The sequence below is a fragment of the Balaenoptera physalus genome, assembly GCF_965194825.1.
Source record: "Balaenoptera physalus genome assembly, chromosome: 10".
NCBI lineage: Eukaryota > Metazoa > Chordata > Mammalia > Artiodactyla > Balaenopteridae > Balaenoptera > Balaenoptera physalus.
The window spans coordinates 106,999,136-107,136,811 of NC_138889.1; the positions used below are offsets into that span (position 1 = coordinate 106,999,136).

At 51.8% G+C, this 137,676-nt stretch overlaps 6 protein-coding genes and 3 long non-coding RNA genes across 22 annotated transcripts in view; 5 read left to right on the forward strand and 4 right to left on the reverse strand.

Moving 5' to 3' along the window:
* The first annotated feature begins 7,828 nt into the window (after positions 1 to 7,828).
* On the forward strand, positions 7,829 to 33,620 carry POLA2 (DNA polymerase alpha 2, accessory subunit). 3 transcript variants are annotated; one of them, XM_082476982.1, is made up of 18 exons: positions 7,836 to 8,331; positions 11,566 to 11,690; positions 12,205 to 12,296; positions 12,522 to 12,579; positions 15,981 to 16,087; positions 18,597 to 18,790; positions 19,412 to 19,500; positions 20,752 to 20,907; positions 21,829 to 21,891; positions 22,563 to 22,605; positions 26,121 to 26,245; positions 26,828 to 26,866; positions 27,564 to 27,637; positions 30,598 to 30,709; positions 30,984 to 31,090; positions 31,918 to 31,977; positions 32,244 to 32,370; positions 33,121 to 33,620. In XM_082476982.1, the coding sequence occupies exons 1-18, from the start codon at positions 8,253 to 8,255 to the stop codon at positions 33,268 to 33,270; spliced, it is 1,800 nt and encodes a 599-aa protein (XP_082333108.1). In that variant the 5' UTR covers positions 7,836 to 8,252; the 3' UTR covers positions 33,271 to 33,620. The 3 variants fall into 3 exon arrangements, with proteins under 3 accessions (XP_082333110.1, XP_082333108.1, XP_082333109.1); XM_082476983.1 differs by having other exon boundaries at positions 7,839 to 8,331; positions 30,601 to 30,709; XM_082476984.1 differs by lacking the exons at positions 32,244 to 32,370; positions 33,121 to 33,620 and adding an exon at positions 31,338 to 31,415 and having other exon boundaries at positions 7,829 to 8,331; positions 31,918 to 31,962.
* Positions 33,621 to 45,060: 11,440 nt separating this feature from the next.
* On the reverse strand, positions 45,061 to 52,316 carry LOC309636540. 3 transcript variants are annotated; one of them, XR_014250062.1, is made up of 5 exons: positions 49,402 to 52,316; positions 47,792 to 47,959; positions 47,175 to 47,323; positions 46,941 to 47,041; positions 45,061 to 45,654 (listed from the first exon to the last, which is right to left on the reverse strand). It is a non-coding gene; the product is annotated as an uncharacterized lncRNA (long non-coding RNA). The 3 variants fall into 3 exon arrangements; XR_014250063.1 differs by having other exon boundaries at positions 47,175 to 47,959; XR_014250064.1 differs by having other exon boundaries at positions 47,175 to 48,764.
* On the forward strand, positions 48,633 to 54,400 carry CDC42EP2 (CDC42 effector protein 2). Of its 2 annotated transcripts, XM_082409735.1 has the most exons (3): positions 48,633 to 48,725; positions 52,323 to 52,425; positions 52,915 to 54,400. In XM_082409735.1, the coding sequence occupies exon 3, from the start codon at positions 53,247 to 53,249 to the stop codon at positions 53,889 to 53,891; it is 645 nt and encodes a 214-aa protein (XP_082265861.1). In that variant the 5' UTR covers positions 48,633 to 48,725; positions 52,323 to 52,425; positions 52,915 to 53,246; the 3' UTR covers positions 53,892 to 54,400. The 2 variants fall into 2 exon arrangements, with proteins under 2 accessions (XP_082265861.1, XP_082265860.1); XM_082409734.1 differs by lacking the exon at positions 52,323 to 52,425.
* A 2,568-nt stretch (positions 54,401 to 56,968) lies between these two features.
* On the reverse strand, positions 56,969 to 64,150 carry LOC309636541. Its single transcript, XR_014250065.1, has 2 exons — positions 64,054 to 64,150; positions 56,969 to 62,944 (listed from the first exon to the last, which is right to left on the reverse strand). It is a non-coding gene; the product is annotated as an uncharacterized lncRNA (long non-coding RNA).
* An 81-nt stretch (positions 64,151 to 64,231) lies between these two features.
* Positions 64,232 to 78,080, forward strand: DPF2 (double PHD fingers 2). 5 transcript variants are annotated; one of them, XM_082409728.1, is made up of 13 exons: positions 64,314 to 64,387; positions 65,237 to 65,305; positions 68,899 to 69,059; positions 69,439 to 69,546; positions 69,873 to 70,036; positions 70,886 to 70,978; positions 71,158 to 71,236; positions 71,744 to 71,785; positions 72,806 to 72,943; positions 73,071 to 73,199; positions 73,352 to 73,464; positions 74,340 to 74,421; positions 76,768 to 78,080. In XM_082409728.1, exons 2-13 carry the CDS (start codon positions 65,247 to 65,249, stop codon positions 76,842 to 76,844), a joined length of 1,245 nt encoding a protein of 414 aa, XP_082265854.1. In that variant the 5' UTR covers positions 64,314 to 64,387; positions 65,237 to 65,246; the 3' UTR covers positions 76,845 to 78,080. The 5 variants fall into 5 exon arrangements, with proteins under 5 accessions (XP_082265856.1, XP_082265858.1, XP_082265854.1 ...); XM_082409729.1 differs by having other exon boundaries at positions 64,346 to 64,387; positions 65,223 to 65,305; XM_082409730.1 differs by lacking the exon at positions 65,237 to 65,305 and having other exon boundaries at positions 64,232 to 64,387.
* A 151-nt stretch (positions 78,081 to 78,231) lies between these two features.
* TIGD3 (tigger transposable element derived 3) lies at positions 78,232 to 83,850 on the forward strand. The gene is made up of 2 exons (XM_082409727.1): positions 78,232 to 80,105; positions 81,046 to 83,850. The coding sequence occupies exon 2, from the start codon at positions 81,062 to 81,064 to the stop codon at positions 82,475 to 82,477; it is 1,416 nt and encodes a 471-aa protein (XP_082265853.1). The 5' UTR covers positions 78,232 to 80,105; positions 81,046 to 81,061; the 3' UTR covers positions 82,478 to 83,850.
* Positions 83,851 to 92,865: 9,015 nt separating this feature from the next.
* Positions 92,866 to 100,430, reverse strand: SLC25A45 (solute carrier family 25 member 45). The gene is given in 7 exon segments (XM_082477040.1): positions 92,866 to 94,271; positions 94,424 to 94,682; positions 96,916 to 96,933; positions 96,937 to 97,101; positions 97,425 to 97,496; positions 97,675 to 97,718; positions 99,122 to 100,430. Coding segments are annotated over 7 exon segments (843 nt in total). The 5' UTR covers positions 99,159 to 100,430; the 3' UTR covers positions 92,866 to 94,023.
* A 4,479-nt stretch (positions 100,431 to 104,909) lies between these two features.
* Positions 104,910 to 128,107, forward strand: FRMD8 (FERM domain containing 8). Of its 5 annotated transcripts, none has more exons than XM_082476986.1 (11): positions 104,910 to 105,161; positions 105,937 to 106,021; positions 107,469 to 107,636; positions 110,351 to 110,452; positions 110,808 to 110,866; positions 110,996 to 111,162; positions 113,629 to 113,853; positions 116,270 to 116,393; positions 117,316 to 117,459; positions 123,466 to 123,670; positions 126,334 to 128,107. In XM_082476986.1, the coding sequence occupies exons 2-11, from the start codon at positions 105,937 to 105,939 to the stop codon at positions 126,450 to 126,452; spliced, it is 1,398 nt and encodes a 465-aa protein (XP_082333112.1). In that variant the 5' UTR covers positions 104,910 to 105,161; the 3' UTR covers positions 126,453 to 128,107. The 5 variants fall into 5 exon arrangements, with proteins under 5 accessions (XP_082333112.1, XP_082333114.1, XP_082333111.1 ...); XM_082476988.1 differs by lacking the exons at positions 104,910 to 105,161; positions 126,334 to 128,107 and adding exons at positions 105,467 to 105,632; positions 121,858 to 121,988 and having other exon boundaries at positions 123,466 to 123,594; XM_082476985.1 differs by lacking the exon at positions 104,910 to 105,161 and adding an exon at positions 105,471 to 105,632.
* A 3,195-nt stretch (positions 128,108 to 131,302) lies between these two features.
* LOC309667963 overlaps positions 131,303 to 137,676 on the reverse strand; it is a 9,373-nt gene continuing 2,999 nt past the window's right edge. The window contains exon 2 of the long non-coding RNA XR_014268008.1: positions 131,303 to 137,547. This is a non-coding gene — a long non-coding RNA (uncharacterized lncRNA). The remainder of the gene's footprint in view (positions 137,548 to 137,676) is intronic.

Below are 137,676 nucleotides of genomic sequence, written 5' to 3' on the forward strand. Positions count from 1 at the left end.
GATAATAACAGACACCTAATGATTCAGAAATGGAAAGAGAAGGGGGTCAGTGTCATACTTAGCCTATTTGACACCCAGACAGATGATTTTTTAACTCTCTCTCCACTTTACGAGACTATTTTGGTAATTATCATGAAATGAAGCTATACCCAATATTGAAGACATTACATATTTCAAAATAGATCATGCCATTGTTCCAGTAACTTCCTCTTCTGCTTTTTTTCTTTGTTGCGCTCTATAGGGCCAATGTCTTTTCCTGTTGGAACAGTGCCCTCTTTACATGCTATAAAGGGATTCTGCAGATGTAGTTATGTCCCCAAATCAGCTGACCTTAAAAAAGCGACATTATCGTTTTACTGAGCTCTGACCGCCACAGCAACAGTCAGCTCTACCCACCACCAGAGCCTCCCATCAAGCCTCTTAGATAGCCTCAACCACCAGAGGGCAGACAACAGAAGCAAGAAAAACTACAATCCTGCAGCCTGTGGACCAAAAACCACAGTTACAGAAAGACAGACAAGATGAAAAGGCAGAGGGCTATGTACCAGATGAAGGAACAAGAAAAAACCCCAGAAAAACAACTAAATGAAGTGGAGATAGGCAACCTTCCAGAAAAAGAATTCAGAATAATGATAGTGAAGATGATCCAGGACCTCGGAATAAGAATGGAGGCAAAGATTGAGAAGATGCAAGAAATGATTAACAAAGACCTAGAAGAATTAAAGAACAAACAAACAGAGATGACCAATACAATAACTGAAATAAAAACTACACTAGAAGGAATCAATAGCAGAATAACTGAGGCAGAAGAACGGATAAGTGACCTGGAAGACAGAATGGTGGAATTCACTGCTGCGGAACAGACTAAAGAAAAAAGAATGAAAAGAAATGAAGACAGCCTAAGAGACCTCTGGGACAACATTAAACACAACAACATTCGCATTATAGGGGTCCCAGAAGGAGAAGAGAGAGAGAAAGGACCAGAGAAAATATTTGAAGAGATTATAGTCGAAAACTTCCCTAACATGGGAAAGGAAATAGCCACCCAAGTCCAGGAAGCGCAGAGAGTCCCATACAGAATAAACCCAAGGAGAAACACGCCGAGACACATAGTAATCAAAGTGGCAAAAATTAAAGACAAAGAAAAATTATTGAAAGCAGCAAGGGAAAAACGACAAATAACATACAAGGGAACTCCCATAAGGTTAACAGCTGATTTCTCAGCAGAAACTCTGCAAGCCAGAAGGGAGTGGCATGATATACTTAATGTGATGAAAGGGAAGAACCTACAACCAAGATTACTCTACCCGGCAAGGATCACATTTAGATTTGATGGAGAAATCAAAAGCTTTACAGACAAGCAAAAGCTAAGAGAATTCAGCACCACCAAACCAGCTCTACAACAAATGCTAAAGGAACTTCTCTAAGTGGGAAACACAAGAGAAGAAAAGGACCTACAAAAACAAACCCAAAACAATTAAGAAAATGGTCATAGGAACATACATATCGATAATTACCTTAAACGTGAATGGATTAAATGCCCCAACCAAAAGACATAGACTGGCTGAATGGATACAAAAACAAGACCCATATATATGCTGTCTACAAGAGACCCACTTTAGACCTAGGGACACATACAGACTGAAAGTGAGGGGATGGAAAAAGATATTCCATGCAAATGGAAATCAAAAGAAAGCTGGAGTAGCAATACTCATATCAGATAAAATAGACTTTAAAATAAAGAATGTTACAAGAGACAAGGAAGGACACTACATAATGATCCAGGGATCAATCCAAGAAGAAGATATAACAATTATAAATATATATGCACCCAACCTAGGAGCACCTCAATACATAAGGCAACTGCTAACAGCTATAAAAGAGGAAATCGACAGTAACACAATAATAGTGGGGGACTTTAACACTTCACTTACACCAATGGACAGATCATCCAAAATGAAAATAAATAAGGAAACAGAAGCTTTAAATGACACAATAGACCAGATAGATTTAATTGATATATATAGGACATTCCATCCAAAAACAGCAGATTACACGTTCTTCTCAAGTGCGCACGGAACATTCTCCAGGATAGATCACATCTTGGGTCACAAATCAAGCCTCAGTAAATTTAAGAAAATTGAAATCATACCAAGCATCTTTTCTGACCACAACGCTATGATATTAGAAATGAATTACAGGGAAAAAAACGTAAAAAAGACAAACACATGGAGGCTAAACAATACGTTACTAAATAACCAAGAGATCACTGAAGAAATCAAAGAGGAAATCAAAAAATACCTAGAGACAAATGACAATGAAAACACGACGACCCAAAACCTATGGGATGCAGCAAAAGCGGTTCTAAGAGGGAAGTTTATAGCTATACAAGCCTACCTCAAGAAACAAGAAAAATCTCAAGTAAACAATCTAACCTTACACCTAAAGAAACTAGAGAAAGAAGAACAAACAAAACCCAAAGTTAGCAGAAGGAAAGAAATCATAAAGATCAGAGCAGAAATAAATGAAATAGAAACAAAGAAAACAATAGCAAAGATCAATAAAACTAAAAGTTGGTTCTTTGAGAAGATAAACAAAATTGATAAGTCATTAGCCAGACTCATCAAGAAAAAGAGGGAGAGGACTCAAATCAATAAAATCAGAAATGAAAAAGGAGAAGTTACAACAGACACCGCAGAAATACAAAACATCCTAAGAGACTACTATAAGCAACTTTATGCCAATAAAATGGACAACCTGGAAGAAATGGACAAATTCTTAGAAAGGTATAACCTTCCAAGACTGAATCAGGAAGAAACAGAAAATATGAACAGACCAATCACAAGTAATGAAATTGAAACTGTGATTAAAAATCTTCCAACAAACAAAAGTCCAGGACCAGATGGCTTCACAGGTGAATTCTATCAAACATTTAGAGAAGAGCTAACACCCATCCTTCTCAAACTCTTCCAAAAAATTGCAGAGGAAGGAACACTCCCAAACTCATTCTATGAGGCCACCATCACCCTGATACCAAAACCAGACAAAGACACTACAAAAAAAGAAAATTACAGACCAATATCACTGATGAATATAGATGCAAAAATCCTCAACAAAATACTAGCAAACAGAATCCAACAACACATTAAAAGGATCATACACCACGATCAAGTGGGATTTATCCCAGGGATGCAAGGATTCTTCAATATACACAAATCAATCAATGTGATACACCATATTAACAAATTGAAGAATAAAAACCATATGATCATCTCAATAGATGCAGAAAAAGCTTTTGACAAAATTCAACACCCATTTATGATAAAAACTCTCCAGAAAGTGGGCATAGAGGGAACCTACCTCAACATAATAAAGGCCATATATGACAAACCCACAGCAAACATCATTCTCAATGGTGAAAAACTGAAAGCATTTCCTCTAAGATCAGGAACGAGACAAGGATGTCCACTCTCACCACTATTATTCAACATAGTTCTGGAAGTCCTAGCCACGGCAATCAGAGAAGAAAAAGAAATAAAAGGAATACAAATTGGAAAAGAGGAAGTAAAACTGTCACTGTTTGCGGATGACATGATACTATACATAGAGAATCCTAAAACTGCCACCAGAAAACTGCTAGAGCTAATTAATGAATATGGTAAAGTTGCAGGATACAAAATTAATGCACAGAAATCTCTTGCATTCCTATACACTAATGATGAAAAATCTGAAAGAGAAATTATGGAAACACTCCCATTTACCATTGCAACAAAAAGAATAAAATACCTAGGAATAAACCTACCTAGGGAGACAAAAGACCTGTATGCAGAAAACTATAAGACACTGATGAAAGAAATTAAAGATGATACCAACAGATGGAGAGATATACCATGTTCTTGGATTGGAAGAATCAACATTGTGAAAATGAGTATACTACCCAAAGCAATCTACAGATTCAATGCAATCCCTATCAAATTACCAATGGCATTTTTTACAGAGCTAGAACAAATCATCTTAAAATTTGTATGGAGACACAAAAGACCCCGAATAGCCAAAGCAGTCTTGAGGCAAAAAAATGGAGCTGGAGGAATCAGACTCCCTGACTTCAGACTATACTACAAAGCTACAGTAATCAAGACAATATGGTACTGGCACAAAAACAGAAACATAGATCAATGGAACAAGATAGAAAGCCCAGAGATTAACCCACGCACCTATGGTCAACTAATCTATGACAAAGGAGGCAAAGATATACAATGGAGAAAAGACAGTCTCTTCAATAAGTGGTGCTGGGAAAACTGGACAGCTACATGTAAAAGAATGAAATTAGAATACTCCCTAACACCATACACAAAAATAAACTCAAAATGGATTAGAGACCTAAATATAAGACTGGACACTATAAAACTCTTAGAGGAAAACATAGGAAGAACACTCTTTGACATAAATCACAGCAAGATCTTTTTTGATCCACCTCCTAGAGTAATGGAAATAAAAACAAAAATAAACAAGTGGGACCTAATGAAACTTCAAAGCTTTTGCACAGCAAAGGAAACCATAAACAAGACGAAAAGACAACCCTCAGAATGGGAGAAAATATTTGCAAATGAATCAACGGACAAAGGATTAATCTCCAAAATATATAAACAACTCATTCAGCTCAATATCAAAGAAACAAACACCCCAATCCAAAAATGGGCAGAAGACCTAAATAGACATTTCTCCAAAGAAGACATACAGACGGCCACGAGGCACATGAAAAGATGCTCAACATCACTAATTATTAGAGAAATGCAAATCAAAACTACAATGAGGTATCACCTCACTCCTGTTAGAATGGGCATCATCAGAAAATCTACAAACAACAAATGCTGGAGAGGGTGTGGAGAAAAGGGAACCCTCTTGCACTGTTGGTGGGAATGTAAATTGATACAGCCACTATGGAGAACAATATGGAGGTTCCTTAAAAAACTAAAAATAGAATTACCATATGACCCAGCAATCCCACTACTGGGCATATACCCAGAGAAAACCGTAATTCAAAAAGACACATGCACCCGAATGTTCATTGCAGCACTATTTACAATAGCCAGGTCATGGAAGCAACCTAAATGCCCATCAACAGACGAATGGATAAAGAAGATGTGGTACATATATACAATGGAATATTACTCAGCCATAAAAAGGAACGAAATTGAGTCATTTGTTGAGACGTGGATGGATCTAGAGACTGTCATACAGAGTGAAGTAAGTCAGAAAGAGAAAAACAAATATCGTATATTAATGCATGTATGTGGAACCTAGAAAAATGGTACAGATGAGCCAGTTTGCAGGGCAGAAGTTGAGACACAGATGTAGAGAATGGACATATGGACACCAAGGGGGGAAAACTGCGGTGAGGTGGGGATGGTGGTGTGCTGAATTGGGCGATTGGGATTGACATGTATACACTGATGTGTATAAAATTGATGCCTAATAAGAACCTGCAGTATAAAAAAGCAAACAAAACAACTAACACTAAACTTTCATTGGGTTATTTGTATGGAAATATGTTAATATAAATGTTTCAGATATTACATGAAATTTCTAAAAATCTTATATTTGTATTTGTATGGAAATATGTATGGAAATATGTTAATATAAATGTTTCAGACATTACATGAAATTTCTAAAAATCTTATATGTTCTGGTATAATGTTATAAGTAATAATCCTAGTTATTACTTTAAAATGTATATCTCAGAAATAACTAATTTTCTTGTCAACTGCATTATTATGAACTTTCATCAAATCTTTTACCGTGGTCATTTTTAGGTCTTTTGTCATTTACAGACAGTTCTGGGTGTACTCTGATGATTTTGCAAATATGTTCCTATAAAACGGTTTCATCTTCAAGAAATTCATGGAAAAGACTCTGACAAGTACAGGTTTCTGGTAACTGACTGTACTGCTGAACTGAATGAATAAGCATTTTCAGAACTCTGATGAAAAACTGATGAACTCATAAAAGTGCTAACAAAAGATCAAGATAAAAAAAAACAATTAATTACATGGGACTGAGTGAACTGATGAGGATGAGTATAATTTTTGTGACTTTCTGTCTGAATTAAAAAAAAAAAAATCCCACAAGGACTCAGAGGCAAAGAATATACAAATCAATTTTCACTGCAAAGTAAAGGAGCTGTTACAGTGGAGGATTACTGGACTGAATGTCAGTATTATGACATACTATGAGTGTATTTCATGTTTGGTAATTGCAATCATTCTTGCTTTTGTTGTAGTCATCCATGTACAATGCTTGATGTCAGTCTATTTATCTCTTGTAAAAATAAAATACAGTGTGTGTGTGTGAAAAAAAAAAAAAAAAGCGACATTATCAATGTGGTCCTAACCTAATAACATGAGCCCATTAAAAGCAGTGTCTCTGGCTGGTGGAAGAAACCTCTAGAAAGGAATGCAACTTAGCCGACACTTTGATTTCAGCCTTACTGAGAACCCAGACATGCTGTGCCCAGACTTCTGACCTACAGATCTGTGGGCTAATAAATGAATGTTGTTTTATGCCACTAATTTGTGGTAAATTATTACATAGCAATAGAAAACAAATATATGCTCTACTGCCCATACCCAGGTGGACCGCTCCCACCCTCTGCCCTTGGTACCCACCAGTAAGAAGCCTTAGGGGAATGTAAGGTGGTTTTCCCTCTCCAGCCCTCCCCCAACTGTGGTTAGTATGCAGACTACACCCTGTTTCACACGGCTGGATTGAGGCCAAGACAGGGCTCTGCCTGGCTCTTCCTCCCTCATCTCATGTCCTGAGGTGCCCCCTAAAAGTCTTTGGTCTCTTTAGTGCAGTCGTGAGAATCACTGCTCTAGTGATACCCTATACTTTCCTACCTTTAGATGCTCAGTTTCCATTTTTTAATTGTATTTTTTTATCGTAAATTAAAAAACGAAGAGCATCTTTGTTCATAAAACTTTGAATTTTGGCTGGTTTTCTTAGGATAAGAAATGCTGAGTCAAGGCGGATGAACATTTTTAAGGCTCCTGATATACACCGCCAAAGTTTTCTAGAGACTCTACCAATCCACCATCCCATTAGTCAAGTATGATGCCTAAGGTTATTTTATCTAAGCTGAGCCAGTGGAGATTTTGGGTCAAAGAATTAGGAGATATTTCGGGGGAAGACCCTCTTCTCATTTTACCTCTGAACTCTCTCCCCCTTAGGGACCCATCTTCACTCCCGTTTCCAGGCGCCTAATGGAAACCTCTACCTGGAAGTTCCAAAGGCACCCAAACTTGATGTGTCCAAAACTAAATCACTTCTGTCACCTTTCCACCTCTTTTCCACTGAAATGCTCCAGATCCAGAAAACTGACCTATCGCTGTGGCTGGGACCACGGTGGTAACCATGACGATAACCATGGCAACCAGATTCCCTAACGAAGTCACACGGAGTGCAGACATGAAGCAGGAGACACAGAGGGACGACAAGCCCGTCCTCTCCCGCGTTGGGCACAGAATGGGACATTTAAGGGCATATACACGACAGCGCCTGCGCACCAAGGCACGGGACGAAAGGGTGATGAACATACGTCACGGAGCTTCGCGAAGCCCGGAAAACAAGGCATCCGCGGCTGGTGCAGAACCGCGGTTTCGGTTTCGGGAGTCGGGGTTTTTGTGCGCCCAAGCCTTGCTTTCGCGCCTGGCTGGGGATAACTGCGCAGCCGCCGTAGGGCGGGCCAACCGCCAGGCGCGGGCGCGCGAGCGGGCGCGCAGGTGTTTGTGCGCACGCGCCCTCGGACGCGCGTGCGCACCTGTAGTCCGGGAACTGGGAACAGGAAGCAGAGGGGAAGGGGTGGGGTTGAACCCGGGTCTCGCGCATGCGGGCGCCATACAAAGCATTTGGCGGGTTTTTCTGGGCTTCTCTTCTCTGATCCCGTCCTTGAGATGTTCAGTGGTGGCTTTTAGGAAGCTGGCCGTTCTCCCCAGGAGAACGACTTCTCAAGATTTCTGCTCTCTTCCTTCAGGCGTTTGGGGACTTCAAAAGAAGAAGAAAACGTGTTTCTCCGTGACTGACGGCTGGAGCCTTCTGACGGCCTGAGGTTTTGGGCCATTTGGTCACTCTCCGTCTCGGTCCCTCGGAAGGTGAAAGGATCAGAGGGACCTCGTCCTGCTCATCGATCTCCACGCCTGTGGGTTTCTTGGCGTCAGGTTGGAGCTGGGTGGGCCCGGCCCCCCTCCTGGGTCATCATGGCCGTGTCCGCCCAGCTCTTGGTGGAGGAGTTGGAGATCTTCGGCCTAGAATGCGAGGAGGCTCTGGTTGAGAAGTGTGAGTCCCTTGCCCCCCTCCCCGGACCCCAGCCCAGGTTCACGCTCCCGCTCGGTTCCGAGGTTCACCTCCCCTAGATGGGGCTTCTCGGTGTTTGTGAGATGAGTTAAACTGAGTATTGAGATTTGGGATGTGAGGACTGTGAAATGCTCACAGGGTACTGCTTGGATTCCCAAATCAAAAATAAGAATATGAAGAGCGATTTTAAATCGGCGCAGCTTCACCGAGTTTGGAAACTGCTTAAAGCTCAATAACAAAGCAAGAGATGTTGGGGTTTTGAAAAGTAGCTTTTTATTCCTGGCTCCTCCCTTTGCAGCCTACACCTGAACTTCTGCTGAACCATCACTTCTCATCAGAACTGTTGGTGGTCTGTGCAAATATGAGTCCCTTTAGGTGGGTTCCTAAAATTGAATTTTGGCTTTGGAGGAACTTTAAGGAGCTTGTCAGCTGTTTACAGATGGAGAAACAAATAAGGAGAGTTAATTGCCTGAGCTGGTCTGTGAACCAGATCTCCTGTGCCCGAGTCCGGTGCTCCATTGTATTGGTCCATCGTATTGGTCAGGGTCTGGGGCAGTGTAAGGAGTTGTTGGAAGCAAAGTCTTTGGAGGTGTGGACAGTCTCAGTTTTAGAATCAGGGTGATTGTGCACCTGCCTTAATCATTCATCAGCACATTGAACTTCTTTTCTAATATATAAAACCAGGATGCAAACATGGTAATTTATGAGAGACCAGAATACTCCAAGTTTTTATCTCCAGGGCATTCTCTTCCTAACAGGAGACTTGAATGAGAAAGCCAATCATAGTCAGAAATGTATTTGGTGAGCCTGAAATCAAAACAAGAGAACTTATAAAGGCTTCCATCTCATGTAGGACTACATTGGCAGTGCTGTTGGAATTCTAGACTTGGAATTCATAATTGCTAACCTCACTGGGACTTAAATATTGCCTGACAGTCATACCATATTTCCCTGGTCTGTTCACCCTTAGTCTCCTATGATTATTCGTCACCTGCTGCGCCTTTAACAACCTTCTGTCCCACTCTCATTTCTCAGCCGATGAACTTACTTCCTGTTTTGCTGAGAAGAATAGAAGGAATTAGAAAACTTCTTTAAGCTACCCCCATTACTTCTTCCCACTGACCTGTGTCCGTGCCATATTCCTTGCCTCCTCCCATTACAGTAAATAAATTCTCCATAGTCCTAGCAAAAGCCACATGCTCCACTTGAGTCCTAAATCCCATTCCTTCTCTCCTCCTTAAGGACATCACTCCAATAATTCTCCCCTTACTTATTTTCCGTTTTTATCTCTATAAGGTTTTTTTTCCTAATAGCCTAGGAATGTGACTCTTACCCCCTCCGTTTAAATACTCCATTGTCCCGCCTTCCCACTCCAGTTATCTTCTCCCAATTCCAACAAACCTCCTCCTCAGGATTACCTATTATTCAAATTTTTCCTCTTTAAGCCCATTTCAGTCAGCTTTTTCATCCCCACCACTTCACTGAAATTGCTCCTCTCAAGGTCACCGACAACCTTCACCTGGCTAAAGCCAGGGATGCATTTTCAGTCTTCGTTTGGATGAATCGCAGCATTTGATGCCGTTTATCGTGTCCTCTCCTTTAAAACACGTTTTTTCTCATAGCTGCTTGATGCTCCTGCCAGGTGTTCTCTACCATGCGTGTCACCTCCTCTCAGCCTTTGCAGATTCACCCGCATCCTGAGCCGCGAGATACACTCGGCTCCTTGGTGATCTCACCTGGTCTCCTGGGTTTACATTCATGTGTTTGCTGATGATTCCCAACTTATATCTCAGCCCAGACCTTTTGCCTGATCTGCGGGCTGGTCTGCCTCCTAGATGTCTCCAGCTGGATGTCTGATTGGCATCTCAAACTCTATGTGTCTAAAGCTAAGCTTCTGTTCCCTCTCCTCATAGTTCCTCCTGCTGCCTCCCCACCTCAGTTAACTGCCCCCTTCCAGGTGCTCAGGCTAAACCCACAGCCTCATCCTTGACGCCTTTCTCTCTTCACACCCCACATTCAGTCAGCAAATCCCACTGGCTTTACCTTCAAAGTGTTTCCCACCTAGAGTCCAACCACTTCTCCCCCTCGTCCACTGCCACCACCTTGATCCAAGCCACCATCATCTCTCACCTGGACTTTGCTATGGTTCTCTTAATTGGTCCCCCTGATTCTGCCCTTGTCTCCTTCAATCTGCTTAACGCAGCAGCCAGGGTGACCCTGTTCAGTGGAAGTCAGATCGTGTTACTGCTCTGTTCAAACCCTCTGGTGATTTCTTGGCTTGCTCAGAATAATTACAGTGGCCAACGGTCTGCACCCCCTTCACCCTTTCAGCTCATCTGTCGCCTCCTTCCTCCGTGCATCCCAGCCCCAGAGGCCTTACTGAACTTGCTTCTCCCTCAGGATCTTTGCCTGAAATCTCTTCCCCTCAACACTGCCTGACTCGCTCCTTTACTTCCTTCAAGTTCTTATGCAGATGTCACCTCCTCAATGAAGCCTTCCCTAATCACTGGGTTTAAAATTGCCAGCCCAGGGCTTCCCTGGTGGTGCAGGGAAAAAAAAATTTTTTTAATTGCCAGCCCCTTCCCCCCCCCCCATCCCTGTCCAAGCTTTATTTTCCTACAAAGCACATTTAATCGTCTAACGTGCGTCTTTTACTTATTTGTTTTCTTTTCTTTTTCTTTTTTTAAAATGTATGTATTTATTTATTTATTTTTGGCTGCATTGGGTCTTTGTTGCTGAACGTGGGCTTTCTCTAGTTGCAGCGAGCGGACCTCTCATTGCGGTGGCTTCTCTTGTTGAGGAGCAGGGGCTCTAGGCGCACGGGCTTCAGTAGTTGTGGCGCACGGGCTTCAGTAGTTTTGGCACACGGGCTCAGTAGTTGTGCTGCACGAGCTTAGTTGCTCCGTGGCATGTGGGATCTTCCCGGACCAGGGCTTGAAACCATGTCCCCTGCATTGGCAGGCAGATTCCCAACAACTGAGCCACCAGAGAAACCCTACTTATTTGTTTTCTGTCTCCCCTCCATAGTGAGCTGCGTAAGGACAAGGGTACGTCTCTTTTTATTCACTGCTGTGTCCTTGGGCCTCGAACAGTGCCTGTCCCTAGTAGGTGCCGAATAAATTTTGATTGAATTTAAGTAGAGGATGATTTTCACTTTTCAAGATGAAAGCTGCAAGCAATGAACTAAGTTCTTACGTGTCCAATTTCCCCCTGCAGTGATAGAGCTGTGCGCTCTGTATGGACAGAATGAGGAGGGAATGGCCGGCGAGCTCATAGCCTTCTGCACCAGCACACGTAACGACTGCCTCACCGCAGAGACCCTGAACTCTTTTGAGCACGAGGTGAGAACAAACTGTAAAAAAAAAAAAGAAAAGAAGAAAAAAGAACAAACTGCAGGCAAACTGATAATGTAACTCTCCGTGTCTGCTCAGTCGGGAGGCAGTGCGCTGTACTGAGAAGAGTGTGGGCTTTGGAGTCGGGCCTGGATTTCAGTCCCAGTGTGAGCTTGGACCAACTAACCTAATGTCTCCGAGCCTCAGTTTCCTCTCCTCTCTGGTTCTCTTGATCTGTACTTTTTATGGGTATTGAATGAAATGAGAATGGACATAAATCACCTAAAACTGTGTCTTCAACAAATAATTGGTGTCAATATTAGAACTGTTATGTGTTGTAGGGAAACAGTCACAGGTGAAGTCTTTAATTTTTGGTCTATCGTGCATCTTCTGCATTCTTCCTTTGAGGAATTTTATATCTTTGATTATGTTTCAGATACCCATTATTACCTCATGGCTGTGGGGAACGCCTCCTCTATTACTTGACTATGGAATAATATATTCATTATCTTTTCTTCCTCAGTTTCTGAGCAAAAGATTGTCCAAAGCCAGCCTCGGTGCCTCCAAGGGCAGTGGGCATGCGGGAGCCAGAGACATTGTTTCCATACAAGAGCTGTATCCTTTTCTGCTCAAGGCCTTTGCATCAAACCACATATTGTATTTCATCATTTATCTATCGTTATTGTTATCTATTGTTATCGTTGCATTATTGTTATCTGTTGCATGTATAATTTTAGAAACAAGCAACGAATGTAACTAATACTCAGATTTCTTATTTGATCAACCCTTGCCTTAGATTTTGGGTGGAAGTTTATTGTTTCTCTTAACCAGTGTTCTTAGAATTGAAGTGGAGGAGGAAGAGGAGACCCTCTTGAACTCTTACACCACACCCTCTAAGGTGCGTGTACCGTGTTTGGAAATTGCATTCTACACATAGCATTTTTTTCTTTAGTCTAAAAATATCAGCACAGCATTTGAAGTTCTAAGGGAGAAAATTCACCACTCATACAATTTCCTGCTCTATTTCCACTTACGCATCTTCCTTTCCGATCACATGCATAGATGTTTTTGCACGATGGCAGTCCTTGTGGACACATGGTTGTTCTGCTTTCTTCAGTTAGCATATCATAAAATTTTTATAAATGCAATTTCTCCATAATTACCCTTCTTTAATGGTTGCCTAGTTTTGTGTCAAGTGGAATGTAACTGAATGATCTGACTTGGGTGTTGGACCCCAGTGTGAGAGGTGGAGTAGGGCAGTGGAAAAGCGTTGCCCTCCACGCCTGAGTCAGAGACCTCAGTGACCTTGAGTGAGTTGCTTTTATCTCTCTGAGCTGCCTTTTCCTTTCCTTTAAAATCAGGATCTCTTCATTCATTTATTGAGCAGCTACTATGTGCCAGGCACTGGGTGAACTGGTGAATGAAACAGGTTTGGGTGTGCTCTGCCCTCAAGAAGCTGACAGCCAGCGCTGATAATATCTCCTATCTCAGAGGGCTTGAAAATTAAATGAATGTGTAAAGCGCCAAGCCCAAAGCAATGTATTCAGTAATACCGATAGTAGTTACTCTTTATAGAAAATACATTTGTGGAAATCCTTAACCAGGGAGTAAGCCTTAATCTTTCAAAGTAAATTACATTGTAAGAAAGAAGGTGAATAGTTTAGGTGTGCCTATGCAGAGCAAGAAAGCTAAAATGTTCATAGTGTTTTGGAGGACTGACTTATGGTAATTCAGCTCTCAGTAGACTGATGCATAAGTCAGATGCAAATTTACTTAATTTACTGTTGAAGTATATACCCTTCTGATAGCTGAAATACCATATTGAGGACACCCCATTCCTGCTACAAAAGTACCTAGGAGGCGGGCTTCCCTGGCGGCGCAGTGGTTAAGAATCTGCCTGCCAATGCAGAGGACACGGGTTCGATCCCTGCTCCTGGAAGATCCCACATGCCGTGGAGCAACTAAGCCCGTGTGCCACAACTACTGAGCATGCACCCTGGAGCCCGCGAGCCATAACTACTGAGCCTGCGTGCCACAACTACTGAAGCCCACGCACCTAGAGCCCGTGCTCCGCAACAAGAGAAGCCACCGCAATGAGAAGCCCGCACACTACAACAAAGAGTAGCCCCCACTCACTGCAATTAGAGAAAGCCCCCACGCAACAACAAAGACCCAATGCAGCCAAAAATAAATAAATTAAAAAACAAAAAAAAGTACCTAGGAGGCTCAATCACGGATTAAAATTTGTGACCATGGAATCAGAGCTGAGAGAGTTGGGTTGAAATAAGCAAACAATTTGAAATATGTGTCTGAAGCTCAGAGGAGAGGCAGAATGGGGCTGGGCTAGAAACAGGAAAAATGCTTAGAACGGTGCCCATCACACGGAAACTGTCAGGCATCGGTGGCAGCATGATGACAGAGTCAGCCAAACCTTGGCCTTTCCCACCCAAACAGTGCCAGTGTCAGATCTTAGGGGCAGGAGTGCCCCTGTTACAGAGGTGAAGATGTCAGTGGTCTTGTCACCATTAAATACTTGGCTTGTGCAATTGACAGCTACACTTTTGCTCCCATGCTCACCATAAATCTTCTGGTTATAATTTGGCTCTCCACGTGTCCTTCCTGACAGGGAGAGATGCGTTCGCCTGAGGATTTGAAGTTCCCATGATGTCGGCATTATGTTTCTAATCAGTGAATATGCTGGCATCCTTGGCTATAATTTGGGTTCCTGTGTGGTGTGAGGATATGCTCACCCCAGGATATGAGACTGTGGTCCCTCGGTATTTCTCGTTACAGGTGAATGAACTGGCACGTAGCATTAGCGGCGAGTCTCCTGAACTTGGTTAGAGTGAGCACAGCCCCCAGGAGTGTAGCTGGAGCTGGTTTGCTGACACAGTCAGGTTTCACCGCAAGGTCTGAGGATGAGAGCCGCGAGGCTCTGCTCTCTCCCAGAGTCCCATCCCCTGTCCGTGTCCTGGGAGACCTAGAGTTCTGTAGCCCACTGTATATTAGAAGGGTCTTTGGGGGAAATAGTTTGAGAAAATATATCAAAACCATAAAATCTTTACCATCCTATGGCCCAATAATCGTCCCCACTAAGAGTCTCTCCTAAAAAAATAATCCAAATTCTAGGAAAAGCTATGAGTGTGAAAATGGGCACTTCAGCATTATTTATAGTCACCAGAAATTACAAATGCACCCAGCAATAGAGAAGTAGTTCAGTAAATTATTGTATATCAGTTCAATCAACACGGCTACTAAAAAGAATGAAGATTGTGACAATGTGGGAAAATGCTCATAATATAGAGCAAAAAATTCAGTGTATGTATTACTTAAATGAAGGTTCATATTCAAAATAAGATTACAACTATTAGGATTTTTTTAATTGGAAAAATATTGAAATACTAGGAAGGAATATTTTTAAATGGCTATTGTATAAGGGTGGTAGCATAAGGGTCTTTTTAAAATCTAGTTTCCATTCCAGCTCCTTAATGGTGGTTTTGAATCCTTTCTCTCCCATCTGTCCGTCGTCACCCCTGTAGGCAGCTTTGGTGGCATAACTTAAACCTGCAGCCAGGAGGAGCCCAAGGGTAGGGGAACGTCTGCAGACTAGCTGGCCGCCTGGTTGCCATCCAGGCAAGGATTTTGTCATTCCTCAGCCACAGTTGGTCGTCCCAGACTCTGGGGAGCAATGGATCTCGGGACTTGCGGGTTTCACCCTCTACTCTGGGCATCTCTGGACTCTTGATGAGCAAAACCCAGAAAACAGAAGTGACCATCAGTGAGGCATTTGCTAAATCCTCTCCAAATATGAGCTCACTCATGTTATCTGCCTGGAGTCACTCCCTTCTTTAATTTTGAAAATGCGTGGTAGACTTTGCCAAAATAAATAGTAACATGGTCCCATCCCTTGTCAGGAAAATGTGTCCACGCAGGTCAGAACCGTATGCATAGCAAAACTCACAGCTGTTGTAAAGCAAAGAGAGGTGGGGAAGGAAAGTGAACACGTGAGTGACTTGAGAGGACAGATTGCCTGCTTGGCAATCCTTTTTGGGAATGTTGGCATTTTTTTCATAATTGCCTCCAAAATGGAGACATTATACTGATGAATACTGGGTCACAGTTGCTGAGGATTTCTCTCTGAGATTATACTTGGAAAATGGGGCCTTAAGAAGAAAGCCAGCCCTATCCTATCTGTGCCCTTCATTCGGGCACCGTTCTCCCTTTCTTCCTAAGGAACTGTACACTTAATTAGCAGCCTGGATCTAGAGGGACTGGGCCCTTTTCCTGTTTTGTTTCTAGGGTTCTCAGAAGCGAGCTATCACCACTCCGGAAACCCCCCTCACAAAAAGGAGTGTATCTACTCGAAGCCCCCATCAGCTCCTGTCACCATCAAGTTTCTCTCCAAGGTATGGCTCATAATTAAGTCAGCTGCCAAACAGCAGGCCTGCCCTTCCCTTCCCTTTCTCTGGTTATCTGGTGGCGGCCGACTCTACAGCGTGACTTAATGAATGTGAGTGGACGGTTACCTCTGCAGTGAGCTGGCTGGAAAGCCTACTGCTCTCTGCCCTCCCCGCTCTGCTGTCCTGTGTGGAAAATTACTGTTTCTTACGGTAATTAAGGAAACTCACTTTCCACCCACTTTTCTGGGGCTCATTTCCTAGATCAGGAACCGATATCTTCTACTGAAAACAACCTGTCTATTCAGGAGTTGGGAGGCCTTCGAGTCTTGCCAGTAGAGGCAGATAGGTTTCCACCTGCTTCTGTTAGTTCGTGTGTTGTTGGGTTACTTTTTTTTTTTCATCTGAAGTATTTATTTTTAAAAAAGAAAAGCACGTATCTTTGTTCATAATGTTGCGTAACCTGTTTTTTGTCCCTCACTCGGGTTACAACTAGTTTCTGAGAGTTTTCTTGTCACTGTGAATCTACGCCGACTTAATTGGTATTTTATCCCTGCTGCCACCTCTGCACATAAATCCACAAAGATCACATGTGACTTTTGGAAATCCATAAATGACATGTCTTATGTGAGAGAATTCCATAGGTGAGAGCTCTACTGAGGAGAAGAAAGGTTTCTAGGCACTGCCACATCAGGATGAGGCAAAGGAACAGTAATGTTAACCAGTTAGGGAAACACTTGGCTGCTAGGAGTCACTTCTTCTAGACTGAGCAGAGCTTAAGACTTTGTAGCCCTGTCACATTAGAAAGGAGATGATAGGGAATTCCCTGGCGGTCCAGTGGTTAGGACTCTGTGCTTTCACTGCCGTGGTCCTGGGTTCAATCCCTGGTCGGGGAACTAAGATCCCGCAAGCCGCGCGTCATGGCCAAAAAATATTAAAAAAAGAAAGGAGGTGATAGCCGTCATTCAAGCTGAGCGGTGGTTGGATTCTGAGGGACGATTTGACTTTAGTGTGGTCCACTCCTGCTTTCGGGAGTTCTCGAACTGGCTTCCGAAGTGAGCTTTCCAGACTTAGAAGGGCATCTTTGGATGCACAGAGATGGTTGGTGTACAGAGATGGTTCTCATAGGTGCTCGCACCATGGCAGCAGTTCTGTCCTCTCAACAAGCAAGCCTTTGCAACTCGTAGATCTGTCTACAGCTGACCCGCTGTGAGCGACTCCCTGCATTAAAGGGCCGGCTGTAACGCCCACCCCACGGAGCTTCACAGGGAGGAGCTCGGAGCAGCCGGCGATGTGCTGCCTAGTCATTTTTTAATGCACGCCAATGAAGCTGATGTCAGAAACTGGCTTTGTAATTTATGAAAGTAACTTCTAACTTATTCAGGTAGAGGCAGCACTGGAGATAGAGGTAATTAATCAAGCTCGCTTTCTGTAGCCTCCCTGGAAAGGAGGAACTGGTGCCACCCATTGCAACGGTGCCCCCATAGAACTTGTTCCTGCAGAGTTTCGAGACATTAAATGAAGGCTGTTTTAATTGGACCTCTCTGTACGCTGTGTTCATGACCGAAGGGTTAGAAGACCTCGCTGTCCTCTAAGCAGATCAGCAATACCCGTGTGTCCTTGGAGGTGGAATGTATCAGTCAGTGAGTGGAAATATGAGAACTTGTCCATTGAGACTCGGAGAATGGGAGTGTTTGTTCACCAGCTGACAGAACTCATTATGCGTCCACCTCCAGACGCTGGGGAAAGCTGATTCATTTCATTTAACTTCATTTCAGTGCTGTTTCTACCTTGAACTGTATCATGAGGTCTTATGTGTATGCACAGCACCTTTTGGCTTATCCACAGTTCCAGGCTCTCATGATGTTCTAACAAATGCTAAAAACTCATAAGAAAATAGTACTCGGAACTTGCTTTTTTTAAAATTTTATTTATTTATTTATGGCTGTGTTGGGTCTTCGTTTCTATGCGAGGGCTTTCTCTAGTTGCAGCAAGCGGGGGCCACTCCTCATCACGGTGCGCAGGCCTCTCACTATCGCAGCCTCTCTTGTTGCGGAGCACAGGCTTCAGACGCGCAGGCTCAGTAATTGTGGCTCACGGGCCTAGACGCTCCGCGGCATGTGGGATCTTCCCAGACCAGGGCTCGAACCTGTGTCCCCTGCATTGGCAGGCAGATTCTCAACCACTGCGCCACCAGGGAAGCCGGAACTTGCTTTTTAGTCAATTCAGAGTTTGGGTTTTGTTTTACTTTGTTTAGTTTTAAGCCAGGAGAAGACCTTTTAAAATGTGTCCTTGCATCTAAACTTCTCTGAACACGTTTGGTATTCCTCAACCCCCTCATTCCTGAAATTCCTTAAAGGTCCAGAATGTCCAACCCCATTAAGCTGATTAGATTTATAAAGTGTGAGGCCAGCCTGACGTTCCTCCAAATCTCCATTTTCAAAAGGTAACCTCATCCTATTCCTCTCTCCTTTTAGATATGAACACACTAACATTAATGTCTTCTGCTTCCAATTAGTGCTACTCCCTCTCAGAAATACAGCTCGAGAAGTAACCGAGGAGAAGTGGTTGCCTCCTTTGGCTCAGCACAGGTGATGTCTTGGTCCGGGAGAGAAGGAGCCAGTAACATCAGCCTGAAGGTCTTGGGGTATCCAGAGCCGCTAACCAGGAGCTACAAATCCATGTTTCAGAAGCTCCCAGACATTCGAGAAGGTAATTGTTTTTCTCTTTGAAATTCTGGAGGATATAAAACCACCCGGAAGGGTCTCGAGTCAGTAACAAAGCGTCAGCTAGGCTGGTAGAACAAGTTTCAAGGTTGCCTTTGATAGGTGTCCTCCGGGTGCCCCTACTAGTAACAGGATATGAGATGATAACTCAATAATTCTCCCAAATCACATCACTTTGCTAAAGAAAAAGCACATAACCATTTCCCAGTAACAACCACTTGAACTGTGTAAAGAAAGCCAATTAAAGTGTTAAAGGAAGCAAAGACATTTATGGCTTCTTCCTTGTGAAGAATGGAAGGCTCTCCAGGTTGGGCTTGGCTTCCCCTAAACCTCCCTGACGACCTGAGTGAGAGGAAGGCTAGGGTGGGAGCCGGACTAACTCTGGGATTGTGCTGCGTGACCTGCTGTGGCCAAATGGAAGGCCGGGTTCAGCAGCCCAATATCGGGAAACTGGCTCGGCCTTCAGAAAGTTACAAACTGACCGGTGTCCTAGGCACCCTTCCTGCTTCTGTAAAATGACTGACTTTAATGTTTTACAAGGTGCTATGTTTTCTCTTCTCGGCGAGTAAAATGTCTTAAACACACTTTCTGCCCTCTGGGATTTCAGTTCTGACCTGTAAGATAGAAGAACTTGGCAGTGAACTCAAGGAGCATTACAAGATTGAGGCTTTTACTCCTGTTCTAGTCACAGCACAAGTAAGAGTTGTTCTGATAATCTTTCCTGAATGATACTGTTTTTTTAAATCAATGATGAAAAAGCAGCCTCCTGCTTCCTTTTCACTAATCGTCTAACTTCTAGTTAGAACATCTGTCTGGGATGAATTTGGTAAAATGGGTTATAAGTGCTCGCTGGTTTTGTGACCAGAGAAAGTCATTTCCTTTGCACTTGGATTAGAGTCTTGCATGTAAACAAAGACTGAGGGCCTCAAGCATTCAAGTATCAGGATATGAGGACAGCAGCAAGGTGAGGATCTCCAGAAACGGTGACTCACAGTCTCTCCCCTTCTCTGGTCTCTGTCATTAGGGACCAAGTGTTGCCAATCGTGTCTTTATGTCATAGTTTAATCTGGCACGTGCACCAGTGCTTTCTCTCTAGAACGTACTTTAAGGGGAGACGTGTTCTCAAAGATTCTTTATGGTACCTCTGTCATGTGTTTGCATTCAGAGAAGAATGGCCAGTTGGGGAAGATAGGCAAAACCATGTCATATAAGGAAGTTTTGGGGGAATTTGGGAGGAAGCAGTGGAGGGGAGGCCGGGATGTACGGTCTCGTGGGGAGAGATTAGACTTCCTCAGTTTGCCCCCGGGAGTGGGAACAGGATAGAGGAAGCCGCAGAGAGAGAAATTTCAGCTCAGTTTAACGAAGAACTTCCTGTTAAGAGGCACTCTGGTGTGTGGTTCAGGATATGGCCCTGGAGCCAAACTTCTGGGCTTCAAACCCAGGCTTCTCCCACTGTTTGACCTTGACTAAATTACCTAACCTTTCTGTTACTGGTTTTTCTCATCTGTAACATGGATGCAGTAATAGCATCCACCTCACGCTTGTTGTGAGGATTAAATGAGTTAATACACGGAAGCCTTTAGAACGGTGCCTGGTGTTTAGTGAGCTCAGTAAATGAGAGCTACCGTTAACCGTTATCCAGGGATGCGGTGCGTGGGCTGCTGGCGGGGCGAGGGGGCAAGTTCCCCTTAACTAGAGATGCTCTGGCTCAGGCAGCCACTTAGAGGGGCTCAGGCATTAGGTGGTGGGCAGACTAGATGCCCTTTAAGGGTCCTTCCACCCCAAGGAGCCAGTGATGATGTTTGTGGTTGCCTCAGGCTCAAAATGATGCCCCGACAAAAAAAATGTGTGTTGTTGTTTGAAAAGGTCTGTTTTGCTCTTCGTCACATTGACCAGATTTTGAGCTCCTGTCCCAAAGACTGTCATTCTTATGTGTACCTTCGGCAGGAGCCCGTCACCCTGCTGGGCCAGATTGGCTGTGACAGCAACGGGAAGCTGAACCACAAGTCGGTGATTCTTGAGGGAGATCGGGAACATTCCTCAGGTGCTCAGATTCCAGTGGATCTATCTGAGCTCAAAGAGTATTCTCTGTTTCCTGGACAGGTGAGATCAGGGGTGTCTCCCACCGGGCGTGGGTGTGCTTGTTTGCTCCGTAGTGTGCGTAGAGGGCTGTGGCTCCAAGAGTGAGCGTTTCGTCACCGGCCAGCTGCCCCTCGCTTTTGACGTCTGATGCCGTGAGGTGTCGCTGGAGCTCAGGCCCAAGAGGGGACACCAGTGTAGGGATTTCAGCCTTCCCCCACGTGCTCGGACCTTGGCTCTGGGATCTGCTGCCGGGTTCAAACCCCAGCTCCACCCCACAAGGCGGGTGATTACAGAGATGTTACTAACCTCTCAAAGCCAGAGTGTCCTCGCCTGTGAAATGGGGATGATAATTCCTACCTCACAGGAGAGAGGGAAAATGAGGTCACCCGTGTAAAGTACAATTATTATTACGCCAACATAACCCCCCTGATTTGTTTTCTAGAAAAATACCCCCAAGTTTACAATTACAGAATGAGAGTAGCTGCACAATACTTCTTTTTTTTTCTGGCTACGTTGGGTCTTCGTTGCTGCGTGCGGGCTTTCTCTAGTTGCGGCGAGCAGGGGCTACTCTTCCTTGTGGTGCGCGGGCTTCTCATTGCGGTGGCTTCTCTTGCTGTGGAGCACGGGCTCTAGGCGCACGGGCTTCAGTAGTTGCGGCGTGCGGGCTCAGTAGTTGCGGTGCGCGGGCTCAGTAGTTGTGGCTTGCGGGCTCTAGAGCACAGGCTCAGTAGTTGTGGCGCACGGGCTTAGTTGCTCCACGGCATGTGGAATCCTTCCGGACCAGGGCTTGAACCCGTGTCCCCTGCATTGGCAGGCGGATTCTTAACCACTGTGCCACCAGGGAAGTCCTGGACAATACTTTTAACTCTATCAGAGTAACTTATTCCAGACCTCCCGTTCATCTCCCCTGTGATGCAAGCCTGTCTGCTGCTTGTCTTTCAGGTTGTGGTTATGGAAGGAATCAACACCACTGGTAGAAAACTTGTTGCCACCAGACTCTACGAGGTACCAGTGTCCCCCCACCTTCCCCCCCACTCCCCCCCAGTTTGCTGCAGGCACAGTGTGTGTGGTTCTGTCTGTCCTAGAGCCCGTCCTTTGTAAGGGCCCATTTATTTGCTTCTCAATTCTCTGTCTGTAGAGTGGGACTTACCTCTAGGTCAGGGCCTCGCAAACTGTTCCCCTAAAGGGCCAGACAGTAAATATCTCAGGCTCTTGCAGGCCGTATGGTCTCTGTCACAAGGTCAGCTCTGCCATTGTAGCACAAAAGCAGCCATAGGCAACCCATAAACCAACGAGTGTGCTGTGTGCTAGTAAAAGTTTACTTACAAAAACAGGCGGTAGCCAGATTTGGCCCATAGCCCATAGCTTAGCAGTCCCTGCTCTAGCAATAATCCTCCACAGATTTCCAGAGGATGCAAGGAGAAGTAGCAGGACCCTACTCTCCCACCCTTGCCTAGCAGGACGCTGATCCTACAGGCACCTGTTTTGCTCCTGCTTTTTGCTGGGTGTTTTATGAGTTTAGCCGTGACCTTGTGCTACCCAGGTTTCTTTGCCACTCAGTAAAGAAAAATGGCAGGACCATCAACTCTGTGGGCTTTTAGCTCCAAGGGGCAAGACACCCGCAAACACACGGTGCCGGGGGCAAGACCTCACCGTAGCTTCTCTCCTGTTTGAAGGGCGTGCCACTTCCGTTCCATCAACCCACTGAAGAGGATGGAGGTAAACTTTGCTTCAAACATTATTTTGCTAACAATGCGGGTGGAGGGTGGTGGACAAGGGTCCAGGAGCGCAGTTCCTCAGGCCCCAGGGAAGCTACACAAGCTGTTTGAGAGCAGCGTGCCGGAGCTCCAAGGGCGACTGTGAGTGGGTGGGTTCACTGGCCCTTTGTGGAAGGCCAGGGGTCTGAGCCTACATGGCTTTGTCAGCGTTATCGCCTGTGCTCTGACTCCACAAGGCCTGTCCTTTAAAGACTAATGTTTAACAGGTATTTGAAGGTTGCTTTGAAAAGGGAAAAGAGCAGGTATTTATTTATTTATTTAAATTAAAAAAATTTTTTTAAAGAGCAGCAATTTTTTTTTTTTTTTTTAAGTTTAGTGAGAGATTTTTGAATGAAATTGAGACGGGCTAAAGTCTTTTTTTTTTTTAATTATTATTGATTTATTTTTTTATTTTTTTTATTTTTTGGCTGTGTTGGGTCTTCGTTTCAAGAGCAGCAATTTTTAAAAAGAATTTCTGTAAATGCCATGTGATATCCTGGACTAGATCCTGGAAGAGAAAGGGGACGTTAGTGGGAAAACTAGTGACATTTAAAGAAAGTCAGGAGTTAACAGTAATATACCAGCATTAATTCCTTAGTTTCAACAAACGTACCATAGTTATATAAGATGTTAGCATTAACATTAGCGGATGCTGGGTGAAAGGTGTACGTATGGGAACTCTGGGCTATGTTTGGAACTTTTCTACAATTCTAAAGTTATTCCAAAATAAAAAATGTATTTAAAAATTAGACAAATTTCTCAGAAAGCCTAGAGTTACTTGGTCACTAACCTAGATGGGAAAAGACGAACGTTTTAATAAACTTTGCTTCAGAACAATTCCAAGCATTTTTGTAAGCAAAGCAGAAGACTGCTGAGGATTAGCAGGGAGCTGGCTGGCACTAGCGCGTTGTCAACACCCCCTCCACGTTAATACTGTGTGAGGTCATTCTTAGAGGCGGCCTGGAATCAGGAACGGAATCTAGGAGTTTATGACGTTGCACATTCTCTCAGAAAATAAGTGTTTATGGAAGCAAGAGTGCTGGTACTGGATCGACTTCAGGTAATGAAGAAAACAGACAGGGCTGAAATGCCCGGAGCCTGAGCTGTGCCAGGGAAGCCTTTGGAAGCAGTTGAGTAGGTTGTAAACAGACAGTTTGTGAGCAGAGTCTGGGCTCACAGCACCCTGGGTGTGGAGACACAGAATAGGACATGAGCCCGGCCCTCCTGGCACTCACCGTTTACCCAGGATTGATGTCTCCTGTAGGCTCCTCAGAACCATTAGCTTTGTCCCCCGCCCTAGCACGGCACGGTGTGAGTGTTACGTTTCCCCTTGAATTTTCTGTCTCAGTTGAGTTATTGCCACTCTGGTAGGCGAACAATGGCCCTCATTCCTGGAATATATTCCTGAACATATTACTTTATATGGCAAAAGGGACTTTGCAGGTGTGACCGAGTTAAGGCTCTCGAGATGGGGATTGTCTAGGTGAGCTCAGTGTAATCACAGGGGTCCTGATAAGGGAGGGCAGGAGGGTGAGAGTCACAAAGATTAGAAATGTTGGGCCGCTGGCTTCCAAGGTGGGGGAGGGGCCGTGAGCCAAGGACTGCAGGCAGCCTCTGGAAGCTGGGAAGGGCAAGGAAACAGGTTCCCCTCCGAGCCTCCAGGAGGAATGCAGCCCTGCCCACCCCTTGATTTTAGGACTTCTGACCTCTAGGAACTGTAAGATGATAAATGTGTATTGTTTTAAGCCACGAAGCTTGTGGTAATTTGTTACAGCAGCCATAGGAAACTAATAAAACTGCCTGTTAAGAGGTCACGGGGGCTTCCCTGGTGGCGCAGTGTTTAAGAATCCACCTGCCGATGAAGGGGACACAGGTTCGAGCCCTGGTCCGGGAAGATCCCACATGCCACAGAGCAACTAAGCCCATGTGCCACAACTACTGAGCCTGCACTCTGAAGGCCGTGCGCCTAGAGCCTGTGCTCTGCAACAAGAGAAGCCACCGCAACGAGAGTAGCCCCCGCTCACTGCAACTAGAGAAAGCCCGCACGCGTGGAAACAAAGACCCAAAGCAGCCAAAAATAAAATAAATAAATTTAAAAAAAAAAAAAAAAAGGAGGTCAGGGATCTTTGGGTTTTGTTGTCGTAAGCTACAGAACCAAGTTCAGACTAACTTAAGAAAAAGAGAATTTGTTAGGGGAAATCCAGGTAGCTCACAGACTGGACAGGTGGCTGGAACAGGCTTACAACCCGGATTAGGGCTTAGTAACTCTAGGTGTCCAGGTAGCAGGGAGTCCCCTGCTGTCTCGTCCAGGCACCTCTGCTGGGATGGGTCAGCGCCAATCTTTTTCTGTCCTTGGATAGTTCACCTTGAGATTCCGGAATCCAGAGGAGAGTGTGAATGGCTTAAGCTGGGTCCAGTACTTGCTCCTTGGCTAGGGGAGGACAGTGCACCTAATTTACAGCCCCACCTGGTGGAGGGGGGCGCTTATGGAGGACGAGGCTGATTCTCCAAAAGGAAAGCAGACGCTGTGAGGAAAAGGGTGCCCCAAAACAATGGCCCTGCACCCCATCACACAAGCGTCTCCTGTCCCAAGCCTTGCACCCCAGCCTGTCTTTCTGGACTCCTCGAGGTACCAGATTCTCTAGCTGCACTCACCACCAGATGGTCCCTCACACCGAGCACTCAAATCTCAGGGCCATCCGGGACCCTGCCTTGCCCCGGCTCCTGGCACACTCTACTTACAAGTGTAAGCAAAGTCACAAAAAGGCAAATACCATAAGATTCCCCTCAGACGAGGTTCCTAGAGTCGTCAGAATCATAGAGACAGACAGTGGGAGGGTGGGGAACAGGAGTTAGTGTTTAACGGGGACAGAGTTTCGGTTTTACGAGATGGAAAGAGTTGTGGAGAGGGATGGTGGTGATAATTACACACCATTATGAATTTACTTAATACCACTGAAATGTTTACTTAAGATCAGAGGGAATTCCCTGGAAGTCCAGTGGTTAGGACTCCGCTCTTTTCACTGTCAAGGGCATGGGTTTGATCCCTGGCTGGGGAACTAAGATCCCGCAAGCCTCTCAGCGCAGCCAAAAAAAAAGGTTAAGATGGTAAGTTTTGTGTTATATGTATTTTACCACCCACCCAACCCACCCCCCCAAAGTAAATGTTGGGAGGAAAACCATGTAAGCAAATGCCACTTTGATCAAGTCCCTCCAGACTCCCACTTCCCTACCATGACTCGTGCACTGCTGGTAAATGTCTATCGAGTTCTAGTTGTTTGCATACTTACCTGTCTCTGCCAGCAATGGAGGGTTCTTTGAGGGCAGGATGAGGTCTTGCGCCTCCTGGATTCCTGGAGTTGCGCACGTAAGGAGACTCTCAGTGAATTGAGTCCCGTGGCATCTTTCCCTAGTTGTCCTTTGTCCCACCATCCCAGCATCCTCTCATCAGCATCTTAACAATCTTTTCTTTCTTAGATTCTGAGCAAATCATGGTCCTGGTGGCCTGTGGGCCATACACCACATCTGACAGCATCACGTTTGACCCCCTGCTCGACCTGATCACCATCATCAACCGCGACCGGCCCGACGTCTGCATCCTGGTAGGAGGCCCTCCTGGGACAGCTTCACCCCGGGAGGCGCCAATGGGAAAACTGGGGGGTCAGTCTTAGAAAAAGGTCTGTTGAGGTCCTAAGTTTTTAGGAAGAGTGTGGGACTCTCCTCCTTTTTAAAAATATTTTTTAGTGCTCAGCCTACATCTTGGGCGAGGTGAGGTGTGCATGGAATTAATCCAGAAGCCCAAGGTGTTTTGCCACCCTGCATTGACTTTACAGTATTCTCGCCTCTGTCTCATTACTCCAGTTTGTGAACTCACCTCTTCTGAAAACTCAAAATACAACTGCGTGGAGGTAGATTTCCCTTGCTGGGCTGAGAAAGAAAAAAGCCCAGTATTGGAGGAGGCAAAACAGCTAGCATCCAGGAGTCAGGTCCTTCTGCCTGTGATATTAGCTGGGCGCCCTTGCCCCATCTGCTGCCTGTCCCAGGCTGCACAGGTGGCCTTGGAGGGACAGTGGACCCTGGACAGAGAACTGCTAGGAGAGGATATGTGAGGGCACTCACAGACACGTGTGGTTCTGATTTGTTCTTTTGGTACCTTTGTTTCTCCCCCTCGGGCTTATTTACAGTTTGGACCTTTCCTGGATGCTAAGCATGAACAGGTAGAGGTGAGTGACTGGGGTTGGGAGGGGGAGATACCGGACACTCACATTCAGTCAAGCCCCCACTGTTACTTCCGTCTCTTGGAGTTTATCCTGCATCTGTAACAACCTAAATGAATCCCTGCGGCTGATCAGGAAAACATTATCACAGGGCATTTTTAATAAAGGTACTGAATTTGAGGGCTTCATTTCACCAGAATACAGAGCTGTTTGGAAGCTGGGGGAGGGGGATCCAGATATCCGAGTCCCGGTCCTCCTCGTGTGCGACCGACCCTTGGTGCTGAGGCAGGTGCCCGCGGGTCCTGGAGGTGCGCCTGGGAAAGTACCTTCCTGACTGCTACCCTCAGCTCCATGACCCACATCATCTTGCCATCCTTTGAACTTAAAACACAAATGACCCTTCTGAGGACATTTCTTCCCTTTGTCTCAGGAGGTTTTACCTGGCACAGAAAAGATTTCAAAACGCTCTTCTTCCTAGTCTTCCCCTTGGCTCACTTGCAGGAGGACTGATTTCTTCCCCCACCGCCTTTCCTGCCCCCAGCTAGACTCAGCTCCTGGAGGGCAGAGACCACATCTTGTGTATCTTTGTGACTCCTTCAGCTCCTTGCTCAGGGGCTTGCCCCCAGGGTCATCTAACAAGCGCTCAACAAGTGAATAAATGCCAAACGTCTCCCCTGTAAACCTGTCTCCTCTTTTCTTGCAGAGCTGTCTACTGACAAGCCCGTTTGAAGAAGTTTTCAAGCAATGTCTACGAACGATTATTGAAGGGACACGAAGGTCAGAGTTCAAAATACTGGGCAGAACCTTACGCTTCCTAAGTTTCTCCAGGGCTTCTCATTAAGAAACTGAAACTGTTCAAAAGTCGTGGTAGTTCCCATCCTTTTATCCTTTTGAACTACAAAGATCAGATAGAACCCTTGAACTTCAAGTGCACGGATGCTGAGTGAAGAGGCATCTTTGTAAAACACAAAGCTAAACACACTTGAAAAGGCTACACAGACTTTTCGCTCTTCCCTTGCTCTTTCTTTACTTCCTTCCTCCCTTTTGTATAAACTCATATTCCACGGGAATCTTCCCAGGGTGGTGCTGAGGAGTGTTTGATGACTTACACCACAAAATCCCTTGTGTGAGTGAGAGTTTGGGGTGAGCCCAAGTCCTTCCCCGAGTCAGTGCTTCCCTCGTTTCACGGGCGCCGCCGCCGGCTTGTATGAGCCATGGTAGAAACTCACGTGGGTGGGGATCTTGAATGCTTGCCCCAGACCCTAGGGACGTGACTGGGAAAGGTCATAGCAGTGATGAGAGATGGGCAGTTCTAAATTGAGAGAAAAGCCTCTATTCCAGGAAGGGTCTAAGCTAGAAGTAGAAAGTTTTTCAGGAAGCTGACACCTCCACTTCCTGTCCCTTCCCTCCAGCGCCAGGGTTTGAGAGAAATTGCCCTTGGTGGTGGATCTCCTCCTCTGGGGATCTGCCTCCCTGGAGCTGAGCTCATCAAAAACAAACATTCCCGAGGCTAAGCTTTTAAAAATAAGTCTGTAAGGAAGGTGGTTTTTAAAACAAGATGTATAATCTTCCGCCCCTTGGCCGTGAGAACTGATCTCAGGCTTGATTAGCTGTAACTCTACCTTCTTGTACCAGCAGCATGGGCCAGTGTCGTAGGCCTCTCGGACTGGGGAAAAACACCCCCAACTGACCCCAGAGTCGGGGGGCTTGAATCGTGCAGGTGACAGCCTGCAGCTGGATCTGCCCCTCCCTCCCTCCAAGTGAGATAACATAGGTGCCTTCCCTCTGCCTCCCAGGTTTGTTGTGACCCTGAATGAGTTTGTCAGACCTGGAGGCTCCTAGCACTCCTCAGGAGATAAATCCCCTGAGGAGCAGGACTGGTGTCCCTGTTTTATCAGCCCTCAGGTCCCCTCCGGGATAGGCAGGGACTGCGGGGCTGTGCTGGGTGCTTTCGATTTGAGATGGGGTTCTGTTTTTGGTTCCTCACCCCATATGGTATTGACAGCAGTGCTACAAACAAAGAACAAACCAGGCATTGTTACCCTGGGGGTGAGCTCCCAGCACCACCAGGCACTTTCATCTGAGGCCAGTGTGCGCCTCGGGGGAGAGGGGCTGCCCCACCCTTCCCAAAACAGTATAAAAATGGCCCTCCTTTGGGGGGAATTTATTTTTATTCTGAGAGGTCAGAAACGCAGAGCATTAAGCTGATTTATCAGTGAAAACCAGAGCCAGTGAGGAAGCACCTCCCCTCGCAAGAGCCCAGCAAGAGCCCAGCAGAGCCCGGGGAGCTTGAGGGAGGGAGTGAGCCGCTGCAAGGCCCCTCCCCACCGTGATGTATGAAGTTGTGCAATGCTCAGCATAGTTGGAATTTTCTCTCGGATCCCTCCCCCTACAGCCAGCCTATAACCCTGAGCCAGAGGCCCCTTTCCTCCTTAACCATTGCTCTGCCAGAGCCTGCACAGAAGCAGAGCAAGTCCATCTCTTAACGGCGGCCAGCCGTGCCCCCACCCTTCGTGTCCATCACGGACTGAGCCCCGGGGATCTGAAACACAGACTGTCCCCTTCGGGTCACCCCCGGCCTGTCTGCCAGACTTCAGCACCCAAATCGGTAGACTTGGCTACTTACAGGGATTTAGCTTTCAATGTCAAAGGGACTATAATTCGCAAAGTGCCTTTGGTCTCAAGATTCTGAATTTCCGCTGCAGAAGTCTCAGTTCACGCTTTGAGCGGGCATGACAAACAAGTGACAAGTGTGACAACCATCACCAACACCTTTATCCCATGTGAGAGGCAGCCACATCCCTATACCTGCACAGGTGCCTGTACCTGCCTCTGGGAAGCCACCGCGTCTTAAGCAAGAGAGGGTGCTAGAAGTGAGAGCTATTGGTGGATGTTAAACTCGCCCCAAAGTAACACTTTCCGTCGTTTGGTTTACAATAGACCCCACTCCGCCAAGGACAGGTTTTTTTTCCCCTTTCTTCTGCACGGCTGGAGAGGTTAAAGAGTTGGCCCCTAGAGTTACGGGGTTTTTCTTCACTTACATCTTGTAACAACCCTAGAGATTCTCCTGCCTCCGTCAAAGGAAACGTCTGTCATCTCTTACTGTTGCTGTTAGATATTTCTTTCATCTTTGTAAGACAGGCTGCTGAGAAAGAAAAACCAAGGGCGTTGATTCCCTGTGCGGGAGGGGAGGGCGGGGCGGGCCCTTGACGAACCAGAACCAGCCGTGCCTTTCCCCCCCCCAGATCTGCTCAGCCTGCGGGTCCCTCCCAAGGGAAGAGGCCCCCAGCCAGGGAGGCTACGTGACGCCTAAAAGCCACGTCTGTTCAGACAGTGTGAAGAGTCAGAACTTTGGCTTCAGATCTGGCTCTGAGGATTTTCAGTCAAATCCTCATCTTTCCTGATTTCCTAGATCTCCATTTCTTCTCCCCTTTTTCTACGAAACAGTAGTCCTCTTCCTCTCTCGAGTAGAACATCATATGGAGCCAGGAGAAAGCATGTCCTGGGAGACAGCCATGAGCCCCATCGAGGTGGTTGTGTGTAAATTAGAACAGATTATCTCTCGTTCCTGGTGTCCCATGGGGAACGGCACCCCCCTTAATAGGAGAGCTCTGTTCGGAACTTCTTCCCTGGGAGTAGGCTCTTGTATCCAGCTCTGACCCTTTAAGTCTGTCACCAGCTATGCTAACTCAACTGCACTCATTTTCCTTCCTGTTCTGATGCTTTTTTTGGCAAAGTAGCTCTGGCTCACACCTCATCTTCGTCCCATCACTGAGAGACGTGCACCACGAGCCCGTGTACCCACAGCCGCCCTTCAGCTGCTCCGACCTGCCTCGGGAGGACAAAAAGGTACCAGCGTCCCCTCCTCAACCAGGCAGCCAGAGTCGAACGTGCCGAAGGCGACCCAGCTTGTCCTGGAAGCAGAGGGCGGGGGCGCCTTTTTGAGGCACACGTGGTGCCTGCGTCTTAAGCTTCTCTTTGTAACAGGCAGACGTGTGATTTACTGTCCGTTGGGCTGGTCCCCCTTTCACTGGTCCCCCCAGCCCTTGCAGACCCCCCATTTTCAGGGGGAGGAAGTTTCTAGCTTTGGTGTGCGAACGTCTGTCCCACCTTCTCGTTTTAGCGAGTGCAGTTCGTGTCCGAGCCCTGCACGCTCTGCATAAACGGAATGATCTTTGGCTTGACGTCCACCGACCTGCTGCTGCACATGGGGGCTGAGGAGATCAGTAGGTGAGGAGGGTTTTCGGTCCCGCAGGCGGTTCCTCTGGATCCTGGTCCTGTCCTCGGCCAAGGGGTTGCTTGGCAGGGTCTAGAGGGCAGCCCCTAGAGCAGCACTTTCTGCCAAAGCCTTTGGCCACTGAGTTTCTCTGCGCCCAAGGGGAGCGGTGGGATGCATGTGTTTCTGTTATCGCTTGTTTCTGTGGTGTTTGAGACCCTGAAGGACCACATCCGTTCTGTCTTTGCACTTAATTTCTAGTCATAGAAGTCCATCTACTTTTCTCCGTTTGCCACATTTGTGACCTAAACAAGATGTCCCTGCTTGCGGAGGGTGACTGTGAGTTTACCCCGCAGCGTGCTCCCCCTTCCAGCACAGTGTGCAGCTCTGCAGAGGATCAGACACAGCCAGATCTGTTGAGCTGAGGTTCAGCAGTTCACTTCTCGCATCGCCCGTGATGGGAAGGCGTGCGGAGCGATTTGTGTCTTAGGCCAGAATGGGTGTGTGTTTGTTGGCTCCGGTTGGAGGTGCAGGGGTCACGCTGGCTACAGCTGGCCTGGCGCCGGGACAGACTCCACGTTCTCCGGCACGATGCGGAGCTGGGGATAGCCTGCCTGGGCCCTGATCGCGAGGGATCCCTGCTCTTTCCCTTCTCAACCCCGTGTCCTGCTCAGCAGACCGAGCATTTGCGGACAGGTCTTTAAACTTCCCCAGAGGTACCTTCTTGTCACACGCCTTGGCCACGTCGCTTCTGTCTAGTTTAATAAATCCTCCCCGAGGAGAAACAGGCACTGATAAACAAGATTCCACTTTCCGTTTCTTGCTTTTCTTCCTCCCCTAGTTCTTCCGGAACTTCAGACAGGTTCAGCCGAATACTCAAGCACATCCTGACCCAGCGGAGGTGAGCCTGCCCGACGGAGTAGCTGACCGTGAAGGGAGTGCTTAGGGGTCAGGGAGCTCTGACAGATTTGACCTCGAGACCTTCCCCAGGCCACTACCAGGGAACTCCACCCTGGGATGACAAGCCTGCGTCCTGTCCCCTAAACACAGAAGAAAGGGAGAGACGGTCTGTGAAACCGTGGAAACCAGTGACATAGAGGAAATCCATCTGGGGAGGGGGGGGTCCCTGAATCAGCTGCTGCTGACTGTCTCTCTCCGTCTCTGCAGCTACTACCCGCTCTACCCTCCCCAGGAGGACATGGCCATTGACTATGAGAATTTCTATGCCTATGCACAGCTGCCCGTCACCCCCGACGTCTTCATAGCCCCTTCAGAGCTGAGATACTTTGTGAAGGTAGGTTTGAACTCCACCATGTCCCAGAAACGCCAGAACCAGTCTCTGACTTTCCCTTCTGGACCCCTGGCACTCACTCCTCGCGGGTCTGCTGATGGGGACGGTGGCCTCATTTCTTTGGGGGAGGGGGTAGGACTAGAAAACAAATCTGTTAGTAAAATGCATAAGTAAGCAGCGTCCCCTTGCTGCCCTTCCCGCCCCAGGGCATGGTACTCAGTCAGCCCAGCCTGGGAGCCGGAGACAGGTAGGAGGGCCCTCAAACCATGGTTCGCACCTGAGGCCACCTCAGGTGCTCTGGGCTTGCCTGCCCCCTCCTGAATTCTGAGATGACCTCCAAGCAGCTCTCGGTCATTCTCATCTCTGCCTCCTGAGGCCCTGCCCGGGGATCGGGTCCCTCACAGGGAATCCACCTGATCAAGCCCCTCTTGCCAAACCAGAGCCAGTTCAACCTCGAGAGGTAAACTTTTTTCCATGTTGGGAAACAAATAGATCAAGTTTGTCTCCAAGTTTGGGAGCTGATTGTCACCCTGCCGAGTCACCTTCTTCTGTATTTTGTTTCAGAGGCTCAAAAGGTTCTGAGTTTTCTAACAATAAGTTGACATATTTGAGTTGAGACGCGTTTTGCTGGCCTTCGTTTCCATTTCATAAAGTCCTCTTTCGGGCCTCATCGTTAGATGAGTCCAGCCTTCTCACATCAGTCCCGATGGTTTTGGCCTTTCCAAACCCACAGTCTTTCCTTCCTTCCCCCAGGACATCCTTGGCTGCATCTGTGTGAATCCCGGGCGCCTCACCAAAGGGCAGGTGGGGGGCACCTTCGGCCGACTCTACCTCAGGAGGCAGGCCTCGGGCGCCGAGGGCAGGCGGAGCCCGTGTACTGCCGCCCAGGTGGTCAGGATCTGAGGCTCGGTCCTCTGTCATCCCCCGTCGTGCGGGCCTCCCAGACACCGAGAGCCCGGGAGCAGCCCTCTGCCAAGATCCCACCCGTGGAAGGAGAGGGGGCAGCCAGCTGGAGAGGACAGGGCTGCGGGCAGGGGGCCCAGCGGGAAGACCTTGGGCAGCTGGACCCCTACTCCGCGTCGAGTTTCTCTGGAAGAAAGCTGTTGTTTCTTCATGGACACTTGGAGCCCAGCGAGAACTGGCCGTGGACGCAGTATGCTCAGGAAGGTCAAGGCTTTGCGATTTCCTACTGAGTCAGACATAGAAACAACTTTTGGAGATATGAAAGTAAATTCTGTGACTTCTGAGTTTAATCTTTCTTCCGCTCCGTCTTTTTCCTGGTAGTGAACAAAGAATGTTGCCCTTCTGGACCTCTGTGCAGAGAAGGCAGAGCGTCTGTCACACTGGGTTCCGCCCAGCCCCAGCCCCGATCCTCCTAAGGCTGCTCCCAAGGCCCCCGCGGCCTCTGTGCTGAGGAGGCGCTGGGCTCGGGCCACAGAGCGAGCAGCTGGCTGCGGGCCGGGCCCGCCCGGCACGGTCCTCGCCGGCCCGCTGTGGTCCCAGCCTGACGCCTCCATCTGGAGGGGGCGGCATCCAGAGCTGGATTCCCCGGCGCTGGCTCAGCCGAGTCACCCAGCAGCCTGGGGCTCACCTCTAGCCCAGAACACTTGGACAAGGCCAGGCCTTCCAGGGTCCCCAACACGTCCCCTCACCTGTGTGTCCTGGCATCTGGGGAGAGGCTGTCGCTGGCTAAACGTGGAGTGGGTTTCTGCCCTGAGCTGGCGTCTGTCCTGCCTCACACGCCAAAGCCAAGGCTGGAAACCCGCAGCTGTCAGACCGAGGGAGCAGCCCGTGCCGATGCCTTGAGTCAGAGATAAATAGGTAACCTAACAGTGTCCAACCTTTGCCTTCCTCCTCTGATGGTGAAGTGGAATCAACGACAGATCAGACCGGGCTGGGGTAAAACTGGTCTCCCTCTGAAAACAAGCAGTTGCTGCTTTGTTTCATTCGTTTTATAAGTGCCTCCTCTGAAGGCAGGAATTAGAGACAAGCCCCAGCTTGGGGAGCTGGTTTTCCCTCCTCCCCAGGATCCCCCACACGGGAAGCATCCAGCCGCGGTCAGAGGGCCACTGTGACTTAGCAGCCTCGGGATGCGGCATCGTTGGAGCCCGGGCCCCTCTTCCACAACCTGATAGAGTTGCCGCAGTTCGAGAATGTCATTTGTATTTCTATCAAGCCACATATCAGCTAAAAACCCACCCCTCTCCGCCTTGGAAAACCCTTGCCTGGGAAGATTACAAGCCTTTGGCCACAACAGACAAGGCTCCGGCCCTTACTGTGTGAGCCCATGTGTGGCTCCTTGGGTGTCACAGCTCTGGCAATTATTTTCATGTTGCTGCTGAAGCAGCCTTGTGGGGAATGGTAATGTCTTGGTGCCCATTTGTCACGGACGATCCAGAGGCCCCAGTGGGATGGGGCGGTTAACAGAGGCGAGAAAAGACCTGTGTCCTGGTGGGAGGGAGGCGTGTGCAGGGCAGGCGGGCGGTGGCATGCAGCTTCCCGGGAAAGAACGCTGGTGCTCTGCGTGAATGGGAGCAAGAGCCCGTTGCCTGGATACAAGTCGTGTGACTGTTGGCAGTGCTCTGGGAGGACCCAAGCAGGCATTTAAAACAAACAAAAAAAGCAGGATGAGAACCCCAGATTGCAGACAGGTCTGGCGACCCGTGCCCCTCTGACACCAGACGCTTCCCTTTTGCTCTTGGCGGGACGTCGGTGCCCAGCGACTACCAGCTGCCTGCTCCTCGGCCCCTCTTCACCTGGGTCGCCAGTTTCCTGAAGCCTCGTCCCACTTGCTCGTGGGCGGGTCTCTTCCCCCCTCCCCTCACGGGGGCTCAGGACTCTGAAGTAAGGCTCTGGGAGGGGGCACTGGTGACGGGGGTGGATGAAGTGGAGGAACCTGGCTGGGCCTGGACTCCTGGGACCCACCTGCTTCAGAATCCCCTTTGGTGGCATCGTCCCTCGTCCTGGTCGTGCCCTGGGCCTTTAAGACACAAGCCCAAGGATGAAGCAGATGGTTCTGAAGAAGCAAAGTCCTGCGCTCTTACCACGTTTGCCTCCCAGGCCTCGATGCCCCAGCCCTGCCCAGCCCTGGCCTCGGTGTTTCCTTTCCCTTCACTCAGGGTCACCTAGCCCGGCTCAGCCCAGCCTTGCGGCTTCCCCTAGTGCTGGGAGTAGCCATTTGGGCTGATTTTTCACTACTCTGTTTGATACACACTTCCTTTCCCCCGACCCTGGGGGTCCTGGCTGAGCCACCTGAGAGCCAATACTGGTTGGACACACGTGGCCTCTCCCTCCAAGTAGATGTGAAAGGTCTTGATTGACTGGGGTGGGGGTGAGGTAGTTTTTTTTTTTTACATTAAAAAAAAAATGTTACTGAGATATAATAATAACACGAATTTCACCTTTTTTTTTTTTTTTTTTTGCCAGCGAGGTCTGTGGGATCTTAGTTCCCAGACCGGGGATTGAACCCAGGCCCCCAGCAGTGGAAGTGCGGAGTCCTAAACACTGGACCGCCAGGGAATTCCCGAATTTCACCATTTTAATGTGTATAGTTCAGTGGCTTTTAGTACATTCACAATGTTGTGCAAGCATCACTATTTCTAGAATATTTTCATCACCCCAGAAAGAAGCCCCATACCCACTAGCACTCACTCACCATCTCCACCCCACTCCCATCCCCTGACAAACGCTAAACTACTTTCTGGCTCTATAGATTTACCTATTCTGGGCATATCGTATAAATGGAATCATACAGTATGTAGTCTTTTGTGTCTGGCTTCTTTCACTTAGCATAATGTTTTCAGGGTTCACCCATGTTGTAGCATTATCAGTGCTTCGTTCCTTTTTATGGCTGAATACTATTCCACTGCACAGATAGACCATATTTTGTTTATCCGTTCATCAGTTGATGGACATTAGTGTTGTTTCCACTTTGGGGCTATTGTGAGTAGTGCTGCTATAAACACTCTGTACAAGTTTTTGTGTGAACATGTTCTCAGTGCTCTTGGGTATATTATATACCCAGGCATGGTAGGGGGAGGGGCTTTAGATTTATGGAAGAAGGGAATGCAAGGGAAGGGAGGGAGAAGAGAAAAAAGAAAAGGAAAGAAAGAAGTGATGGGCCTGGAACTGTGCTTAGGAGCCAGATGACTCAAGGAGTCTAGACTGCCTTGCTAAGAAGTTTGGATCGATTCTTGTGCCTTGGGGAATCTTTGAAGGCTTCTGAGTAGTGGAAGGACAACATCCAATCTGTGTCTTAGGAAAAGGCTGGCAGTGCCGTAAAGGGCAAAGTGAAGCTGGGAGAGGCGGGAGACGGGAGACACTTTCAGGGCCATCAGAGGACAGAGCCCCCCCAGCAGTCTCTCTCTGTTCCTATGGAAACAGTACCCCAGGTTCCCTGTGGAGGAACTGCCTGTCCTCCTCCCACCTCCCTTGCCTAAACCAAACCGCACGTTGCATTTCTCTGGCCTCAGTGACTGGCCAGGGATAGGCACAACCTGAGACATGCCAAACACAATGACTCTAAGGCTTCTGCTGGAGGTGGGAGAAAAGACACACCATAAGGGTGGAGCTGCTGCAGCCATCTTGCCACCATGAGGGGAAACGCCTCCTGAGTATGGATCAAACCAGAGGACAGAGCCAGAAGCTGGGGAGAGAGGTCAGCACCAGGCTACGATGTCCGAGCTCTGGCGAAGTGAGCCTCCTGCCCCCAAACCTAAAGCACAAATACCAACCCCCCTTCGCAACAATGTGTGTGAACCTAGAGAATATTATACTTAGTGAAATAAGTCAGAGAAAGACAAATACTCTATGTTAGCACCTATATGTGGAATCTAAACAATAAAACAAACAAATGTATATAACCAAACAGAAACAGACTCAGATACTGAGAACAAACTAGTACTTACCAGTGGGAGGAGGAAGGGGGAGAAGCAAGATAGGGGTATGGGATTAACAGATAAAAACTACTATATATAAAATAGATAAGCAACAAGGATATAGTGTGCAGCAAAGGGAAATATAGCCATTGTTTTGTAATAACTTTAAATGGAGTATAATCTATAAAAGTACTGAATGACTATGTTGTACACTTGAAACTAATATTGTAAATCAACTATACTTCAATTTAGAAAATAAAATAAAGAGAAACAACAAATACCACCACCACCACCACCACCACCATCCGGTTTTTGTTTGTTTTGGGTTTTGTTTGTTTGTTTGTTTTGGCCATGCTGCACGACTTTCGGGATCTTAGTTCCCTGACCAGGGATTTAACCTGGGCCACAGCGGTGAAAGTGCCAAGTCCTAAGCCCTAACCACTGGACCACAAGGGAATTCCTCCCCCGCCAATCCCTTTTTTTTTTTAAGTTCAAGTTGAGGAGGAGAAAACACAGCTTGGGTAGGAAGGAAAGGGAATTACCATTTCTGAGGACCAACTGTGTGTACTTTGACATAGAGATCACATCTAACCCTCTGGCAGGCTCCAAGAGGGTCAAGATCACCGGCTGAAGTAAGCAATGGGGCTGGGATTTGAACTCCAATCCCTTGTCTCTCCTCTGTGCCATACTGACCAACTTGGCCACCCAGCAAGGACAGACTTCAGAGGAGTCCCAGGGAGCAACCCAGGTGCCTGGGAACATGTGGGAGGAGGGGGTGCCTGGGTCTGTTGGGGCAGGTTGGGATGAAGGGGGCACCCAGGTGGGCCCAGCCTCCCAGGACATCAGGGATGACAGATCCGGGCTCTGGTGAGGCGTGAGGATTGCAGGGGTTGATCCAGGAGTCGCCTGCGTAGAACTCATTACACTCAAGAGAACCGGGAGCACTGGGAGTCTGGTCGAGGAGAGGGGAGACCAGAGGGGGAGCTTACGTGCCTGGCCTTGAAGTCCGGAGGTCGCTGGGGTGGGACTTAATCACCCGCACTCAGGCATTTGGGCCCCTCTGTCGCCCTGGCCTCATCATTCTAGATCTTCTTTCCCTGAGCGGCCAGGCCTATCTATCTCTGCTCCCTCTGGGTCTGCCCTGGAAATGCCAGGGCCCCATGGGCCTCAGGGCTGGTCTGCTCCGGGACCCACTGGGCCCACGGCCAGCTCCAGACTCCCCACCCAGACCCACCCTCCTTCTCCTGTCAGCACGGAGCCCGCCTAACAGCTGAGAGCTGTGCAGCTGCCAGGGCCCAGGGCCCCTCGGGGGTCTCGGGGACAGCTGCTGGTCCGTGACCCTGCTGACCCCTGTCCCCATGCACTGCTCCCTGAGAGCCTGGGCATCTGCCCCGAGCCTGGCGGGGCCCCGCAGAACTCCATCTCTCCTGCTGGCTTCCGTGGCTCCCAGATCTTCCCAGGGTCTGAGCATTTCTCACTGAGAAAGAGAACTGAAGGCCTGCAGGGCCCAGTCAGCAGGCCCTACCCTCAGGAGAGGGAAGGGGAAGAGCAGGGCGGGCAGAGGCAGTCCCGTAGCAGCCCCTTCTGGCTCCTCTGCTCCAGGAGCTGGAGGAGCCCTGGGCCAGTGTCTGGAAGGCTCAGCCATGCTTGACTCCTGGGGGGCTGCTCCCAAGGCCCACTTTCCCTTGAGATCTGGAGTCCTCTTCAAATGTTCTTCTTCTTAGCTTAACTTCCAAAATATACAAATAGCTCAAACAACTCAATAACAAAGAAACAAACAACCCAATCAAGAAATGGGCAGAAGACCTAAATAGACATTTCTCCAAAGAAGACATACAGGTGGCCAACAGGCACATGAAAAGCTGCACCACATTGCTAATTATTAGAGTAATGCAAATCAAAACTACAATAAGGTATCACCTCACACCGGTCAGAATGGCCATCATTAAAAAGTCTACAAATAGGGCTTCCCTGGTGGCGCAGTGGTTGAGAGTCTGCCTGCTAATGCAGGGGACACGGGTTTGAGCCCTGGTCTGGGAAGATCCCACATGCCGCAGAGCGGCTAGGCCCATGAGCCACGACTACTGAGCCTGCGCTTCTGGAGCCTGTGCTCCACAACAAGAGAGGCCGCGACAGTGAGAGGCCCGCGCACCGCGATGAAGAGTGGACCCCGCTCGCTGGAACTGGAGAAAGCCCTTGCACAGAAATGAAGACCCAACACACCCAAAACTAAATAAATAAATAAATTAAAAAAAAAAAAGTCTACAAATAACAAATGCTGGAGAGGGTGTGGAAAAAAAGGAAACACTCGTACACTGTTGGTGGGAATGTAAGTTGGTGCAGCCACTATGGAGAACAGTATGGAGGTTACTAAAAATAGAACTACCATATGACCCAGCAATCCCACTCCCGGGCATATATCTGGACAAAACTATAATTCAAAAAGATACATGCACCCCTATGTTCATAGCGGCACTATTTACAATAGCCAAGATATGGAAACAACCTAAATGTCCATCGACAGATGAATGGATGAAGAAGATGTGGTATATATATATATATGATGGATTACTACTCAGCCATAAAAAAGAATGAAATAATGCCATTTGCAGCAACATGGATGGACCTAGAGATTATCACACTAAGTGAAGTAAGTCAGACAGAGAAAGATAAATACCATATGATATCACTTATATGTGGAATCTAAAACATGACGCAAATAAACTTATCTATGAAACAGAAACAGACTCACAGACGTAGAGAATAGACTTGTGGTTGCCAAGGGGAAGGGGGGTGGGGGAGGGATGGATTGGGAGTTTGAGATTAGCAGGTGCAAACCATTATACATATATATGTATAATTGAATTGCTTTGATGTACACCAGAAACTAACACAACATTGTAAATTAATTATACTTCAGTAAAATAAATTAAAAACAAAATAAATGAACAAAGAAACCCCAAATGTTCTGACCTTAGAATATTTCCAATCACAGTGGTTTACCTCTGGGGATGGGTGTTGGAGAACCAGGGGTCAGGAGCAGGAGGGCTCGGAGAATTATTTGTCATGTCCATTCTCACATCCTGTTTGGCATCTTTTGCCATGTGCATGGATTATTTTAAAAGAAAGAAAAAATTATGTGTGTGTTTGTGTGTGTGTGTGTGTATACACACAACTCTCTTGCCCCTCTGCTCCGCAATGCCTGCTCCCTGAGGGCAGGGACCCTGTCCCGTCCCTGTAGAGTGCCTGGCGCACAGTAGGCCCAAAAAGATACCTGCCGAAGGGATGCCTTGTCATGAAACGTCCACCTGGGCCCCAGCCCATCAGTTCCCACGCCTGTTCCCACGCCTGCTCCTGTTCGCAGACACTTGCAGTGGTGCCGGCTCTGTGTGGGGATCTCTTCTCAGCATCGGGATGCAGACATGTACCACCAAATGGACAGAATCCCTGCTCCACCTAGAGGGGGCGCCAGGGAAGCACTGAGAGCCACTGTGCCTCAAACAGAGGTAGCCCACTCCAGCGTCTTTTTTTTTTTTTTTTTGGCTGCATTGGGTCTTTGTTGCTGCGTGCGGGTTTTCTCTAGTTGCGGCAAGCGGGGGTTTCTCTTGTTACGGAGCACGGGCTCTAGGCGCACGGGCTTCAGTAGTTGCAGCACGTGGGCTCAGTAGTTGTGGCGCCTGGGCTTAGTTGCTCCGCGGCATGTGGGATCTTCCCAGACCAGGGCTGGAACCCTTGTCCCCTGCACTGGCAGGCAGATTCTTAATCACTGCACCACCGGGGAAGTCTCAACTCCAGGCTCTTTTACTTCCTAAACCCTCATCTCCTATTTGCCCCCTGTTTGCTACCCACGGTACCCTGCCCTTCATTCATTCACTTGTTCATTCATTCACATTCATTGGCATCCACTCTGGGGAGGCAACAGTGGTTACAGCCCAGTGGGGGATGGACATGAATCGATGACGATGGCTCAGAGAGGACTGTGGTCCGGAGTTTCTCCGCGGGAACTCGACATCGATTGGGGTCCGGAATGCTTCCCCGAGGGGAGATACCATGGCTGAGACCTGCAGGAATCGCAGGAGGCGGCCGGGGAAGGGAGGAGCCGCGTACGGAGCCCGCCCTGGAGGCTGGGTGTGCTCAAGGCCAGAGAAGAGGGAGCTGAGAGGTGGCTTGAGGCTGGAGGCCAGCAGGGTTCCTGCCCAGGGTTTGTGGCCACTGAAGCGTGTGAGCAGGGGCGTGTGGCCGTCAGGTTGGTGTTTTGCATCAGTCACGATGTGGGGTGGAGAGTGGGCAGGGCCCCTGCTGGGATCCTCCATCTCCCTTGGTGGCCCCACTGTCCTCCCTTTCCTCCCCGCCCCCTCTCATCACCCAAGTCACCACGCTGGACCGGCCTGACCCCGGTCCTTCCTCCCTGGCCCCTGTGGCCCATCTGTCACCAAATTCCAATCTTTCGACCTCATTATCTCCAGCGCCGTCTTTCACACCACAGCTCAGAGCCAAGTTCCGTCTCTCTCCTGAGCCACCCGCCCCCAAAGTGGCACCTGCCTCCAATCAGGCCTCCCTCCACGTTCCCTTCTCTGAATCGACCCTCTTAAGCATAATTCTCTAATTCCTTTTCCGGTTCATGGAAAAGGAAATAGAAATGGCCCTGAAGCCTATGAAAAATGGCCAACGTCACTTATAAGAGAAACACAGATTAAAACCACACTGAGGCTCCTTTGTCTTTAGTTAGTGTTTACCTACCAGAGTGACAAAAATCAAAAAGGCTGAGAACCAGTTGCCAGTGAGGCTGAGGAGAAATGGGCCCTGTGGTCCCTATGGGGGCCTGGACCTGGCACATCCCCTGAGAAAGGCAAGTGGACAGAGCTGACCAAATGACAACAGCGAGTGTCCTGTGACCCCCAAGTCCTTATGAACTTATTCTTCAGCTCTGCTCACACGAGTGTGAAACAGCATCTGGGCAAGATGACACATGGCAGCACTGCTTGTCACAGGAAAGGGCTGGGGACAACCTAAACGTCCGTCCACTGAGGCCATGGGTGTGGCTGATGGGCTGAAAGGCCCTTGTCCGGAACAGAGGGAGTGGAGAGGTGGCTTGAGGCTGGAGAGGTCATAATTTGCATAAATTATGGTACACCCCGTGTGAAATACTATGCAGCTGTGAGAAAATGAAACTGATGATATGCTCTATGAACTGACATGAAGTGGTCATAAATATAATGTCAACTGAAGAAAGGAAGGTGCCGGACAATGTGAATAGCAGAGGCTCAATAAAATGTGGCTTCCCATGGCTCCTGCAGAGTCACCCCCATTGCCCCCGGCAATGGGGCCTGTCCTCCCCCACCCCACCCCACCCCCCGCCGCTGCTCCCACCAAGGTCTGCTATACTTTGGGGCTCTACTTGTCTAAATATTGCCACTTGTGTAAAAAAGATGGGCGGGGCTTTGCTTGCATTGCAAAGAGTATCTCTAGAAGTGTTTACAAGAAACTGATAACGCTGGTTGTTTGTGGAGAGGAGACCTGGTGCCTGGGGAACAGGGGTAAGAGGGAGACGTTTTGCTTTTTGTGGTTTCTTCTTTTATATATATATATATTTATTTATTTATTTGGCTGCTTCGGGTCTTTAGTTGCAGCACGCGGGATCTTGGGCCTGCTGTGATTTCTAAATTGTGAACCACACGAAAGCATTACCATGTCAAAAAGATAATTTAAATGAAAAAAATGCAATTCTGGTCATGTCGCACTTCTGCACAGATCCTTGATTCCCTCCCACGGCATTCGGCAGCTATTGTGAGCTATTGTCTGCTTTTAATTATTCTTTAATGGGCAAGTGACAGAAACCCAATTCCAACAGGACTAAACAAAAATCGTAAGTTGTTGGTTCGTATAATGGATGTCTGCTTCAGGCATGGCTGGATCCAGAAGCACAAGCAATGTTATTGAGAATCATTCTCTTGGCTCTGCTTTTCTCTGTGCTGGCTTTATTCTCGGACGAGCTCTTCCGTGAGTTGACAGCCCTGAGTTGACATCTTGGCATCTGTCACCCTAATAGTCACTGCAAGTTCCCAGGCTGAAGCCCACTACCGACATATGCCCATCCCTAAACCATCCCTATGACTCAGATTGGGTAGGCCGGGGCCTCAGACCCACTTTTAGAGCTTGGAGGCAAGGTCAATCATACTGGAGACTCTGGAAAATTGAGGGGTGGTCAGCAGAATAAGAGGAATGGGAGCTGGGCAAGGAAAATGGTGCTCGCCCACTACCCTCTGGGTCTTTCCCCCTCTCCTATGCCATGGTCTGCTGGATATATCTTCTTTCCCGCTCACACCACGCATCTACTTGCACTCGTTCTGGCCTTTGCCTTTGCCTCTGCCTGCTCCCCCTGAAATATCCTTTCCTTTCTCTGTCTGGCAAATTCCTACTCATCCATTAATACCCTGCTCAAATATCACCTCTTCTTGAAGGCTTCCTAACTCTTCCATCTGTTTCCCCACCTCTAACAGAACAAATCCTCCCTACCGCTGTTCTTTTTGGTTCTCCACTCATAGTCACTCACTGAGCCTCATCTATGCTGCCTGGGATAGAAAGAGGTAAATCAGAACTGGCCTCTGCTTTCAAGGACCTCCATTATGGCACAGAATGTGCTGATTTAGAATTGGTTATTTGTTTTACTCAGGGTATCTGTTCTCTGAGGCCTGGGCCCAGCCTTGACCATCTGTGTCTTCTCCAGTCAGCACAGCTCTAGGCACAAGGTAGATGCAAATGAGTTTTCAAAATGAATAATGACAAGGTGCCTTGAAGGGGTGGGAAGTGTTGAAAACAACTCCTGCTAACTCTGTGCTCCCCAGGCCAGAAGACAGCCATGTGGCTTGGATGCTCCCAGAGGCCTCTGGGAGGAAGTGCCTCAGTCCCTGCTAGGACAGGGCTGTCACCACTCTGGAAACCCCCATGGCCCTGGGCCTGGGGCCAAAAATCCAGACCCAAAGGAAAGTCCCCCAGTAAGGCCCTGCCACCCAGCTCCCAAGGAGGGGTCCAAGGCAGAGGCAGAAGCTGGGGGTAGTTTCGAAGGGACTCTCATCTCGAATCCCAGCCTCTGCCGGGTCAGAGTTTTATGAAGGCGGGTGAAAAGCAAGCGAGGAGGGCAGGGCTGGAGTTGGCAGGAGCCCAAGGGAGGAAGGAAACAAGAAACAATCAAGGAAAAATCCAACCCAGGCCTGGGGTTGGCTCAGGCCACGGAGCCCTGCAGGCTGAGCTCAGGCTGCGGCAGAGGAGGCTTCCTGGGGGTGGACGGAGCTCCTGCCCTGCTCCCTGTCTCCCTGTGGCAGGGGATCAGGGTGGCGGGGGCTGAGGCCCTTCCCGGAGACCTTGTCTCCTCGCACTGGCCCCTAGAGTATCACCACCCTTCCCTTGTGAGTCCCTGCTCTCAGACCTGTCCCCAGACTCCTGGTCCCTCTCATCCCACCTGCCTCCCTAGGTCCCCGGGTGGGCGGGGCCGAGGAGAGCTGGCTCCGGCCTGGGAGTCCTACCCCTCCGGCTCAGTTCCTCTGTTCTTCCCAGCTAACCTCGGAGAAGGGGGCCTTGGACTCTATCCCCCAGGGCCTTTGGGGGCTGGGGCTGCTGACGTGGGCGATTTTCAGGAAGAAGAGGCTGGGCGGGGAAGGAAGGGCTGAGTCAGTCCCTGTGTGGTGATTACAGGTCCTGTGTGTGGGGGGGGGACAGCTGTGGGACTGGGGGTCAGGGGCGTGGTGACTGGGCCTATCTCAGCATCAAGGCGAGGCTCCAGGCTGAGAAGAAGGAATTTGAATACCGCATTCGGGGCTTCTTTTTTTTTTTTTAAATTTTTTGGCCGCGCCGCACAGCATGTACGATCTTAGTTCCCCGACCAGGATCGAACCCATGCTCCCTGCATTGCAGGCACAGAGTCTTAACCACTGGACCGCCAGGGAAGCCCCTTGGGGCATTGCTCCACCCAGGCTTCCTTGCCTCTAACCTGTCCTGAATGTCCCTCAGGGTCCTACCCCCTCAGACACCAGGGTGTCCAGGAGTCCTTCCAGCAAGAATAGTCCAGGCCCTGGCTGAGGCAGCAGACCCTGGACATGGGGTCAGGCTGGGCAGGGGGCACTTGGCCTGAGTGTCTACTGGGTCAGAAATGCAGGACACCCTGGCCCTCCCATGGCTCGGGATCCCAGCCTCACCACCCATACTTGGGCCTTTACACACTGCCTGAGAAGTTGCATAAAAAAGCCAATTTTAGTCAATGAAATCCTGTTTTATAAATGTTCAGTAATTGCAGGGCTGCCATGGCAACACTGGGCGTATCTGCAAAGATCCCGTCCATTCAGTAGAGCTGAGAGCCGCCAGCAGCCGGCTCCCCAGGGATTCCTCAGGCCCCAGCCAAGTGACATGACCGCATCTGTGAATGGGGAGAATGAACCACCTACCTGAGTGCTTGTAAAGCACAGAACCCAGTGCCAGGCACAAAGCGGGCCCTGGACGTGGGCTTTGTGGGGGCCGGATCTCTGGCTGGTGGCAGGAGAGTCTGAGCAGCTCGGGGAGCCGGCACTGGGTGGGAGCACGTCACATCCAGGTGGGCTTAAAACGGTCCCCAGAGCGCAGTTCCTGTGGCTTTGGGGCCTGGTTGGGAGGATGGCTAGTCGCTGAGGGAGGGGTCCAGGGGTTGGGTCAGGCTTGGGGGCCAAATCTGCTGCTCTCTATCCATCCCCCAATGCTCCCCAACTGCACACACACACACACACACACACACACACACACACACACACACACACACACACACACACACACACACACACACACACACACACACACACACCAGAACCTCTCCAAAGTGCTCTGGAGTTGGTTCCTGGCTTTGAGTGACCTTGCATGAGGGTCTTTGCCTCTGCAAGCTTTCGTCCCTGTCACTTTGTTTTGCCACCAGCCCTGAATGGAGCTCCTGACCTTCCCTGCGCCCCTTCCTCCAGTGGAGGACGCTCAGCTGATGGGCGGGGCTGCGCCGCAGCCTCACTCTTGCAGGCCCGGGGGGGGGGGGGGGGGTCATTGTCAGAGTCATCCATGCACCATTAGACTCATTCCAGGTCCGGTGGCAAGGCCAGTCGCCACCCCCCAAAGCTCCCATTATAATGTTTCCATGAAACTCCTGCCTACGGGGACTGTGTGTTCCCATCAACAATACACGCGCAAGTCCCTTATCTTGCTTGGGACTCATGTAACTCCCATTTTACAGGCAAGAAGGCTCAGAAAGGGACTGTCCTTTCTTCGTCTGTGGCCACAGAGCAAGTCAGCAGCACAGCCAGCTCAGAACCTGGGTCTGTGGCTCACAAGCAGTGCTCAGGGCCTGGCACCTAGCTGTCCCCCTACCTGGCTGTGTGTGGGAAGGAAGGCGGGGTGGGGGGTGACAATGGCTGGGTGAGAAGACTGAGTGGGGACGAGGGCCCGGAGTCAGCATGTCTTGCCACTTTCAGGCTAAGTAGATCCCTGTCAGGGCCCGAGCTTCGGTTTCCATTTCTGTAAAGGGGGGTAGTGATGCTGGTTCTGCCCACCTTGCTGGGCTCTCAGAGGATTTGAGGAGCTCAGGGGCAAGAGGCACTTGGTAAGGGGCACAGGCAAGCCTGGGTGGGTGGATCTTTGGCAGAGCCTGGGTGGCAGGAAGGGAGAGAGGTACAATACTTATCCACACACACGACAATTTGGCCCAGGGCCCCATTCCTCCACTGTCCAGGCCTCAGTTTTCCTCTGAGCCACCAGGCCAGTCCTGGCAGAATCCACCTGACTGATGCTCCCTGGGGAGTTAAAGGAGGGGCCAGGAAGGCTCAAGGTTAAAACCTGAAACTTCCCTGTATTAGTTTTCTATTGCTGCTGTAACAAATCACCACAAACTTGGGGGCTTAAAACAACACAAATTTATTAACTTACTGTTCTGTTGGTTTGAAGTCCAACATGGGTCTAAAATCAAGCGGTCAGCTGGGCCATGTTCCTTTTGGAGGTTCTGGGGGAGAATCTGTTTCCTTGACTTTTCCAGCTTCTAGAGGCCGCCCACATGCCTTTGTGGCCCCTTCCTCCATCTTCAAAAGCAGCAACACAGCATTTCTGTGTCATCACATCTCTTTCTCTGACTCTCCTGTCTCCCTCTTCCACTTTTAAGGACCATCGTGATTACATTGGGCCCACCCAGATAATTCAGGATAATCTCCCTATTTTAAAGTCAGTTGATTAGTAACTGTAATTCCATTGGCAACCTTAATTATTCTTTGTTATGTAACAAAATATATTCACAGGTTCCAGAGACTAGGACGTGGACATCTTTAGGAAGGGGCCATTTGCCTACTCCACTCCCCTTCTCCCCATCCTTCCCTCCCTTCTGACTTGGCTGATCCCCACCTGCACCCCCAGCAACCTTCCCTCCTTCAGGATGCCTTCCTGACCCCCTCTCCCTAAGAGTCCCTCCCACATTTACAGTATGGAAGCTTTCATCATCCTGGTCACATTGTACGGTCACAGCTGTCACCCTCCAGAGAGCAAGGTCCCCTCACCTCATTACCATCCACCCTTCCTTTGCCCCACTCTTCTTAGCACTTGCTCCCTCAGAATGGTATCACAGTCTACTTGGGGACTTGGGTTTCCTCCATTTCCCATCATTGGACAGTAGGTCCCAGTCCAGAGGGGGCTGCATCCCCAGAGACATGAACAGCGCCTGGCACCTATAGATGCACAATTATCTGCTGAATCACTGAAAGGAGCAAGGGCAGAGTTCCCTTCAGTCTATCTCCAGCTCCTGTGCAGGGCCTGCCCTTCAGTAAATGTTTCTCGTACTGAATGAATGACAGAATGAATGAACCAACCAACCAGCCAATCAACTGATGTTGGAATGAGTCTAAGTACGGGTCCCACCCCAGCCCCGGAAGCCACTTAGCCTGACAGCAAACACGGGCATGGCCCGGCCACTCCGCCCGCACACACCCTCAATGCCCTCCTTTCTAAGGGGCGGCAAACTCCTGAAAGCTCTCGGAAGTCTGTAGTATTTTAACATAGGCGCCTCTAAGGCCTCATTCATTTCCTTAGTAGTCACTGAATACACATGTGCGGGCGCCTCCCCGGACCCGGCCCTCCTAGAACCGAGAGTTTTGGTTCTGACGGGCACAGCCGGAGTCCGCGGAGTCCAGCCCGGGCACCCGACGCCGCCTGGCCCGCAGCCGCCCGAACTTGGACTGGACCTCCGGGCCCGCGCGGCTGCGGGACCCCCGCTCTGCGCCTCCGAAGGGGGAGCCCAGGCGGGCCAGGGAGTAGGGCGAGGCTGTGGGCGGGGCCTAGTTGGGGCGGCCCCGGCATTGGCTCCGCGGGCAGGGGGCGGGGCTTTAGGGCCCACTGTCAGCACTGTAAGTTCACAGCCCAGGTCTGTCCCATCGCCGCGCGGTCCAGCTCCTGAGCTTTCGCCGCCCGCCGGTCAGTCGCTTGAACGCGCTCAAGGTGAGTTCAGGCCGGGACTCTGCGGCCCGACCGCGGCTCCTAGGGAGGCCCATCCTTGAGGCGCCCCATCCCAGCTCGCGCCCCGGCCCCCGACTCACCTCCACGTAGATCCTTTCCCGGGTGCCTCGGGCTGCACCATGTTTCCCGCCCGCGCCTTGGTCCCGGCGGCCACGCCCGCGTCCCCCTCGGCCTGCGGGGCGCCGCGCATCCCGAACCTGAACTCCCGGTCCAGCCCTCCACACTGCGCCAGAGCCCCCGCCCCACCCCCGGGACCCGGGAGTGCCCTCCCGCCGCCATCCCCGCCCGGGCTCAAGGTCGTATTTTTAGTCGATGGTGAGGTGTCCTCCTATCTTTAGCCGTGGCCGCGAGTGTCCTGAAACGGATCCGAACTGCGCTGGGCTGCACTCGGGCAGAGGGCTGGGAGGGGTCGGCGCCGGAACCCGAGCTGGGGCTGAGGAGCCGGACCCACGGGAGCCAGGGGCGGGGGCTGCACGCCAGAGCTCTGGCCCTGCGCCGAGCGGACACTCGGACATCGCCCAGGCCGGAAAGCACGGGGGAGGCTCCTCCCTGAGTTTGGATACCCGGGCAGGGTCCCGGATCTCTCCCTTTTCCCCCCTTTGTCGGGTTGTGAGACCAGAACCCCCCAAGAGAAGAAGATCCCGTAGACAATCCTCACCTGGTACGTCAACGTGCGGCTCCTTGGGGGACGCCCGCCTGGAGCAGGAGACGCGCTGGAGACCCGGGTGCGCGCAGGGAACCCTCCGGGACGAGGGGCAGTAGAGGGAGAGCGCGCGCCACCTAGTGGCCGAGGAGCCGAGCGCCGCTCCGCACAGCGACGCTGGGAGACCCCGCTGCCAGCGAGGGGGACTCTACGCAAGCAGGCTAAGTCCTGGCCGGCAGGCGGAGGCGGAGCCCTCCGCTCGGGGGCTGTTCATTTTTGGTCTTGTTTGGAGCACTGTCCCCGGAGAACCAAAATGCTTGAGGAAGGCCCTACAGCTATTTGCTGAATAAATATCGGGGCTGACAGTGACCCGCTAACCCTGTCTTTGTACATCGGCGCTCTCTCTCACTTGCAGTATGGCAGTAGGGTCTCCAGTAGCCCCCTGGTAATGGCTTTATTGTCATCCCATTTCATAGACGAGGAAGGTGAGGCCCAGAGAGGAAAGGTGTCTTCCCAAGGTTAGAGTGAGTTCCAGGTAGAGATGGGTTCAAGGTCAGAGGCCTGCTTTTTGAACACTTCTGGTGGAGAGTGGCCTAGTATTCCTTGTGACAGAAGGGGTTCTGCGTCCAGGAAGTCATTTTCTCTAAAGGAGGCCCTGGGCTCCTTCCAGAGCAAGCCCACAGAGCTGGGATGTCTCCCATCTGCTCCTCCCAAAGCTGCAGGAAGCCCCCCGTCCCAGGCCCCCAGAGCCTTGTCCTGATGGAGAGCTCATTCTCATATGTCTGGACACTTGCAAATTGAGAGAGGGGGCCAACCAAGAGGTAGGACTTAAATGGAGGAGGCCTGGGGACCCGGTGGCCCCAGCCCAGGTGGGAGCCTGTTTCTCTCCTGCTCCCCAGGCAGTTCACAGAGGTTGACATGGCCCACTGCATCGGAGCCACTGGGACCCAGCTATGTAGTAGTGCCCACTCTTCCTCTTACTAGCTGGGTGACCTCAGCAAAGTTGCTTAACGTCTCTCAGTTTCAGCTTCTGACTCTGTAAAGGCCAGTAATGACACCCACCGTGCTGTGCCTGGGACGTTAAAATGGAAACCATGCAAGGGTAGCTGGAGCCTGGGGTCTTGTAGTTGCCAAATCTGAATACTTGGGGCTTGACGGTTGCAGTTCCCAGCTCTCCCCTGGTGGCTGAGGCTGGCCCAACCCTTCCCCCCAGCCTCAGTTCTCCCCACATCTGGAATTGGGTGGGTACATCTGGCTCAGAGCAAGAGAGCTGTCAGGGACGCCGGATTTGTTGTGGAAACATTCAGGCTGTCTTGGCGCCCCTGAATGATGGGAGGGAACTGGCCCAAGTTCTGGGCAAATCCCATCAGTTAGCCCCCCTCTCCGTGAGTGAAAAAGAAGGAAAAGCTACCCCAGGACTTCTCCTGCCAAGGGGACAGATAGGATGCGTGTCAGCATGCCCCCAGGCCTGGCATGGTGGGCACAGATAAATGTTTGTTAGATAAAGGAGTGACGGGAGTCCAAGACTTCAGAGCACTCCCTGCCTCCCTCTCCTTCCCTCCAGCTCCTTCCAAGCTTAGCTGGAATTCTGCCACCGGAGAGTCATTCCTTTGTTTCCTATTAAGCTGCAGGTGCTCTGGGAGGGGCAAGATGTCCGGTCTCTGTGGCTCAGCTCGACTGACCCAGGGTGTCCGGTCCTGGGGTGGGGTTTCCTGAGTAAGGGCCTGGGCTGGGGGGTGTGTAGCTGGGACTCAGCCTCGCCTGCATCCTCTTTCCTCCTTCCTGCTCCCTCCTGCCAGCCCCTCGCTCTTCCCCCTGCCCGGCCTGGCCCGGGATGAAGAATGGGGCAGAGGAACTGGCAGAGGCCTCCCTGCTGCTGCTCGGGCGCTTCCCCAGTGATTTCCCACCTGCTCAGCCCCTGTTGGCCTGGGGAGAGTGGGCTCATCTAGTTACCCGCTGGGTGACCTTGGACAAGTTTCTTTGCCCTCCGTGCTCTGATTCTACACATCAGGCCAATCCCCCGCCGTGGGAACTAGAGGAAGTGCTTGCTCCACTTCCTTCTTCTGTCAAACCTGCACGACACCCCTCCAGAGTGTATTTATTTTTTCCACATTAAAAATATCTTTATTTTTTCTGACTACATGAATAATACGTGCTCATAAATAATACATGCTTCTTATTAAGAATTTGAGCTTATAAAAGTATGAACAAGAGAAGGAAGTCACCTGAAATTCTACCACCTTGAGAGAACCACCATCAACATTTTGGTGACCATCCTTTCATATTTGGCTTACATATATCGTTTCTTAGTAATGGGCCCCAGATATTAATTTTTTCTGAGGACAACTTTCCTCCCATGTCACAAACCCCACACCCCATCCCTGCCCCTACCCTAGTCTAGGTAGCCCATATGACAACCTAGTGCCAGCCTTCTATATTCTTCTCTGTTCCTATATCGAATATAATCCTATGCAGACCTGTATATGTAGGTACACATAATACATGCATGTTCAGAGAGTGGGAAGGAGAGCTGGTCAATGTTTTCAAAAAATGGAATCTTGTAGACTACATTTTTTCATTTTGCTTCTCTCTCTTTCTGCAATGCCTTATGGGAATCCCTCCAAAATGTCCGATAGCTCTAATTTTATTTATTTATTTATTTATGTATTTATGTATTTGGTCGCTCCGCGTGGCTTGTGGGATCTTAGTTCCCCGACCAGAGACTGAACCCCGGGCACGGCAGTGAAAGCGCCAAGTCCTAACCACTGAACTGCCAGGGAATTCCCTGATAGCTCTAATTTTAAAACGGGAATGATAGGAGGGTGGTTGTGATGATTAAATGAGATGTGTTTGCAAAGAACTCAACGAAATTCCAGGCACAGAGCAGAGCTGCCACCCCCCAAATATTTGTATCCCCCACTCCATCTTCCCCTTAGGCGCTGGGGCAGAAACTGCATTAGGCTTAGGCCCTGCCCATAAGGAACTCCTAACGGAGAGGAGGAGAAAAGGGAAGCTCTGAGCAGGTGACCTCACTTCCAGGTAGGATGTGATTGGGCCAAATGCGAGGTGTCGGTCGTTATGCACTGTTGGCTGAACTCCTGCTGTGCCAGGCCTGGGAGGGCAAGACAGAGGTTACAAGATCTCCATCCTCCATCAAGTCGGGAGCTGAGACAAATCCGTGAGACCCCCAGACAATCTGGCACTGGTCATGTCTTGGGCACAGTTGAGTGCAGACCACAGTGATGAGCAGAGCTGGGGACTCGGGGCAAGAGACCAGAGCCAGGGCTTTGTATGTGACTTCAGTCCTGTCGCTTAAGTTCCCCACTCATGGAGGGAGGGGCTTGGCACTGCTGATCCAGGCCTTGAGGTGCAACAAGTCCGTGAGTGAACACAGGCTTCGGCCAGGAGGCCTCCCCACAGGAGTGCAGCCCGACGTGGGCTCCCAGGGCTGATGAAAGAGACCCAGAAACGAGACAGATGCCTTTGCCTTTGTCCTTCTGTCCCTGACTTGTACCCTTGACGTTTCAGCTCCTCCGCCCTGGACCAGAGAGAAGCTGGCGAGGACGAACCCAGAGAGCATCACTGCCTCCGAGCTCTGCGCCTTCCTGCTTCCAGTTTTCAGACGAGTTTTCAACCCTCTTGGGAGAAAGTGATTTTTGTTATCTCGATCCTCTGACTTCATTGATCGTTTATCTTTCTTTTCCAAATTCCTTGGGCCAACTTTGGTCACACCACACGCACTTGGCAAGTGTTTGGTGTCTGGAAACCTCCCTCTGGGTGTTTCTTGAGGGTGGTGAGAGGAGGCAGCGGAGGCCGTGGTCCTAAAAGCAGACTGTCCCGGCCTGGCTGGTGAGGTCGCGATGTCCACCAAGGTGCCCATCTATCTGAAGCGTGGCAGCCGCAAAGGCAAGAAGGAGAAGCTGCGGGACCTGCTGTCCTCAGACATGATCAGCCCACCACTGGGGGACTTCCGCCACACCATTCACATCGGCAGTGGTGGCGGCAGTGACATGTTCGGTGACATCTCTTTCCTGCAAGGCAAGTTCCACCTCCTGCCGGGGACGGCGGTCGAGGAGGCCGAGGAGGATGGTGGCTTTGAGCTGCCCTTCCAGTTCACGCGCACGGCCACCCTGTGTGGGCGGGAGCTCCCCGACGGGCCGTCCCCTCTGCTCAAGAACGCCATCTCCCTCCCGGTCATCGGCGGGCCCCAGGCACTCACCTTGCCCGCCGCCCAGGCCCCACCCAAACCCCCTCGCCTGCACCTGGAGACCCCTCAGCCTTCCCCACAGCCCTCCCCGCAGGAGGCAGGGAGTGTGGACATCTGGCGGATTCCAGAGGCTGCCTCGGTCCACAGTGGGCTGACCCCCGAGTCTGGGGCTGAGGAGCCCTTCCTGTCCCACGCCAGCTCCCTGCTCTCCCTGCACGTAGACCTGGGGCCTTCCATCCTGGATGACGTTCTCCAGATCATGGACCAGGACCTGGGCCACCTGCAGATCCCCACATAGGACCCAAGAATGGCCAGGCTGGGGTGAATGCCAGAGGCAGTTGGTGGACACGGCCCTGATCTAGAAGTCGGGGTCCCAAGGTTCCACCTGCGTGGTTGCTGGCCAGTGATTTCTCACTTTGAGCCTTTGTTTCCCTCCCTCCCACCCTCTCCCCGTGGACAGAGTGGCCTCTTTGCTTTCCCCTAAGCCCCACGAGGGTATGTGTAGACGTCAGCCCAAAGTGCCCTGTGCATCTTGGGCCACCCAGACCCCCACTGCCAACTGCTCCTCAGATCCCTTGGCCTAAGGCTCTGCTGAAATGGACTCTGCTTTTCACCTCCCTCCGCCTCAGCCCCATCAACGCCCTGCTCGGGGGTGGAGGGTGAGGGAAGACGTGGGGCACAGCCAGCTGGATCTTTGGCTCCGTGTCCTTAACTGGGAATATGGCATCAGTGACCGATGTCCCTCCGCCCCACCCCTCCCACATGACCGGGGGATCCTGGTTGCAATAAAACTTGCTGCTGCTGGTACTTGCGCTCGCCGTACCCTGCCCCTAGGCTCCTCTTGAAGTCAGGCCAGGCTCTGGGAGCTGTGGGCTGACCCTGGGGGAGACCCCAGCCCCAGAGGGCCTTGAACAGGGCGGGGCCTGCCTTCTGGAAGATTGTACCTCATTCCTAGCCCATAGTGAGAATGAAGCAGGAATGAACCAAGTGCCAATTGGGGATATTCCGACATTAATTCGGGTGTTTGACAAGAGGCGGCCAAGCACCGGAGTAGGCCAGGAGCTGGCCCTGGGGGCTGGGGTTTGTCAGGGAGGCCCAAGAGCCAAGGAATAACCACAGGCCTGGTGCAGTGGGACCAACAGCTTCTCGGGCGCCAGAGGACTGAGGGAGCACACAGGAGGGCGGGCTGGGCCTGGGGCTGGGAGGGATCAGCCTTGCTCATCAGCAGGCCCATCTCATCAGCGCTGCTTATTGAGCACCTGCAGTGCATCAGACATGCTCCAAGTGCTGGGGCACCAGGCAGATGCAACCTCTGCTCTCCCGGAGCTCACAGTCTAGTGGGGGGAAGGATATCAAATCTGTAAGCAAGTAAATTTCCAACAGTGTTGAACACTACGAAGAAAACACCAAGATTGGTAATGTCTGAGGCAAGGGTGCGGTGGTGTCGTGATTCTGAGCCAAACCTGAGGGCTGACGGACTTATGCTCATGCATAAGCAAAGGCACTGAGGCACCCGAGTGAATGACAGAGAGGGTCCGACAGGTGGCAAAAAAAGCAAAGGTCTCTGAGTCCAACCTAGCCTTGTGAGGCTTAGTTTCCCCATCTCTAAAATGCAGTCAGTGATACCTACCTACCTAACAACCTTACAGGGTTGTTAAGCAAGTCAGGGATAACGTTTATTAGCTTGCACATGGAAGGTATTCAAACATGGTTATGGTGTGTGACATAAAGGAACCCGGGGCTTGGGAAAGGCAGAACTGTGAAGCTGGAAAACTGGGTCGGAGTCGGCTTAGAACAGTTCTGCTTGCAAGGCTGAAGCTGAGGCCATGGGAGCTGCTGAAAGAGTTTAAGCAGGAGAGACGTGGGATCAGACCCAGGTTTTAGAAGGGTCACCAGCCAGGCCGAGTGGGAGATGGACCAAAGATCAAAGAGGAAGAAGCCGTTGCAGGAAGAGGGCTGGCTCCGCGTGGGGACAGTGGGGACCGAGAGGAGGGGAAGGTGCAGGGGCGGGGCTTGGCGTCTGACTGGTACAGACCACGTGGGCAGCTGGAGGCCAATGTCGGCCTCGGTGATCCCGTCTTCCATTCTCTGCTGGTTTTTTCCATCCTTTTGACCCTACAAATCTCAGACTCCCACCTCACCCTCAGCCTTTTCTGCCCTTAGGCAGAGATTTCATACCAGAGGCAGAGGCAGAATTAGACCAGGAGGCATTTTTCTTGACTACCCTGATTTTTTTTTTTTTTTAAAGGTGATGCGTTTTTTTTTATTCTGGTAAAACATATATTACACGAAATTTACCATTTGAACCTTTTTTAAAATTTATTTATTTATTTTTGGCTGTGTTGGGTCTTTGTTGCTGCATGCAGGCTTTCTCTAGTTGCTGAGAGCGGGGGCTACTCTTCATTGCGGTGCGCGGGCTTCTCATTGCCGTGGCTTCTCTTGTTGCGGAGCACGGGCTCTAGAGCGCAGGCTCAGTAGCTGTGGCGCACGGGCTTAGTTGCTCCGCAGCAGGTGGGATCTTCCCGGATCAGGGCTCGAACCCATGTCCCCTGCATTGGCAGGCGGGTTCTTAACCACTGCACCACCAGGCAAGCCCCCATTTCAACCATTTTTAAGCGTATGGTTCAGTGGCATTAAGTACATTCACATTATTCTGCAACCATCACCGCCATCCATTTCCAGAACTTTTTTCATCTTTCCGAAGTGAAACTCTGTACCCATTAAACACTAACTCCACATTTCCCCACACCCCCTGCCCCGGCCCCTGGCAACCACCCTTTTACTTTATGTGTCTATGAATTTGACTACTCTAGGGACCTGATACAAGTGGAATCATACGGTATTTAGTTTGGGGGTTTGTTTTATTCTTTTGGCCGAGCCTCACGGCTTATGGTATCTTAGTTCCCAGACCAGGAATTGAACCAGGGCAGTGAAAGCACCGAGTCCTGACCACTGGACCACCGGGGAATTCCCTATTTGTCTTTTTGTGACTGCCTTATTTCACTTAGCATGACGTCTTCAAGGTTTATCCGTGCCGTAGCATGTGTTGAAATTTCATTCTTTTTAAAAGCTGAGGGGGCTTCCCTGGTGGCGCAGTGGTTGAGAATCTGCCTGCCAATGCAGGGGACACGGGTTCAAGCCCTGGTCTGGGAAGATCCCACATGCCGCGGAGCTACTGGGCCCGTGAGCCACAACTACTGAGCCTGTGCGTCTGGAGCCTGTGCTCCGCCACAAGAGAGGCCGCGATAGTGAGAGGTCTGTGCACCGCGATGAAGAGTGGCCCCCGCTTGCCGCAACTAGAGAAAGCCCTCGCACAGAAACGAAGACCCAACACGGCCAAGAATTAAAAATTAAAAAAAAAAAAAAAAAAAAAAAAAAAGCTGAGGACTTCCCTGGTGGCACAGTGGTTAAGAATCCACCTGCCAATGCAGGGGACAGGGGTTCGATCCCTGGTCGAAGATCCCACATGCTGTGGAGCAACTAAGCCCGTGTGCCACAACTACTGAGCCTGCGCTCTAGAGCCCGCATGCCACAGCTACTGAAGCCCACGTGCTTAGAGCCCGTGCTCCGCAGCAAGAGAAGCCACCATAGCGAAGAGTAGCCTCCGCTCACCACAACTAGAGAAAGCCCGCGCGCAGCAACGAAGACCCAACGCAGCCAAAAATAAATAAATAAAAATTTTTTAAAAAGCTGAATAATATTCCATTGTCTGTATATTCCACATTTTGTTTATCCATCCATCCATCAATGGACACCTGGGTTGCTTCTGTCTTTGGCAATTGTGAACAATGCTGCTGTGAACATGGGTGTACCCATATCTGTTTGAGTCCCTGCTTTCATTTCCTTTGGGTGTGTACACTGAAGTGGGATTGCTGGATCATATGGTCATTCTATATTTAATTTCTTAAGGAACTGCCATTTTCCATAGAAGCTGCACCATTTTACGTTCCCACCAAACTTTGTTTTTAATCTGAAATTTTTGCCATCATTTAGAGAATAGGAGATGTTCTATCTGTAGTGGGATTTGAACCCACTGTGAGACCCCAAAGCCTGTACTCAACTGCAACCCTCTCTCCCAACAGGGGTTCAGTTTCAGACCCTGGTAAAGTGTGAAGGCAAAGGGTGGGGAGCTGAAGGCCAGCACCGTCTTACCTGCAGTTTCCCCCTCAGTGCTTGGGTGGCTTGTCCCCATCTGCCCAGAAGGGGAAGACAAGAAAAAGGACACCTTCCTTATAGCTTCACCCAGCTGGAAGAAGGCACCTCAGCCTGGACCTGAGGTGAGGACAGAGTGGCCATGAAAGAGGGACATTCTTGTCCTGGGTCCCCTGGAAGTGCTCCCCACCTACCTTGCATCAGGCATCAGACCAATGACCCTGGGAAACCACTCAGGGTTGCCATGTCTGGGTAGAGAAAGGGGACTAGATGGCGAAACTGAAGCATCAGACTAACTAAACTCGGGATACCTGCTTCACCAAGGTAGCCAGAGGCAGAGTGAAGGAATTTCCCTCTTCAACTTGGATAGTGCTATACGTATCCTACAGATACCACCCCCCACAAATAGGAGGAGAAGTTGTCGTTGGACAGCCAAAAAAATAAGTATGCCACGGGAATTCCCTGGTGGTCCAGTGGTTAGGACTCTGCGCTTTCACTGCTGTGGGCCCAGGTTCAATCCCTGGTCAGAGAACTAAGATCCCGCAAGCCTCACAGCACAGCCAAAAAAAAAAAAGACAAATATCCCTACAGTCCACTGTTTTAGATGTCCAACGTCCATGCATGTCCTTATTCTAGTATTTACTCCTAAAAATATCACAGGTATTATTTTATATTTTATATATATATATATCATCCCTGGTATAATACATCTATGCCTCTGTCTGTCCAAAATACATTCACTCATTTCCCAAAGGGAGACAACTCACAATCTTGTCGATGATCACATCCACTTCCAAGTCCAGGATTTCGAGATGATGTCCATTCCCCCTGCAATTCCTTTACCAGCCCATCTCAATATTTTGCAAACTATAAACTATACTGTAAAGTTAATTACCAATATACCCTATACACAAGAGTGGAGAGAGAGAGAAGAATGGGAGAATTAAAATATATAAAAAATACACTTGACACAGCAAGAAAAGAAATATATGTAGACTTTTCTACAACAAAGCTTTGTCTGGTATGAATAACCTCCCTTCTTCACTACCCAGTTCTTGATACCTTTGCCTTGAACCTGCACCTTGCCTGTTCAGGGTTCTTTACCAGGTGACATGTCCTAAATTTTCTTTTGTAAAGAATTTGAGTTCTTGGTGGATCTCCCTGTACAGACACTTCCCCGAAACTTTTTATTTTGAAGCATTTCAAACCCACAGAAATATTAGAAGGACAGTACAGTGTACACCCATACACCTTCATCTGGATCTGCCAGTTATTACCATTTTGCCTCATTTGCTCTATCTCTTTAATATAAAAACTTTTTTCCTGACCTTCTGAGAGTAAGTTGCAGACATCATGACACTTCAGTATTTATTTCCATTGTCTTTCTTTAGCTTGCTTGGGCTTTATTTGGCTTCTGCAACGTGTGAATCCGTGTATTTCATCATTTTTGGAAAATTATTGATCACTTTCTCTTTAAATATTGCCTCTACCCCCTTTCTTTCTCCTTACCCTCTGGGACTCCAATTAAATGTATCTTAGATCTCTCTATATATCCTCTATGTTTCTAGTCTAATTCTGTATTTTCTCCTCTTTTGTCTTCCATGCCGTATTAAGGACAAGACAATGTCTTCCTATGTATCCTGTAGTTCACTCATTCTCTCTTCAGCAGTGCCTAATTCGCTTTTTCACCAATTTATTGAGTTCTTAATTTTGGTGTTGGTATTTTTCAGTTGGAGGAGTTCTATGTGGTTCTTTAAAAATTCTGTTGTGACACTTCTTAATAGAAATTTGTTGCCTGCAGATATTTTTACACTTGTCTTTATCTTCTTTAAACACAATAAGCAGTGTTACGTTATGGTCGGTATCAGATAATTCCAGCATCTTAAATCTGTGTGGGTCAATCTGCTTTCTATTGTTTGCAGTCAGTTTTTTTTTTCTTTCTTAATTTTATTTATTTTTAGCTGTATTGGGTCTTCATTGCTGCGCGCGGGCTTTCTCTAGCTGCTGCGAGCAGGGGCTATTCTTCATTGTGGTGCATGGGCTTCTCATTGTGGTGGCTGCTCTTGTTGCGGAGCACAGGCTCTAGGCGCGCGGGCTTCAGTAGTTGTGGCTCGGGGGGCTCTAGAGCGCAGGCTCAGTAGCTGTGGCACATGGGCTTAGTTGCTCCGCCACATGTGGGATCTTCCTGGACCGGGGTTCAAACCCGTGTCCCCTGCGTTGGCAGGCAGATTCTTAACCACTGCACCACCAGGGAAGCCCTGCAGTCAGTTCTTGTGCAAGGTTTCTTGTTTCTTTGTGTGCCTGATTATCTTTGACTAAGAGCTGGATATGGTATCTGAAAAAGTATTTTTAGAAATAATTTGAGGCCTTGGATGACAGTACGTTCTTTCAGAAAGGATATTGCTTGGTCCCACATATGCTCCTTTCTGCTAGGTGACTAAGGGCATTATAAGGATGGGTCCACTTAATCCAAGTTCAGGACATGAGCTTCCCTGGACCACCTGGATAATATGATTCTGGACGACTAGTCCACAGACGTTAGGACCCCATCTTAAAGTGTGTATGTATTGGTAGTAGGGTATCTGACTTCTACTTTGGGTGGGCTCTGGGTTTTGATTTTGACCTTCCCCACCAAAGACCACCAAACAACAGCTTAGCTTCACAGTTATATCTTCCAGATCAGTAAATGTCCCCAGGACAAAAATTGCCTTGAATTCTGGGCTTACAGCTCTGGGCTTCAACCTCTTAAATGTTAGCTCAGGAATTCTTCACTATATTACTAGCTTGTCAATGCTTTTAAGTTTTTTTTTCACTTCCTCTGTTTTTTTAGTTTGTATTCAGTGGGAGGGTTGGAAATACCAAATCAAGTGGGCTTCCCTGGTGGCGCAGTGGTTAAGAATCCACCTGCCAATGAGGGGACACAGGTTTGAGCCCTGGTCTGGGAAGATCCCACATGCCGCGGAGCAACTAAGTCCATGAACCACAGCTACTGAGGCTGCACTCTACAGCCCCCGAGCCACAACTACTGAGCCCGTGAGCCACAACTACTGAAGCCCACGTGCCTAGAGCCCGCGCACCGCAACGAAGAGTAGTCCCCACTCTCTGCAACTAGAGAAAGCCCGCGCGCAGCAACGAAGACCCAACGCAGCCAAAAATAAAGAAAGAAAATAATTTTTTGAAAAATATCCAATCAGGAGCCTGTCCCCCTGAATGTAATTTTTTTTTTTTTTTTTTTTGGCCGTGCAGCTTGCAGGATCCTAGTTCCCCCACCAGGGATCGAACCCGGGCCCTCACAGTGAAAGTGCTGAGTCCTAACCACTGGATTGCCAGGGTATTCCCATCTCTGAATGTTATATTACGCAGATCCCCTGGGTTTTGTTTATATTTCTCCCTGCCCCCACTGGGTAACAGCAATCCTATTTACCCTAGAGAATTAAAATCAGTCACCCCAGCCAACAATGGTACCCACTTTTTACTTTGCCCAGTGGCAGGTGGAACTCAAAATAGCCCACTGGCAGTCTCAGATCCTAATTTAGAGAAAACATTTTTGTGCCCCCTGGTGGAAGCATTCCTTCATTGGGTCCTAAAGGATCTAGATCAGCCAGAGCCCAGAGCGGCAGGAACAGAAAACAAACATTTTGCAGAAGAGTCATTAGTTGAGATTGCAAGAGGATGCATCCCGACTTCCACTCCTTGGTTCCTGTCTGTAAGAGTAACACTATATATATATCGGTCACTGGTTCAGAGCAAAGGGAGTAGCTATTGTTCAGTGATGGAGCATTTCTTAAAAGAATCCTAAAAGAATCGAAAGCCATTGGTGCTGGGCTCATAAACTGCCTTTCCAATAATAAAGAACTAGCCTACTTATCATTTCTAGTATTTTTTATTTAAAAATTTTTATTGAGACATACCTACAGAGAAGTGCACAAATCTTGTGTAGGTCAATGAATTTTTACAAAGTGAATAAACCTGTGTAACCCAGATGAAGAAAAGGAACATTACTAGCCACCTAGCGCCCCCCTGCCCCCTTGTTATTATCTTCCACAGGGAACCACTTTCCTGACTTCTATCCCCATAGGTTAGTGTGTCTGTTTACATAGCTTGATATAACTGGAATCATACGATATGTCCTCTTTCAAAATTGGTTTCTTTTATTCAAATATTAAGTTTTTTGAGATTCATTCGTGTTGCTGTGTAGCAATAGTTTGTTCTTTTCAATGTTGTTTAATCCACTCTAGTGCTGTGGGCATTTGGGATGCTCCAGTTTGAGGCTATTACAATTAATGCTGTTGTGAGCAGTCTCATACAGGCTTTCCCATATATGTATCCACGGACAGAACTGCTCGGTCATAGGGTATGTGTGTGCTCAGCTTCAGGGCTCGCATACTGTCTTAGACAGTTCAGGCTGCTGTAACAAAGTACCACAGACCACAGACATTTATTTCTCACAGTTCTGGAGGCTGGGAAGTCCAAGATCAAGGTGCCAGCAGATTTGATTCCTGGTGGAAGTCCACTTCCTGGTTTGTAGACGGCTGCCTTCTTGCTGTGTCCTTACATGGCCTTTCCTCATGGACAGAGATATTTCTGGATCCCTTTTCTAATTAGGGCACTAATCCCATCATGAGGGCCCCACCCTCAGACCTCATCGAAACCTATTTACCTCCCAAAGACCCCACCTCCAAATACTATCACACTGGGGGTAGGGCTTTAATATATGCATTTGGGGGGCACAAACATTCAGGCTGTAATGCATACTTTTGACTCCTGCTTTGGAGTCACCTGTGATACCCACAATCATTTGGGGGTACAAGAGTGCAGCAGAATTGTTGCTGGGTGTCCTTCCAAGCCGCTGATACCTATTCTGCAAGTTTGGTGCAGGGTAGGCAATAAAAATACCTCTCAACTCTCATCTGCCAAACATGATTTTAAGGCACAGTGATGGTAAGATGTGTCCTGATTCTGAAATATTAAAACGGGGGAGGGGCGGGGAATAGGTGCATCTTAGAATTGCTGAAATAAGATATATTACCAGGACCAAAGACCAAGCCCTGGGGGCTCTGACAGTTACAGGTGGAAGAGAGGATGGAGAGCCAGCAAAAGAGGCTGAAGGTGAGCCTCGGTGATAGGATAGGATAGCCTCTTTGTGAAGGTGTGCCTGTGTGATAGGCGGACAGCCAGAAGACTGCATGTCTCAGAGACCTGGAGAAGAGTTTGAAAAAGAAGGGAATGGTCAATGGTGTCATGGGGGTTGACAGGCTGATAAGGACAGAGAGGAAATCTCTAAATCTGTTGAAATGGAGGTCGTGGTGTCTTTGTTAGAAGATGTTTCAATGAACTGGGGGAACAAAATCCCCATTAAACTGGGCAGAAAGAGACTTGGAAATAAGTCAACAGAGATATGGAGTATAAACAGAATATGTGTTTTTATAGGGTGAAAAGAAATGGGGTGACAATCAAAAGCAGAATGGGCTTAAGGAAGGGCTCTGATTTTTTTAAAAGAGGATACTAAGCCATATTTGTAGACGAATTTGCGTGATTCAATAGTGAAGGAGAGGACTTCCCTGGTGACTCAGTGGTTAAGAATCTGCCTGCCAATGCAGGGGACACGGGTTCAAGCCCTGGTCCGGGAAGATCCCACATGCCGCGGAGCAACTGAGCCCGTGCGCCACAACTACTGAGCCTGTGCTCTAGAGCCCGTGAGCCACAACTACTGAGCACACGTGCCACAACTACTGAAGCCCGCGCGCCTACAGCCCGTGCTCCATAACGGGAGAAGCCACCGCAATGAGAAGCCTGCGCACCTCAACGAAGAGTAGCCCCCGCTCGCCGCAACTAGAGAAAGCCCACATGCAGCAACGAAGACCCAACACAGCCATAAATAAATAAATAAAATTTTTAAAAAATAGTGAAGGAGAAATAAATGGTACAGAAGATAGTTGCAGGAGGGAAGTTCTTCATGGAGGGAACGAGCTTGGGAGTAGGAAGCAAGGGAGAAAAGGCGGGCATCAATTAAGTTGGTGGCTTGATATGGTGGCAGGAAGGTGGGGGAACTTCTGTCAGACCCCCAATATTCAGGCCAAAGATCTGCCAGGTTCTGGGAGCTAATTTCCCCCTCCCTAAAATGGGCACATATTTGGCAGCCCAAGTGGACTGTTCACTCCTCTTACCTTCGGGTACCCACCAACCCCTGGCCTGTAAGTGAGCGTAAAGGGTTAACCACGAGGTTAAAGAAAGGTCTGCGAGGTAGCAGGACGCATGAACTCTATCTAGGCCACCTCTGGACCTGCCAGTTCTCACCAACCTCTCACCTTCTCATTTTTGGACGGGCCCAGACCCTCCCTCTCTCCTCCCACTCCACCAGGTGGAAGAGGGAGAGCTGGAGCACGAGTCCCGGGACGCGCGCCCGTCTTCGTCGCGCCTGCGCACTCATCCCTCGTCTCCCTGGCCCCGGAGACCCGGCAAGTAGCTCGTTCTCCGTCGCTCGCTCTCGGGCGGGCGCGCCCGGGCGGCGCCTGCGCAGAAGGACGAGGAAACTGGTTCCCCGTGCGGCCCCAGCGCCTGCGCGCTGCAGGCTTTGGGCCTCCCGGCCTGAGGGAAAGGAGCCGGGAAGATGGCGGCTGTGGTGGAAAATGTAGTGAAGCTGTGAGTGGCTGTTTCGATGTCTCCTAGGCCGGGAGGTCTTGTAAGGGGCCTGGGAGCAGGGGGCGGTATGGGAAGGGACGAGGCGGAGAGAGGGACGTGCCCGGGAAGGCCTTGTTGCGACTCCTAGTGGGGAGGGCAACAGGAGACTCCGGAGAAGACGTTGCGCTTCTTTGGAAACTTGTGGAGGCCCTGAGGGTGGCCCACGGGAGCCCCTAACGGGCAGCCTCCCTGTGGGGCTATGCGGTCTGGGCGCTGCCTTCATGCTGAGGGTTTCCAGGGTATGGCGCCCTTGTTGCGTACGAGAGACGGTCCCGGGTTCGCTCCCGAGACGCCTCAGTCCGGGGGAGCCAGGCAGAGGGCGGACCCGGGAGTGGCCCGGCCGCCGACCCCTTCTCATCGGCTGCACGCAACCGGCCCTGGAAGAGCAGGCTCGGCAGCCCTGGCGCTGTTAAGCACTCTGGGCTGTTTTATTCTAAACAACCCCGTGATGTTCCGGGGCGGGGGGGAGGGGGAGCGGGTGGTCCTTGAGTATCAGGTACCCGAGACCAAAAATATTCTTGGGAAGAATTTGTTGAGGAGCAGATACAGAGGGAAAGAACTTCAGGGAATAGGGCCTTTGCGCCGCCCAATCCCAGCCATCCAAAAGCGGGCATTGGACGGACGCGGTCCAGGCCGCCCTGCCGCCCAGATGGGCATCTAGGCCGCCCGTCTTCGCTCTGCAATACTCTTGGGCTGGGTAGATTTCGAGCAAGGTTAAAGTTAATGGTTGTTGGGTAAATGGAGAATGGCCTGTTAGCTGTGAGTTAAAGATGCCTTGGGACTTGATGTAACCCAGCCTCCTCCCTGCAGAAGAATCTGAATGAATTTTGCAGTGGGTTCATGCCCCCCGTGGGCGAATACAGCAAGCTCCTTTAATGGGTAAGTTTGGCTGGCTGCAGAGGTAGGAAAATTGAGAGCTGTCTAGGTGTCTAGTTTTGGATTTTGACTGAATGACGAGGTAAAGGTTTGGGAACTCTTCTAAAGGACTCACAGCTTCTCATCTGTCTTTGTGGTGGGCTGAGCCCCACTCTTCCCAAGAGCCCTTTTTAAGGGTACATTTGCTTCTCTCCCTCCCCCTGCCTGGAGCCTTTTCTTTGAGAATGCTTTCCCACTTCCATTAAGCTAAGTGCCTTCTCCTTCTCCTCTTGTGGGTTGTTTTTTTTTTTTTTAACTTGGCTTTCAGCTCCATCCTGCTGCCTCTTTCAGCCACCCCCCCTCCCAACACTATTATCTTTCTCTCTGATCTGCCCACTCCAGTTTCCCCAGCTCTCTCTTCAAGCTGACATTTCCCTCAATTTAGAAATGATGCTGTTGATCTGCCATTTATATAGTTATCCTTCTTGACTCAGATGTTCTTTCTTTGTTTCCCTACCTTTCTCTTTGTTGACTCCCCCTGTCCCATTGTAAGGGGAGGTTTTACACAGGTTTCATGCTTCTCGAAAAAGAATCAAAGCTTCTACCTTGGAAACCTTACTGTACTGGGGGAATGTCAGACTAGCCTAGGTTTAAGAGTTATATGTAATGAGATTCTTTATGTTGGAAGACTTTCATCTGGGAAATAGGGTTAGCAACCCTTTTGTGTGATGTTAGAAATGAGGGTTTGGCCATTTAAATAGAGCACGACTTCTTATTTCTCTTTAAAGAACTGTAGAGATCGTGAGGGTCACCAGCCACTGGTTCCTGAATACCAGTAATGAGAAACCAACTTTCTCCTCCTCATTTCTAGCTGCAGAGAGCTGTGGACCACAGTTAATACATTTCCCTACAGAACTTGCCCTTTAAGAAGGGACTTGCAGTCTTCCTGTACCATTCTCATCCTGGAAAGAGGTGCTTTTCTGGCGCTTCTCTTGATCATGGTGTGCCTAGTCTTCTGACAGCTGAGGTTATACATCGAGGTCAGGACTGCTAGCTCATCTTTTCTGACTTGCATCTTGTTCTGGGAGAAGAATTGCCCTGTTTATAAATTCTCTGTCCCTCCCAAATGTGGTGTCAGAATTGAAACAATCTTTAAGGGGTCTTACTAGGGCAAAATAATAGTATAAAATAGCTATGGTTGCTGACTGGTTTTGAAATCCTCTGAGTTAGGTAACAAGATCTGGAGAATGATGTTACCTTGAAATTTCTTGAAACAGGAGCCTTAGATTCTTAAGAGATCTCTCTCATTCTCTCTTGCTCTATCCTCATCAGATCCTCTCTTCCTCCAACTGGTGTTTCATTCTCAGCTAGCTCTCTTACTCACGAGACAGTTTGCCCCACCTTCCGAAATCCCACTTAACTCACAAGAGCTTTGATAGAACATCTCTCATCCATCCCCCCCAGCTGTTTCCAGCTTCCTTGTTCTGACTTTGCAGCTCTCAGCCTGTCTAGCCCTTCCTTCCATTTGACTTACAGTGTCAGTGTCAGTTCCCATCAGTGGAAACAAAGGAGCTGCTGCACTCAGCCTTGTTTATCCAGTTTTCCTCTGTTTAGTGAGGACATGGCTGCCTCCTAAAGGCGAGCAAATATGAGCCTGTTCCCTTCGCTCTACTCTCCAATACAGGATTCATGCCTACCTCAAATTACAGTCATTACGGCTCATTGAATCAAGCCAGGCTGTCTTGTGGTGTCACAAGATGTGTGTGCAGTGTGTGTCTTTTTCAGTTGCTGGGAATGTGCTAAGCTGTGCCTAAGTGGTCTATTGTGGCTGCCCAGTGAAAGCCCCCCTCAGATTCCAGAGAAGGGTTTGTTGCTGTAGCTTGAGTTATGGACATAAACAACAGAGGACCTCGGTTCAGCTTGTCTTGCTAGGAGTCTCCCTCTTGTAGAATATGTCAGAGCTTATCTAGTTCAGCCTCCCCAGTCAATAGCATAGGAACCTGAGGTCCACGTAGGTTGATTAAATGTCCACGTTTATGTGGTGACTTGCAGCCAAGACAGGTCTTTTTACTCCTTAGTCAAGATGTTTCAGACACCGTCATGGGTACTGAGGATATTGTGGGAAAGAAATCATCTCTGCCCTCATTTTGTTTATTTTGAGATTGATTGGATATATAAATGTGAATATAGTTAAAGTTCCCATACTAAAGTACTTGTTAAACCCTGAAGCATGAGAACAAGATTGGTTCTATATACATGCTTCTTAATTTATTTACTTTTATTTTTGGCTGCGTTGGATCTTCGTTGCTGTGCGCTGGCTTTCTCTAGTTGTGGTGAGCCGGGGCTACTCTTTGTTGCAGTGCGCGGGCTTCTCATTGCAGTGGCTTCTCTTGTTGCAGAGCACGGGCTCTAGGTGCACAGGCTTCAGTAGTTGTGGCTCGCGGGCTCTAGAGCGCAGGCTCAGTAGTTGTGGCGCACAGGCTTAGTTGCTCTGCGGCATGTGGGATCTTCCCAGACCAGGGATCGAACCCGTGTCCCCTGCATTGGCAGGTGGATTCTTAACCACTGCACCACCAGGGAAGCCCATACATGCTTCTTAGAACCAGATAACTCCTGGCACTGTGCAGTTTTGCAGCTTTTTAAAGCACTTTAAAAAATCAGATTTCAAATTGAATCTTTTGAGTCCAAGAAGTTTCTTTCCTAAAAAATTTGATGGTGTGAGAATGGAGAAGGGCCTAGGATAGGCCTTTGAGGAAACAGGTTTTGTATCAGTGTAATGGTACTCAGTAAAAAGTAGTCTTCGAGAGTGTTCAAGTATTTTCTGATGTTTTCCATTGATTGTAAAATTAGTATATAGAATTAGTTAGTTGGCTAAACACCTAGTTTAAAATTCAGAAGATATAAAATGGCACATAGGAGAAAGTCCCCTAGTCACCTGGTTTTTCTCCTTGGAGGCCTACAGTTTCTTTTCCACCAATTGGCTACATAAATGGTGGCATCCTATAACACTCCTCAGCCCTGTACCTTTTTTTTTTTCTAGTTATCTTGGAGATTGTTTAATGTTAGCACACGAAGAGCTTCCTTCTTTTTTTTTTTTTTTTTATGGTTAAGTAGAATTTCATTGTATAGATAGTTTGTATAGATAGAGTTTGTATAGAGTTTGCTAAATATAGTTTCATAAGTCCCCCAGACCTTTTTGAACTCTTTTCTCATTTGTAAAAAGGAGCTAACCTCTGCTTCTCAGAATCCTGAGGGTTAAGAGAAATAGTATCTTGGCTAGCACAGGGTTATACTCTTGAGAGGCACAGAATGAACATTATTTTCTTCCCCTCTTTGTGGGTTAGACTAAGGTCCAATTAGACACATGATGAAATCCTGTGTTCCTGACGGTAATTTATTTGTAAAGTACCTTTCCTCGTAATGGCTTAGTGAAGGGGCTTGGTGTCCCATGAGGCAGAAATGGTAGCAAATAAAAGCAGAGTGACACTCTCCGAGTCCCTTGAGCCTTCTAGAGAAGCAGATGGCAAGTGAAAGGGATAGCTCAGCACCAGCCCAACACATACACACACACACACACACACACACACACACACACCTGATCTTTGTCTTTCCCGCAGCCTTGGGGAGCAGTATTACAAAGATGCAATGGAGCAGTGCCACAATTACAATGCCCGCCTCTGTGCTGAGCGCAGCGTGCGCCTGCCTTTCTTGGACTCACAGACCGGAGTAGCACAGAGCAACTGTTATATCTGGATGGAAAAGCGACACCGGGGTCCAGGTGAGGGTCCACTCAGGAGCACAAGGAGGAAGAAGCGTCCTCATCTTAGGGGATGAGCAGCTGAAAGGGTTTTCCTTCCTGCCTTCCACCCATGGGTGATTATAGCCTTCCCGTGATTAGAAGCCCAGGGAGGATGAAGCGTCTCTGTTTTCTGCAGGGCTGCGCTGCGGAAGCTCTCGTTGGGCTTCTGGAGAGCTATGTGTTAGCCAAGGCCTCTGAGCTTACGTCTCTTTTTCCTGTCCCCACCCCGTCCCCAGGCCCTCACTGTCCACATTCCTCCCTTGTTCTAGAACTCAGTCAGGGCCTACTCATGCAGAAAGTGTTTGGTATTATTTTCTAGGGTTAGGTCTTGACTTCTCTCTCTTTTTCCCTTCCACAGGATTGGCCTCTGGGCAGCTGTACTCGTACCCTGCCCGGCGCTGGCGGAAAAAGCGGCGAGCCCACCCTCCTGAGGATCCAAGACTCTCTTTCCCATCTATTAAACCAGGTAAAGCGCACTCCTCCCTGAGCAGGGGCATAGCCTGCTGTGTAGTAGGAGACCTGCCAGTCACCTGTTACGTACCAGGCCCAGTGCTAGATCCTAAAGATACTAAAACGAATGAGATGTGATTCCTTCTGTAAAGAACTCAGTCAAATGGAAGAGACAGGTAAACAGATAAGTTACAGTGCCAAGTGAACCATGGTGTCTTGGTTCCTGGGCAGCCAGAGACCAGAAGACAGTGACTGGCTAGTGGCTGGTCTAGCACTTTAAACACCCGGAGAGGTCTGCTTTCAGCCCTTCTGAGCCTCGCCTCCTCCTGGCCTTGCCTGCAGACACAGACCAGACCCTGAAGAAGGAGGGGCTGATCTCTCAGGACGGCAGTAGTTTAGAGGCTCTGTTGCGCACCGACCCCCTGGAGAAGCGAGGCGCCCCAGATCCCCGAGTTGATGATGACAGCCTGGGCGAGTTTCCTGTGACAAACAGTCGAGCACGGAAGGTACAAGATTAACACTGTGGTTAAGGGAACTTTGATGGAATTCAGTCTCCTCTTCACCAGAGGCCACCCAGTAATCAGAATAGAAGTAGAAGCTGTGGGCCTGGAGGCAGCCGCCTGGAGTTCTGTTCCTGCTCCATTCCTTAACGAGAACTTCACTGTTACCTTCCAGTCTTTCCTGCTCCTGTCCTTCTAGCTACAGACTCTCATTCATCTTCTGTTGCCACCAAAGTTTTTTGGTGCCTGGGGTTTCATGGGTGATGCAGACCTGGTCCCTGCCAACAAGGAAGATAAAACAGTACATAAAAGTAATAAGAGCTAAAAATATGCCAGGCACTGTGCTAAGTGCTTTTCCATCATCTTCTCCAGTCTCTACAACCTTATGAAATAGGTATTGTTGCCCATTTCACATATGGGGAGGCTGCAGCAGATCAGTGAAAAACAAAAACTTCCCACCAGGCCACCCTACTTGGGTGAGCAGGAAAGCTCTAATTTAAATCTGGGAAGTGAGGTGTCGGAAGGGAACCACCACTAACATGCACCTAAGGTGGCAGATCAGAGGCAGGAGAGGCCACAGCTACTTGGGGTATCAGGGAAAGCTTTATGAAAACATGGGGTTTGATTTAGCCACTTGGAGATGATGGGAAAGGCATTCCAGGCTAGGGGAGCAACATGAAGCGAGGCGCAGAGGAAGGAGAGCCCAAAGCACTGAAAGAACAGCAGTGCGGAGTGAGGCTGGAGTGGAGGGACCAGGTCACAGAGGAGGCTGTGGGCGGCCTGGGCCCGTCCCATCGTGGGGGAGCTTTTGGATGTTCCTTATTTCTGCCCATCCTGATCTTCCTGTCCACTCAGCGGATCCTAGAACCGGATGACTTCCTGGATGACCTCGATGATGAGGACTATGAAGAAGACACTCCCAAGCGTCGGGGCAAGGGGAAGTCCAAGGTGAGGGGCCAAGTGCTCCCTGCAGCCTGGGGGCTCAGGTAGCCTGCACAGTCCCACTGTTTTATTGCCTGTTGTTGCCATTTTCCCTCTTGAGTGAGATTAGCAGCCAGCTTCCAGGAGAGTCTAACTCCTCAGGCCTAGACACCTTATTAAGGGCATCTTTTTGCTCTTCTTCACAGGGTAAAGGTGTGGGCAGTGCCCGTAAGAAGCTGGACGCTTCCATCCTGGAGGATCGAGATAAACCCTATGCCTGTGACAGTGAGTGCCTCACGAGTGGGTGGGTAGTCCTTGCCTTGGACCCAGCTCCTCAGGATATGAGAGGAGGGAAGGTTGTGTTCTTGTTCAAAGTGGTAAAACAAGCCTGGACTTTTGTCCTGCCTGCTGACTGGTTCCCTCTGAGATCCCTGAGAGGCCCTGGCCTCCGCTCCATGGTGGGTGAGCCCTGCATGCTCTGGGGGAGATTGCTGTCCTCAGGGTGGGGGTACCCCTGAGGGGTACACACAGCAGGCAGGGTTGGCCTCAAATAGGTGGCATCCAGGTCTGCTGGCCCCAATCAAGTCAGGGCCCCAGGAGTCCAACACTGACTTTTTCAATGTCTGTTCTCTCTCCCCCTTTTCTCTCTCTTGCCCCACTTCTGTCCCTCCACCCCGGGAGCACCATCACCGCTGGGGTTTCTCTCTCGTTTGCTCCGCTTTCCTGCTGCTGCCGCACCTGTCTCAAGTGTATCAAGGCCTTCTTCTCATGACTTTTCTTTCTGTCTTTCAGATAGTTTCAAACAAAAGCATACCTCGAAAGCGCCCCAGAGAGGTAGCTCTCTCAACTTTTCAGACTTTTGGTTTTCCTATCCCTTTTTCCCTCCTCCCTTGTTCCTGCCTTTCTCATCTGTGATGCTAGTCTTAAAGTCTCTGGAATGGCATGGGGATAGGAGCGATGGACCTTCTACTGTGCTCCGCTCCTCACAGTCCTGGAAGCTGCCTTTACCACTGCTTGTCTCCCACAAAGTTGCTCCTAGGGCTGCTCGGGCCCACTGCATGGGGTGGCTTCAAAAGCATTACCAGGAACCCGTTACAAACAGATCCCTTTGCTCCCCCTGCCCCAAAACGGACACAGAGTGGTCAGCTAACGTTCCCCACCATCCCGCCACCCCCTCCTCCCATCCCTTCCCTGTTCCTTTCCTGCTGCCCCCTGCTCTTCTTGGTATCACTGCTCAAAACTGAGATGCCTCATGGGGATCTGCTTTCCTTGCTGGTTGGGGGCCGGGGGGGTTGGGCAGGGCACTGATGTGGGAGTGTCTTTGAGTTTCTTTGGGAGACAGCTACCCCAGCAGACTCAGTTGGTAGGTTATGCCCAAGAGACCCACCCCCTAGCTCCTTCATCTGGGCAGAGATGGGCTATGTTGTATGTGGAGTAGCATGAGCCTCCTTCATTTACTGAGAGGCAAAAGAGTTCGGAGTCTCTGCTACCTTTCCTCCTTCCTGCCATATTGCAGGACTATAGAAATTTCCTCTCCCTCCTGACCTGGAGCTCCCCAGACTATTCCCAGGGCAGGCGGTGATGGGGCAAGGGCTCAGCCTCCCAGACAGCCTATGTGGAGGAGTAGAGGTGGCCATGGGCTGGGGTTTAGTAGGGAGAAGAGCCATGGAAGCTGGAGAGCCCCAGGCCTGATGTTCCTGGCCAAGGGGAGGCGGCTGTCACTAAAGGCCTGTCCCTGAGCAGAGCTGATGGGGGTGATTACCTCTGCCTCAGGTGGAGCCCACAGCTTAGAGGGGCAGGGATGTGGCACTCTGGGATCCTGACACCTTTCTCTGCAATCTTCTCCGCGCTTAGTTTGTGGAAAACGTTACAAGAACCGACCAGGCCTCAGTTACCACTATGCCCACTCCCACTTGGCTGAGGAGGAGGGCGAGGACAAGGAAGACTCGCAGCCTCCCACCCCGGTTTCCCAGAGGTCCGAGGAGCAGAAATGTAAGCTGGTGTCAGAGGCGGGGCAAGCAGGAGTCGGCCTGGTTATGAAAAGCCCTCCCTGCCGGGATGTTGAGAGACCCAGAGGCCCACGTGGGTATCACGAAAGTTCTTCCCTTTCTCCCTGTAGCCAAGAAGGGTCCCGATGGATTGGCCCTGCCCAACAACTACTGTGACTTCTGCCTGGGGGACTCCAAGATCAACAAGAAGACAGGACAGCCCGAGGAGCTGGTGTCCTGTTCTGACTGTGGCCGCTCAGGTACCTCCAACCCAGGGCCAGGGCAGCCCTAGCCGGCACCCAGTCCCCGAGGGGCTCGTGGCTTGCCAGCATCCAGTGGCTGTCACAGTCAACCAGGTCACCTCGCTTCTCCCCGATCTCCGGCTGCCTGTTTCACTTGCTCCCCCCCACAGGGCATCCGTCCTGCCTCCAGTTCACCCCCGTGATGATGGCAGCAGTGAAGACCTACCGCTGGCAGTGCATCGAGTGCAAGTGCTGCAACATCTGTGGCACCTCCGAGAACGATGTGCGTGTGTCGTCCCGTCCCCCTCCGCCCCCCGCCCCCAGCACGCTCCTGCTCAGCTTTTAACTGTACTTTCCACCCGTGGGAACTTTGATTTGTTTGGCAGGTGTTCACTGAGTACCGACTTTGTGTCAGACACTGTTTTAGGCAATAAGCACGCTAAAGACAAACAAGGTCCCTGCTTTCATGGGGTTTACATTCTTGCGGGAACAAGCAGTAAGCAAGGAAATGGGTGACGTTTTTATGATATTCCATGAAGAAAATGAAACCAGTAACGTGGCAGAGAGTAACTGGATAACTGATTTAGATAGAGGTCTTTTCTGAGGAGGTGATGTTGGTGTCGAGGTTTGGATGATACAAAGGAGACAGTCCAGGAAGATTTGGAGAGAGAGTATTCCCAGGAAAGAGTAGCCAGCACAAAGGCCTAGAGGTGGACACACTGGGTGGATTGAGGCCACTGGCCAGCTGGAGCCCTCCTGCAGTGGGAGAGCAAGTAAAAGATGAGACTGGAAGGAAGGTGCCATCAGGTCTGAGAGTTTAATCAGGAGTGATGTGGTTTGTCTTACATTTTAAAAAGGTAACTTTGGCTGCTCTGTGGAGAACAGATTGGGAGGGAACAATGTGGAGGCCATGAGATCCGTTAGGTGGCTGGTGGCGTCCAGGTGGGATGACAGTAGTGACTCTGTCTGGGTGGAAGTGGACAGCAGTGATTTTCTGTCCAGAGGGTCCCATGTCTGTTCTTACTGCCATCTATCCTGCCCCTCCTGGAATTAGCAGCCGTGTCTGCAGAAGCCCTCCTTCCTACCTGTCCCCAGCGGCCCAGCTGAGGCCCGTTAGTCATTCACCTCCCCCCTCCTCTTCCATCTTGCCTTCTCTAGGACCAGCTGCTCTTCTGTGATGACTGCGATCGTGGCTACCACATGTATTGTCTCACCCCGTCTATGTCTGAGCCTCCTGAAGGTAGGTTTCCCTGATCTCTTACTCAGAACAAGTATTTTATTAGTAACTTGGAAAATCACCTGTACAGTAATTGAGTTCTCATATCAGTGATACATTCTTTCAGATTAGGGAGTAGGCACATTGCCTTCACTCAGTTCAGAGTGCTTTCCTAGCATTGCAACTTTGAGGCTTTAATGTTTGTACATTATCACCAGGTAACATTTACAAACACAGAAAATCGACAGCCTGAGAGAAAACAGATGCTGAGCAGAGAATAATTACCAGAAGGAGAGGTTTGTTTTCCTTCAACAAGTGTAAGAAACTCAGTTCGTAGTTTGTCTGACGCGAGACTAGTTTTAGCACTCCACTCTCGACAGATGTGAGCGTTTGTTTCTGCCAGTGCGGGGGAGGGAGTTGAACCTGGAGCCGGAGTGGGTCACTCTGGCCCTCCAGCAGTGCTTAACGATGCTTCAAGTTTATGGAAGGTCTTCGACAAAACCAGTGGTGACACCAAAAAGTGGCTGCCTCGCCGCAAGCCCTCTTCCAGCCAGGTGTCTGTGCCGAAGCCCCTCCTTTACAGAAGTTCAGAAGCTTACTCAGGAGGACACAAATGCCTAGTAGCTGTTACTGTGACAAAGGATGTGGGCCAGCATTACAGGCGAGAGAAAGTAGCTCACTGTGTGATGTGGGCTGACTTGTAGTGTAGGTCAGACTGCTGTCACCCCCTAGAGAAGGAGGCCACTAACAAAGTCGGAGGGTCCTTTAGCAGCTGCAGGGGAGCACTCAGCTTTTTCATCTGTCATACCGCGTTTATAAGTTTCATCTGTCATGCCATGTTTGAGGAGAAGTAGTGTGTTTTTTGGGTTTTTTAAATCATAAAATATCAGTTCACAGGCACAATTCTACATTAACTGTAGAAAGGCTTTCCTAATGAAGTGCTGTCAGACACTGAGTGGAGAGTTGCAGGCAGCTCGCAGGGGGACCCCGTAGAACCATCAGATGGTCTAGGCTCTAGGTCAGGGGTTTGCAAACTATGACCCTCTGGCCACACCTAGCTGCAGCTAGTACATATAGCTCACAAGCTAAAAATGACTTTTACTTTTCCTTTTTTTAAATTAATTAATTAATTAATTAATTTATTTATTTATTTATGGCTGTGTTGGGTCTTCGTTTCTGTGCGAGGGCTTTCTCTAGTTGCGGCAAGCGGGGGCCACTCTTCATCGCGGTGCGCGGACCTCTCACTATTGCGGCCTCTCTTGTTGCGGAGCACAGGCTCCAGACGCGCAGGCTCAGCAATTGTGGCTCACGGGCCTAGTTGCTCCGCGGCATGTGGGATCTTCCCAGACCAGGGCTTGAACCCGTGTCCCCTGCATTAGCAGGCAGATTCTCAACCACTGTGCCACCAGGGAAGCCCGACTTTTACATTTTTAAAGAGAGGTTTTTTTAAAAAAAAGACGTGGCTGAGACTGTATGTGGCTCAGGAAGCCTCAAGTAGTTAACGCTTTCTGGCTACTTACAGAAAAGCTTATCAACTGCTGCATATTTACCTTTGGGTCAGAAAGGATCTTACCTTTTTGAGAGTCACATATCTCTGAAGAGCTGATAAAAGCTGTGGATTCTTTCCCCCAGAATAATGTTCGAATACACATAAGTACAATTATGCTTATAACTTCAAGGCATTAAGGGCTAATTTTGTTTCTCAAAAAAAAAAAGCATAGAAGAATCCAACCATAGCAAATATTAATAAACAAGGTATGAGCTAGTTATTTTTCTCATAAGGGACATTATTTCCTGTTTTTCTATGAAACCAGACTTGGGTCACAACAAGTTGGGTCATCGTAGTTGGCCCCCTTTCCTCTGATTGGGTCCTCAGCCTCTGCTTAGACACCTAGTGACGGTGGGGAGCCCTTCTCATCTTTCCGTGGTCTTCACAGAAAGCTGTCTTATGTGGAATCAATATTGGTTTCTCTAGAGCCTCTATTCATGATCTTTATTCTAACCTTCAGGGCCCTGAGAATGAAGTCTGGTTCTTCTGTAATCACAAGTTTAAAGCTTTTTAAAGCTTTAAAAAACTTATCTCTACCCAGGTCCTTTTTAGTGATTCTGATTTAATAGGCCAAGAGGCGTCTGTATTCTGAAATAGGCCTCTAGGCGATTATTTCTTATATCTCCATTGAGAATTATTTTTCATGATATTTGGAGACCTAGAGTTCCTCCCTGCTCAGGATAACTGTGAAGCTTTGCTACTGCAGAACATCTCCCATCCTGCCTGTAGCCAATCCTGCTACTGGAGGTGAGGTGTGGGGAGTAGGACAGCAGATGAGGATTGTGCGGGGCCCCTCCTAACCCCGTTACTCTTCTCTGCAGGAAGTTGGAGCTGCCACTTGTGTCTGGACCTGCTGAAGGAGAAAGCTTCCATCTACCAGAATCAGAACTCCTCTTGATGTGGCCACCCCCGATCCCCCATACATCTAGGGCTGTTTCTCTCCTGTTTTTCATACCCACCTTCCCTTCCTAATCTCTTTCACAAGTCCAGAGAACCTCGGGGAGGTCGTGCCAACCTGCCTTTGGCAGCAGCAAGCTGAGGTGGCAGCTCTGACCGCCTCTGGCCCCAGGCCCTCAGGGAGAACGGAGCGTCACACTGCCCCAAGGCATACCTGTGGGCCCAGCTTCTCACTGTTCTCCATGAAGTGCATTCACTCTGTCTGCCTCGGGCCCCGGCCCTGGTATTCACAGGGTTCAAAGCGTGTCCTCTGAGAAAGAGTGGGAGAGCAGCTCACTTCTCTCAGCTCTGCCTCCACTCTGGTCCCCAGGGTTTCCCCTTCCCCTGGAGGTGAGCCAGGCTGGGGCCTCTGCCAGAGCAGCTGGGAGTGAGAACTGAGCAAGCTTGCAAGAAGCTTCCGGTGCCCTCTGTGCTGCTTAGCCTCACAGCCTCCTTCCCCCAGAGTGGCTCTCTGTGGCTCTCTGTTCCTGCTACCCAGGATCCTTTGCCTGAGCCAGGATGCTCTTGGTCACCCTCCTGGCTCTATCCCATTCCCACCACCCCACCCCACGGGGAGTAGCAGCTTCACCTGATTGTTCCTTGTGCTTGTCTGGCTCACTGTCACAGGCGCTGGTCTCTAGTGACTGAAGCATTCCCCACCCTTGTTATTTCCTGTCTTCTGCCTCCCCTCCTTATTCCCTTTGGTTTTGTGGGGAGAGGGGAAGCATTAGGGGGCCAGGCCAACTGCTTGGGGGCCACAGGGAGATGTTGGATAATGTGCCTGTTTTTTAACTCGATGAAAAAGCCTACCTCCGAAACCCCCTTTTTGTTCTTCCTGGACCTGGGCATTCAGCTCCTGCCCGTAACTGAATTGGGAGCCTCTGCCTCCTGCTCTGTGTATCCTGGCTCCTGGGTGGTGGGGAAGCCGCATAGACATCCCTTTCTTCCCTGGCACACTCGCTAGCAGCTGGTAAGGTCTTCGCACCCTGATTCTTCAATTTTCTGCCTGGTGACACGTTAAGTAGTGTGGGGGGCGGGGACAGTCCATGCCAGGACACCCTGGAGTGTCCTTCCCCTTGGCTGTGGGCAGGCCCTAATTCACTGTCATTTTGGAGTTGAGGTGTCTTTTTTTTTTTTTTCTTTCTTTCTTTAGTTCCTGTATTCTAAGCATTAGTACAAATAAACATTTTTACACAGAGCCCTCTGCTGGATTGTTTTATCTCCAGACTCCCTTTCCTGGTTAAGGCCACTTCATCCTAAAACTTTCTTCCTTAGGACAGTGGCTTTTAAATGTTTTGAAGCATAGCTTTTACCCCAAATTAAAATTTTTGCTTAACCTCAGTAGATTAAGTTGATATAAAATTGGGTATTTGTTTTAATTTCTTATGTAAATTAGGTTATAACAATTTTTTTATAAAGAACAATTAAGTTGTTTTGACTAATACAAAATTTGGGTTAAAAAATAACTTTAAAATCCTGTTTATTTCTGTATTTTTGTTGGTTTGGAGGAAATTCTGCTGGATTTGTATATGCAAGTGGTGACAGGTTTGTAACAGTTGACCTTGCGATTTCAGATACTTAAAAATAGGTCCAGAAGCTTGATTATAATGACAGGAAAATTAATGACATCACAGTGAAACACATGAAACCTTTTTGTACGAGTAATGAACATGAGCAGAGAGATACCTCAGCCTTGCTTGCCTGACGTACTTTCATTGTATGCAGTGTGCATGAACTCAGCCCATAGCGCAGCGCTGCAGCCTTCCTCCAGGCATATATACATGTACAAAAATGTTTCCTTTTCCTGCAGCCATTTTAAAGATTTGAATCAGTTATGAACCCCCTGAAGTATCTTTAAGGTTTTCTGGGACAGTCTGAAAGCCACTGTTTCCTACTGAAAGGTGTGGCCTAGGCCCTTGTGTTCAGTTAGGTAAGCAGGGTGCTCTAGTTTGGGAACTGTGTTAGGGACAACACCGCCCCCATCCTCGTGCCTTTACGTGGAAGTAGGCCTGGAGCAGAGGGAGGAAAGCAGTGACATGATCCTTGGTGGTTCAGTAGTCTAAGGCCAGAACAGATAGACGAAAAATGTAAGAAGTGAGAATGCTGATGAGAACGCTAGCAGGCATAAGTGAGGAAATTTGGAAAGTTTGCAGGAGGTGGATTTAGGATGGCATACCGCAGGATGGAAGAGGGATCAGGATTGGGATAGGAAGGGAAGCTGTGAGAAAGGGGACTCATCTGTGGCCCCAGCCCTCCAATCAGAGCTGTGAAGGGAGAGGAAAGCAGGCTAGATCTCAATGGGGAGCACTAGACCCCAGGTTAGAAAGTCTATATTTGATTGCAAAGAACTGAAGGCTACCAAGGAAGGGAATAATATTAAATCTTGAGTTTGGGAACTAGAATCTTGCCAACAGGTACCAAAACTAAATAAAAATTAGTCTTTGGGACTTCCCTGGCTGTCCAGTGGTTAAGACTCCACGCTTCCAATGCCGGGGCACGGGTTCGATCCTTGGTTGGGGAACTAAGATCCCGCATGCTGCGTGGCATGGCCAAAAAAAAAAAAAAAATTAGACTTTTCTCACCCTAAACCAGAACTGGCCCCAAGCGAGTAGTTTATTGTAGCCGGGCTGATAGACGTGAGGCCACTGCTGTCCATGGTAACATCTTTTGTGTAGCTTAAAACCTTCCATTTTTAAAAAAACCACTCGATGAGGGGTATTAGACCTGTTTGGCAGATGAGGCAGCTGCCTAGGGTCACGGCTAGGAAGACCTCCGGCGTTCACGCTGCCCAGAGTCTCGTCAGGCCCCGAGGGCCGGGACCCCTGAGGCTGGCGGCGCCTCCAGGACTCCCGCCGCGTCCGGGATCCGCCTCGCCGTCCCTTAGCACTGGGAGCTCCGTCCCCCGGGGGACCCGGCGACCCGCCACTTTCGCTATGTCCAATGAGACTTAGCCAGGGGCGGGACGGACGCCACCGAAGGCCAATCTAATTGGGCCGAGGCGGGGCTGAGGCGGTGGGAGCGGAACGGCGGACCGCGGTCTTCCCTGTCGGGAGAGGGCCCGGCGCGGGCGGCGCGCTTGGGGTCCTGCTGTGCGCGCGCCCGTCGCCCGCGCAGCCCCTCTGTCCGCTCCGCGCGTCCCTCCCCTGCTCTCCCGTAGCCGCCGGGATAGGGGCTCGGGAGCCGGGCCGGGGCCGGGGCGGGAGCCGCGGGACGAGCGCCTGAGGTGGGTGCGGAGCGGGAGGCGGGGAGGCGGGGAGGCCTGGAGGCCCGGCGGGCGGATGACTGGGTCCGTCCTGCCGACGGACCCCGGGTCACCGTGGGGAGAGGCCGGCCGGGTTGCGGAGCCCGACTCCCGGCCTGCCTGGGTCCCGGACGCTCGTCCCCGCACCGTGGTACCCCTCCCAGGCCACGACCCTCCCGGCTGAGGACACCCCGCCCCTCTCGCTGCCCGCGGCCTCCTAACCCCTCTGGCCCTTTGTCGCCTGTGCACCTGCCCTTTCGGCCTTGTGCTCCTACTCCCCTTCCAGGCAGGACCCTGGCCCAGCCTCACCTGCTCAGGACCCAGCACCAAATTAGACTTGCTCCTTCAGCCCCCTATCCGTCCCTCTTTGTCGTCTGTACACCTGTCACCTCAATTCTGTTCATTCACTCCACCACCCTGCCCCAAACATCTTCATCTAAATCCAGCCTAGGCCATCATCCCCATCCCCCTCCCCCTCTCGGGGATTCCTCCCGCCAGCTCTGATTATCCCTACACCTGCCCCACTCGGCCCCAGGCCCCCTGTCCTCGCCCGTCCACTCTCCTTTGTTGCCTCTGCAGCTGTCCCCTCGGATCTATTCATCCTTCTCCCCCAAACCCTAGCCCAGACTCCCTTCTCCCTCTGACCAGGGGGCCACTTCCTCTGGGCTCTGTTCTGTCATTTCTCCCCATCAGTGCCCGGCCCGCTGCTCGCTCAGCCTGGCCATTTCCCTTCCTTTGAGCCCAGCCCTCTCACCTCCTGCTCAGGGTGCCCTCACCCTCTTCCAGCTGGTCCAGTCTTCCCTGGCCTCTCCCCGACACCAGCCTATCTCCCAGCCTCATACATCTCTTTTCATACTGACCTCCTCTCCCAACACGAGTGGCCTCCACCGTTGCCCCCGCTCACCGTTTCCTCCCCACAAAGGTGCTGTGGAGACGCCATGGAGCTGTGCAGCAAGAAGAAGCTTCACGCCCTGTCCCTGGCCGAGAAGATCCAGGTGCTGGAACTGCTGGATGAGTCCAAGATGTCCCAGTCGGAGGTGGCCCGGCGCTTCCAGGTCTCCCAGCCCCAGATCTCCCGCATCTGCAAGAATAAGGAGAAGCTGCTGGCGGACTGGTGCAGTGGCACGGCCAACCGGGAGCGCAAACGCAAGCGGGAGTCCAAGTACAGCGGGATCGATGAGGCTCTGCTCTGCTGGTACCACATAGCCCAGGCCAAGGCCTGGGACGTGACGGGGCCCATGCTGCTCCACAAAGCCAAGGAGCTGGCCGACGTCATGGGCCAGGACTTTGTGCCCAGCATCGGCTGGCTGGTCCGCTGGAAACGCCGAAACAACGTGGGCTTCGGGGCCCGCCACATAGTGGCGCCTCCGTTCACCCCTGAGCCGCCTCCCCTAGCTCCCACGCCTCAGGCCCAGCTGCCTCTTTCTCTTAAAGATTTCTCCCCAGAGGACATTTTTGGGTGTGCTGAAGTGCCCTTGCTATATCGGGCAGTGCCCGGCAGAGTGGGTGTGTGTGATCGGGTACAGGTACTGCTGTGTGCCAACAGCAGGGGCACAGAGAAACGGCGGGTGTTGGTCAGTGGGCTCCAGGCTGCCCCAAGATGCTTCTTTGGGGTCAGCAGTGAGGCCCTGCCCGCCTCCTACCACCCTGACCTGGCCATCCCCTGGTCAGAATGGTTGGCACAGTTTGATCGGGACATGGGGCGGCAGGGCCGACAGGTAGCCTTGCTGCTGGCTGCCCGAGTGGTGGAGGAGTTGGCAGGCTTGCCCGGGCTCGGCCACGTGAAGCTCTTGCCTCTGTCCGCTGCTAGCACCACGCCTTCCCTGCCCAGCTCCGTGGTCCAGGCCTTTAAGGCCCATTACCGGCGCCGTCTGTTGGGCAAGCTGGCTGCCGCCCAGAGCGAGAGGGCTGGCACATCGCTAGCTGAGGCCGGGGCAGGCATCACAGTGCTGGATGCTCTACACATGGCAGCAGCGGCCTGGGCCAAGGTGCCTCTCCAGCTCATTGTGAGCAGCTTTGTTCAGGAAGGGCTGGCTCCAGGCAAAACGCCCCTGGCCCCGCACAAAGCCTCGGAGATGCCACCCGTCCCCGGTGGGCTGAGCCTCGAGGAGTTTTCCCGCTTTGTGGACCTGGAGGGTGAGGAGCCTGTGTCTGGAGGGTGCAAAGAGGAGGTGGGCACTGAAGACCAGGAGGGGGGCGGAGAGGACAGCTTCGAGCCCCTGCCCACCAAAGCCGACGCCCTCCGGGCTCTGGGCACGTTGAGGAGGTGGTTTGAGTGCAATGGCACCGCCCCTGAGCTATTTGAAAATTTCTACGCCTGTGAGGAGGAGGTGGAGCGACTCTGCTGCCTGTGAAGGGCCCTTCCAGCCGGAACCCCCTCCTCTCCTGTTTCCCATGGAAACGCCCTCTCTCAGAAGGCAGATGGGGGGCTGGTCTCTTTCCCGTGGAAATGGAGCTTTTGTGAAAGGTGTTGAAGGGAGACAAGTTGGGAGACTAAGTCTAAGCTCTGAGCGAAAGTTCTCCAAGCCCCGAGAAGAGGGTCTAAAGATGGGGTGTCAGGGAGTGAAGCTAGGCTGCATAGTTTCTGAACCTCTGTGGAGTCAGGGACTTGGGAAGGTGGAATTCGGGCTTTACAGACAGGTCGATCCCTTGAATTCTGTGTTAAAAACAGTTCTGCTTCTGGAAATAAAGTTTTTAATCAGAAAAGAGGCCAGGGTGTTATTTTCATGGGAGAAGGGTGAAAACTTTCAACTCAGATTTTTTAAATTGATTGCTGAGGGTTGCTGCAACGCGGCTGTCCGGAGCTGTCTGCGGATGACCAGTAGTGAACCTCTTCTGGCAGGAGGGACTCCCAGGACGTGGGGACTCCTCATGGGCAAACAGGCAGATCCCAAGTATTGCCGAGGACATTCTGCCGCTCTGATTTCTCTCTCAGATTGTCATGGTAGGGGTGGTGTCTGAGGAAGGAAGGGACAGGCTAGGGACTTTCTAGGGGAACAAAAAGGAGCCAGGGGAATTCCTTGGTGGTCCAGTGGTTAGGACTCTGCACTCTCACTGCTGAGAGGGCGAGGGTTGGGTTCGATCCCTGGTCACGGAACTAAGATCCTGCAAGCCGAGTGGCCAAAAAAAAGGAGCCAGAATTTGGAATAGCCATTCATTTTTTCTTTTCATTCATGTGATCATTTCACAACATCTCTTCAGCAAGGCCTCCTGCATGACAAGGTTGCAAAGATGGTGTCCTTGCCAGGCAGGACCTTGCAGACAGTGACAGTGGAGTGTGATTAAGGGTCGTCATAAAGGCGTGTGTACAGTGCTGTGGCCCTGGGGAGCCTTGGGAGGAGGTGAGCTTTGAGCTACAGCAGAAAGACAGACAGAGGAGTGGGAAGGATAGTCCTGGCAAGGAGGATAGGGCGGCAGGCGAGGAGGCAGCAGTCCCGAGAGAGCACGGGGAGGCCCGGGAAGCAGGAGGCGCCTGTAGCCCACGAAGCCTGGTGGTGGGGCACCCCCAAAGGGTTTCACTCATGGTGGGGACAGGTCATTTGTGAGGTTCTAGAACACTGAGATGTGGAGGGTGGGTCAAAGACGTGAGACCTAGAGGCAGAGAAACTCCCACTGGTCCCAGTGACAGATGGGGAGGCCTGAGCCAGATCATGCACGGGAGCAGGATGGGAAGAGGATGGCTTACCTGGAAAGGACCAGGACTTTGGACACAGACAGACTCTGGCTGCTGAGGCCTTTCAGGCCGAGCGCAGGAATCACAAGCCAGGGCGGTGTGGTTTTCTGGGGAGCATCACAGTCAAGGACTCAGACCAGCCCGGGGACCTCCTCATGCGGCCTCAGCTCAGGCGCTTTCTAGGGGCTTCGCCAGCACCTCCTTACTGGGGGCGTGGGCTGAGACCCTTCCTCCTCTTTGATGTAGTACCTTTCACTCCCAACGCTTCTCTCCCTCCCTTCCCCCACTCCCCACCCCACTCCCACAGTCCTTAAAGAGGCAGGAGACCGTGTCATCTGACCCTCCCCAGTGCTGTTCCATTGGGGAAAATGGACCCCTGGGGAGCTGGTGCCTCCTTCTGCCTCTCGGACAGTAGCGGTCAGTGAGGTCAGTGAGTAAAGACCGACCGTTCTTTCAGTGGCTCATCGTCCTCGCCGACCACCTCAACACCTGGCAGCCCGACAGTGAGACAAAGGTGTGTCACTGTCCCCTCACTTGTAAACAGTTCCGAAGCTGCCTGCTGGCTTTCCATTTCTGCCTAAGGTCCCAAATCATTCAGCCTTTCCTCACAGATTCTGCTTTCCTACCTGTATTCTTTTTCTTTTTTTTTTTGGCTGTGCTGGGTCTTCGTTGCGGGCTTCTTTAGTTGTGGCGCACGGGCTGCAGAGCTCGCAGGCTCAGTAGTTGCAGTGTGCGGGCTTAGTTGCCCCGAGGGCTGTGGGATCTTAGTTCCCCGACCAGGGCTCAAACCTGCATCCCCTGCATTGGAAGGCGGATTCTTAACCACTGGACCACCAGGGAAGTCCCACGTGTATTCATTCAAATTGTCCTTTTTCTGAAGTCATTCCAGTTCTGACATATCTCTTTTTAAATGTTGAAGCCAAAAGTTACATGATCTCTAAAGGCCTGACCAAAGCAACCGAGGGGCAGATAAGCAATCTGTTCTCAGGTGTCGTATTCCTGTTGGAGGAGCCGGATAAATCAAAGGGTTTTCCTGCTGACTTCTTTCCAGAGCTTGTTTTTTAAAGCCACCAGTCCCCCCAAAAAAGGGAATTCCCTGGCAGTCCAATGGTTAGGACTTGGCGCTCTCTCAGCCTGGGCCCCAGGTTCGATCACTGATCAGGGAACTAAGATCCCGCAAGCCATGCAGCGCGGCCATAAAGAAAAAGCCACCAGTCATCTCTTCTTTTCTTGCATTGATATCGCGTATCGTAGTTACATTTTGGTGGGTGGCTCCATGGGCTCATTCAAGCCGTATTTACTGAACGCTTTGCTTGTGGAGCAGGTCCTGTTCTGGGACCTGAAGCTAGTGCTGAACAAGACAGAGAGGATCCTCCTCGCTAAACCCTTCCTTTCTGGTAGAGGGGATAAAGAAAAGACAAGTAAAGAAATAAACACGGTGATTGTGGACAGCAGTAAGTGCCAAGATGAAAATAAAACAACCATGTCCTAGAGAGTGACTGGGAGAGGGGAATCAGGGAAATGCTGGGGGGAGTTGTGACTGATAAGAAGGGAACACCCATTCTTCCAAAGGAAGTGTTCTCTGCAAAGGGAACAGCAGGTACAAATATCTACAGTTAGAAACCGCTTGACAGGTTTAAGAAACAGAAAATGAGAGAAGACCAAGCAGAGGAGGAGGGCAGAGAAGTGGGCAGGGGCCTCTGAGCTGGCAGCACTTACATTTCATTGGAAGTGAGACAGGAAGATTCTTTTTTTGGGGGGGGGAGAGTGGGGAGATTTAGACAAAGGAGGAACATGATATGTTTTATGTTTGAAAAAATCTAATTCTAGTTGCTGCGTGAAGAATACATGGCGAGGTAGGGAGCAAAAGTAGAAACCGGAAAACCAAGTAAGTTAGGAAGCTACTGAGGTTGGTGGGACTTCCTCATGCACTGGGCATAAGGTGTAAGGAGCCAGAGGAGGCGAAGAGGACTTCGGCTATTCCCAACAGACCTAATTTTTTTTTATCAAGGTCAGGCAGTCCTATCCAATTTTGCAGGTGTTGCCACATGCAAAATGGGGGACAAAGAAATTATGTGCATTATTTCAGTTGATTTATAAGTTTCTATGTTCAGAAGGCATTCAAGGCTCCAGGGCAGCAAAGATGCATAAGACACAGTCCCTGTTCCCAAGAGGCAGAAATAATATGGGTCAGTCATGAGAATTAAACAAATTAATATTTATAAAATGTTTACTACTTGCCAGGCACTATTTTAAGCACTATATATAGGTTAGATATTATTGTTATTATTATTATTATATTCAGCAGCAACATCAGTCTTGAGAAGATGATGAACGGGATCCAGAGAGCCCCAAAGCAGAAAGATTGGTTCCCCATCTCCTTTTATCTCTGCGTTGCGCTCTAATTTCTCCCATTCTACCTCCCAATTCTCTTCAGCTGTGACAATTCTTTTTCTTTTTCTTTTTTTTAAATATACATAATCAGGGAATTCCCTGGTGGTCCAGTGGTTAGGACTTGGCGCTTTCACTGCTGTGGTTCAGGTTTAATCCCTGGTTAGGGAACTAAGATCCCGCAAGCTGTGCAGCACAGCCAAAAAAAGAAAAAGAAAAAAAGAAAAAAATATATATATATAGTCATTTTTATACTGTCTTGTTTCTTCTCTTTTAATTCTTTTATATATTTAGATCCTTTGTGCACGGTTATTTTACATTCTGTATCTGATAAATCTAACATCTGAAATCTTTGGGGAGATAAATCTGTTGCTTTTGTTTCTCCTGAATTCATGGTGGCTCTTTTTTCCTTGTGGCTCTGGTCGCTTTTTTGTCGTGGGAATTTTTTTATTGGTTGCATTTAATCCCTGGAAAACCTGAAGATCCTGATTTGGGGGCGCTCCTTTAGAAAGGTAGTTACTCCTTCCAGACACAAGGTGGCACTACCATCATGATAAATTAATTTCTGGCGGGGGAAGGTGTCCAAGAGCTGAAGGACAGTGCGGTAGCAGGTACCGTGGTTCACAGGAGCCCATCTTATTCTTAATTTTTTCCCACCACAGGGAGAGGCAGTTTTCTTTGTAGGTTCCCTTTACTGGTGGGTGGAGGTTTTCTGGTCTACTCTTTCACTAAAGGTATAGCCCCTTCCAGGATCTTGACTTAATTTATGAATCTTGTGTTCAGCTACCTTAATGTCTGGGCCCAAGTCTAGTCTTCTGTGTGTTTCTTTAATCTTCAAGGTTGCAGTGTTAGCATTTGCCCCAAGGGCTGCACAGTTCCAACATGCGGTTTACACTCACTTCCTTGTTTTGAAGGGGTCTTTGGGAAGTTCCCTTACTTCTTGCAAATTTAGCAATGGTTTTAAAATCATGTTATAATGGTTTGGAATCTAGTTGCTTTAGACACATGTAGCCCTCGTGTCACTATACATGTAAATTAGTCTCCTGCAATTTCTCCTACTGTGATCGGTGCTGTAAAAATAAGTATAACATTCGATGACACGAATCCAATGAGACACTATTTAACATGTTTGCCCAAGTTATAAACCCTTTACGTGGGACTTCCCTGGTGGCGCAGTGGTTAAGAATCCGCCTGCCAACTCAGGGGACAGTAGGTCGAGCCCTGGTCTGGGAAGATCCCACATAACGTGGAGCAACTAAGCCCACGAGCCACAACTACTGAGCCCGCATGCCACAACTACTGAAGCCCTCATGCCTAGAGCCTGTGCTCCGCAACAAAGAGAAGCCACCACAATGAGAAGCCCGCACACGGCAACAAAGAGTAGCCCCCGCTCACTGCAACTAGAGAAAGTCCGTGCACAGCAACAAAGACCCAACGCAGCCAAAAAATAAATAAATAAATAAATGTATTTAAAAAAAAAAAACCTTTACATGTGACCCTCAGACACCACCTCCATTTTCAACCTCAAAGCAGGTTCATTTACTATTTCCTCGCTCTCAGGGACTCCTCTCTGAGTCTCAAATAATGATGACCTCTAATAACATCTATTAATTCCTTAAGGAATTTAACAGGCGTAATCTGAGACCCTGCTGATGTAAAAACATCTGGCTTTTTAAAATATCTTCGGCCATTTCCTGCGTGATCTTTGTTTGTCTTTCCATCCTCCTTTCCGAGAGGAGTGAGTTGTTTTCTCACTAATCATGCCACGCTTAACCCTCACCTCACTGCAGCACTGTTCTCCAGGCCCAACTAGCAGCCCTTGCCATAGGCCAGTGGAAGCAACTCAGGCCTGGGACTGCACGGCCCGAGGGGTGCTGGCCATTCTCTCTGGTTCTAATGAGGTGCATAAAGAAAAGGAGCTCCAGCCCCTGCACAGACGCCTCTGGACAGAACCAGAGAGAGGAGACAGAAACCCATGCCCAGCAGTGCAAAGGCAAGCTTACAGGCGTCATTTCTGCCCCCAAAAGGATTTAATTAAAACAAAATCAAGGGCTTCCCTGGTGGCTCAGTGGTTGCGAATCTGCCTGCTAATGCAGGGGACATGGGTTTGAGCCCTGGTCTGGGAAGATTCCACATGCCGCGGAGCAACTAAGCCCGTGAGCCACAACTACTGAGCCTGCGCGTCTGGAGCCTGTGCTCCGCAACAAGAGAGGCCACGATAGTGAAGAGGCCCGCGCACTGCGATGAAGAGCGGCCCCCGCTTGCCACAACTAGAGAAAGCCCTTGCACAGAAACAAAGACCCAACACAGCCAAAAATAAAAATATTTTTTAAATAAATAAATAAAGATTACTATAAAAAACACCAAAAAAACAAAATCAAAAAAGGATTTTTAAATGTTATTCTCTTGCTAACTGGTAATGTGGTGAGAAATGACAAACTACAGAGGACCGCTCTGACCTCCTGATCCCTCCTTGCCCCGTTTCTAAGAGACACCTTCTGTTTCACATGCATACTGTTTGCTCCCTTTGAACCAGCCACCAACTCCCCCGAGATGTTCCAGTAACTGCTCCCCAGCACTGCTGTGTCCGGCCTAAAATCCCTGGCACCATGATGGTCCTGGACTGGCCACTGGGGCCCAAAGATGGACCAGCTGGAGGGGATCTCAGAGGAAAATGGGGCACAGAAAGGGCAGTGACTGTCTCAGACAGACCCTGTTCTTTCACGCCAGGAACATAGGCTTCCTGGATCTGTGCAGGAGTGGAGGCCACCAGAACTGGAGTCTGAGTCACTTCCATCAGACTCATAACTTCCTCAGCTAGAATGGGCAGTGTATTTCTTCTATTAGAAGCATCCAGGGACTTCCCTGGTGGTCCAGTGGGTAAGACTCCATGCTCGCAATGCAGGGGGCCCACGTTTGATCCCTGGTGGGAGAACTAGACCCTGCATGCCGCAACTAAGAGTCCGCATGATGGAACTAAGAAGTTTGCGTGCCTCAGTGAAGCTCCCGTGTGCTGCAACTAAGACCCAGCACAGCCAAAATAAATAAATAAAATAAATAATAAATATTTTTTAAAAAGAAGCATCCAGAACACGCTTTTTTTTTTTCTTTAACATCTTTATTGGAGTATAATTGCTTTACAATGGTGTGTTAGTTTCTGCTTTATAACAAAGTGAATCAGCTATACATATACATATATCCCCGTATCTCCTCCCTCTTGCGTCTCCCTCCCACCCTCCCTATCCCACCCCTCTAGGTGGTCACAAAGCACTGAGCTGATCTCCCTGTGCTATGCGGCTGCTTCCCACTAGCTATCTATTTTACATTTGGTAGTGTATATATGTCCATGCCACTCTCTCACTTCGTCCCAGCTTACCCTTCCCCCTCCCTGTGTCCTCAAGTCCATTCTCTACATCTGCATCTTTATTCCTGTCCTGCCCCTAGGTTCTTCATAACCAATTTTTTTTTCTTTTTAGATTCCATATATATGTGTTAGCATACGGTAATTGTTTTTCTTTTTCTGACTTACTTCGCTCTGTATGACAGACTCTAGGTCCATCCACCTCACTACAAATATCTCAATTTCATTTCTTTTTATGGCTGGGTAATATTCCATTGTATATATGTGCCACATCTTCTTTATCCATTCATCTGTCGATGGACACTTAGGTTGCTTCCATGTCCTGGCTATTGTAAATAGAGCTGCAATGAACATTGTGGTACATGACTCTTTTTGAATTATGGTTTTCTCAGGGTGTATGCCCAGTAGTGGGATTGCTGGGTCGTATGGTAGTTCTATTTTTAGTTTTTTAAGGAGCCTCCGTACTGTTCTCCATAGTGGCTGTATCAATTTACATTCCCACCCACAGTGCAAGAGGGTTCCCTTTTCTCCACACCCTCTCCAGCATCTATTGTTTGTAGATGTTTTTTCTTTTTCTTTTTCTTTTTTTTTTTGGCTACGTTGGGTCTTTTTTGTTGCTGCGCGTAGGCTTTCTCTAGTTGCGGTGAGCAGGGGCTACTCTTTTTTGCGGTGCCTGGGCTTCTCATTGCAGTGGCTTCTCCTGTTGCGGAGTGCGGGCTCTAGGTGTGAGGGCTTCAGTAGCTGTGGCACACGGGCTCAGTAATCGTGGCTCGCGGGCTCTAGAGTGCAGGCTTAGTAGTTGTGGCACACGGGCTTAGTTGCTCCACAGTGTGTGGGATCTTCCCAGACCAAGGCCTGAACCCGTGTCCCCTGCATTGGCAGGTGGATTCTTAACCACTGCGCCACCAGGGAAGTCCTGCTTGTAGATTTTTTGATGATGGCCATTCTGACTGGTGTGAGGTGATACCTCATTGTAGTTTTAATTTTCATGTCTCTAATGATTAGTGATGTTGAGCATTCTTTCATGTGTTTGTTGGCAAACTGTATATCTTCTTTGGAGAAATGTCTATTTAGGTCTTCTGCCCATTTTTGGATTGGGTTGTTTGGTTTTTTTTTGATATTGAGCTACATGAGCTACTTGTAAATTTTGGAGATTAATCCTTTGTCAGTTGCTTCATTTACAAATATTTTCTCCCAATCTGAGGGCTGTCTTTTTGTCTTGTTTATGGTTTCCTTTGCTGTGCAAAAGCTTTTAAGTTTCATTAGGTCCCATTTGTTTATTTTTGTTTTTATTTCCATTACTCTAGGAGGTGGGTCAAAAAAGATCTTGCTGTGATTTATGTCATAGAGTGCAGAACACCATTTCTTAAACTTTAACGTGTGTAAAAGTCACAGGGAGAGCTTTGTACAATGCAGATTCCTGGGCCCCAACCTCGGAGATTCTGATTCTGTCAATCCAGGGTGGGGCCTGGGATTCTGCATTACTAACCACCCCCAGGAAGTCCTCATGCTACTGCTCCATGGGCCACGCTGGGATCACCCCTGACCTCGAAATGGGCAGACCCTTACCTACTATGTTAGTTTGGGTGAAGTCTACAGAGACGTCAGAAGGCAGCAGCCCAGGGTGGACAGTCAGTTGCGCTCCCAGAGTCCCTGGGTTCCAGGCGCCTCCTGTATCCTCAGCAGTGGCCCCCAGGGGTCACCATTTCCAGCCAACAGTCAGGAATCTCCTTTTAAGCAAGCGATGGGCAATTTGCAAGCGTCACTTTTTTTTTTAACATCTTTATTGGAGTATAATTGCTTTACAATGGTGTGTTAGTTTCTGCTTTATAACAAAGTGAATCAGTTATACATATACATATGTTCCCATATCTCTTCCCTCTTGAGTCTCCCTCCCTCCCACCCTCCCTATCCCACCCCTCTAGGTGGTCACATAGCACCAAGCTGATCTCCCTGTGCTATGCGGCTGCTTCCCACTAGCTATCTATTTTATGTTTGGTAGTGTTATGTCCATGCCACTCTTTCACTTTGTCACAGCTTACCCTTCCCCCTCCCCACATCCTCAAGTCCATTCTCTAGTAGGTCTGTGTCTTTATTCCCGTCTCACCCCTAGGTTCTTCATGACCTTTTTTTTTTTTTTTTTTCTTAGATTCCATATATATGTGTTAGCATACAGTATTTGTTTTTCTCTTTCTGACTTACTTCACTCTATATGACAGACTCTAGGTCCATCCACCTCACTACAAATATCTCAATTTCGTTTCTTTTTATGGCTGAGTAATATTCCATTGTATATATGTGCCACATCTTCTTTATCCATTCATCCGATGATGGACACTTAAGTTGCTTCCATGTCCTGGCTATTGTAAATAGAGCTGCAATGAACATTTTGGTATATGACTCTTTCTGAATTATGGTTTTCTCAGGGTATATGCCCAGTAGTGGGATTGCTGGGTCATATGGTAGTTCTATTTTTAGTTTTTTAAGGCACCTCCATACTGTTCTCCATAGTGGCTGTATCAACTTACATTCCCACCAACAGTGCAAGAGTGTTCCCTTTTCTCCACACCCTCTCCAGCATTTATTGTTTCTAGATTTTTTGATAATGGCCATTCTGACCGGTGTGAGATGATATCTCATTGTAGTTTTGATTTGCATTTCTCTAATGATTAATGATGTTGAGCATTCTTTCATGTGTTTGTTGGCAATCTGTATATCTTCTTTGGAGAAATGTCTATTTAGGTCTTCTGCCCATTTTTGGATTGGGTTGTTTGTTCTTTTGTTATTGAGCTGCATGAGCTGGCAAGCGTCACTTTTGCTCACATTTCTCTAGCAAGAACCCAAGCACAAGTTCCCACTGAGGGGAACGTAGCCTCGCTCTGCAGCCACGTGCCCTGCGGCCACGCTATGACGATGGAAGAAGGGAAAAATGCCACCGTCTGTGACACATGATCCAGTAAACAAGAGCTCCGAGGAGTACGTGGGGAGGCTGAGGCTGTACGTCGAGCCCACGTGAAATTGAACTTAGGTGACTCATGGGGGACTGTCACAAGCCCTAGGCAGAGCAGGGTAGCAGAGCAACGAGGTTCTGGAGGTGGAGGCTCAGATGCATCCAGGCAAGCTGTGTGACATACCAGCCGTGCGACCTGGGGTGGGTTACATACTGTCCCTGAGCCAAGGCCACCTCCTGTGTAAACTGTGATGATTTAGCACCGTGATGGTTTTTATACGGAGTCCCAGTAAGTGGCAGGAATTCCAGGCATTCAGGTCACCATGAGGGGGGCCCAGTTTGATCTCAGACCACATCAGGACGTGAGTGGGTACAAACTCTGCTCACTTTATTGCCAATTAAGTGAACAATTTCAGCCAGTTTTTAATTCCCATTTAGCAGTTAAGACGGGTAAAGAAAACAAGTGCCATTGATGGGCAAGGCAGACACTACTGCACTGGAGACCCCGAAAGGGGCCCGGACAGGGAAACCTCTCAATGGAGACAGGGGTGTGGTGATTGGATTCGGGGCCAGAGGTCGGGAGTGCACTTCATTTAACAAGCACTTGCTGGGCTGCTTCAAGCACTGGGCTCCGTGCTGGGAAACGATCAGAAGTATGACCCCTGCCCTCAGGGAGCATCCAGTCTAATTGGGAGCTGAGAAGTAAACCCACAACCATAATAAAGCACAGGCGAAGGCTATGCTCACGGCACGGGGGCGAGCAGAGACGGCTGCAAACCCCAGAGTCAGCTCTGGGCAGGAGGAGGCGAGCAGAGGAAGGGCTCCAGGAGACAGTGCTCAGCCTGGGTTGGAGCCGCTCAGCCCCAGGGATGGGGGAGTCACCCTGCAGGCACTGCCCACTGCTGGCCCAGAGGGAACGGACCTTCTGGGTGGGAGGCGAGGGCACAGCTTGTTCAGGGACCTCAAGCCGGACTGGTCTGCCTGAGAACAGAGGGAGAAGCAAGCTGGGGGGAAGGGGAGGCCGGGAGGAGGGGGAGTTTGGGCTTTTTCCTGAGGGTGACGGAGCCACTGAAGGATTCTGGACTAGAGGAGACCGGGCTACCCTCAAGTCATGCGGGGAGAGGCTGGAAAGGAAGTGAAGGGAGAGGCAGGTGAGGATGTGTCACCAGAATCCGGGGAGCTAGGCGGTCAGCACCAGGCAGCCAAGCAGAAGTTCTGCGAGTGTGTGGGCTGGAATGTCACCAGCGCCACTGGCTGTGAGTTTACTTCACAGACTCAGGAAGCAAAGGAATCAAGGCACGTGCTGCTGGGAGGCCCACGCCAGCCTTGGAATCTGGGTGGAGTCCAGGTCCCCAGGCCTCCTGCTCCCCGAGGCGTCTCCCCGCCCCCTCTGCGTGCTGGAGGTGCCTTGATAAAGAGGGGCTCAGCCTCTCCCATCAGAATCACTAGCTGGTGCTTTCAACTTGGCTTCCAATCTGGGCAGGTGGGCGGTGGTCTCACTGGGGAGCTCGTCACCCAGCCAGCCTCAGCCCTGGGAGTAGGTACTCGTAGCGTTGACAGGAAAGGCACGGGCACTGTTGATGCCGAGCCCCCGGAAGAAGACCCCCAGCCCTTCCCGCCGGGCGCTGCTCACCATGCAGTCCAGCAGCCCCCGGTGCACCCTCTGCCTCAGCCCCGCCATCTGCATCCGGGACTTGATCACGTCTAAGGGGGTAGCTGTGACCCAGGAGGTGACGCCGGCAGAGACCCCTGCCACCAGCACTGTGCCCGAGCCTGGGGTAGAGGAATTGGGGGGGAGGGGGGTCACACTGAGGAACGAAGCATCCTCCCGCATCCGCAGGCTCCCTCCCCATCCTCCAGGACTCAGTCCAGCTCCCCTCCCCCACTCCTCTCTGTCCTCCACCGTCTCATGCCACTTCGCTTACTGGGGTTCTGGCCATCCAGCGTGAATTGGCGACACAGCCATTCATAGGTGACGAAATAGATTCCTAGGATGGGGTTGTCCCGCAGCGTCAGGGCCCAGGCTCCCGGGAACAGCCCCCGGGGCCCCTCGGCCTGGAAGATGGAGGCCACGCAGTGCACGGGCCCCCGGTACTGGGGTGGGGGGCTCCCTGACTTCCCCTTGGGCTCTGTCTGGTTTTGTAGCCGGACTTTGATGAGGTCAAAAGGGGCCAAGCAGTAGGCCTGTAGGGAAAGAAGCATGAAGGGCCTGGGTGGAGCTTTGGACGGGAACAGTCCCTCCCTCTGATCTTAACGAGGGGAAGGCAGTGGGCAGCCAGGGCAGCATGTTCCTTCAGAATCTCGCCCGCTCTCAGCCTCTCCCACGTGCAGTGGGGGATGGGCCAGAGCCCCCTCCCTTAGCATCAGGCCCCTGCCTGCAAGGGACACTGCCCCTCCCCTCGGCATGCACGCGGTGCTTAAGAGAGGGAGTTCCCTGGCAGTCCAGTGGTTAGGACTCGGCGCTTTCATTGCAGTGGCTCAGGTTCAAAAAAAAATAAAAGATTCAGTCTTTCAGTCTGTGCCCACGAAACAGCAGGGGACTGACCCCTCCCCAGGGGTAAGGAGGGCACCTCAACTTCATAGATTCCCCCTTCCCCACCTTCTACAGGACACCTCTCAGAGGCCCCTGGGTGGAGAAGCGCCTCTCGCAAACCCCCAAGCGCTAGTGTCCCAGCAGAAGGTGGGTGACAGGGTGGGATCTGTGGGTCCTTGAATTTTATCACCTGGCTGGGGCAGACAGGACACAGATTCGGGGTCATGTTGGTGCTGGGGACGTGGAGGGAGGTTGTGGGGAGGGGCCGAGGTGTGGGTCAGGGACACAACTAGGTCAAGATCAGCTGTGAAAGTTCAGGTGAGAACTGAGGTCCAAGCTGAGGTTAGCATATCATTTATGGACTTATGTGGTTTTTGTTTTTTTCTTTCGTGGAAGGTACACAAGCTCAGTTCCTCAGCCCTGGAGATGGCTGATGGCGGTGGAGGCTGGCGGTTGGCTCCGGTGACCTTTAGAGGGTGGCAGTTTGCTTATTTCCTCCCCTGCAGGAAGGGCAGTGGGCTGGGGTCCCCCCTGTGAGATGGCGCCCTGATGGCACCCTCCCAGCAGAGCCTGCGGGCAGTGCTGAGCTGAGGGCTGCTCCAGGGGGTAAGCTCCTGGGGGTGAGAAAATGGCTGGGCGGGCTACGGCCCGTCCCCTCCCCATCCTGTGCCCACAGGGGCAGTGGGGACATCAGACGTTGCTGCTCTGTAGAATGGTGTCAGCCTTAGCCGAGTCAGAAGCAACTTTTGTGCACAAAAGAGGTTGTCATTCCCTGCCCCGTGCTACAGAGTCTTCCTCGCCACCTCCACGTGAAAATACATTTTCCGTTCCAAGACGCTGTTAACCAGAGCCGTGCGCTTGGTGGCAAATGGGGCTCCAGCCGGTCCCTGGACCCCATCCCCATCAGTGACCCGACAGGCCCCAGTTCTGTCATCTGTTCTGCTTTCCAAGGAGCCAGAAGGGAGGAGGATGGAGGAGCTGGGCCCGGCTGAGCCTAACTCAGGCCACTTAGCCTGGGGACTCCTTCTCTTCGTTGTTTTTGTGGGGTGCAGGTCTCAGGGCTTGGGAAATATGCAGGCATGAGCCCCACACAAGGGGCAGAAGCAAAGCCAGGGCCTTTTGGGTCTCATGAATGGTTAATTCATTTAGTGAGCTCCTAACTCTGTCCTTCGTCCTTGCTCTCTGCCTTGGTACGTGTACAGGAGCATCAGGGCAGGTGTTGAGTAGAGGGTGACCTAGGGCCCTGGCTGGACTGTGGGATGGAGCCAGGCGCACGCCCTCTCCCTCTGAGCTCAGGCCCCCACTTAGCTGGGGATCCCCCTGCTGCCTGGAGGCACCTCTTCCCTCCACCCCACCCCTCGAAAGCCCAGTCCTTAAGCGCTGAGAACAAAGACCAGAACCAAATGATTAGAGTCACTTAATGATTATAACACCCTGAGTCTCTCCCAGCGAGATCTGTGGACAGGCCCCGGGTGAGGCTCACAGATGGAAGCAGACCCCTCCAGAGGTGGGCAAGCCCTGCCAGCCTCAGAGGGTGGCATCAACTGCTTCTCCATCACGTCCTCTTGGCACTGTCTCCCCCCCACCCCAGCTCTCTCTACCTTTTGCCCCCTCTGTTCTCCATGACCCTCCCCTCCAGACCTGCAGCCTGGAAGGCCACAGCTCAGCCAGTCAGGGTCCCGGGAAGCAGCCAGGAGCAGGCCATTCTCCCACAGCAACTCGTGTTCCCCTCGGGAAGGCCTGGGGTCTGCAGCCGTGGGTCGCCAGAGGGGCCTGGGAGGGAAAGGAGTGAACTGGCCATCACTGTGCCTGTGCCTGTGTATGTGACCACGAGCGCGTGCGCTTGCCCCAGTGTGTGCACGTGCCCCCATGCCGCCCCCTCACCTGCAGGAACCCCCCTGCTCAGCCGGCTATGAAGACGTGCGTATAGCTGGGTGGCTGGGCCCGCCGCACCTGGTGGGAGGCGGCCGTCAGTGCCAGCAGGGCGTTGCTGTAGACCCCGAACAGGACAGAGCTGACCACAGCTCTGCTGGCGATGGGGAAGCCCATTCCCTTGAAGAAGCCCAGGAGCTGCAGAGAGACACGGGATACTAGCTGGGTGGGTGCTGTGGGAGCCTCACCCTTGCCCTTTCTGGGCCTGGCAGGGCCTCCTCTGGCTGGAAACTGCTCCTGGGCCCGGCCACAGGGAGGTGGAAGCAGGCTAAGGCTGGGGGTGGCCTCAGCTCCACTTTGGGGGCATTAAGCTACTGCTCAGCCCCCCAGGGGCCCCAGATTTGGGTCTTCTTTCTCTCTTCCATGGTCAGAGTTCTGTGGGCGGGGAGGGGAGAAGGAAGCTGGCACCGACTACCCAGAGGTCTCCCGCCCCAAAGCCCCCCAAAAAGCCGGCCACCCACCGACTCGTGGCGGTAAGTCTTGACCATACAATCAACGATGCCCCGGTATGTGGTCTGGGTCTGCAGCCGCACCCGGACAGGGAGGACAGAGCAGGTGGGCAGGCTGGGCATCCTGCCCAGCTCATCCCTCGGCCCCTCTGAGCGGGATGCCAGCAGGTCAGGAGAAGCGGAAGAGAGCCTCCGTCAGCCAGGCCCTGATGTCTGGTTCAGGCGACGTCTTTCATTCCTCAGGTGCCTCCCCTGGACTCACCTTTACAGTGTCAAAGGGGTGTCCCAGGACCAAGGCCAGAGCTCCTGTGGTGACAAGAAGGTGCTATGAGTGAGGACCCTCGGGCCAGGCCGAGGAAGCAAGTTTGTACCCAGAGGGCAGCGGGATTCAGGCAGGAGGAAGCGGGGCAGGGCTTGCCTGCCAGACTCCAAAGAAACGCCAGCTGCCCCTTGCACCCTCCCCCACTCCAGGCACTGGGCTAGGAAGGTGTGGGGACAGGGGACAGCGGAGAGGACCCTGGCCCTGCCTGGAGGGCGCACAGGCAGAGGGGAGGAGCCAACCCCAGACGCCCAGTGTCCTCGCCCAGACCCGACACCCGAGCATCTTGCTGACTCATCTAACTGGGGGACTCCGGGGCTCCTGCCTTGCTGCCAGCTCGGCTCCCTCCTGCTGTCCAGGGCAGGGCCTTGATGCCGGACTGGTCCTCCCAGCGCTCTGCCCTCCAGCCGGCAGTGCAGAGCTGGGGGCCCTTAGAGGAGTCTGTTTTTTTTTTAATTAATTTATTTTTTAATTAATTTTTTTTTTTTTGGCTGTGTTGGGTCTTTGTTGCTGCGCGTGGGCTTTCTCTAGTTGCGGCGAGCGGGAGCTACTCTTCCTTGCAGTGCGCGGGCTTCTCACTGCGGTGGCTTCTCTTGTAGCGGAGCACGGGCTCTACGCGTGCGGGCTTCAGTAGTTGTGGTGCACAGGCTCAGTAGTTGTGGCTCGCAAGCTCTAGAGTGCAGGCTCAGCAGTTGTGGCGCATAGGCTGAGTTGCTCCACGGCATGTGGGATCTTCCCGGACCAGGGCTCGAACCCGTGTCCCCTGCATTGGCAGGCGGATTCTCAACCACTGAGCCACCAGGGAGGCCCCCTTAGAGGAGTCTTACTGGCACCAGGGGAGGAGGGCCCAGCCCCCAGAGTCTCCCCACCTCCTGGTCCTGCCCTACATAGCGGACGCTGGTCCCTGAGCTTTCGGTGAGGTCACAGCCCCGGGAGGCAGGTTCAGATGTCTCTTTCTGCAGAGAGAAATGTCACCCAGACGCTGGACTGGGTCCACAGCACAGCTGGCCTCAGGGCACGTTGCCAGGTAGGGCAGAGGCCCAAAGGGGAATGCAGGACAGCAGGTGAGGTCAAAGGTGAATTTCCTTTCTGAGCCCTGGAGAGTGGCTCCGGCGGTGCAGGTGCGTCTGGGAGAGCGCTCAGCATGGCACCTGGGCACTTGGCAGGTATCCAGGTTGTTGGGGCAGCCTGGGGACTGGGCAGCAGCACCCGCCCACCTGCGCCTTCCTCTCCTCTCTCCTCCAGCAACTCCCAGGAGGCTCCAGGACGGCTGGCTCTGGGTGCTCCAAGGCCACCAGGACTTTGGCTTCAGCTCCTCCTATGTCACCCACCTTCCCCAGGAAATGACCCGTAATTGGGGTTACTATGACAGAAGGAAGAAGTGTCTCACCAGAGATCCAGCCGGCCACAAACTCCTCCACGGGCATTGTCTGGCAGGGGCGGGCACTGGTGGCTCCAGCAGAGGGGACGCTGGTGAAAAGTGTAATTCCACCCTCCCCCTGACCCTGGACTGATAATCTGCTACTAATGTTTAACCCTGGGTGAGGGCCCAGTGCCAAGACCAGGAGGGGAAGCGAGCCAACGCAGGTGGCCTGGTGGCCTGGAGCTGTGCAGAGCTTGAAATCTCACAGGGCAGGGAGGATGGCCCACGGTGGCCTGAGCCCCCCTTGCCGGCCAGCAATGGCCTCGCAGTGTGTCTAGGCCGGGCAGCTGGGTTCAGGCGCTGGTGGGGCCCCTCCAGGGCTGCCTCAGTCAGCCAGGGTTTAAGAAGCCAGCCTGGCCTGGCCCAAGCAAGGCCCGCGGCGGTGGGGCTTGGCCACGGGGAGGCAGGCCCAGCAGGGAGGAGTGACTCACCGGGGCCCAAAGCCGCCTTCTCCAGGGGTTGTTTACGACTGACTCCCTTGCGTGTGTCAGAAACAGCCTCCCTCGCCTTCCCCTCCCCATGTCTCTTCCCGGGGGAAGGCTGGGGACTCGGTGTATAAAGGGTAGTGTGTCTCTCTGCCTGGGGGTGACCGGGCTATGACTTCCCACTTCTCTTCGGACAACAACCCAGACTGACAGGACAGGGACCTGAATCCCTCCCTTCCTCTCTGGTTCCTTAGACCAACTTCCTCTGTCGCCAGTTCATTAAACAAGTGCTATAGCATGAATGATTTTTTAAAAATAAATTTATTTATTTATTTACTTATTTTTGGCTGCGTTGGATCTTCGTTGCTGCGCGCGGGTTTTCTCTAGTTGCGGTGAGCGGGGGCTACTCTTCGTTGCAGTGCACGGGCTTCTCATTGCAGTGGCTTCTCTTGTTGCAGAGCATGGGCTCTAGGCGTGCAGGCTTCAGTAGTTGTGGCACGCAGGCTCAGTAGTTGTGGCTCGCGGGCTCTAGAGCACAGGCTCAGTAGTTGTGGCTCACGGGCTTAGTTGCTCTGCGGCATGTGGGATCTTCCCGGACCAGCGCGCTCGAACCCGTGTCCCCTGCATTGGCAGGCGGATTCTTAACCACTGTGCCAGCAGGGAAGTCCCAGCATGAATGATTATTCCACTCACCTTCTTGCTCTGTTATGAACTGAGTATGGTTAAATACAGTTACTTTTTGTTTTGAAAATGCTATTTTGTATCATTTAAACATTTGTTGCCACTTTGCTGTACACCAGAAACTAACACAACATTGTAAATCAACTATACTTCAATTAAGAAAAAATTCATTGCCTCTTTTTATAAATCAGATGATTGCTCACCTGTTGTGTTTTCCGCTAAGTGTCTGGTATTTTTATTTTTCCTACTCTGTCATCTTTCTCTGCCCCAGAAGGGGGGCAGTGTACATGGGGTGGAAGCCAGCACAGGCTTTGGCATCTTCTAAACCGGGTTCCAGCCTCAGCCGCCCCGGGCAGCCGGGTGATCTGTGGCCAGGCACACACTTTGAGGTTCTCTGCTCCCATGTCATTTGGGAGGCTTGGGAGGTCATTAAAGGGGGTTTCCAGGTGTTAGTGTTGTCGACGAAAATAATCAATACACAATCTATAACAGGAATTGAAAAGAGTTTTATTTGAGCCAAACTGAGGACTATAGCCCAGAAGACAGCCTCTCAGATAACTCTGAGGGACTGCTCCGGAGAAGCATGGTTTTCAGCACAGTTTTATGTCTTGTCAGAACAAAGAACATCAAACAAGTCAGGGATACATTCCTCATGGTTTCAAAAAAACAGATCAGCACATACGCAGAGAGTCAGTGTGGCCTTGGCGCCTGGGAAGTGAGACTTATCATCGAAGGAGCACCAGCATTGGCGTCCCAGGAAGAGAGGCACTTAATCTTCTATTTATTATTTATTTATTTGGCTGTGCTAGGTCTTAGTTGCAGCCTGCAGGATTTTTAGTTGCGGCATGTGAACTCTTAACTGCAGCATGCGAGATTTAGTTCCCTGACCAGGGATCGAACCCGGGCCCCCTGCATGGGGAGCGTGGAGTCTTAGCCACTGGACCACCAGGGAAGTCCCTAATCCTTATTTTTAACGTGGACATTCTTTACTTCTGGTCAATGTACCCTTTTCTCTAATAATTAAAGCAGATGTACAGTGTATGCTTGATAGGCCACAAACAGGCTGTTCTAGTTCGCATCAAATTCAAGTTAACTCAGGTATAAGCCAGCATGACTTCCCCACATGCTGAGGTATGTGAGCATTTATTTTGTTAGTGTCCATGTTCAGGACCACATCATCCAGGGCCATGTTCCTGACTTTCTCTGGCAACCTCACATCGATTCCTATGACGTAAGGCCCGGGAGACAGCAGTGGTGGGCATGTGGGGGCAGGGTGGATGCACACGTGCTACCGGAACATGGGGCAGGACAAGGGGGCAGACCCCTGGATGCAGGCAAGGTGCTGACTGCAGGTTTGGCTGCAAACGCGGAGAGAATGGTGCCGTACAGATGTGACACGTTCTTCACATCAACAGCCATAAAATATTCCGTCAGATTTCTATTCTCAGGAATGATGGGAAGTTGGGGCCTGGGGTGGGATTGAGGAGGAGGGGGTCTTCTCTCAAGGGCACGGAGATCCAGGGCTCAGGCACCACTGCCCAGAGAAAGCTATGAAGTCCCCAAACGTGTCACCAACCCCTGGAGTCGCCTTGACCCCTCCCTTTCTCTCAACCTCACCACCATTCCGTGAGGAAACTGCGTTCGTGTTACCTTCCAAACAGATCCCGAATCCAACCCCTCCTCATCTCCTCCACTGCTACTGCCCTGGCCCGCAGCCATCATCACCTCCACTCGGATTCCTGTCCACAGCTGCCCTCCCTGCCCCCACCCTGTCCCTCCCACCCACCCACTTCCCCTTCCAGTCTGTCCTCCACAGCACTCAGATGACACAGTTGAAACTGAAGTAGACTGTCTCTCCCCCCTGCTCCACACCCTGCAATGGCCCCATCCTGCTCAGAGTCAAAACCAAAGCCTTCCAGGGACTTCCCTGGTGGTCCAGTGGTTAAGTCTCCGCGCTTCCACTGCAGGGAGCATGGGTTCCATCCCCGCTTGGGGAACTAAGATCCCGCAAGGCACGCGTCGCCATCAAAAAAAACCCCAAAAAACAAAAAAACCAAAGCCTTCCTAGGCTCCAAGTGCCCTCGAGGTGCCACCCCTGCTCTCTGACTTCCTCCGGCCACACTGGCTTCCTTCTCTTCTTGCAACAGGCTCCCGCCCCCCGGCCTTCACACGGGCTGCTCCCTCTTCCAGTCGGCCTCCTCTTGCCTGGGCTCAGACTCACCTGCACAGCAAGCCCGCCCCAACTGGCTCGCTGAATGCTGCCATCTGCCCCACCTGCCCAGCATTCCAGGTGTCCCTTCCCTGGTCCAACCTTTTCTTTCACTCATCACCTTCTGACACACTATGCAATTAACTTGTTGTCTGGCTGAGCAGGGACCTCTGGCTGTTTTGTCCACTAATGTTATCTTAAAGGCTTAGAACTATGTGTGGCACAGTGTAGGCAATGAAGGAGAAATGAATGAGTGGACAAGTGAGGGAACAGCATTAGTGGGCTGCCCTGCAGCCAGCCCTGGGTCTCCAATTCTCTGTCCCCATCTCCAACAGGACCCAAAGAATGTAGAGTCCTCCAAATAGCCCCAATCTGCCCCTGCAGATCTCTTACAGCTCTTAGTTTCCCATCAAATGCCCAAGGACCAGTCCTGCTGATGCGTCTCCTCTCCTGCTGCTGCCAAAGCAGAACACATCCACCCCCACCACATTCTCGTGGGTGGACAGGTTCTAGGAAGCAGGGTTCCGTCTCTGACCCCCTCCCCCTGCAGCTGCCCAGGGTCCCTGGGGCTGCCCCCAAAGACCTTCCCGAGTACTGGTCTCTCGTGGAAGCTGGGCTGTTATCCTAGTTCTGCAGCTCATTGTCTCCTGAGTGATGCTGGGCAATCCCTCTGTGGGCCTTTATTGTTTGCAAAAGTAAAGGACCAGCCCAGCAGATTGCTGAGTCTTAAGGCCTCTTGGCTCTAAAGGCCTTCAGGCTGCCCTGTCACTTCAGAATGGGTCCCACTCTCTTCTCTAATCCCACTACACCTCCCCAGCTCAAAGGAGACCCATTGCCACTCCCCAGAGGCTGGCAGAAGGGCAGCCCCACCCCTGACTAGTTCTTCTCCAATCCTCCAGCAAGTTCCACCAGCTTGACCCTCTGTCTGCCGGAGCAGAGCTCTGATCTTGACATTCTGTAGCTCACGACCTCCAAAATGGCCTCACTGGCTGCTAAACCCACCACAGCCCTACCCCTGGTGTTCATGCCCCAACCCCCAGGTGCAACCCCACCTTCCCACCTGCTGTGCTCTGATGGCCCAGGGCTTCCCTGGTGTCCTAACCATGCTCCCACACCTCCCGCTACCTGGAATGCCTTCAGGAATCTCTTCCAGCGCCGCTCCCCGCTGGATGTGGGTTCCAGTCTCCTCACCACCACCACACGTACTGCCAGACGTCAGCTTTGTTACTGAACCTTACTGATCCTGTTCTCTCATAAAATGGAAATATAATACTCACCTCTTAACTTAGTGTGTTATAAAGATTAAAGCACTTAGAAAAGGGTCCGGCACGTTGTATATGCTTTGCAAATGGCAGCTACTATTGTTCTCATCTCCACTCCCAAGGTCCATGAGGATGACATGAGGAAACACACGGGAAAGTACAGTAGGTGCTCAGGAATTGAGGACGCTGCTCTTCCTGCTTGTGACATTTTATAGCTCTTAAGGCAATTCTGTCATCTTATGTAGCTTTAAACATGCATCTCTCAGGACTTCCCTGGTGGTCCAGGGGTTAAGACTCCGCGCTCCCAATGCAGGGGGCCCTTGTTCCATCCCTGGTCAAGGAACTAGATCCCGCATGCCTCACGGTGCAGCCAAATAAATAAATATTTAATTAAATAAATAAACATGCATCTCTCCTGGGCTTCTTTCTCTCTCCTCTCTCCCTCCACTCCCCAGTGAAACCCCTGAGGGCAGGGGCCACGTCTCACCCAGGTCTCCATCCTCTGCCCCAGCCCAGGCCGCACACCCAGTAAGCACTCAACACACTGAACTGTGTTCACACTTCAGTCCAGCTGGTTTAGGGAGGCCACCAAGCCACTGTGGCCTGTCCCAGAGCTGAGAACCTGGAGGGAGATGCCGATTCCCACTGTTCACATCTGAGCTTCCTTGAGCCCTTAGATCATGCTGGGAAGGAAAACATGATGTAATGGGCCAATCGTGGGGCAGTGTGGGTCCCGCAGGGCAGGCAAAGAGCTGTTTCAAATACTGAGGAAACTTGGACTGGGTTAGGAGCTGGAGCTGCCTTCCAATGCGCTGGAATCAGGGCAGGGCGAGCCCTCTACCTCCCACCCCCCCCACCCTCCTGATCCCCCAGCCCATTGTTGTCACTTAGAACAACCTCTGGCTACTCTGGCTTAGGAAGGCGCCGTATGAACCTGTTTTTCTCTCTGAGGCACCTCTACACCTCAGGCACACACATGCTGGCCTTGCCAGGACATACATGTTAGTGACATGACCCTGGGGATAAATGTTTTCACACCTGCTTCTTCGGGGCCCCAATGCCTCTCCCAGCCTGCGAACGACGCAAGGTGTCCCAGGCTGTGTGTCCAAGATAGTGAAGGCTCATGTGACTGCTCCCTGGAATAACAGGTGTGCCCAGCCTGGATTTCTGACATGTAATCTGAGGATCTCTGGAAGTCATCGAGTACAACCTCTTCATTTTACAGAGGAGGGAACTGAGGCCCGGAGGCGAAGGGGCTTGTCCAGGATGAGCCGGGACAGGGACCCTGTCTCCTGACCACCGCGGACAGCCTATCACCCCTCACGGCCTCGAGGCGCTGCAGTACAGGCGGCGGCTTGCGTCACCTTTACCCAACGCCCAGCACAGTGTGGCTCCATGATACGCACCCACGAAGCATCTCCCTTTTACAGGTGAGGGGACCGGCCCAAAGTCACACGCGTTTGAGCACCAGGGCTCGCGCCCCCATTCCCGATTTCCTTGAACCTTCGCCACACCCTGTTACCGGCCAATAGACGGGACCCGTGTGTGTGGGCCACTGGCCCCCCAGTCACTCGGGTAGGTGGCGAGGCAGTTTCGTAACGCAGCCACAAAAAGCTGGAGGCGTGAGGCCGCGATAGCCGCGAGCGGGCGAGGGGCGTGAGCGCGTGGGCGGCAGGCAGGGCGCGTGCGCGGCGGCTCCGAGCTCCGATTGGCTCCTGCGGGCCGGAGAGGCGGGGCCGTGTGCGGCGCTTCCTCCGCCTCTGCTTCCGCGTAGCAGCCCCGGGAGCTGGAGCCGAAGCGGGATTCAGAGTGCCGGCCGGCTGTGAGGCCGGGGCAGCAGCTGGCGGCCAGGGTCAGGGCAGGAACCTGGACTGAGGCGGCGGGTGCTGCGTCCCTGCGAGGTGAGAGAGCGGCGACGCCCTGCACGGGCCCCCGCCCCGGACAGGGGTGCGCCGTGCCGTGCCTGGGCACCCCGGCGAACCGAACTTAACCCGTCTTCTGACCACCACGGCCCCAACCCCTTCCACCTGCCCCGACCTCCAGTTGGCTGAGGACTCCCACCCCTCACCCCGCTAGTCAGCACACCAGTGCCTCCAGCCCTGGTTGTTCACCTTCGTAGATCAGTTCGGGACCCCTTCCTTACTCAGTGAGAGCTTGAAGGGCTCCGGACTCTCCAGTAGCTGCTTTTTCTCTTTTCCTCTGCAGATGGACGGGACAGAAGACAATGCTGGGCAACCCGGCCCCGCTGATCGGTCCCATCGAAGCAGCGTGTCCTCCGTGGGAGCCCGAGGTGGGTCCCTGTCCCCAGTCTTCTCCCTGCTGTACCCTCCTAGGGCCCCAGCCCTGAGGAAGTGGCCCTGGCTTGTCATCTCTTTCATTGAAGAGAATCTTATTTATTAATTAACAAATAAGGTCTGTTGAGGTGTGGAAAAGTGACAAGTCAGTCCGGGGACCTGGGCTCTGTCACTAGGCTACTGGCTGAGTTGGGTACCCTTCTTGAGTCTCTATTTCCTCACTTGTAAAATCTTAGGTAGCCATGAAATTCAAACGAAATCTCATGAATGAAAAATGACATATTCACTTTCTTTGTTTGATAAATAGCCTTTTGAAAGCAGAGATCATTATCTACATTTTATAGGAAGGAAATTGGGCCCTAGAGAGGTTAAGTGACAGGATACTGGAGCCTTCACTGTCCCAGATTTCCCTTTGAATTTCAGCCTCCTGGACATTATTTTATGATCTCTCAAGAGAGTAGCTGTTAGAGCAGGACAGACTGGGGATCCAAAAAGCACCTTCATTTGTGTTAGTAATAAACTGTACCTTTGCGTTTCACAGGCTTCATCTTATTTGATTCACAGAAGCTCGTGGGGGTGGGGCGGGGGGGGGGTTGGTATTAGCCGTACTTTGCACCTGAGGCATTTGACACACTGACTTACTGAAATCAGTCAACTAGCCAGAGGCCAGGCAGGATTGGAACCCGAGTATATTGGCCTCGAAGCTGAGTGCTTCTTCATGGTACCTGTGGTTCCAGTGATGGAGATTTGAATCTGGCTGCTCTTTCAAGGGTCTCCTTTTGGCTCCAGGCTCCAAATAGGCATCCCACAGGCTGTCACAAGGGAACACTCAACTTTTTGGATTGTACTTCTGTTTAACACTGAAAGGCCATCGTGTTGAGTCCTGAGTCTTAAAGAGTCCTAAGGAAGCTGAGCCCTGGAACTTGCTTTACCCTGGGATGGCCTTGAGAATTTTCTGTCCCCATGTTAGCTTGGGTCAGAGAGAGATAGTGATTTGCTTAAGGATAATAGCTCTCTCCCTCCCTGCTTGATTTACTAACTACTGTGACCTCAGGATGGGTTCAATCTATCTCTGCCTCAGTCCCACCTGTAGAATGTTCTCCTTCAGGGAAGAAGCACACCAGAGTCCTTGGGGCTGCCAGGGGAGTGTGTGTGGGTGCAGCAGCCAGCCCTAATTTGAACTTTTGGGGGTCACGGTGGGTCTAGGCTGGTCCCTGGGCTGGAATTGCTGGGTTTCTGGGTGGTTTGAGGGTCTTCAGTAAGTCCTAACAGCACTCTTCACGGGGTCCTTCGGGGATGCTGGGGCTCTGCCTCTGGAATGTAGCCTTGGTCACCCCAAGGGGTGCAGGGTGGGGGCTGCAGCCCCAGGGCGGGGAGTGGAGGGTGCCTGGTTGGCATGCCTGGGCAGTGGGCCCAGCTGACCCTGCCTGGCCTCCATTGCAGCAGCCGACGTGCTGGTGTACCTGGCGGATGACACAGTGGTGCCCCTGGCCATGGAGAACCTGCCCTCGCTCACTGCCCACGAGCTGCATCAGACCGTCCGTGAGGTCCTGCAGCTCCCGGATGTTGCCCTGGATGCCTTTGCGCTCTGGCTTGTCTCCCCTCTGCTGGGTAAGACTTGGCTGGCAGTGAGAAGCCCAGGCGGAAGGGCTGGAAGGGCGCTGACCGGTGGGGAAGGAGGGGGCAGCTTCTGGAACCTCTGGCCGCTATACATCAGGGGAAGGTGGGACTTGTTTGTGTCCTGGAGCTAGCCTTGGCTTTCAGGACCCAGAGCCCTGAGAGGTGGCCTGGCTCCTCTGCCCCCACCTCTCCTTTCTTTGTGCTGGAGGCAGAGGAGGGGCCAAGCCTACCCCTCAGCCTCAGTGCTGCTGGAGCCTGAGCATCAGGAGGGGTGGGGGCGGCGGACAGGGAGGGAAGGGGTGCGTGTTCACCGAGCACGTGGTCTGTGCCACAGCCTGAGCTGGCATTTTGCAAGCAGAGTTTCACCTTATCCTCATGGCCCAGCCTGGTCACGCAGTTGAAGAAATTGAGGTTTGGAGCCGTGGGACCAGTGAGTGGTGGGACCAAGATCAGAATGGAAGCCTGGGTGGCCCCCAGCCAGCCTTCTTGAGCTGCATCCTGCTCGGTGGAGGCAGGGAGGAAGGTGGGACCCGGCCCAGGAAGCAGCCACCCCTGAGGATGAGACTTTTCCTGAGGGTGGGGAGGATGAGTGGGAACCCAGCTTCTCTGCAGGGGGTCTCCAGCCTTGCCTGGTTTCTGGCCCGTGATCACCCTGTCCTGCCCTTTCAGGCTGAGATCCCAAGGCGGGCGGGTGGAGTGGGGATGAGGGCAGTGGGGGCCCTCCAGCCCGCAGGCCTGGGGGACATGAGGTGGGGGGGAGCGGGGAGCTCCCTGGGGCCTCAGAATAGGGCTGCTAGCCTGCTGGCTTGGTCAGGAGAGGGGCCAGGAGAGGATGCCCCAGCTGGTGCCGGGACCAGGCATGTTTTCTGTGCTCATTCTCCTCCCTTGTAGAGGAACAGGGGCAAGAAGGGTGTGCCTGGTCCCTGGGCCCCTAGGAGTTTGTGCCTGTGCCCTGGAGGGAGGGTGTGCCCGCTTGGTAGGAGAGGGAGTGCTTGTCTCCCCACCCCCACCCTCTAGTGGGAGCTTCCTGCCCAGCTGCCGCTCTCGCCCACCCTCTTCCTGCTGGTCGGTCTCTGGTCTCTTTCGGCCGCTCCCCACCCAGCTCAGCTGCCCCTCCTTCACCCTTCTGGCTGCTGGTCAGGACCGCGGGCCCCTTGGCTTGTGTCTCTGGAAAGCTGGGGGTGGTTTCGTGGGGCCCCTGCCCTGCCTCAGACGCCCTGTCCCTGCAGTGGGGCAGCTTATTTCCTCCCCCACTCCCTCGTCGTCGCATTCCTGCTCCCCCGTCAGCGGAACATGAATGGGCTGCCTGTGTGGCCAGTGGGTCACCCTGGGGCACCGCCCCATCCCAGAGGCCCCAGCACGGAGTCAGCGCCCACTTTGTTCGCAGGCTGGCTTCAGGAAGGCTGAAAGGCCACTTCAGCTTTGACTCGGGCCCTCAGAGCTCTTGGTCCCGCACCACGCCCGGAGTGGGTGAGGCGGTGACATATGCCCCAGGGGTGACATATGCCCCAGGGACGGGGTGCTGTCTGCTGGAGCCGCCCTTCAAGCTGGATGTTTGGGAGCGTTTGACCTTCTCCATGCCACTGTCAGTCTGCATGGAAAAGGGCTCCAGGGACTGTCGGTCTCGTTGGGGTGACAGCCTCCAGGCGGGAGGGCCCCATCTGGAAGCGTGGGGCGGCCGGGTCAGCGCAGGCCTCTCCTGTTAACGGGGGTCCTCTGAGCTGCTGGGGCTCGGGGTGAGGCTGGCTGGGGACCGTGGACAGTGTCCCGGGGTCCCAGCTAGCCAGTTACCTCATTCGTCTCGCAAGTATGTGCAGAGCAACCCGCCCACAACCTCGTGCCGGGCAGAGAGCTAGATGCTAGGGGTCCGGTGGGGAACAGGAGTGAAAGTGTCCCTGCCCTCAGGGGACTCACCGTCTAAAGTGTGCTAGGAAGGCTTGCCAGGAGCAAGTTGCCAGGAGTGCTTCCTGGTGGAGCCACTGATTCTGGTGGCAGCTGGGTGGCATGGCGTTGAGGCAGGGAGCTTGCAGGATGGAAGATCAGCTGGAGCCCAGAGCCCCCGGGGGAGATGCTGGGGTAGAGGCTGGCCAGGGCGAGGCCCAGGCAGGGCCAGGAGCAGGGGAGAACAGCCCCTTGGGCCTTTGGGCCTCAGTTACCAGCTTTGGGCTCTGCTTCCTAACGGCGGTGCTGGGGCCATCTGTACCACCGGCCCCAGCACCTTCCGTCTGCCACAGCCTCTCGGCTCTAGCCCATCCTGGGCACCGTAGGGAACAGTCAGAGACTGACTCTGCCTGGAACCTGACCCCCTCTCACTTGCTGTGTGGCTTTGTTTTTTTGTTTGTTTGGGGTTTTTTTTGTTTCTTCGGCTGAGCCATGCAGCACACGGGATCTTAATTCCCAGACCAGGGATCGAACCCACGCCCCCTGCAGTGGAAGCGCGGAGTCTTAACCGCTGGACCACCAGGGAAGTCCCTGTTGTGTGACTTTGGACAAGCACCTTAACTTCTCTGAGCCTCATTTTCATTGGATGAAATGAGGGTAGGGTTATTGCAGGGCAGTTGCCTTTAACCACTTGAAATGGTTTTGGACACTTCGTACCTACTTCAGTTAATATTGGTCATGACTGCGTCATCGTTGCATTGTTGTTAGCGGGTGGCAGTTACACTGGTCAGGGCTTCATGGCCGCTTCCCCTGTCATCCTGCAGAGGTGCAGCTGAAGCCCAAGCACCAGCCCTACAAGCTGGGCCGCCAGTGGCAGGAACTGCTGCTGCGATTCACCGACGCCCCGGACGATGACGTGGCCATGGGTCAGTGCTGCCACCTGTGCGTCCCCATCTCAGGGGCCCCCCGGGGTCTGGAGCATGGGCTCCCGGGCCCAGCCAGGCCTCCCCTGGCAGGTGGAGCTGCCCTGGCTGAGAGGCAGGGCCGGCATCTCCCCCAGAGGAGGGAGGGATCCCTGAGAGGAGCCCAGGAGGGCTGGGCTGGGGGGGGCAGTGAGCAGCTTGAGATAAGCCACGCCCCCTGTCTCTGCACAGCCCGGGGGTTTTCTCAGTGGTGGTGGAGGAGGCTTGGGGACTGGAGACTGGGCCAGCTGGGGAGAGGGCAGAGCTGGCTGCGTGGGGCGTGGGGCGGCTGGCCGGTGACCCCCTCCTCTCTCCCCAGATGAGCCTTCCCTGCAGTTCCGGAGGAACGTGTTTTTCCCCAAACGGCGGGAGCTCCAGGTGAGGCAGGGATTCCCAGGCGGTACCACCCAGGTCTGGCGCCCTGTGTCCAGCCTCCCCTTGTCCTGACCCCTGGACACTGGTGCCCCACCCAGCTGAGCCACCCCTCCCTGCCACACCGGCCTGCAGATCCACGACAAGGAGGTCCTGCGGCTGCTCTACGAGGAGGCCAAGAGCAACGTGCTGGCCGCTCGGTACCCATGCGACGTGGAGGACTGCGAGGCCCTGGGCGCCCTGGTGTGCCGCGTGCAGCTCGGGCCCTACCAGCCTGGCCAGCCCACTGCCTGTGCCCTGAGGTGAGGGCCAGCGTGACCTGAGGCAGGGGCCCGAGGTGGGGAGGGTGACCTTGGAATCCTGGGTACAAGTGGTCTTGCCAGGTCCTGGAGTCAGGAGGCCCTGACGCTCTGTGACCTTGGGTGAGTCACCCCACCTCTCCGAACCTCCTTTTCCTCGTCTGCTCTAGGCTGAGGGGCCTGGGCAATGGGAGACGGGGGAAGTGACGTCCGTGAGAGGACCCCCAGAGGTGTGTGAGGGTGGAGCCCGGCCTCCGTGTGAGGTCAGGGGGAGTTGGGCTTGTTCTTTTTGTGGGTCGCAGCCAGGGAGTGGCCAAATACTGAGTCCCAGTTGTCAGTGACAGTCTCACTTAGTCTCAAACTCCAGGGACGAGGCCCCATTTCCTGGATGCTCCAGTATGCTGGCTCTGTGCTTCCTACCCGTCTCTCTAGAAGCCGTGCTCTTTGCTGTGTGAATTGGCAGGGCCTGGGGTCATGACGATTGAGTCTACCTGGAAGCAGACCAGGCTGTCTCTGACCTCTGTGAACAATGATCTTGAGGTTTAGAGATACTTCCCAAGAAGATGAACCTTTTTTTTTTTTAAACTGGTAACAGTTATGTAGTCTTTTATTTTTAATTTTTAAAAAAAATTTATTTATTTTATTTATTTTTGACTACATTGGGTCTTCGTTGCTGCACGCGGGCTTTCTCTACTTGCGGCAAGCGGGGGCTACTCATCGTGGTGGCTTCTCTTGCTGCGGAGCACTGGCTATAAGGCGCGCAGGCTTCAGTAGTTGTGGCGCATGGGCTCAGTAGTTGTGGCTCGTGGGCTCTAGAGCGCAGGCTCAGTAGTTGTAGTGCATGGGCTTAGTTGCTCCGCGGCATGTGAGATCTTCCCGGATCAGGGCTCGAACCCCTGTCTCCTGCATTGGCAGATGGATTTTTAACCGCTGCGCCACCAGGGAAGCCCTGAAGATAAACTTTGAACACAGCCTGTCCTAGACCCAGGGCTCCAACCCACACCAGCCCTTCAGGGTACAGTTGTGTCGGGGGGGGAGGATTCACAGAGACAGGGCCCTGTGTCGGGGCCCAGCAGGGGCCACCCTGGGCTCAGTGGAGCCTGAGTGATCCCAGCTGAGCTGGCTGGAGGCTGGCAGCCATAGAAATCCTGGCTCTCGTGATGGGCATGTCTGGTCCTATTTCAAGTGACAGCGAATCCAGCTCAGACAATTTGGACTTGAGGTACTTTGTCAAGAAATGGATGGGTCTGGGGTGATTGAGATGCAGGGGCTCCGGTTGGGTACCCCCAACCCCAAGACCCTGTCCTCACTCTCCTCGCCCAGCCCTGTGTCCTCTGGGCCAGCTCGCACTCAGGCTCTTGCCTCGTGGTGGCCAGGTGGCCAAAATAGTTGCACGTTGGCAAGGAGAGACCTCGTCCCTCACGTGACCAGAGTCCTAAGACTCATCTGGTGACTGGGCCCAGGTCCACCCAAAGGAGACAGAGTGGCCAGGGTGCTAATTGGCTGAGGCCCAGATCCTCCCTTAGGACCTGCCATGAGCCTGCACAGACCCTGTGGACTGAGAGTGGGAAGGTGGGATTTCCAATGATGAGTGGGCGCTGTGGCTGGAAGCAGGGATATCGGGGGACAGATGATGAAGATGCCCACGGCAGCCCTGCGAAGTGGGGGCAGCCCCCTGGATGCCCGTCCTCATGCCGCCCTGCAGTCGGGCCTCTCCGGGCATCAGGGTCTTTCCTTGTGTCAGCCCTACTGCAGGGCCAGCCATCCCTTCCCATGGCCCGGGGTGTTGGTCCTCCAGAAGCCCCCGCAGGGACCCCTCCCCTCTTCGGTGACAGTGACAACCTCGGCCGTATTTGTTTGGCACCCACCACATGCCAGGCACATACCAGCGCCCGTCCATGTGAGTAGGGATCTGTGTCCTTATTTAAACGTGGAGACATAGGCTTGGAGAGGGCGCTCACTGCTCGTAGGCTGGGCCCCGGCTGCAGTCCACCTGGAAGGGCCAGTGCCTGGCCAGAGTCAGGGGGCTGCCTGAGGGGGAAGAACGGTGCCGTCACGCCAGGATGCTTCCCGACTCTGTGTGTGTGATTGAAAATGCCCTTTCCTTCATGAACCTGTGCTGATGAGTTGTAGGTTGGTGGTTTTTTTACCTCCCTATTTGGCAGAACAGAACGTTGATAGCTCTAGGTCACTTGGACCATTTCTTGGTTGTAAAATCACCAGTTTAGAAATCGAAACCTTCCTCTGGCCACAGTCTGCTTCTGGGGTGGGCCTGGTTTCAGCTCTCATCCCGGTCTCCTGACTTCTCCTTCAGGCCTCTCATGCTGCAGGGATCTCGGCAGTGGGCTCTCTGGGGGTCCGTGTGCAGGGCGCCCCCTGCCCTCCCCACGCCCTGGGAACCTTGGCGCCTCCCCAGCCCGCAGGCATGGAGCCGTCCTCATGCCGGGCCCCGTTTTCCTTCCTCCACAGGGAGAAGCTGGACTCCTTCCTCCCTGCCCACCTCTGTAAGCGGGGCCACGGGCTCTTCGCTGCCCTCCGGGGCCGTGGGACCAAGGCCGGAACTGGCGAGCAGGGCCTGCTGAACGCCTACAGCAGGGTGAAGGAGGTGGCCGGCAGCGAGAGTGAGCACGAGGCCTCCCTCAGCCCCCACTACCGCGCCTACCTCCTCAAGTGCCACGAGCTGCCCTTCTACGGGTGAGCGGCTCCCTGGCCGCGGCCACAGCCCCAGGCCCCCTGTCCCTCCCTCGCGGCCCGTGAGCCCATCTCCGTTCCCGCTGAGCTCTGTCCTCACGCGAGGTGTGTCCGGATGCCAGCACCTCGGGCCCCGCGGGTCCCAGGCTGGACACTCGTCCTCCCCCTTCCCCGTCACGGGCTAGGACACCGGACAGGTCCTCTCCTTCCTCCTGCTGCAGCCACGTGGTCCACGGACCTGCCCACCTCCCCCTCAGCCAGCTCTCATTCATGCAGGCACGTCTAGCCAATAGCTCCTGTGTGCCTACTGTGCGCCAGCACCCTCTAGGTGCTGGAGACACCTCGGTAAACAAAAGAGAGCGCCATCCCTGCCCGTGAAGAGGCCGTTCTAGTGGCGAGAGAGACAGTGAGCAGTAGAAGCAGAGAACAGACTACAGGTGGGCACGGGGGCAGCGGGATGGCCCGTGAGGACAGTCACCATACTCCACAGGGTACTGTGCCCAGGCCGTGTGGTGGTGCCGCAGGAGGGGAGACACGGCCAGATTCCAGAGACGTTGAGGGTGGAGTTGAAGGAACTTGCAAGATGTGCGGTGCAGGACGTGAAGGAGAGCAGGCAGAGAGGACTCCAGGTTTCTGTCTGAGCAGCTGCAGGGTGGCGTGGTCATCAGCTGAGACAGGATGGTGTGTGGCGGGGGGCAGGTCAGGGAAGGTCGGGGGCTTGTCCTTGGATGTGTTGATTTTGAGATGCTCTCCAGCGACCCAGGTGGCGATCCTAGCGGGCATTTGGGTTTCTGAGTCTAGAGTTGGGTACTTGGTGAGTCATCAGCATGCAGGTGCTGTTTGAAACCAGGAGCCCCAGGAAGTGAGTGTGGACCAGGCAGAGAAGGAGCCTGGCCAGCAAGGCGGGAGGGTCTGCAACAGCCCAGTGGAAGGAGGTGTTGAGGAGGAGGGAGTGACCAAGCCTCAGGTGCTGCTGCTTCAAGGTCAAGTTCAACTGGTCCCGAGTGGCTGATAGTTGACCTTGGCTCCAGCATCTTGGGGGTAGCAGTGGGTGGAGGACAATGAGAAAAAGAATCAGTGAGTGTAACCAGCTCTCTCAGGAGCTGCGCTGTGAGACGGAGCCCAGGGGCGGAGCAGCAGTGTGGGCGTGGGGCGGCAAAAGGTCTTTAGCTTTTATGGTGAGTGAGATGCGTGTGTGCTGATAGTATCGAATAGAGAGTGAAAAATTGAGGTGCGGGCGGGCAAGTGGCCGCTCTTTGGGTTGCTTCAGTTCCTCAGCGGATTAGGAGTCCCAGCCCTGAACCGAGCCTGTGGGAGTCTTCCCGGAGTGGGAGCACCGGGCCGTGCTCGGTGCTGCTCTTGGAACTGAAGGTAGAGCATGCTTGTCTCCAGTCCTGTCCTTGCGGCTGCAGGATTTTTTTTTTTTTTTAATAAATTTATTTTATTTTTTTATTATTTTTGGCTGGGTTGGGTCTTCGTTGCTGTGCATGGGCTTTCTCTAGTTGCAGCGAGCGTGGGCTGCTCTTCGTTGCGGTGCGTGGGCTTCTCATTGCAGTGGTTTCTCTTGTTGTGGAGCACGGGCTCTAGGCACGTGGGCTTCAATAGTTGCAGCACGCGGGCTCAGTAGTTGTGGCTCGCGGGCTCTAGAGCGCAGGCTCAGTAGTTGCGGCGCACAGGCTTAGTTGCTCCGTAGCATGTGGGATCTTCCTGGACCAGGGCTCGAACCCGTGTCCCCTGCATTGGCAGGCAGATTCTTAACCACTGCGCCACCATAGAAGCCTGGGGCTGCAGGATTTAACTAGGGCTCTGGCTTAGCCAGGGGTGAGGGGGCGTGTGGGTGAAGGCCCAGGGCAGCCAGAGAGGAAGAGGCCGTGGCGGGGCAGGATGGAGGGGGGACAGCTTAGCGGGTGGGCGTCCCAAGGCTGATGCCCCTTTCCCTTTCTCAGTGTCGAGTCCTGAAGCTGCTTCCCTGCCTGGGCAGCCCCTGGGGGACGGTGGGCAGCGGGGCTCTCCCAGCCTCCAGCAACCACAGCCCCCAGACCCTGAGCCCTCGGGCTCCTGGCTGTTCCCTGAACGTAGCTTGCTCTGTCCCACACCCGGGCTCATGCTCTGCCCTCTGCCTGCAGTGCCCACCCTTCGCCGTGCCACCCAGTTCGTCCTCTGCCTGTTCAAACCCGCCTGTCCTGCCTGATCAGCTCAGATGCCACCACCTCCGTGAAGCCTCCCTCTCGCCGTCCCCTCAGTTTCTCCCTCCCCTGGGGTGGGTTTCCATTTAACCTTCAGTCACCCAAACAGCTTAAGCTTCTCAGGTGCCTGGGACAGGGCCTGGCCAGAGCATCCCCTGGTGGGTGAACCCAGACCCTGGGCCATCTGTTCTCGCTGCTGGAGGGGACAGCCTAACACCACTTTCCCTCCCCAGGTCTGCCTTTTTCCACGGCGAGATTGACAAGCCAGCCCAGGGCTTTTTGCACCGCGGCGGGCAAAAGCCAGTGTCTGTGGCCATCAGTCTGGAGGGCGTGCATGTCATTGACAGCAGGGAGAAGGTACCTGCTGCTCCTCCAGGGTGGGACCTGGAGTGGGGGCCTCATTGCAGAGGAAGGGAGTGGGGTCATTACCCAGGCCTTCCTGGTTCCCTCGGGCTTCTGGTTGGCCTGGGAGCAGGGTGGGCGGCCTGTCTGGCCTCCTTCCCTCAGATGTCCCTGGGGCTTCCACTGTCATCCTGGGGGCTTCCCTGGGTCTGCCGTGGGTCAGCCTTTCTGCCCAGCCTGCTAGGCAGGGCGGTGGCCGGGACAGGGGGAGGCTGCAGCTGGTGGAGAGAAGCTGGTAGGGCCTGGCCGCTCTGCCTGGCCAGTAGCTGGAGACTAGCTGGTGGTTTTCCCAGAAAACCCTGCGACTGGGAGCCCGCCTGGCTGGCTGAGTCCTGCTCCTCTCCCGCATGTGGTGCTGGGTGTCTCGGCTGCCTGGGTAGAAGGTGGTGTCGGCAGCCTGCCCTGTGGGCCTCTCTGCACCTGGGCAGGGGTCCCTGCTAAGCCAGCAGAGAAGTTTGGGGGAGACTTCTGGTTGTCGCCAGAGAGGGATCCCAGCCCTTCCTGGGCATCTGTGCCCCAACATGCCAGGCCCAGATCCGGCCTCCTGCTGAGATGCTACCCAGCTGATCTCGGGGGAAAGGTCTCCCCTCCCCACCTTCCTTCCCCCAAGTCACTGCCCCAGCTGTCAGGAGCTTGACCCACTGATGAGAAGTGCGTGGTTTACGGGGTCTCATGCTCCCTGGACCACAGCCTCCTTTGAGGGTCTGATGGAAGCGGGGCTTCTTCTCCTGAGAGAAGCTCACACCTGAGCTTAGGCTCAGCCTTGGAGGTAAATAGCCTGGCCAGGTGTATCCTCCTGGTGATGCCCACGTGGGACGGGGCAGGGGAGCAGGCCTCTGCCCAGAGGAGTCCAGGCTCTGTGTCTCCCGCTGGCCAGCACGTCCTGCTGGGCCTGCGCTTCCAGGAGCTGTCGTGGGACCACACCTCTCCCGAGGAGGAAGAGTCTGCCCTGTGGCTGGAATTCGACGGGGACAGCGAGGGCACGCCGGTCAACAAGCTCCTCAAGGTCTACTCCAAGCAGGTAGTGGTGGGTGCTGCCTGCGCCAGGGCTGGGGATGGGGCTCAGGGGTCCCAGACTATTGGAGGCTCCAGGCTGGGTGGCAAGGAGGTAAGAGGGCTGCTGAGGGCCTGGGGACCAGGCGGCCGGCTCCTGCTGACCGGGAGCCACCCTTGCGGGTTCGGAAGGCCCGGCCAGCTGGCGGGGCAGCTGCCTTCAGGGCAGTGGTTGGTGGAGGGCTGCCCGGTGCTGTGTGACCAGCCCGCACTGGCTCCCTCGGTCCTTGAGCCCCCGGTGAGCGGGGCTCTCAGGTGACGAGCAGGCGTGGAATGGCTAAGACCCCTCTTTGCCTTTGTTTCACTTTCATCCATTCAGCACCTGGTCTTCCCACCTGAACCTTCATCCCCACCCCTTCCCCTCCCACCCTGGTTTCTCCAGGAGGGCCCTTCCAGGACTCAGGGCCTCGTTGCTCTCCACCCCAAGCACAGAGACGGGCTCCAGGGACTCCTGTGAAAGCACGTGCCCCCTCCTGCCGCCACCTCGGGCCCCCAGGTCCGCCACAGCCGGGCTTCTCCCGTTGCTCCCTCTGCGCCTTCCTTCCCACCACTGCATCCACTGCTCCAACCCCAGCAGCCTCTGCCCTGCCACACCCGCTACCCGCTACCCGGGTGCCTGCTCTCGCTCCTGCAGGCTCCTCCCGCCTCCTGCCTTTCTCCCCCGGTCTCCCCTGCTGGGCCTCCTCTCCAGGGCCTCGCAAGGGAGTTCTCTCCCTGTCTAGCTCTTCCCTCTCTCATCTTTGAACACTCGGCCGTCCCAACCTTTATGCTGATGACATCATATTTTCTACATCACTCTTAGTTCCCCGATCAGGGATCAAACCCATGCCCCCTGTAGTGGAAGTGCGGAGTCCTAACCACTGGGCCGCCAAGGAATTCTGTAGACTTCTTTTTTAAGTAAACATTTTATTGAATTATAATATACATGCAGAAAAGTGCCCAACTCTTTTTTTTTTAATATATAAATCTATTTATTTATTTATTTATTTTTGGCTGCGTTGGGTCCTGGTTGCTGTGCGTGGGCTTTCTTTAGATGCGGCAAGAGGGGGCTACTCTTCGTTGCGGTGCGCGGGCTTCTCATTGCGGTGGCTTCTCTTGTTGAGCATGGGCTCTAGGCGCGCGGGCTTCAGTAGTTGTGGCGCATGGGCTCAGTAGTTGTGGCTCACGGGCTCTAGAGCGCAGGCTTGGTAGTTGTGGTGCACGGGCTTAGTTGCTCCTCGGCATGTGGGATCTTCCCGGACCAGGGCTCGAACCCATGTCCCCTGCATTGGCAGGTGGATTCTTAACCACTGCGCCACCAGGGAAGCCCCCCATCTCTTAATCTCAACAAATTTCCCCAAAGAAACCCATGTAACACCTTTCAGATTAAGAAAGACCCCTTGATCCCCCTCCCAGCCTTGCCCCCCACCAATGGACCTCCTCATCCTGACTTGTGTCACCCCAGAGTCTTTCTGCCTGGTTTTGAGCCTTAGGGCAGTGGGTTCCCACAGTGTGTTCTGTTCTGCCCGGTGTCTTGCGCTCAGCCCTGTGTCTGTGAGCTCCGTCCTCGTCCCCACTGCAGGTGGCAGCGCTTTGGTCTTTCATGCGGCTCTCGGCTGTTCCCACATGTGAATTTGTTAGTGTTGACTTTTCCGTCCCATTGCGGACGGGCGCTTGGGTCTCCAGTTCGGGACTGTTGCAGACAACGCTGCGTGATCGGTGTTGCACATGTCCTCTGTGTGTGCGCCCAGGAGCCGACAGGCCGGGTCGCAGGCAGGCGCCGTGCTCGGCGCTCGCCCACAGTGGCCGCATGCTGGCTGCTCCAGTAGTTAGTATTGTCATCTTGAACGTTCAGCCAGTCTGGTGGGTGAGGAGGGGTATCTCCTTGTGTTTTCTTCCTTTATTATTTAGTCAACTTTATTGAGGTATAATTTACAATAAGAGTGAGTTTTAACACGTTCACACACCCTTGTAACCACTGCCACCGCAGGCAATGTATGGAGCCGCTTATTTGCCATCCGTGTATCTTCCTAGAGGCGAAATGTCTATTCACATCTTTTGCCTATTTTTTAATTATTTCCATCACCCCCAAATCTCCGTGTGGTTTTAATTGGCAACACACACACACACACACACACACACACACACACACACACACAAATGAGGTTGAGCATCTTTTATGTGTGTATCCACCATCTGGATATCCTGTTTGTTGAAGTCTTTTGCCAATTTTTCTTTGGGGTTGTGCTTTTTTTTAAAAATTGTTTTGTACATTCCGCTTCTGACTGAAGACTCATCTCTTCACCTGCTACTTGACACCTCCCCTTAGCTATCCCTAGAGTTTAGCTTTCTCCAGAATGTCATATAAACACATGCATCATATCTACCCAGGAGAAATGGAGCTATATGTCCACACAAGACTTATACTAAGATATTCATAGCAGCTTCGTTTGTCATAACCAAAGAATTGGAAACAACATACATGTCTGTCCACTGGTAGATAGATAAACACATAGTGGTCCAGCCCTACAGTATATATACTGTATGCAGCCCTTTGACGCTGGCCTCTTTCACTAAGCTTCATGCTCCTGAGATTGATCCACATTTCGTGGTATAACAGTTTGTTCCTTTTGATTGTTGAATAGTATTCCATTGTATGGATACACTACAGGTCAGCTCTTCACCCACTTGTTTGGGTTGTTTCCAGTTTGGGGCTTTTGTGAATAAAGCTGCTCTAAGCATTTGTGTACAGGCTATTGTGTGGGCGTATGCCTTCATTTCTCTTGCATAAATACCTAGGAATGGGATTACTGGATTGTATGATAAACATATGATCAGCTTTACTAGAAACTACCAAACGGTTTTCCAAAGTGACTGTACCATTTTGTCATCCCACCAGCAATGTCTGAGAGTTCCAGTAGCTCCGCATCCTTACCCAGCACTTGGTGTTATCAGTTTTTGTTTGTTTGTTTGCCATTCTAATAACTGTATGGTAGTGATAAGTCATTGTGGTTTTAATTTGCATTTTCATAATGAGTAATGATGTTGATCATCCATCCGTGTGTTCATTTGCTATCCATTGGTCTTCTTTGATGGAATGTCTGTTCAAATCATTTGCCCATTTTTTTTCTTTTTTAATTTTTTTTTTTAACATCTTTGTTGGAGTATAATTGCTTCACCATGGTGTGCCAGTTTCTGCTCTACAACAGAGTGAATCAGCTATACATACACACATATCCCCATATCTCCTCCCTCTTGCGTCTCCCTCCCACCCTCCCTATCCCACCCCTCTAGGTGGTCACAAAGCACCGAGCTGATCTCCCTGTGCTATGTGGCTGCTTCCTACTAGCTATCTATTTTACATTTGGTAGTGTATATATGTCCATGCCACTCTCTCACTTCGTCCCAGCTTACCCTTCCCCCTCCCTGTGTCCTCAAGTCCATTCTCTACATCTGCATCTTTATTCCTGTCCTGCCCCTAGGTTCTTCATAACCAATTTTTTGTTGTTGTTTTTAGATTCCATATATATGTGTTAGCATACGGTAATTGTTTTTCTTTTTCTGACTTACTTCACTCTGTATGACAGACTCTAGGTCCATCCACCTCACTACAAATAACTCAATTTCGTTTCTTTTTATGGCTGGGTAATATTCCATTGTATATATGGCCCACATCTTCTTTATCCATTCACCTGTCGATGGACACTTAGGTTGCTTCCATGTCCTGGCTATTGTAAATAGAGCTGCAATGAACATTGTGGTACATGACTCTTTTTGAATTATGGTTTTCTCAGGGTGTATGTCCAGTAGTGGGATTGCTGGGTCGTATGGTAGTTCTATTTTTAGTTTTTTAAGGAACTTCCATACTGTTCTCCATAGTGGCTGTATCAATTTACATTCCCACCAACAGTGCAAGAGGATTCCCCTTGTCCATTTTTTTTTCCTTTGTCCATTTTTAAAATTGGGTTATTTGTTTTCTTACCGAGCTGTAAGAGTTCATTATGTATTCTGCCTACCAGTCCCTTATCAGATACATATTTTGCAAATGTCTTCTTTCAGTCTATAACTTGATTTTTTTTCCTAAAAAATGTCTTTTAAAAAGATGTTCTTAAATCTTCCAGTCCATTTATTTTATATCTCCATTTATTTGTCTTTGATTTCTTTCACTAACATTTTATGGTTTTCAGCATACAAGTCTTGTGCATCTTTTATTAGATTTATCTCCCCCTCCCCCTTTTTTGGTGCTACCAGAGATGGTACTATTTTTAATTTCAATTTCCAGTTATTCAGTGTGGTGTATAGAAATGCAGCTGATTCTCTTACCATATATCCTTTTATCCTGTAACCCTGTTAAACTCACTCACTATTTCTAGTATCTTTTTTGCAGATTCTTTGTGATTTTCTGTGTGGACAGTTAACATTGTCTATGAACAGGGACAGTTGTATTCTAACTTTCCAGTCTGCATGCCTCTCAGTTGTCTTGGCCGATAGCACTGCCTCGGATCCCCGTTAACGGTGGTGAGTAGGTGTGAGCAGACACCTTGACTTGAGGGGAAGGCATTCAGTCTTTTTTTTTTTTAATATAAATTTATTTATTTATTTTTGGCTGTGTTGGGTCTTTGTTGCTGCTTGCGGGCTTTCTCTAGTTGCGGTGAGCCGGGGCTACTCTTCGTTGTGGTGCACGGGCTTCTCATTGCGGTGGCTTCTCTTGTTGCGGAGCGCGGGCTCCAAGCGTGCGGGCTTCAGTAGTTGTGGCACGCAGGCTCTAGAGCGCAGGCTCAGCAGTTGTGGCGCACGGGCTTAGTTGCTCTGCGGCATGTAGGATCTTCCCGGACCAGGGCTTGAACCCGTGTCCCCTGCATTGGCAGGCGGATTCTTAACCACTGCGCCACCAGGGAAGCCCAAGCATTCAGTCTTGCTCTGAGTAAGTGTGGTGTTAGCTGTGCGTTTTTCATAGACGCCCGTCATCAGGTTAAGGAAGTTCCCGTCCATTTCTAGTTTGCTGAGTTTTATCCCGAATGGATATTTCATTTTGTCGCACGTGGCTGAGGTACAATGGCCGCGTCCCCGAACCTCAGGAGCATCAAGCGGTGTTAGAGAAACTCAGAGGGCTCAGGGCCTGTCCCCACCGGCTGCCCGCTGCCCAGCGCCCCTCTTAGCTCAGCGCAGTTCCCTCAGGGAGGAGAGGAGGCCGGTGTGGAGCCCGGACCCGCCTGTGCACAGTTTCCTGCCCTGCTCCTCCTGCGCAGGGCGGCTTGTGTGGCTCTGGGGAGGCCTCGGGCCACCCCGTCGGGCAGGTGGGCACCGGCTGCCCCCTTGGCCTCTGACCCTGCTCCCCAGCGGGTTCTCTTCTTACGACACGAGGCAGGCATGTGTCCACCTCAGTCCCTGCTGTGTCCTGCCGCCTGCAGCGGGGTGACACTTCATAAACACGTGCTGTCTAAGCGACACCACCTGCTGGCAGCTTTCTGTCTGTGGGTCTGCGATCCCCTGCCATCCCCACCATATGGTGCCCAGACCGTGCCCGCTGACATCTGGTCACATCACCTTTTATGTCAACATGTGTAGTGTTTCCAGTTTGTTGAGAAGACGTCACTTTAGAAGAATGTGCCCAGAGGGAGCCGCCTTCCCCACCCGGTGACCTCACCACCGCCTTCTCCTTGGCTGCGGGTTCTTCTCTCAGCAAACGCACATGCCGAGAGCCCTGCCCTCCTCCTCCCTCCCGACCTGCGCCTTCTAACTGCGTTCCTTCTTTCCCACCCCATCTCTGACCCCTGAAGTACCCCCACATGGGAGGCCTCCCCTGCCCCTGGCCCACAGAGCACACCCCCCCCCTTCCTTCCTTGCGTAAAGGGTGTTGGTTTCCTCACTGCCTCCCCCACCAGAGGGCAGGGGGCTGTGGGTTCGGTTCCTCTGGCTCTGCAGCAGGTAGGGAGAGGTGGGCCTGGGCCAGGGCTCCCCCCCAGGCCTCACGCCAGCCCCCTCTCCCCCCCAGGCCGAACTGATGAGCAGCCTCATCGAGTACTGCATCGAGCTGAGCCAGGCCTCGGAGCCCGCCGCCCCCCAGGAGAGTGCGGCCGGCGCCGCCTCGGCCCCTGGCAACTCACCACCCGCCACTCAACGCCCCCAGCTGCGGAGGCAGGGCAGCGTGGTGTGCAGCCGGATCCAGCACCTCTCCACCATCGACTACGTGGAGGAGGGTGAGTGACCCCCTCGCCGTGTACACGTGTACCTACACGCGGGCACACGCACGCCACGGGGCGCTCTGGAGGGTAGGGAGGTGGGGAGCAATTCCAGACCCGGTGAGTTAGCCTCCAGCGGCAGGACCTGGCTTGGGGGGTGGGGGGCAGGCTGGGCACCAGTGTCCCATCGTCTGGACTCTGCGACAGGGAATCTGAGGCCTCCGGGGCTCCGGCAGTAAGAGCCCTTCTCCATCCCTTCTCACTGCTGCGTCCGCAGACGTGTCCAGATGTGAAAAACTAGAAACTACCGGTGTCTGTTATTAAAGGTGTGGGTACAGGAACGATGGGCCCACACCCTGTGGGATCAGTGCAGCTGGTAAAGATGCCATACGTACCCTAGTGCACCGTGGTGTCTTGGATCGAGTCCCAGCACAGACAGCGGACATTGTGGAAGAACAGGTGAAATCCACAGGTTTGCAGCTTAGTTAATAAAACTGTACCAGTGTTCTTAGCTGTGACACAGACCGTGGTAACAGACGGACCGTGCTAACACAGGAGAGGCTTATGAGGATATGTAGGAACTCTATGTATTATCTTTGCAACTTTTCTGTAAGTCTAGAATTATTCCAAAATAAAAAGGGGTTTTTTTTGGGTTTTTTTGGTTTTCAAATGGGAAGATGTTCACAAAATAGCACTGAGTAGAAAAAATCAGGTACTAGGAGAAAATCAGGTACGAGTACTAGGTACTAGGTGCTCATTAGCATGCGAGACAGCATCCACGTGCACAAGGAGGGAGAGACCCCTCTGCAGCCATCAGCTGCTGTAACTTTGCTTTTTTATTCGTGCTTCTTTCTGGCATTCAAATTTTTACAAGCATGTCATTTTTATCATCGGAAAAAGCAAAATAATTTATAATTTTTCTCTGACACACTTGTTACCACAGTTGCTGTCTTCCTCTCCTAGTGAGCTCAGCGCCTTCCCCCCCCATCCCCTGTCGTTGGACATCATAGTTACAGTTGACCCTTGAACAACACCGGTTTGCGCTGCGCGGATCCACTTACACGCGGGTCTTTTTCAGTAGTAAATACTGTAGTACTACACGATCCATGGTTGGTTGAATCGGTGGATAAGGAGGAACCACGGGTATACGAAGGGCCAACTATAAGTTATACTCAGATTTTCGGCTGTGCAGAGGGTTGGCATTGTCCGAGGGCTGACTGTATTTCTAGTTCTCAGCTACTACAAACAACATACCTGTAGCCAAATCCTTACCTGGAATCTGAACTGTTTCCTCAGGATAAATTCCTAGAAATGGGGTTGCTGGGTCAAAGTGTGTGCCCACTGTACCTGTCCCAGGAGAAAAGGAGGCACCTGCCTTTCCCACCCTCACCCACGATGGGTGTTATCGTCCTGAGCGGCAGAGAACTCATTGGAGTTGGGGTTTGGATGCTGGTGAAGTGGGATCATTTTTACATGCTTGATCACGTACAGTTTCTTCATGCATTACTGTTCATTTCTGTTGCCTATTTTTCTTTTGTTGCTTGATTTTTTAAATTAACGTCTTAGGTTAATATGGTGTATTTGTTAGAATTAATGAACCGATATGATGCAGTATTATTAACTGAAGTCCTTAGTTTTAACCTAACGTCCTTTTTCAGTCCCAGGGTCCCGTCCAGGACACCACACTACATTTGGTTATCATGTCTCCTTAGGCTCCTCTTGGCTGTGACAAGTTACTCAGACTTTCCTTGTTTTTTGATGACCTTGACAGTCTTGAGGCGTACTTGTCGGGGATATCGTAGGATGCCCCTTTATTGGAATTTCTCTTATGATTTTCTCATTATTAGACTGGGTTATGGGTTTTGGGGAGGAAGATCACAGAGGTAACATGCCATTTTTACTACATCATATCAAAGGTACCTTATCAACATGATTTATGACTGTTGATATTAACCTTGATCACCTGGCTTGAAATTTTTAACTTTTAAGAAGTCTTTTTAGGGACTTCCCTGGCGGTTCAGTGGTTAGGACTCCAGGCTTCCACTGCCGGGGCCCTGGTCGGGGAACTAAGATCCCGCAAGCCTCGTAGTGAGGCCAAAAAAAGGAAGTCTTTTTATCTCATTGAGGGTTACCTTCAGCCAGTAGTATATGTTATAGGTATTTTGTGGTTTTGGTCTGTTCTTTTTTTCTTCTTTTTTTTTTTTGTAATTGAATTATAGTTGACATACAATACATTATATATTGTGATATATGTAATGATTTTGACAAACATAGTGATTCAGTATTTTTATATGTTACGAAATGATCATGTCTAGTTACCATCTGTCACCATACAGAGTTATTACAATATTATTGACCATATTCCGTATGCCGTATATTACATCCCTGTGACTTACAGCTGGAAGTTTGTACACCTCTCTGGTCTCTTCTTGAACAGGTTTAGACAGCACAGCAGGCCCAGCATCAAACGCAAACCCTGGTGGCCTCTGATTAGGAGGCTGGCCACCCACCCCACGTATCCTGTCGCTGGTGGGAGAGCTGGGGTGGGGCTGAGGCTCACAGAGCCGGCAGGAGTGAAGAGGGGAGCTCATCCTGAACAGGCTCCAGAAGAGGCTCCCCTGGGGCTGGGCCCCCTTCCCGGGGAGCCCTCCCCTCAGTGTGTCCCTCTTGCTCCCCGACAGGCGAGCAGATCAAGCGGGTGAAACCGAAACGCAGCACGTCCTTCTTCAGCCGGCAACTCTCCCTGGGCCAGGGGAGCTACACCGTGGTGCAGCCCACTGAGAGCCTGGAGCAGGGCTGAGGGCCGCAGTGCCTGGCAGGAGGGCATGGGGGCAGCCCCCGGGCCTGGCCCAGCATCATGCTACCTGAGAGGGAGCGCTGGGAGGAGGGCAGCCTCGGCATGTGGACAAGTCACTTCTGTACCTGGGACGCTGCCCAGGCTGTGCTGTGCAGAGCCGGCTGGGGGCTGCTGCAGGGTCCCTCCTGCAGCCTGCCTGCCCTCCCTCCGGACGCCAGGCCCCGCTGCAGTCTCAGGACCAATCTGACCAGGTTCCGGCGCCCCCTCCCACCCAGGGACTCGCCTTTGTACCCCTCTCAAAGCGGACAGTATCCCCTGCCCTGAAGTCCCCGCTTGAGGCAGGTGTCCCCACTGGAGGAGGAATAGGGCTCAGGACACTTGGGCGTACTGTGTGTCTTTGGTCTTTCCCCTGGACTTTGGTGACCACACCCCCGCATTCCTTCTGCTGCATTCCAGCCCACACCACCAGGCTGGGACGTGGCCCTGCAGGGAGAGGGCAGGGGACCTCCCTGGATTGAAACACAGCAGGAACAGAGAAGGTGAGGCCCCCACCAAGCCCTCCCCAGCTGGATGGAACTGGATGGCCCCTGCGCCCCTCACTCAGGCCTCTCTTGCGGGCAGGAGACACTCTGACCAGAAGGAAAGTGTGCTTGCTCATCTTTGGTGATGTCACTGTGCTGGGAGCTGGCTGTCCTGTGGACCAACAAGTCCACTGGACCCACACTCCACACCCGGAGGAGCTCCCAAACCCCCTTGGGCTGCAGGTTTTAGTTTTGATCTTTCTTTGTCTGCTTCGGTTCCATGAAGCTGTGAACTTGGGCAACTCACAAGGATGCTGCCGCCGGCCTTGGAGCCGCTGGCGCTCCTTCCAGGATGGCGCTGTGGTTTCACCCGGCCTGAGCCAGGGGGCCGGCCCATGCACAGGAAACCCCAGGACGGGAGTGGTCTCCTCCTTCCCGAGGACCTTGTAGGGAGGCTGGATGTGGCCTGGGCATGGCTCTTCCCACACCCACCTGCCTTCCCCCAGATGAGCTGGCCTTGGGGAGGGCCTCCCAGCCCTCGGGCTCCTCCGTGGTAGGTCCCTGGCTTTCCTGAGTGCTTCCTGGGACTTGAGGCAGTCCCAGCTCAGCACAGGCTTTGCTTTGTCTTCCCTTCCCAGGGGAGAATGTGGGAGAGGAAATGTGAATCTCTTGTCTCCGGATTTCCAGTCACCTCCTTCTCCCTTTGGTGACTCTTGAACACTCCAGATGTTTCGAGGTGGCTTGTCTTTCAGCAGTAGGGACTTTGTTATCTGTCATCATAAATAGTCATCTCCAGTCTTTTGGAATGTCCTAGCCAAAGGACATCTCATCTCTCCTCCTGGAGTCCCTCCCTGGCTCCCAGCCCTCTGGTTATCTTATCCCACTCACTGTTTTGATGCCAGGTGAATTCTTATCTGATGGGTTGAGGGGCCTGAGGGTGTGTGTGTGTGTGTGTGTACACACAGATTACTTGTTTTGACTCTTCAGCCTCTTTTTCCTATTTTCTTAGCATCCATTGTGCCTTAACTTTTTCTGCCTGCCCTTTCGGGCAAAGCAGTATTTTACTAAATGTCCTTTGAATATTCTTATCCCTTCGTATCATGTGACTTATTAATAATAAAATCAATTTCCAGCAAATTTTGGGGTGGTTTATGATATGAAATAACGAGAGTGTGTTAATTACAGCCTGGGAGTTAATTATAGGCTGTGTATTTGCTTTTCATCAAATGTGCATGAAGGAATGCAGCCCGCTGGGCTTGCCAAGCTAGACACAGTTGGAGAACCCAGAGTAAAGCTTTTTAGTCTCAGCGGTTGGTGAGGGACTCCCAGGGTGGGAAGGTCCAAGAGGGCTTTTGGGGTTCATGGTGGGAGCCAAGGTGACAGCTCTGCAAGGAGCAGGGGAACGAGGAGCTGGCGGTGGGCAGGCAGACGCTTTGTCCCTGTCCAGTGAACCTAACTGGCCCAGCCTGCTGGACCCTGTGCTGTCAGCTCACACCTCACACTCTGGGCTTGGGACCCAGGGCCCAGTCTGGATGCCAGTGCCTCAGGGGAGAGGCCAGAGAACCCAGGAGGTCTGGGGGGTTCTCCTGCCAGCCCTGAGGTCTCCTCGTGCCCCGGGCCTGGCCAGGAGGCAGTCTGTTTCCCACAGGTGCTGTTGGCGGGTGGGCACGGGACAGCACGAGACCCACACACCAGAGCACTGGGAGCCCCGCAGGAAGCAGCAGTGGTGACTGTGGGCTTGGGCCCTGGAGGGTGGGCACTGTCTGGGGGCTTGGGGTTCACACTGAACATTTCAGGAGCTGGAAGGAGCAAGCCACGTGTCCCGGTAATAGTGCAGTTCCAGGACTAGGGCCCCTCCCCTTGGGCGTCTGTGACAGTGAATGGGGTCCTCTGCATGGCATGGGCAGCAGGACACCACGGTCGTGGGCACTTACATGAGGCATCTTGAGCCTCTTCTTCTCGATGGGAATGATAATAGTACCCACCTCCTAGGGTTTGGGGTGCTTCAGGGTCTGGTGTTGATAGGCACTCGATAGGCATTAGCTATTTTCATCATCTCTAAAAGTCCTGTATCTGGAAAGCTGGGTGGGAGAAAGGGATCCATCTGAGAGGCCAGGCCCTGCCGATGGCACACACCCCCCCCGCTGTGGTGGGGAAGGGAGCGCCGACTGCCTGGGGCCTGGCAGGCCTGGAGCCCTTCCTCTCACCCAGGCCCCTCTGCCCTCACCACCTGCGCTAGTTTCCTAGGGCTGGTATAGCAAATGACCACGACCTTTTATTTCATTTTTTTGGCCGCTTGCAGGATCTTAGTTCCCTGACCACGGATTGAACCCGGGTCCACAGCAGTGAAAGCTCCGAGTCCTAACCACTGGACTGCCAGGGTATTCCCAACCATGGTCTTTTAAAACAACACACAGTGGGGACTTCCCTGGCAGTCTAGTGGTTGAGACTTCCCCTTCCAATGCAGGGGGTGTGGGTTCGATCCCTGGCTGGGGAGCTGGGATGCCACATGCCTCGCGGCTGGGAAGCCAAAAGGTAAAACAGAGGCAATGTTGTAGTAAATTCAATAAAGACTTTTATAATGGTCCACATCAAAAAAATAAGTAAATCTTTAAAAAAATAAGTAAAACGACACACAGGGAATTTCCTGGTGGTCCAGTGATTAGGACTCCACGCTTTCACTGCCGAGGGCTGGGGTTCTATCCCTGGTCGGGGAAGTAAGATCCCACAAGCCGCGTGCTGTGGCCAAATAAATAAATAAATATAAAACAACCACATTCAGGATCTCACAGTTCTGGACATCATAGTTTGAAATGAGTCTCCCTGGGCTGAGATCAAGGTGTCGGCAGGGCTGCATTCCTTCTGGAGGCCGTGGGGAGAATCCATTCCCTTTGCTCGTGGCCCCTTCCTCCATCTTCACAGCCAGTCATGTAACCTAACATTCATAGGCCCCGGGGTTAGGACGCAGACATCTTGGGGGGCCTTTTTCTGTCCACCACACCACGTTCTCTGCCATGGGCCCCCCTGCTTTGTGCTCCGGGCAGCGATGCTTGCCTCTTCTCTGCCCGGCTCTGACAAGGCCTCCCTGCGCTGTGGCCTGGTTGTCAGGTGAGAAGGAGCGGCTGCCAGTCTGTGCGAAGGCTCAGCAGACTCAGGGACCCCCTCCCAGGGCCGCGGAGGCACTTGTGCTCCAGGCTGGCCTCTCTGTGGCTAGCTCCGCCCAGGCCTCCTCCCCAGGACCACCGCCCAGTCTCCCCCTAGTTCTGCAGGTGTTTCATGGGCATAAATTCAGAACGTGTCTCTCCACCCCACAGGCGCACACCATTTCAGTCACCAGCGGGCTCTCCTCCACAGAAGGGCCTTTGTGCTCTCCTGTGCCCACCAGGCTGGCAGAAGGAGAGAAGGGGGCACTGCCCACCCAGACCACCTCACTGTGCTTGTCGTTCCCCTGCCCCGCCCCCTTCTCCCAGGCTCAGTTCAGCCTTCACTGCTCCTGGCGTGCCGGCCACGGCCATTGCTCCAGGTGCAGCTGGAGAGAGACCGGCCAACCCCTGGAGACCCCGCCTTGTGTCCTGGAGGGGGACGCGCACACGCGAAGATGGAGAGGCCTCTTGGTTCTCTGAGGGCCGGGAGCCCATGATCCCAATTCCATGCTCCCGTGAGATGGCCAAAGGGGACAGGGCAGGGAGCCCCGCTGGGAACCAGATCCTGGTGGGCAAACTGGCTCCGCGTGGCCGGCAGGGTGGGTCCTGCAAGGTCCCCTGGGAGTCAGCTTCCTGGTCCGTGACGCACTCCCTTCCATGCAGGTGGGGCGTTTTCCCACTGCCTCCCCATGGGCACCCCAAGGCCGGGCCCCGGTTTACCCATCCCCACGAGGCAGCACTGGCCCAAGTCCAGGCTCCGTCGCAGCGGGTGCTCAGCAATGTGGACAGGACAGTGAGGGCAGCAGCATCGACTCCGGGCCTCCCTCCCCCACCCTCTGCACACAGACGCGGGCCTGCCCGGGACTGAGTCACCTGGACTGAATGAAGTTCAAGCTTCAGGGCCCTTTCTTTGGCAGGAGTCCCTTCCGAGTCCCTGGGAGGGCCTAGCAGTGTGTTCTATGGTTTTGTAAAATTTTTGAAAAAGTAGGATTTAAATAATTTTCTTTTTTTTTGGCCGCGCCACGTGGCTTGTGGGATCTTAGTTCCCTGACCAGGGATTGAACCCGGGTGCCTGGCAGTGAAAGCGCTGAATCCTAACCACTGGACTGCCAGGGAATTCCCTAAATAATTATTTTTTTTAAAGGTGGCCCCTAAAATTATTATTTTAAAAAAAAAAATATATATATATATATATATATATTTTTAAATTTATTTTTGGCTGTGCTGGGTCTTCGTTTCTGTGCGAGGGCTTTCTCTAGTTGCGGCAAGCGGGGGCCACTCTTCATCGCGGTGCGCGGGCCTCTCACTATCGTGGCCTCTCTTGCTGCGGAGCACAGGCTCCAGATGCGCAGGCTCAGTAGTTGTGGCGCACGGGCTTAGTTGCTCTGCGGTATGTGGGATCTTCCCAGACCAGGGCTCGAACCCGTGTCCCCTGCACTGGCAGGCAGATTCTCAACCACTGCACCACTAGGGAAGCCCCCCTAAAATTATTTAAGCTTCAGGCCATACAAGTCCCAGATTGGTCCCCGCCCACCAGACACACTGGCTCCACTTGTTTCTAGAACATGCCCTGCAATCTCCCCGCTCTGGGCCTTTGCTCTCCAACTGCCTCCCCATCTTGGATTCTCAGCACACCCAGCCCATTCCCTTCACCCTGGCCTGTGAGACTGGACGGCTGTCCTCCCCTGGGAACAGACTGGTCACTCAGTCACCCTGTTTATTGTTAAGTCTCCTCTGTCCCTGCTGTGCAGCCTTTGGTGAGTTACATCACGTTTCTGGGCCTCCATTCCCTCATCTCTACACCGGGGTGGCACTACCTACTTCTTCAGGCTAGTGGCGGAGGTATGATGCCTGTCTAATGGTTTCTTCTCCCACCCCCCAAGGGCAGAGTGTAGTGCTCTCACACATGTGCAAATGAGAGGCAGGCACCTGGTTTCCAGACGTGGTGGGGGTGGGGGAAGTGGTCCACAGGGTCAGCAGCCCTTCCCACCGTTGTGGGGCCACAGGTCAGCTCTCTGACCTCAGTTCCTTCATCTGTGAAATGGAGACAATCACCCCTGCTTTCCAAGGTTGTGGGCGACACACGTGAAAGCATCTGCGGCCTGCATGGCTGCCTCTGTGTGTGATCCTGTCAAGTTCATTCAGTCACTGATCCCTTGAGACCCCCCTCGTGCCAGGGCTCATTTTCATGCACCCTTCGTTCCCTCCTGCATGAGTTTCCTGGAGCTGCCATAACAAAGCACCTCAAACTGGGGGCTGAAAACAAGACATTTATTGTCTCAGGTTCTGGAGGCTACAAGTGCAAAGCAAAGATGTTGGTTGGCAGGGCCACGCTCCCTCTGAAAGCTGTAGGGGAATCCTTCCTTGTTCCTTCCAAGCTTCTGGCGCTTTGCTGGCAATCTTTGGCCTTCCTTGGCTTGCAGCTACATAAATCCAATCTCTGCCTTCATCATCACGTGGCTCCTCCCTGTGTGTCCGTCTTCACGTGGGGTGTGTCTGTCTTTTGGGGGTTGGGGGGTATCGTATTAGTTTGCTGGGCTTCTGTAATAAAGCACCACAGACCACGTGAACAGAAATCTATTTTCTGTCTTTGGGGCTAGAAGTCCGAGATCAAGGTGTCGGCAGGGTTGATTCCTTCTGAGGCCTCTCTCCTTGGCTTGCAGATGGCCGTCTTCTCCCTGTGTCATCACATGGTCTTCCCTCTGTGTGTGTCTGTATCATAATCTCCTCTTCTTATAAGGATGCCAGTCATGTTGGATCAGGGGCCCACCTTACTCCACTTTGTCTTAACTACATCTGCAAGGACCCTATTTCCAACTCAGGTCATAGTCTGAGGTCCTGAGGGTTAGGACTTCAACTTTTTTTTTTTTTGGTGGGGAGGATACAATTCAATCCAAAATACCACCCTAATGGTTTATTGTCTTGGTCTTCTTTGGGGCTTTTGAGAAGCAGTAGTGGCCTACCCCAGCCAGCCTGGCACATACAGCTTGGCTCAGCCAGCACCTGGCTCCAGTGGCCCCCCAGACCAGAAGAGGCCCAGCCGAGGCTGCCCATGGAGGTTGGGGCAGTGGGACAGGGTCTTCCCGGGCCCCAGACACCCACTAACTTTTCAGGTGGCAGAGGTCACTAGAACAATCAACACGGGCAATCCCGTTGTCCCTTCTGAGGCCGGGGCATTTCTGGGTCATCCTCCAACACTTACAGCCTCTGGGACACTCCTGTAGGCCTTCCCATTTCTGGCCTCTCTGGGCTAGCTGGGTACAGGCAGCCCTGGCCACACTGCAGCTCACCAGGAGGCCAGCTCAGATCCATCCACAGGAGGAGGGCTTCCTGCTTTGAGCTGCAGTGGCCCAGCAGCATGCTGACACATGGAGAGATCCACAGGAGGCCAGAGGCCCCACTGGATTCAGAAAGGCTACAGCTGGGCAACCAAGGAAGCTTACATGCTCAATCTGAAAAGATATAAGGCTCAAGAGACAAGATCATATAAAGCTGGGAAGGAGTGGGCTGGAGTGACCGTGCCAGGGAAGTCTGACGTGTGTTAGTGAGTGACAAGGATTCTACATGCCCTTACACAGGGAGTTGCAGAATTAATGACCAAGTTGCCCAAGAGGATGTCAGCTCAGAGTTCAGTCAGCTTTTCAGGGAACACTGGGAATGGGAACACAAAGGACCAGGAAATCAAGCCACTTTGCACATACATGATAGCCCTGATAGATGAGCCGGCCACACCCAACACAAGACAAAGGGGAACAGACCACAGATGGGGTGGCAGTCAGTGATCGGGGAAGGCTTCCTGGAGGAGGGGGCTGAAAGGTTCAGTAGGATAGAGACTAGTGGAGCAAAGTGAGAGGGTAAGGGGGCAGGGCAGTGGAGCCAAGCAAAGCCTGGCTGTGACCTTGATGCTGATGGACACTGAAAGCTCTGAGCCAAGGAAGGACAGATTCTCACTGCTCCTTCTTCTTCCAGGCCAGAAGGATGCCTTAGAGCCACCTGGCCCTCTCTCCCTGCCCAAATCAGCCCATTTCAGAGAAGGCAGGCAGGCTACCCAACATCACCCAGAACTGGGGTGTTGGGGCAGGGCCTGGGTCAGAACTTCAGTTTTAGGCAGTAAGTCTGGTGCCCCGTGGTCCCCTGCTTTTCTGGCCCCCACCAGTTGACAATTCCGGGCGGAGGGTGGGGGGGTGGTGTTTGGAGGGGAGTTGGCCACGGTCACTGTCTGTAGGGTGCTGGTCCGGCTGTGGCCGGCAGGGGGCAGTTGAGCCCGCCCTTTCCTCCTCCAGCCCAGCTGCAGAGGTGGAGCCGGCACTTCCTGTCCAGATCTACACAGCCTGGAACCCAGGGAAGAATCTGGGGTCCTTGGGTCTGGCGCTGCATGCCCACCCCCTCTCAGAGTGGGACCCCTGGCTCCTGACCACTGCCACCTTCCTCTGGTCCATGATCGGGGGTCCCGGACCTCCAAGAGCACCAGAAAGAGGGTTTTCCCCCTGTGGTCCCCAGTTGGTGAGGGGACCCCCATTTTCCAAAGATCAGGATGCATGTCCCAAAAACAGATTCTGCTCTGGAATTTTTTTTTGTTTTTTTGTGAAATGAAAATCGAGTCAAAATATTTAAAACAAGGGCTATATGGGGGTATCTGGGAAGTGGGGTGGGCACACCCTGGGGCTAGTCATCTCCCCCCGGCTCCACCGCTTGCCCACAGGAGCTGACTGTCCCAGGCCCCTGCCCGCCAGGCACCCCCCTTCCCGGCAGTCCCGCCCCTCTCTCAGCACCTCCTCCCCTCCCCCACCCATACTGAGTTCTTCAGCTGTTTTATTTTATTTTAAATTATTTATTTATTTATTTTTGGCTGCGTTGGGTCTTCATTGCTGCACGTGCGTGGGCTTTCTCTAGTTGCGCGAGCGGGGGCTACTCTTCGTTGCGGTGTGCATGCTTCTCATTGCGGTGGCCTCTCTTGTTGCGGAGCACAGGCTCTAGGCACGCGGGCTTCAGTAGTTGTGGTGCGTGGGCTCAGTAGTTGTGGCTTGCGGGCTCTAGAGCGCAGGCTCAGTAGTTGTGGCACACAGGCCACAACTCTGTGCTCTGTGACATGCGGGATCTTCCCGGACCAGGCCTCGAACCCGTGTCCCCTGCATTGGCAGGTGGATTCGCAACCACTGCGCCACCAGGGAAGTCCTCTCCAGCTATTCTAAACTACTTGTCAAAGGTATAATTTGCAAGTGGGAGAATAATAGTCCCAGCTCTTCCCAGGACTTCTGTGTCCCCTGCCCATCTGACCTTTGCATTTGGGGGTGGGCCATGACTGCTGACTCTCTGGGTCAGTAAGAGCACAGGCCTCCCTCAGAGCATTAAGGTCAGCAGCCTCCAGGGGCAGAAGGACCACTCAGAGGGGTTCGCTCTGCCCACAGAAGCCACGGCACCACACACACGTCTCTCGCGGATGCCACTCAGGCAGGCAAAGGGGAGTCAGAACAGAAAAGTCTCCTTCAGAGGTTCAAGGCCAGTCTGAACAACCAGTGCTCCAGTGGGGTCACGTGGCGGAGAAAACAGGCTCGGGCATGAAGACGTTTCCATCCACGGGGATGCAGCTGAAGCAGGCCCCAGCAGTGGGGGAGGCAGGCGGGCCCAGGAGACAGAGAGTGTTTCCTGGGGGGCTGTGCAGCCCTAGGCGTGGGAGGTGGCGCGCGTCAGCACCACCGGGCTCCTGAGCCAGAGGAGCTGTGGCGGATTCCTGATGGGTAGGCCTTGGGGCAAGGCTGGCAAGATGGACACAGGCCAAAGGGTGGGGCCTACAAAAGCTGGGACTTGCTTAGTCTGCAACAGGGAGGCTGGCCGAGGAGGTCTGGGGGCCACTGCTGGGGCAACGCTTGTGGGACCAGCTCCCTCATTCCACAGGCCTTCCCTCGGCTGGGGGCAGGGGGCTGGGGAGTGAGGACACAAGCGCTCGGCATCGGGTGGGGGAGGGGGACAAGTGGGTCCGGTGCGCACGTAAGGGCAGGGGCTTCAGGACACAGGGAGGTGACCATGAGACAGTGAAGGTGCTGGCAGGAGAAGGGCAGTGTGAGCTCCAGGCAGGAGGCCAGCTGGGGCAAGGCTCAGGGACAAGGGGGGTGGGGTAGGAGGGCTGGGGCCCCGAGGGCCTGATGCCCTTGTACGGGGCAGGGAGTCCCAAAGATCAGATGCAGGAGACTGACACCATCAGTGTCACTGGAGGCGAGGCCCGAGGCCCGAGGCCTGGCCCTAAGCGCAGGAGGGCTCGTGGTTGGAGCTGCAGCAGTGGCTAGGTAAGGGCTTCAGGAACCCAGAGCCCACAGGCCCTGCGACCCCCAGAGGAGGCATGGGTCACATGTGTGAGAAGCCCTCTCCTAACTCAGGATACCCTCACTGCTCCTCCCCTCTCCTTTTGACACACATGGACCCCAAAAATGAGAGCATGAAATGCAGGTGGGCTGGCCCACTTCCTCCTCTGCTTTATAAACCAGGGCCTGGGGAGTATCCACCCCGACGCCCTCTCCCTCGAATGCCTCCTGCCAGCGTTGGCCAAGAGACACTCCCCTGGTTTTTTAGCTGCGCCAGACACTTCGTGCGAGCTGCTGGGCCCAGGCCACAGGGAGCAGCGCCTCCCCTTTCTCCTCCTCTCCAGACCTGGGAGTCCAGGGCTGGACAGGCCCCCAGATCTGGGCCTGTCATTGAGTTTGTGGGCCTGCTGCTGACCTGAGAACTCATTTCCTTCCTTCAATCAGTCCCGAAACATCACAAATATTTACTGAGAGCCTCACAGTGGATAGTGACCTTTACTGTAATATTGATAATTGTTTGGTCAACACATTGATGGAGGTCTCTGCTCCATGCCAGGGCCATTTCAGGGACTGCTGGACACAGAGATCCGGGGGAGGACAAAACAGACAGAAACCCCTCACTTGAGGAGCTCAAGTCCCAGTTGGGCAGGATTGGGGGGCTCAATGAGAAGGTGACCTCTGAGCAGAGGCCGGAAGGAGCTGAAGGAGGGATGGGCCAGGAGGCCACTGGGTGAAGCGCTTTCAGGCAGAACAGTATTCATCAGAATTATGAAGTGAGCACAACAAGGAAAGCATGCTGGGGGAGGTTAAGGGCCTGCCAGGGTCATGCTGCAAGGGGGGGTAGGGGGACCTGGCCAGAGCCCAGGCTGAGGCCCTGCTTCCTGCCAAGGCAGGAGAGGCCAGTGGGTGTTGGGCAGGGAGTTCCTGTTTGTTGTTCCTGCTGGGCTGCTGTGAGGTGAGCCAAGGCAGGAAGGGCTCTCAGCCAGCACGCAGTGACTATGCAGTTCCTCACCCAGGCTCACCCAGGCCCTGAAACCAGGGGCCTCAGGGCTCAGAAGGAAAAGGCCTCAGACAAGAGTCTCCTGTGAGTGGAGAGCCCAAGGTGATCCAGGAGGCCACGGTTCTGGAACTGGACCTGTGGGGATGGCGTCAGGGCTCTGGCACATTCTCTAGTGGCAGCAGCAATACTGTCATCCTTCTACCCATCTTGAACCTGAAGTATCACCTCTTTCTCACTCTTCCTTTTTTTTTTTTTTTTTTGGTT

Excerpts from the sequence above, each read along its gene's own strand:
- DPF2 (XM_082409728.1), top strand. The coding sequence starts at position 65,247 with ATGAATTTTGCAGTGGGTTCATGCCCCCCGTGGGCGAATACAGCAAGC. Across the intron at positions 70,979-71,157 it reads GGGGCAAGGGGAAGTCCAAG|GGTAAAGGTGTGGGCAGTGC; the intron begins GTGAGGGGCCAA and ends TCTTCTTCACAG. Across the intron at positions 73,465-74,339 it reads GTGGCACCTCCGAGAACGAT|GACCAGCTGCTCTTCTGTGA; the intron begins GTGCGTGTGTCG and ends TGCCTTCTCTAG.
- POLA2 (XM_082476982.1), top strand. The coding sequence starts at position 8,253 with ATGGCCGTGTCCGCCCAGCTCTTGGTGGAGGAGTTGGAGATCTTCGGC. Across the intron at positions 18,791-19,411 it reads GCTCCCAGACATTCGAGAAG|TTCTGACCTGTAAGATAGAA; the intron begins GTAATTGTTTTT and ends CTGGGATTTCAG. Across the intron at positions 22,606-26,120 it reads ACCCACTGAAGAGGATGGAG|ATTCTGAGCAAATCATGGTC; the intron begins GTAAACTTTGCT and ends TTTCTTTCTTAG.
- FRMD8 (XM_082476986.1), top strand. The coding sequence starts at position 105,937 with ATGGACGGGACAGAAGACAATGCTGGGCAACCCGGCCCCGCTGATCGG. Across the intron at positions 113,854-116,269 it reads CACGAGCTGCCCTTCTACGG|GTCTGCCTTTTTCCACGGCG; the intron begins GTGAGCGGCTCC and ends TTCCCTCCCCAG. Across the intron at positions 117,460-123,465 it reads TCAAGGTCTACTCCAAGCAG|GCCGAACTGATGAGCAGCCT; the intron begins GTAGTGGTGGGT and ends TCTCCCCCCCAG.
- TIGD3 (XM_082409727.1), top strand. The coding sequence starts at position 81,062 with ATGGAGCTGTGCAGCAAGAAGAAGCTTCACGCCCTGTCCCTGGCCGAG.
- CDC42EP2 (XM_082409735.1), top strand. The coding sequence starts at position 53,247 with ATGTCCACCAAGGTGCCCATCTATCTGAAGCGTGGCAGCCGCAAAGGC.